Source organism: Ostrinia furnacalis, unplaced genomic scaffold (assembly GCF_004193835.3).
Source record: "Ostrinia furnacalis isolate ACB-3 unplaced genomic scaffold, ASM419383v2 OfSCF1132, whole genome shotgun sequence".
Classification (NCBI taxonomy): domain Eukaryota; kingdom Metazoa; phylum Arthropoda; class Insecta; order Lepidoptera; family Crambidae; genus Ostrinia; species Ostrinia furnacalis.
Genome location: NW_021131371.1, coordinates 85,138 through 206,092, shown reverse-complemented (window position 1 = coordinate 206,092; position 120,955 = coordinate 85,138). Strand labels below are relative to the sequence as shown.

Below are 120,955 nucleotides of genomic sequence, written 5' to 3'. Positions count from 1 at the left end.
AAAACAGATACCTTAATGAAAAAGAACGATCTACTTTAAAATTGCCTGGATGCGGGCGGCGCAGGACCGGTCTTTGTGGAAAACCTTGGGAGGCCTTTGTCCAGCAGTGGACGTCTTTCTGCTGAAACGAACCAACGAACTTTAAAATTGAAGACTTTAGTTGACTCAGTGAACTTTGTCTCCATCTATCTACTTTCTTTTATATTTTCTCACCGTTTTAAACCTTTATTTTAGCCTATTCTTATTTATTTTTATAGACAAACAAATAAAAATTAAATGTATTTTCACGCCTTCCATTATTATATTCGTGTAAAAGTATCACGCAGAAGACAAATGACTCCCATCAGAACAACTTAAAGGTGAGCAGCAGACAATAACATATGCATATCAATTTGACATGCCAATCCACAGAAGCTTAAAGCTGACCTTCCGAGCTTTCATTAAGCACAAATAATAACACACGCGTGACGAAACTGAGAAGGTATAGCAGAAATATACGTAGAAGGTACTTCGTACACAATCGCCCAATCATGAGGATAAGTGCGGTATTCGGTTGTCCTGGAAAACTAAATAATGTTAATTGTGAAAAGTCTAAAACGTTAAAATAGCGGTATCGTTATATCCAATGAGCTGCTGTCATAGTGACATTGACTTAATGTCAATGTCACACTAGAATCAAACGTCAGAATAGAGGGACGCGCGGAGACGACTCCCCGCGCTTTTGTGCTAAGTGATGAATTGTATTTAAAACTAGCTGACCCGGCGAACTCTGTTCCCCCTTAAAGGCAATAAATAAGCCATCGCAATGTTTCCTTATTTGCTCACCGTTTGGACCTACCCTGGACTACGACAAACATTTTAAAACCAAAATCAGCTCAATCGGCCCAGCCGTTCTCGAGTGTTAATCAGACTAACGAACATCAATTCATTTTTATTTATATAGATAAGGCAATATGGTGTGAAAGTTGAGTATTCAGTGTTTTATTTATGAGAACAGATCTACCGGCCTCTAATACTATATGCAGGAGTCTGAATAAATATTTTATACCATTAATTTCATTACAGAAGATCATAATTTTTTGATAAATCGAAGGTGGACATAGAATCTAAAAGGTTATAGCAAGTTTTGGACTTAGGTCACTTCCAAAAGACCAATCTTGAGGGTTATGTTCAGCAGTGGCTAAAATGATGATAATGATAATTTTATTAAGTACCTAATAGGCAGGCTTGATTATATCCTCATGATTAGTATTCCCCTGTAGGTCTCCAAGGTACTTAAAGGTTTTTTTTGTCAGCCAATTCCTGCAATTTTTTTGGTTGTCGATCCATCGAGGTGTCCATTCGAAACTATGTATCATCATTGTTGTAAAATTGATTCTAATTACAACTATGATATTACACAGTGTTTCGCTACATACTTCCTTTAGTATAATTATTTCGATGCAGTAAATAATAACATGTCCTTAGGATAACCGCTTCAAAAATAAACCTTGCGGGAAGCCTTTGTCTAGCAGTGGACGTCATTTGGCTGAAACGAACGAAGAATGACCGCTTCAAACGTATTGTACAACATATAAATTGTAATGTGACATGCAATAAACGTTTTGAATTTGAATTTGAATTTGAGCTTACTGACTCTATCGTTATTGTCGCTCTACATTACCGCTGTGATAGTGGACTCTTGATATTGGTAGGCTTAAATAGTCTTGATACTTGATGCTTTTTAATATTTATTTAATTTGTTTATGACTTTTGTTTCTGTGTAACTGAATAGGTAAATGGGGTCGACATTTGGAGTGCTGTTTAAGTTTTAAAAAGGGTTCAAAAGCCTTTGTAATTATTATTATTGGGAAATATGCATTTATTGCTCAATTTTCATTTATAGTTAACCTTTTTAAGTAACTAACCTTTTTTAAATTGTTTATTGGTTGAAATTAAATAAACCAAGAGATTTCCAACTTTCGGAATAATAGAAAAAAAATATACTTACACGTAAAGCAATCATTATGTGGCTCAGCTCATGCTGTATCCCAGGCAGTGCTGATTTTCAGCTACTCCCACTTCTTTTTCTTTTTCATAATCGAGTAATGGTCACCGAATACTAGCTTAAAAACTCTCCTCTCACAAAGTGCCCTAAAATGTCTCAAAGTATCAAGCGCGTTCAATCCGAGTATAGGCCCATCGCAATCAAAGCTGTGGGAACAACAACGACCTTGTGTTTGGGAAATGGCAATCTTGCATCAGATTGTTATTGTTTAAGTGTAGGGCTGGACGAGATTCGATGGGTGACCACGACCAATCTTCTACGTTCGCTCGTTTAAGTCAAATGACGTCCACTACTGGACAAAGGACTTTCAAAGGATTTCCACGACAGGTCCTGCGCTGCCCGCATCCAGGTGCTTCCCCTTATGTATAATAGTTTGTTTACACTTCTTTTTCTATGTGTAAACATTGTTTGAACTATTTGTGTAGTTTAACCGCCTCTGTGGTCTAGTGGTAAGACCACCTGCTTCAGACGCAGAGGTTCCGGGTTTGATTCCCAGTGGGGGCAGATTTTTCAGTTCGGTTTGGTTGGTAGGGTAGGGCTTGTTCTAAGTCCGCGTGGCTAGCTACCACCATCTTACCTAAGTCTGTCGCCATAACAAAAATGTTAACAGCATTGTTGTGTTCCGGCAGTTAGAGGTAAGATAGCCAGTTCCTCCGTGGTTGAGGATTCCGGGTGAAGCTCGCTTCCACCTTCGGCTTGATCGTCACTTACCATCAGGTGAGATACAGGCCAAGAGCGTCCTCGTTGTGGATAAAAAAAAGTTAAAAATGACCGTACGAATGCGTTACTTGGGGATGAAAGTAGCGAATCGATCACGATATCTACATTGTCTACATTTGCCCCCATAGACTTTGTACATAATTCCAAAACCGCCACGAGGCTTTTTTGTGTTTTTTACTTCGCTCCATGAAGTACCTACTATAATCTATAATGCGAGCCTTTTCAAGGCGAGAGTGAATAGGCACTTACAGGGCAGATATGTACCATCTTAGACTGCATCCCACTGAACATCAGATGCGATTGTGGTCAAATATATTCCCTTGTTATGCATAAAAAAAAACTAATTCAAAAATTAAATCTGTCACGAAATTATTGCACATAATCTCTATTTTGAAGTCAGTTCTTTTCCAAAACCACATTAAAAGTCACCACGGGTGTAATTATTCTAAGAACAATACTTGAAATAATTACCTACATGAACTCATTAGCATAGTAAATCAAGCCTCATTATCATGTTGACCATAGCAAATAAGCTGTGAATTGTTTTTCACGAGATCTGATAACATAATTATAAGTTTTATGAGAATATTGCTACATTTTATTGTATTGTATGAAGCAATTTTGACACCATGATTCAAGGTTTGGAGGATTGTAGTGATAAATAAAGTTATTGTCCCAACATTGGGCAATGGATGGACCTGAAATGGTTAGTAATTAGTCGTGAACAAGGCTCTGAAGTAAAAGCGACTGCGATCTTTTAAAGGTAGCATGACGGCGCTGGATGCAGGCCGCTACCAACCGGCTATTATCACAGATCACAGAAACTAAAGGGAGATGTGAAAAGGGGGCGGGGCCGGTGTGGCAGCAATATGCCCAAAAACCAGGGTTGCATGATTTAAATCAACTTGATTTAAATCATAATTTAAATCACGATTTAATTTAAATCAAAGGCCGAAAATGGAATTAATGAAAGGCTGGGAGTTTATATTAATCAACTGTAATGTTCGAAAACAATGTTAATAATAAGTGTTAATGTATGAAATTGATGTTTTGAATAGAGAATCAGAAAAAAATATTTTTTCCGTACAAACATGTTTGCGATTTTTTAGATAACCACACAATTTATTTTTTTTGGTGGTGTTGCCAGCTCTATACACCAATTCTACGTAAATAAAAATGTTTTCCGTAAGAAAAACTAAAGAAATGATCGCAAAACGTAATAAAAATCGAAAAAATCAAATAAATCAAAAAAATCGTGATTTTAAAAAAAAAATCTGATTTTTTTGATTAAAATAAATAAATCATGATTTTTTTCCACCCTGCCAAAAACAGAACACATTGCTCGCGAAAGCCATGATGACAGCAGCGACGTCACAATGTAAAGAAATTTACATTGCTTGCGTAGTACTAAAGATTATTAGAACGTTGAGTGCAGTTGCAGTGGATAATGAGCACATATTTTGATTACTTTGTGTGTGTGAATTTCTAAAGCGACACTGAGTTGCGAACTCAGCGCATTAGTTGGCATCTATCTATATCTCTATGGTCATTATGGAAATCATTGGGGGAGGAATTGGTCCAGCAGTAGAAGTTCTTTAGCTGAAACAAACGAATATAAACAATAAATTCTATTCAATTCTAAGCATTTGGCAGCTTCCAGGAGCTTTCAGCAGCTTTCAGGAGGAGTAAGTAACGCTCGCATTCACAAATGATGCTTGCTTAAGTGAAGCAGCAAATCGAACGCACGGCGTTGAATAGAGCTCTGTGATTGGTTCGTGTGTGACCATGTGCGTCCACGCGCACTGTGAGACCTCATAGTAATGTTTTTGAATACGGGTGTAAGTATAATAGTCGATTGCTGGTATGATTAACACAATTCGCTGTTTTGAAGTGAGAATTGAACCTAAACAATACATAAACAATAGTGCGTATACAGCATGATAATTACAGTTATTATTTACTTACAACATATCGTTATAAATTCTCGGTCATTCTAACAATAGATTGTCCAAACTAAATACAGTCGACATCACCTAAGACCATATAATTTCATTGCAAAATCATCTCTAATCATGGCTACATAAGAAGCAGTTTAAATTGATGTGATGTATAGTCAGCGTCAAATAGTTCATGACACCCAAAGTAGCCAAAATATTGAAAACACAATTATAAAAAATCTCATTTATTTATGCAAGTAGGCATTTAAAAAGCACTTTTACACATCCCAGTATTAACCCTACCACTGCTTTGGGACAATAAATGGGCCAGTGCTGAGAAGAAGCAGCGCAAGAAACTCAGTCACTATTGTCAGCCTCTTTTCCAAAGGTTTACAGACTTTGAAATATGCATAGTTATAAAATATTTATGCGAGCTAGGCAGTTAGGCATCCCAGACATTTTTATCTTTTAAACTAGCTGTGCCCGCAACTTCGTACGCGTGAAAACCCGTTTTTGCAACATTTTTCATTGTTGCTTCGCGTCTATTACTCGTAGCGTGATGATATAATATAGCCTATATAGCCTTTGTCGATAAATGGGCTTTCTAACACCGAAAGAATTTTTCAAATCGGACCAGTAGTTCCTGAGATTAGCGCGTTCAAGTAAACAAACACACAAACTTCAGCTTTATAATATTAGAAGAAGAAGATAATCATCGACTTTATAGTAACAAAGACGTGTTGCGAACTTTTTGGCTGCTTTGGGTGTCACGAGCTATTTGATACTGACTGTACATGACCTTTATGGCGAATTAGCTTGCGATCTTCGGGTCACGCGCACGATTAGCGGCGATTTGTTGACCTACTTCTGGAAAGGGCATCGTTTGGACATCTTCAGTAGGGTCATAAAAAGATAATTACATGTACTTATAAAGTCCGGTCTGTGAGCACGTAGAATTTTGTCCAATGAACCCAAGCTACCCATCCTTATCGCTCGCGCATAATTATATTGCTGTCGCGACTGTGCGACGGGCGCCCGTAGTGAGTGTGCGAGCGCGACAGCAACATAATTACGCGCGAGCGATAAGGATGGGTAGCTTGGGGTCATTCGACAAAATTCTACGTGCTCACAGACCGGGCTTTAGATCGTTTCATCCACGAAGACGCGTCCCACCAATTTTTGGTCTCGGGCGCGCGGGTAGTTTGATCCGAGCAATCCGAGCGACATTATTTTAGTGTGCTTGTGCACTCATGGATAATTTAGCCTGTATAGATAACACTCAAACATTAGCGGAAGAATGTAGGGCGCGTCTTCGTAGATGAAAATATAGTAGATGGTAGAACGCCCCTGCTTGGTGAACAGACGACCTTAATAAGACAGCTATGTAGCACTGGCTCGGAAAAGAAAGAAGAAGAAGATAAATTGGGAGGTCAGGTTCTGTAGCGTTTTTAGCTTGGAGGACCAGCAGTGGGCGTCTGCGGCAAACGTCAGAAACAAACAAATCAAATTCAAAATAATTTTTATTTGTTTAGACTAATTAAATTATCTTGCGAATCCCTTATATCTCATTTAGTAGCTAATGATGATGATGAATAATTAAAATATAACCCAAGACGTTTCTTCACGAGATCGAATTAGAAATGAGGAGATCCGTAAACGAACTAAAGTGGCTGACATAGCCCGACGGATTAGCAAACTGAAGTGGCAGTGGGCAGGGCACATAGCACGCAGAACTGACGGCCGATGGGGCAGCAAGGTTTTAGAGTGGAGGCAGTGTGGGACGTCCACCCACAAGTGGACCGACGACTTCATAAAGGTCGCAGGAAGGCACTGGATGCGGACCATTCTCCCCTAATGATTTCTATATCGCCCGGTTGGTATATGTTCAGCAGTGGACATCCTGTGGCTGAAATGATGGTGATGATGAACCCAAGACTAGAGATGGAAATAAGTCTACTCTTGAATAACTTTGTGTAAGATAACATCTGTTTAATCCCCTAAAATTACCTACAGCAACCATAATTATAATTTGCGAACTTATTGTTATAATTTCACAAATCTCCAATTTCAAAATGGTCCTAAATGACAGTTTACGTTTCGTTTTACGAAAGATTTCATTAAGAGTTGCGTCTGCGACTCTGCACAGTAGAGTTGACATAATGTAGCTAAATGTAGTAGGATTACAGCACAGTACTGATTTTTAGTGTGAAGACGTAGTGTGGGCCGCCACTAGGTGGACAGACGATCTGGTGAAGGTCGCGGGAAGTACCAGGAGGCAGCGCAGGACCGGTCTTTATGGAAATCCTTGGGGGAGGCCTTTGTCCAGCAGTGGACGTTATTTGGCGGAAACGAACGAACGAATTGACTTAGAGGTCTTGGGTTAGATTTTCAGATGGGTCACAAATATTATATACAAGCTTTTGACCATAGCTTCGTCTATGTGAATTTCACTCTGTAAAAGAAATATCTATTTTTCAGACCTTTCAATGGATGTCGTAAAAGGCGACTAAGGGAGAAATAAATATATAAATGAGAAAATACGCGTCTTCAGCCGGTGCCCTTATAGAGGGTCGTGCTCCTTCAGTGGAGACTAATGATCTGATGATGATGACTATAGAAAAATCCTCACTAATCTATACTAATATTATAAAGCTGAAGAGTTTGTTTGTTTGTTTACTTGAACGCGCTAATCTCAGGAACTACCGGTCCTATTTCAGCGTTAGATAGCACATTTATTGAGGAAGGCTATAGGCTATTTACCATTACGCTACGAGTAATAGGTGCAGAGCAAAAATGTTGCGAAAACGGGTTTTCACGCGTACGAAGTCGCGGGCACAGCTAGTAGGTATTATAAATGCGAAAGTCTGTTTACCTATTACGTTTTTACGCCTAAACCACTGAACTGATTTTCATGAAATTTAATATAGAGATAGATTGAACCTCGGCGAAGGACATAGGACAGTTTAACGGGAACGCGCGTGATGAAATTTTTCTGTGACAAACAAAATTTCAAATGGGTGAACCCACGGGCAAAAGCTAGTATGAAGTAAATAGTGAATTTCAGTGTAATTTGAGAAGTGACTTAAATAAGTATCGAACCCAGGACCTTACTCTACTCGTACGAAGTTACTCTACACGACTCTACTGTGGATTTTCTTTCACGGTTTATCTAAGCGTGGGAAAATTTACTTTTTAATGTGGATATATGATGGGTTTTTCATTCCTAATAATGCAGTAGGTTAAACAATAATTTAACGTCGAGGGTTCACTTCCCGATTGAGTCAATTAAAATGGTTTAGTCATATGGTTTTGTTGAGACATGCTTGATTTTGTAGATAGACTTTACCGTTGATAATTTAGCTTTTGGAAGGGGAATATTATTGTTTTTAATAATCCAATGCTGCTAAATGAAGAAAGTAGTAGTTAAGTAGTTAGATAGGTACGCTTCATCATCATCATCATCATTTCAGCCATAGGACGTCCACTGCTGAACATAGGCCTCCCCCAATGCTTCCATGTTGCCCAGTTGGTAGCGGCCTGCATCCAGCGCCTTCCTTCCTTTATGAGGTCGTCGGTTCACTTTGTGGGCGTCCTACGCTCCGCTTTCCGGTACATGGCCTCTAGTCCAGAACCTTGATGCCCCATCGGCCGTCAGTTCTGCGTACTATGTGCCCTGCCCATTTCCACTTCAGCTTGTTTGATAAGTACGTTTACTACATTATAAAGTAGGTATTGATACCATTGTATGGATTGCACCATTTTATATTAATTTGTTGCAACTGATAGTCTGAAAATAAGAACAAACTAAAAAATAAGTTAATTTGTTGTGTTTTTCACTGGATCAATTTTGATGAATTTTGGTTAGTAGATCATGCTCAATTCATGATCTATTTTTTATAAATAAAAATGAATTGCTGTTCGTTAGTCTGATTAAAACTTGAGAACGGCTGGGCCGATTGAGCTGATTTTGGTTTTAAAATGTGTGTCGTAGTCCAGGGTAGGTCTAAACGGTGAGCAAATAAGGAAAAATTGCGATGGCATATTTATTGCCTTTAAGGCGGAACAGAGTTCGCCGGGTCAGCTAGTTAGAAATAAATTTCTGACTACGATCATGATTCCATAAATCATTGTCAGTTTTTCTTACCTTTTTTAACGCAAACGTTGTGTTCAAAATCAGTATAAATCATTGGAAATCAAATACTGAAGACAGGAAATTCGTTTGACTGATTTAGTATCATTTTCCGCATTTATTTTTTGGTCAATTCTTACACTTATCTAAGACTTTTTTTATTTATAATAATTATCATCATCAGGTCATTTAGTCTCCACTGCAGGAGCATATCATCATCATCATCATTTCAGCCACAGGACGTCCACTGCTGAACATAGGCCTCCCTCATAAAGGTAGCAAGAAGGCGCTGGATGCAGGCCGCTACCAACCGAGCTATGTGGAAATCATTGGGGAAGGCCTATGTTCAGCAGTGGACGTCCTGTGGCTGAAATGAAATGATGATGAAACGTAGCATTGGCTTACACTCCCCACGCTGGCCAGACGGGTTGGGGAGGCCTGATGTTCGCATATTCTCCCTTAGGCGCTGACGACATCCATGGGAAGAGTGGGAGCGGTCCTATCCTATTCAAACCTCAAGGCAAACCTTCCCAAGTACTTAAAAAGTACATTAATTACTTTTTACTTTTAATAAAAATCTGTTTGCTCATAAAACTATTTCGCAAATTCGTTTATTGTAGTGTAAAGTGAAGAAAACAAACTGTCAAGCGAAAATCGACCCTCTGCCGTATCACAGTAAGCGTTCGTATACAGGGTGGAAACGATAAGTGATCTCACTCGATTATTTCTAAACTATACCAGATATCGAAAAACTAGTTACTGATCCTGAAAGTGCTTCACGAGTTCTTTTAAATGGTACCAATAACAGGTTACAGAATAAACGGAATCTATCCGAAAATCCAATGTTTCCAGCTTCCATACTAAATGATGCCAACCACTGAATATTAGAAGTGTAATTTTTAAAAAACTTAAAATAAACTCGTAAATTGCATTCCAATTTAAAATAATTTATGGAAAACATTAGTTTTAGGCTTTCTTTGCTATAAAATTTGCTATAATAATATCAAGAGATGAGTGCCATATCTGTGATAGTACTAAATGTATGGAAGATGGAAACATTTATTTTTTAGATAGATCCAGTTTATTCTGGAACTTAATATTAATACTATTGAATAGAGCACGTGAAGCACTTTTAGGATCAGTAACCAGTTTTACGGTATCTTTTGTAGTTTTTAATATTATGAGGCTGTACCAAATGTATGGAAGCCGGAAACATTGAATTTTCGGATAGATCCAGTTTATTCTTTAACCTATTATTGGTACCGTTTGATAGAGCTCATGAAGCACTTTCAGGATCAGTAAATACTTTTTTGATAACTTGTATATTTTAGAAATAATCGAGAGAGATCACTTATCGTTTCCACCCTGTATAAACATAGATCGACGCGTGCGCACCTCAGTATCTGTCAGTGCTAGTGAGTGCAACAACGTTATAGTGCGTGTATTGTTTGGTACGTTTTTTTTGTTAATTAGTCTTGTAATAATTATTTTATACTAGCTTTAGTTATCCCATGTCACTCGCAATTTCGATCTGTCACTGTCTTTTGACAGCGTGTGTGCCTTTTAAAATCAGGGATAAAATCTATCCTATGTTTTCCTGGGATTTAAACTTTATACCAAATATGAATTAGTTGAAACAGACAAACTATAATTTACTTTTGCATTTACAATTATGTATAAATATGGATGGCTTGCATTGAATCTGTTAGCCTATAACTTGCTCTTTTATTGTAGACAACTGTCCTCTGGGTTCTCTGGAAGAAACGTCTTCCTAGCTGTAAGACCGCCTAAACTGTGTCATTTTAAGTTTGAATATTTTTTATTTGTAAGTTTTATTTAGTGTGCAAAATATTTGTTCTTTTTTAAGTTGTGAAAATTGGGTCACCATAAACTAATTGTAGTTAATTTAAAGTCGCTTTTTAAACAGAATACATAAGTTTAGTCTATAAATTTGAAATTAAAAGGCACAATTTAGGCAGTCTCATCACTAGAAAGTAGTTTGTTTCAGACAACCCGAGAGTCGGTAGTGTTTTTACATCTACTCAAATCAAATTGTTTATTTAGTACATAGGCCCTTTCCAGGGCACTAGGTACACGTCCCAAATATATAGCTTGCCCTACCACCACTCCGGGACAACATATGGGCTGTTGCTGAGAAGAAGTGGCGGAAGCCTTTTTTGGTCTCTACCTACCTTAGTACATAATATGTACTAAGGTAGGTAGAGACCAAAAAAGAAAAAACATTTATTTAGCAAAAATTACAAGCTAAAAGACTAAAAATTACAAAAACTTATTTATTTTGAAATAATTTTCAAATAGGCTCTCATGAATAATATTCTCAAAGCAAAGGAAGAAGTTATATTTTTGACATTGTGGTTCAAAATCACATAAAAATCTAATGCAATAAGTAAAGTGCAATGGTTAGTCAGTATGGGAAACTACTAGACCCCAAACAAAGCAAACCCAGGCAAAATATAACAATAGAGAATGCCTTTAATAACTGACGTAGGTCTAAACTTAAGTAGTACACAATTAAGACAAAGTACATAAGGTACTATTATTGCGCAAACATATTATGTTAAACATATTATGCAAACAATTTTTGCTAAATAAATGTTTTTTCTTTCTTTCAAGATGGGGGATTCAGGCATTTGACAGCAGGCACAGCAGCTTTTCCTTTTTAAAAATACAGACAATACATAAGGTGAATTATGGGCATGAATGGACCAAAAAGTTATTTAATAATGGGATAGTTATAAAAAATATTCTTGCGTTAAGAGTCGCCTCTCGATCTATTTTTTTTTATAACCTTGATTTATTAAGTTATTTAAAAATAATCTTAATGGGATCTTCGAAGTAGAGATATAGCCGAACCTGAAAAATATTATAGCAACTGGTATAGGAAACTTAAAATTTTAGTATATTTACGAAATAACAGGCCTGAATTTAACCTGTCCTATAAAAAATCTGGGATCCGTGGAAACACGCCTTAGGCAGGTCTCAAGACGCCATCGCTAGAAGAGCTTGCCAAGAACTAAGCAAAGTTTCAGTATGCAAATATAGTACAATCGTTCTTTCACACCCTTCTTACTTAATAACTATAGCGAATGCTCAAACCGCGCAGTCGCCATTCGTCGCTCGTTGTGTGTGTTCATTCGTTACTGTTTTGTCCGCATCCTGTGACCTAGGTATGTACTCTTATATTATTTTGTGTTAATTAGTGCCAGTGATTACTATTTGAACCCACAGATGTCGTTTTGTCAAACAGTTGAGTGGGAAAAAGTGTTTGTCTTTTCACGGTTTTCATTCCAATTTATCCTTTCGTAAAATGTTCCTTATGAAAGGTGAGAATATTATTTTAATATTTTCAAGAATTTTCCTTTTCCCTTTGTAACAATTTTATTATACTTGGACTTAATTAGTATTTTAAAAATGCTTTTCTTAAGTTTACTGGTTTAACTCTAATCGATAATTTTAGACACTTTTAGGTATCGTATATCACTATTTTATTATTATTATTATCAGTATTTCTATTATTTATCTTACTATGTAATTAAANGTCCAGTTATATAGTACCTTATGTACTTTGTGTTAATTGTGTATTACTGAAGTTTAGACCTACGTCAGTTATTAAAGGCATTCTCTATTGTTATCTTTTGCCTGGGTTTGCTTTGTTTGGGGTCTAGTAGTTTCCCATACTGACTAACCATTGCACTTATTGCATTAGATTTTTATGTGATTTTGAACCACAATGTCAAAAATATAACTTGTTCCTTTGAAAATATAGTTATTTTTAAAATTTAGTTATATTTACACAAAAAAAAAATATATTGAGAGCCTATTTGAAAATAGGTAATTTCCAAATAAAAATACGTTTTTGTAATTTTTAGTCTTTTAGCTTGTAATTAAATAAATGTTTTTTCTTTCTTTCAAGATGGGTAATCAGGCATTTGCAGCTTTTCCTTTTTAAAAATACAGACAATACATAAGGTAAATTATGGGCATGGATGGACCAAAAAGTTATTTAATAATGGGATAGGTCGTCGTCGTCGTTTCAGCCGAAAGACGTCCACTGCTGGACAAAGGCCTCCCCCAAGGATTTCCACAAAGACCGGTCCTGCGCCGCTTGCATCCAGGTACTTCCCGCGACCTTCACCTGATCGTCGGTCCACCTAGTGGGAGGCCTGCCCACGCTACGTCTTCCAGCTCGTGGTCGCCACTCAAGAACTTTCCTGCCCCAGCGGCCATCAGCTCTTCGAGCTATGTGCCCCGCCCAGGGAAGGTTCGCGAAATTCTCACGTCCGAAATACCGCAGTGTCTCAAGTCAAAAGTATTTGACCAGTGTGTGTTGCCAGTGATGGTGTATGGCTCTGAGACGTGGTCGCTTACTATGGGCCTCATAAGAAGGCTCAAGGTCACCCAAAGAGCGATGGAGCGTGCTATGCTCGGAGTTTCCCTGCGTGATCGAATCAGAAATGAGGAGATCCGTAGGAGAACCAGAGTGACTGACATAGCCCGCAGAATCGCTAAAATGGGATAGGTAGTTATAAAAAATATTCTTGCATTAAGAGTCGCCTCTCGATTATTTTTTTTAATAACCTTGATTTTTCAAGTTATTTAAAAAAATATGTTTGAAGTAGAGGTACCTATAACCAAACCTGAAAAATATAGCAACTGGTTTATGAAACTAAAAAGTTTGGAAATTAGGGATTTACAGGCCTGAATTTAACCTATCTCCTAGAAAAACTGGGATCCGTGGAAACACGCCTTAGGCAGGTTTCAAGACGCCATTGCTAATAGAGCTTGCCAAGAACTAAGCAAAGTTTCAGTATGCAAATATAGTACAATCGTTCTTTCACACCCTTCTTACTTAATAACTATAGCGAATGCTCAAACCGCGCAGTCGCGATTCTTCGCTCGTTGTGTGTGTTCATTCGTTAGTTTTGTCCGCATCCTGTGACCTAGGTATGTACTCTTATATTATTTTGTGTTAATTAGTGCAAGTGATTACTATTTGAACCCACAGATGTCGTTTTGTCAAACAGTTGAGTGGGAAAAAGTGCATTTTTTGTATTTTCGGAGTTTCTTTAAATGTTTCCTTTTGTGAGAATTTTCATTTGAACTAAATGAATGTTTTTTAAAAGCTATTCTTAAGTTTAACGTTTATAGTGACTTTAGAGATATATGAATAGGTATATAAATTATTTACTAGAACCGTAGTGTAAAATGTCCAAGGATATTTATTTATTATTTAATTTAATAGAAAAGTTTTCTCTAATCTTGAAGGTTTTAATAGTACCTACTACTGGTATCATATTATCTATATATATAAAAATGAAACCCGTTTTCCGTTGTCACGACATAACATGAAAACGGCTTGACCGATTTGGCTGATTTTTTTTGTAGTTTTCTAATACTCTGTACAAGGTTTTTACGGAAAAAAATATAAAGAAAATCTCTCAGAAAGATTGAAAAATATACATTTAATTTTGCATATTTTAAAAAACGCGCGTAACGAATGTCAACGTCATACAATTTAATTTATTAGATAGATGAAGGGGGTAAAACGGGATCCACGCGTACGAAGTCGCGGGCGGCCGCTCTTTAATATAATATTCAATTAAAATGTTAATATTATTTAATAGTAGGTACTTGCACTGTTCAGCTACGTGAATTATACCTAAACTTTAACATTTTCCTTGTAATTTATAAATGAAGTTGTAGTATTTTTAAAGATCTAATAAAGTTTTTTAAATTTAAAACAATTGATTGAAACTATCAACATTAACGTCATACGATTATGTAGGTACTTATTCACCTAATAATTTACAACGAAAGATAAATAATAGTTACTAATTTATTTGATTCGTAATTTTAATGTTATAATTATTGTAGGAATTGTATTATTTTCAGTTGAATGAAATGTTACATTAGTAGGTTAAGGTAGGTTTAGGTATAAAATTGAACTCATTTTCAACAATTTACTCCGTTTTGGCTAATTGGCATACATAACTGCTTTGCTAAATTATTTTTTTGATAAAAACAGTCTTTGTTTTTTTATTTAAATTTGAAATCATAAAAAGGTTTGACAAGGACAATTAAAAAAAATAACAAAACGCCGTCTTTTGTTCTTTTTAACACAAAAAAGTTCTGTTACAATTAAAATGTTAATTTAATGCTTTATTTACGCAAAAAATACAGTAATCTATAACTGAACGTCTAGACAAGAATTATAGCAAAATAAAACATGGTACATTACTCATGTAATAAAGCAAATGTATTTATTTTTGGTTCTAATGTAGAGTCGGAAATTGCATTACGACATGTGCACTGAATTATGCATGAATCCAAACAAATGCGTTCAGACCTTAATGACATACATACCATACATAATCTATGCCAATATTATAGAGAGCCAAAACCTTAACTTCCATCTCCTATGTTCTTCTGATTAATTTCGTTGCGGGTCCAATGACAGTTTAACTTTCCCCCGGGACAACTTGACCTTCACTGGTTGGGTTGTAGGCGGTCAAGCTATAGATCCTGGCTACACAGGAGTTGCAGCGGTGGGAACGAGAGGTGGGAATAGTCCCGTAAGCTGATTTGTCATCCCAAAGCGGTGATAGAGAAAGCTGCAAATGATGATGTGTAGGGTAGTTATAACTGCCCTGAAATTGTAATAGTGTTTGAAATCTATAAATGCAGTATGGTATTGATGCAAACTGTCTAGCTCGCATCAATATTTATTACTATTGTACAGTGTGAGTCACGTTAAAGTGTACATATGAAAATAGATGAAACTAGACCTATTTTTATCGACAAAAAAGAGGTCAAAAAATTTTTGAGATTTTTTTTTAATTTTTTATAGAATTTTGTTTCTTCCAATTACTTATTGTAAAGAAAACGTAATAACTTTTAAACTAAGCGGTATATCCTCATAAAATAAAAACAGTAATAATGCTAAATAACAGGCAATACTAAAAAAATACATGAAATACCTAGAAAATGCCAAAAAATAATAAAAAATGATACTTTTTGAAAAAAATCTGCTTAAAAATTCGTATTTTTTTGGTTATTTGATAAATTTCTCCAAAAAATGCCCCTATAACAGGTAGTTTTTATTACTTTTTATTATTCTCTATCGTATTACTTTTGTAAAACCAAAAATCGCATGTCTCTATCCCTATCACAACGTTTACAATGATCGTTTGAACTAAGCCTCTCCGGGCGCGCCATTCAACGCTTCGTTAACAACGGAACTGAAAGTGACTCTAGATTTGTAATTTTGATAAAGACAAGTTAGATTTTAAATAAAAACCAAATATTTCAAAGTAAAATAAGCATTTGAGTTAAAATTAAAATTGTCTCTACCTGTAGCGGAGAAAAATGTGGTGGCAGGCCTTTGTTCAAACGATCATAGCAAATGTTGTGATAGGGATAGAGACATGTGATTTTTAGTTTTACAAAAGTTATACGATAGAGAATAATAAAAAGTAATAAAAACCATCTGTTATAGGGGCATTTTTTGGAGATATTTATCAAATAACCAAAAAAATACGAATTTTTAAGCAGATTTTTTTTAAAAAGCATCATTTTTTATTATTTGTTGGCATTTTTTGTGTATTTTTTGTATTGTTTTAGTATTGCCTGTTATTTAGAATTATTACTGTTTTTATTTTATGAGGATATACCGCTTAGTTTAAAAGTTATTACGTTTTCTTTACAATAAGTAATTGGAAGAAACAAAATTCTATAAAAAATTAAAAAAAAATCTCAAAAATTTTTTGACCTCTTTTTTGTCGATAAAAATAGGTCTAGTTTCATCTATTTTCATATGTACACTTTAACGTGACTCACACTGTATATTACATTATAAATACTGTAAAGTGTAAACCCTTGAACAGGAGGCTGACAATAGTGACTGAGTTTCTTGCACTGCTTCTTCTCAGCACTGGCCCATTCATTGTCCTGAAGCAGTGGTAGGGTTAATACTGGGACGTGTAAAAGTGCAAAAAAAAATATTTTTATAAGTTTTTTTTATGAGACTATAGTGGTTCTGACACTGAAGATTTCAGTTAACGTAACTGCCACTGGCAGTTAAATATGTAAGACTATTTGTCTAGAAAGTGCTTATTCACGTCGTTTCGAAGATTTGTGCTAATTCATCGAACCAAATTACATCTTAAATGTGATTTTAGCATTTTTCATGTTCATAAATATAGTGTAATATGACGTAATATAAGACTTTTGATCTAGATTTCTTACTTGGAAATCGCACTCAGGACCTACTATGATTATTTCACTAACGTCAGTGTCAAATAGTTCGTGGCACCCAAAGTAGTCAAAAAGTTCGTAACACGTCTTTGTTACAATGAGGACTATCGTTTTTATACTTAACAGTTGGCACCCCTGGCGATTGACAGGACCTTACTCTACAGTGGCGCCATCTTGATGAGTGCAAATGCGATAGTCCTCCTACCACTTTCGCGCTCACCAGTTGGTGCCACTGTCTTCGCTACTAGCAAGTGACAGGACCTTACTCTACAGTGGCGCAAACTGGTGAGCGCTAAAACGATAGCCCTCATTGGAATAAGGTTGTGTTGTCAACTATTTGGCCACTTTGGGTGTCACGAACTATTTGATGCTGACTGTACCTATCTATCTTAAGGAGTTCTAATATGGGTTATTTTGCTACAAGAACTGACTTTAGGTAATATTAGTAACTAGACCACGGAAATCGAAATGATGATGATGAGTAGGAAACATTTTAAAGTTTCATCAAAATCCCTCCAGTAGTTTTTGTGTGATGAGGCACTAGTATCATCTGTAGACGAGGTTACAAACATCCATCCATCATCACAAAGTTTCGCGTTAATAAATATTTGTATAGCTTTGTGACATACGTCCAAAATACCGCAGTGTCTCAAGACAAAGGTCTTTGACCAGTGTGTGTTGCCAGTGATATATAGAAAGGTGACGTGGTCGCTTACTATGGACCTCATAAGAAGGCTTAAGGCCACCCAAAGGGCAATGGAGCGTGCTCGGAGTTTCCCTTCATGATCGAATCAGAAATTAAGAGATCCGCAGGAGAACCAAAGTGATTGACATAGCTCGCAGAATTGCCAAACATACGTGTGCACATAGATCGTAGAGCTGATGGCCGTTGAGGCAGAAAAGTTCTCGAGTGTCGACCACAGGCCAGAAGACGTAATGTAGGCAGGCTTTCCACTAGGTAGACCGACGATCTGGCCGCGGGGAGTACTTAGATGCGGGCAGCGTGGGACCGATCGTTTTGGAAATCCTTGGGGGAGGCCTTTGTCCAGCAGTGGACGTCATTTGGCTGAAACGAACGAACGAACGAAGTAAATATTAAAGTGGCTATAACTTTTTAAGTATACATTTATAAAAGTCAGATCGTTTAGTCAAACAGACAATCGGTAGTGTTATGAACTCAAACAAACTAATAACACCCAGTCATGAAACGGCACGGTTTCGGTCTAATGATTCAAACATTCGTAAAATCTAATTTGAAAACGACTTTTCGTTTTTATTGTTATATTAGTTGAAGTTTTAATAATGGGTGTAGGTACTATACATAAAATCTGTCTTAGGTATAGATCGATTCATCCATTTATTCAGTCATTGGACCCGCAACGAAATTAATCAGAGGAACATAGGAGGAGTTCGAAGTTTTCTTAGAAAGTGTAGGCTAAGCCTTTCATTTGGCTCTGGTAAATTGGAGAGTGTTTCTGCAATGGGCACTAAATGATGAATTTGATTGTACCGGGAATCAAACCAGAGACAACGTTCAATGCACCACTGAGCCATCGAACCTGCATTATTGAATTCGGAATCTAGTTAGCATATTGCTAGAATGATATATCTTCGTGCTGCATTGTACAATGCATAAGCAGCAAATAATCTTTTTAAATTATAGAAACTTGCATTTTCACCTGTTAATTGTTATTTATTAGACCGACGATCTCATAAAGGTGCTGGACGCAGGCCGCTACCAACCGGCCGTTATGGAAATCATTGGGGGAGGCCTATGTTCAGCAGTGGACGTCCTGTGGCTGAAAGATGATGATGACACTGCTGCCTCTGTGGTCTAGTGGTAAGACCACCTGCTTCAGACGCAGAGGTCCCGGGTTCGATTCCCAGTGGGGGCAGATTTTTCTGTTCGGTTTGGTTGGTGGTAGGGCTTGTTCTAAGTCCGCCTGGCTATGTACCACCATCTTACTTAGGTCTGTCGCCATAACAACAATGTTAACAGCATTGTTGTGTTCCGGCAGTTAAGGTAAGATAGCCAGTTCCTCCGTGGTTGAGGATTCCGGGTGAAGCTCGCTTCCACCTTCGGCCTGATTATCACTTACCATCAGGTGACATACAGGCCAAGAGCTTCCTCGTTGTAGATTAAAAAAAAAACACTACGTTTTGCTTTGCACTTTCTACGCTGGTTGGAGGTGTTGAGGAGGCCTAAAGTTCGCATATCCTGACATGATTGCCTCGTACGACATCATACAAATATGCAAATTTTAATGCACTTCTAGAAATGAAAGAAAATTAGCTTCAAAACTGTAGCACAGCAATCGCACATAATCATTACATTGCGTTTGCAAGTAGAAAAGCGGAAATTATTTAATAGGAAGGTCTGTTCCATGCGTGCGCATATGCTTAACCGACTGATCGAGCGAAAGATCAATGTTACTGTAATGATAGGTTAGTGGAACGCAACCAGATCATGGGTTCAAATCCTTTTAGAGACATGCAAAAGCTTGTGATAATGAAAATAAAAAAAACGAAAGGTCACTGATTGACTGACTCACTCATCACGAAATCTCAGAAACTACAAGTGCTAGGAGTCTCAAATTTTGCATGGGGGTTCCTTTTAGAACGTAGGTGCTCACTAAGAAGGGATTTTGCAAAATTCAACTCCTATGGGGGTAAAACGGGCTTCACGTGAACGAAGTCGCGGGCGGCCGCTAGTCCTATGATAAAACTTACGAATAATACGGATTTTTGATAGATTGCACGATATTTTAAATACGAAAAAAAAAAACGACACAATTTGGGCGGTCTTATTGATAGGAAGCTATTTCTTCTAGAAGTCTATAAGTACTCGGGGAGAGAATAGTTATTTGTTATTTGTAATAATGAGGTGATCCGTAGGGAAACCAAAGTAACCACTAACCACATATTCCCCAAAATAGACCAAACCATAGCCGGCATAGCTCATAGAACTGATGGCCGTTGGGACAGAATGATTCTCGAGTAGAGACCACGGAAAAGACAAAGTACCTATCCTTGGTGGACCGACGATCTGGTGAAGGTCGCGGGAAGCACCTGGAAGGATTTCTTTGTGGAAATCCTTGAGGGAGGTCTTTGCCTACCATTGCAGTGGACGTCTTTTAAAATTTTAAACGTACGATCTTTTAAGTGTCTTATGCCCGTTTTCACCATCAATCCCTATTTTTAAGTGACCCCTATGAAAACAAAATTCCTGTTAAGTGTTACCATAGGGGTCACTTAAAAATTAGGGATTGATGGTGAAAAAGGGCATTAAATATACAGAATCTAGCTGCATAATGTGGGTGTATAATAGATTATTTAACAGTTGCCATGTTATATTTTTTGCTAAAACACGCGTGAGAAAATTGCCGGTCTGATGCACATTGACTCAAATTAAATATCACACTTAACAAAAGCGATTTGGGTGAATATCCCAAACACGTTTTTTACGCGGCGGAGCTGAGAATCGATGGGAGAAATGTAACTAGAGCGATGATTTTTATTCTGTATATAGTTTATACAGCGTTTTACACGATAGCAAAGTCTTCAGGACAATAGGTAGTTATTTTATGTACTAAAAAAATTTTCAAAGACCCAAAATCTAATAGCGGTGGCGCGTCCTAACTCTATTTCTACTCATAAATTGTGTTATTCCTTCTTTCTCGGGGATTCTAGTAATTTAAAAATAGTATAGCCATAAAATACATTAAATAAGACTTCTAAATGATATGAAAGAAATGTGATATTTCATATTTTAAGTGTTTTAAATAGCCTTTCAAAACTGTCCCACGAAAAAAAGCAATTACAGTGGCTCAATTTCGACACTCTCTTACTTCTCTAAAGAAGCTTTGAGAGACGTAGAGTTCTTCTTCCCTGCATCACTCAACTGTGTCCTCCTGATCGGGCTATAAAGACTTGCGACTTGTGGTATTGTTTTTCCAGCAGACCCGTAAATATTTATAATACCCGGAAAGATGCTGCAGCCCACCCTCCAGTATTTTGATTCCTTAGTCGGCTATTACGACTCACGTGGGAAGATTTGATGCTTTTTTAGGGTCACAACACAGGCCTGAATATTGTTTTTAATTATAAACATCTTTACTGGATAATAATACTTAATTGATTACAAATAAATAAGTAATTTGAGACAATCATCCGTAACATTCCGAAGTCCGCTGTATAAATAAATTTCGGTGGATTGGTTCTTAATTCCGGTGGCTCAAATACAATTTCGGTGGCTCTTGATAATTTCAAATTGACATATCTCGAGAAGTATTAATAATATTTTGATCTCTACCATATCATTGAATAATACAAGTTATTTACTATTATTTCTGCCACAAAAAAGTTTTGGAAAGTGGAAATTAAAATTCGCCACCGGAATTAGGCAAAAAACGAGTTTGTTGATATTCACCCATTTGTATCCAAAATAAAACCATTTCGTTTAAAACTAGCATCCGTTACCAAAGGTCATGTAAGTTGTCTAGCTGTATTATGGTCATTTATAGTCACATTGCAAAAATTGAGCAATCTGACCTTAATATGATGGTGAAAATTATTATTATAATAGTCAGTGAAAAGTTGTTTTGTTTAAAAAATATTGAATACATTTTAATACAAAACTGATAGAGAAAGAGTGAAAGTTATTCATAATATTTTGCGCTTTGTTTTGTCATTTTGTTTCAATAATAGGATGTAGATTGTTGTAACAAATGTATTTAATTCACAAAAATAATTTTAAAAGAAATTGTAACAGTCGGTTTGCATTGTTTTCACTCCTAAACCGTTAAATTCATAGTTATTTAATTTTTAGCGTTAGGAGTTGCATCTCAAACTAATTTGAAAATTATAAATAACTTGAAAAAATCGAACTGCCTAAGGCGGGAATCGAACCGGCGACCTTTCGCTTGCCGGGCCACTGCTCTTCCAACTGAGCTACTTACGTAAAAATAAAAAACATAACCCATCTCTCTAGCTAGGTCAAACACAACTTTCTCACGGGGTACACTCATTACAGTGTTGCCAATTACTCAATATTACCCGACCGCAGATAAGTTGCATCATTCAGGTAATGTTCAAAGGATCGGGTGTCACACACTTATTGACATTATTGACATTGTTTGAGGTTTCCGCGTTGGCTATAGTTTGTTCCCAGGTTTAATATATATTTGCTTTTGCCAGCGGTTTTGCCTGCGCGTATTTTGGTCTGCTATAGCCTATGTAAAGGCTATGTTCATCATCATCATCATTTCAGCCACAGGACGTCCACTGCTGAACATAGGCCTCCCCGAATGACATCCACATTAGCGGCCTGCACATAGCGCTTTCCTGCTACCTTTATCAGGTCGTTGGTCCACCTTGTAGGTGGACGTATGTTACTCAATGGTGAAACAATTTTTGTAATAGTTCCAGTAGTTTTTCTATTGAGTACCTAGATTTGAAAATCAGCCGTGTGATTCTTTCAGAGTAGAATAGGTCCCTCTATCCCCATTCTTCCTGTGGATGTCGTTAAAGGCGACTAAGGTACTAATTAAAGTTTAATTAGTACCTTAGTTAGTTTATTTATTAAACCGAAGAAATAAAGAGAGCTATAATGTGATAATTCGTCCAAGATTATAATTTTAAGCGCCATGGAAAGGGCCTAAAGTACGGCCAACTAGCAGCGATACAAAAGGTCGATTCGACTGTCGAACTGACAATCTATTTTGTCTCTTCCCATCTTGTGTATTTGTCGTAATGTCTCGTTCTCCCGCCAAAATATGTCAAAGTCAAACCCCTGCTATTCCAAATGACCATGACATTGGGTTTGTTTGCATTTGGTATCACTTCTCGTTGGCCGTACTTTAGGTACACATTCTAATACATTTTTTTTACTGAATGTGGAAACAATTTTGATTAATTATACCTACACATGTAAGGTTAATTATTGACCCACTGTTCCGTTGTTGTCAGCCAGCTTGTCTGATTAAGACTTTGTTTCAATTAGTTCCCATGGAGGAAATCAACAATTGATTCGTTTTTACAAACCCCATGGTCACACGTCAACTTGTATGTTAGTAAGTTCAGATCTTAGGCTGAGTTGCACCACCTAACTTTGACCGTAACTACATTCGACATCAAATAAATCGCACCTCCCGCGACAAGTATTTTCAAACGTATTCTTCCCCACTTCCCACCAATATTGGCACCATTTAAAAGCCTAGTTCTAACCTTCATTTCATTAAAGGCAAGGTTTTTACCCCAAAAATGTGTCTTTAGAAGGATCCAGAGTCACTTCTTCAAAAAATAGGTAGTTACGCTAGAGCCAACTTTTATGGCTATAAAACTGTTAAGTTGGGATTAATCGCTATCCATCTGTTAAAGAGGACACGTGGGATCATTATTTGGTTTTACAACCATAAAAATTGGTCTCATTGATCCCATAGGTGGGCCCAAAGTGAGGTATTTTTTCAAGTCACATTTATGGTATATGTTAATCATTTATTAAGAAGTTAAATGTGTTTTTCTTTAAGGATATACAATCAAATAACACCAATATTGTTGGGGCACCATGATTGTGTCAGAAGAAAATCGTTAAAGTTCGCGTCGCGGAAGGTGCGGTTTATTTGATGTTGAGTATATAACGATATCCGGTGTTTTATGTATAAAGTTTGACAGATTTTTGACGTTTGTCAAAGTTAGAGTAAGATGGTGCAACTCAGCCTTAGTTATCAAGGCACCGAACTGTATATTTTATTAGTCTATCAACATAATATTTATTTATTGCAATAAAATACAGTGTACACTAAAAAAGTTTAAAAACTAGGTAACTTGGGTTATATTTAGTCTCCACTGCCGGAGCCTGACCCTCTAATTGACCAGAGGCAAATGGAGGATTTGGCCTACACTCCCCACGCTGGCCAGACGGGTTGGGGAGGTCTGATTGTATATAATTATTTGTCTCTTAGTTGCTCTTAACATATCCACGAGAAGAGACTTCTTCTTTGCCAAAAACACACGGCTAAAGCGGTCTTATGACTAAACTAGCTGACCCGGCGAACTTTGTACCGCTTATGTTCATCAGAAATACTGTAGGATGCTAATTAAGTCCAGTCGTTTTGAAGCCTATTTAAAAACAATCAAATTTTCCTCTTTATAATATTAGTGTAGAAAAAATATCTTCTAGTCAACACAAAGGGCAGTTAATTTGTAGTAAAGTGTATGTAAATCTTTTAGACATGACTTTAATTACAAAATTAACAAATTTTTAATTACAAGACCCTACATGGTTACAATAATAACATACATGTCTAAAACATAGTGTTGTACGCACTAATTACATTCAGAATGGAACAAAGCCTTTCCGCGGCCACAAGAAGTAGAGTTGCGATTGTAATTGAACTGTAATTATCAATTGTTCGATTATGCAAAGCGTGTGGGACAACGGTAATGATATTATCATGTTTTCGATTGCTGCAAAAATCAACCAATACGTATTTATTTGGTCAGTACGTACTCTACTAGCACGGTAATACTATCTATACAGTATTCCAACTCGGCCATATTTTTGAAATAAATGTCAACAGCCGCGTGGAACGTCACCGTATGACAACATGCGATAGGGCTGCCCACTTGCAGACCCTATTTTCATTACATTTGCCTACTTTGAATTTTTACGTATTGTGAATGTATTTTGTGATTGTAATTTTCATTTTATTTTGACAAACAAAATACCTTGTGAATGAAATAGGATAAAAATGCATGTTGTTTTGTGATTAGTAAAATATATTTGTGTTAAGATTTAAAATAAAAAATCTTATAAATTTACGACCGTAAAATGTACGTATGCGTCTCAACTTAGGCGTACATAATGCTTGATTTTATTATACAGGGTGTTAGGTAAATGGGTTTATAAGCCGACACAAGCCCATGGTATATAAATGGTATGGTGAAGTCAGAAACTTGATATCATCTTTTTAATAATTTAAATTTTCATACTAATCCGATTTCATAAATTTTATTTTGTATGAAAATTAAAAAAAATAAAACGATGATATCACCGACTTCACCATACCATTTATATGCATAGGTTAACATTAACATGCTCAAGTGTCGGTTTATAAACCCATTTACCTAACACCCTGATAAATAGATACTTGTAATTATTTTTATAAAAAAAGAGCGCTTACTGTTTAAAAAACAACACAACCTTTATTACTGTGGCATACTCGCGACACCCCTGACTTTTGCATGTCGAGCGCATACCGAGATTTGAATTTCGAAGGAAAGCTCGCGTTTCATCCGTTTATATGAAGTTACAATACTGTATGATATTATTACCGTGCTACTAGCGACTGCCCGCGGTGGAACTTCCAACCCCCGTTTTACCCCCTTAGTAGTTGAATTTTGCAAAACCCCGTCTTAGTGAGCACCTACGTTCTAAAAGGAACCCCCATGCAAAATTTGAGACTCCTAGCACTTGTAGTTTCTGAGATATCGTGATGAGTGAGTCAGTCAGTCACCTTTCGCTCTCATTTAAAGCCACACAAAACTGACAAATACCTAAAAGAAAATAAGTTAACGGGACTATTCCCACCTCTCGTTCCCACCGCTGCAATTCCTGTGTAGCCAGGATCTACAGTTTGACCTTGACTGGTTGGGTTTTTTTTTTGGCGGTCAAACTGTAGATTCTGGCTACACAGGAGTTGCAGCGGTGAGAACTAGAAGTGGGAATTGTCTCGTATACAAATAGAGGCATTTTTGACTTTGTGTAAGTTTTAAAACTAAAAGGAAAGGGCACAATTTCAGAATCACCTCAAGGCTTAGCCTTACATTAACTTAATTGCTGAAACCTCTCTAAAATTGTGCTGGGATGAGTTTAACTCCGCCATTATCATTTCAAAACGTAATTAAAACTCTTTTGAAATGTCATTATGCTTTTATTTGTTTACAAGTCGTTTTCATTTCATTTGTTAGTAATTAAATCCATAATAATAATTGTGGATTTCATTATTATAATTTTCTAATTAGCTTTTTTGATACTTCGCTGTTGCTCGAATCGTTATTGAGTTTAATTTCAAGTTACAAAATCTGTAATATTTAAATTCCTTATTGACTTATACTGGACTGATCGGGCTGCAATTGGCATGCAGGTAGATGTTATGACGCAGGAATCAGCTAAGAAAGGATTTTACGAAACTCCACCCCTAAGAGTAGGCGCACACCGTTGATTTTTCGTCGGCCGATAGTTTAGTCGGGCAGTTGATCAGTATGGGCATGTATGGGAGTGCGCACACTACGCCGATTCGATTTGGCCGATTCTTCATACAATTTAAAATCGGGCTCAACTATCGGCCAACTAAAAATCAACGGTGTGCGCCTACTCTTAGGGGGTAAAACGGGATCCACGCGTACGAAGTCGCGGGCGGCCGCTAGTCATTTATAGACCGGCTGTTTTTCACCACCTTTCTTACAACAGCCAATAGACCAATTACATAGTTGGCCAGATGTCAAAATGATGGACCAACATCGTGGGAGAAGATAATATTATGGATACAATGCAATCGCGAAGGCTGCTCTGGTTAAGTTCCCATGGGCAGACGCTTTGTAATATCCAAATTAAGCTGTAAATATTGTAATAAGAAGGCAGGCATTGTTCTAAGATGGAAGTTTGATGTTGTTTTTTTGTTTAAAATGATAATTTAAGCAATAGACAGTGGTGACGGAATTTTAGGCGCTAAGTTCGTTCGTTTCAGCCAAATGACGTCCACTGCTGGACAAAGGCCTCCTCCAAGGTTTTCCACAATGCACGGTCCTGCGCTGCCCGCATCCAGGCTCTTCCCGCGACCTTCACCTGTGCACCTACCATGAGTTTACGTTAGGTGTGCTCGCTAGCGAGTACGTCAAAAATCTCTATAAAGATTTTGTTTCTTGAAAGTAGCCGCTAGGGGCGCTGCACAATATGTCATACAATTAATGTCATTTTTTTACGTAGCCGCTAGCGAGCACACCTAACGTAAACTCATGGTAAACACACAGATCGTCGGTGCTTGTTAAGTAGTTTTAAGAAAGTAACATGTAGGTAATATTGGTAGTAAACTTACTAAAAGCCCCTTTAGTCGCCTCTTACGACGGCGACTAAAGGGGCTTTTAGTCAGATGGCCAGAGTGGGGAGACTTTTGCCAAATCCTCCATTTGCTTTTAAAGGGTCAAGCATTTGCATTGGAAACTAAATGACTTGATGATGACTGTGAAACATTAAACTCAATGAAATTACAATATCACCCGTATTCACAAACATTACTGTGGAGTCTCACAGTGCGCGTGGACGTACCGGGTGACACACGAACCAATCACAGAGCTCTATTCAACGTTATGTGTTCGATTTGCTGCTTCACTAAAGCAAGCATCGTTTGTCAATACGGGCGTATATGTATTTGAGCTTAAGCATCACCCTCTTTTGGATCGGATAGAGCTTAAAGCGTTACTATTAAGCATTCACAATGGGGAAGCTTTTGACCTGCATCTCACCAGATGGACAGTGATGATCAGGTCGAAGGTGGAAGCGAGCTTCACCCGGAATCCCTAACCACTAAACTGGCAACCTACCCACGTCGCGGGTCCAGTGACAGTTATCTTTCCCCCGGGACAAACTTGACCTTCACTGGTTGGGTTATTGGCGGTCAAGCTGTAGATCCTGGCTACACAGGAGTTGCAGTGGTGGAACGAGAGGTGGGAATAGGCCCGTTATCCAGCTTTCCTAAGTTATTCTAAATTGTCATGTTTTGTTCCAGGTTTTTCCAGAACCTATAATTAGGGATCAACAGTCACCATGACCCAACTGCGACTTCGTCAACTCAGCCTGGGTTCCGTGGGGCTCCTTGCGGTATTCCTGTACATCATCGATAGATCAATAGCTGTAAGTGTGTAATAATATTTACAATTTCCATTTAGTGGACTGACGATCTAGTACCTAAAGGTTGTGAGATGCGCCAACGCAGGACCGGTTGTTGTGAGAATCTTTTGGGGAGGCCTTTGTCCAGCAGTGGAGGTCCTCTGGTTAAAACAAATGAACTTACGATTTCCTAGTTTTCTTAATCTAAAAGTCCCGGGTTCGAGACCTTAGTGGAACACCCAAAAAATGTAAAAACCGCTATGTAATTTAGGTTAAAACGTTACAAGCTGAATGCACCCCACAGAAAAAGAAGTAAGAAACCCCCTTAAAATTACTTTTATACTACCATATCCTCTATTTGCTTCTGTTATATTAATAGAGGATTGACACAAAATTTAATGACGATGATGAAGATGAAGGTTGCAATTTTTTTACTTATTCGAAACAACATCAAACTAAAACCATGAGGCGCTAAAATTCCTCTTCATTTTCCCATTAAATAGATAGGTATTTTCCTGCCATAGCGTGACACTAAAGAGCTAACTAACTATAGCAAACATCCATTATCTATTTATGCGCGTCAAATGTAATACAGTTGCTATAATTATAGTAAATTAGGCAATTATTATAACTAGTGATTAAGAGGAACAATTAAAATTGAATTACGATCTATAATTGATATGACTTGTGAATGGGAAATGGAAGAAGGAAAAAATATGGCTTTCAATTGAATTATTGATTCTAATCGTGTTTATAGGTAATTTAGAGGATCAAACATGTGTAAGCTATTAAAGTTGATAGGTAATATCACTGACCAATTGTATATTAAGTATACCTATCGTGACTACATTCCCCTGTAGTTGGAGACTTTCGACTCATTGTCAGAAGTTTTGGGTTAAAAACCTAAGGACAACTAGTGTAAATTAATGTAGTCTGTCTCATTGACTAAGTAAATAGTTACACTCGCTTATTGACCCCATTTCATCCCCTTAAGTAAATTTTGAAAATCCTTTCTTAGCGGATGCCCACGCCATAATAATATTATTGAGAAAGCAAGCAAGATTGCCGAATTTCAGTGTTCAGTGGTTTGAGCTGTGAGTTGTTAGATCGTGGTTACTGATCTATAAATGTCAATAAATGTAGATTTTTTTGTACAGATAATAGGAGTGAAGTTAAAATACTTAATTATTATTTTTCAGGCGTTAGACGGCTATGTACCAGGTGAAGACTACCCCATCTACACGGAGGTTCCAAGCGGGCTCTCCTTCACATGTGATGACAAAATACCCGGGTATTACGCCGACCCAGAGACCATGTGCCAGGTATGTACTTAAATGCATTTGATTTATTTCATTACTGGCTGTGCCCGCGACTTCGTACGCGTGAAAACCCGTTTTCGCAACATTTTTCATTTTTGCTCTGCATCTATTACTCGTAGCGTGATGGTTTATAGCCTATAGCCTTTCTCAATAAATGGGCTATCTAAAACTGAAGGAATTTTTCAAATCGGACCGGTAGTTCCTGAGATTAGCGCGTTCAAGTAAACAAACAAACAAACAAAAAAACTCTTCAGCTTTATAATATTAGTATAGATGTTGCATGATATTCCAGTTAAATAAACTTACAGTAGTAACGAAATAAGGAAAATTGTTTGCTCCTAAAATTATTTTCATAGTAGAGTTTTAGCTACGATGTTTTGCTGGTAGAGCTCTCGAAGGCTCTTACAATTATTTGAAAGCAAAGTTTTGGCGCTACGATATTTTGCTTATACAACTCTCGAAGGGAACGTAAACGGTTGTGTACATTTTTTATCAGTTTAGGACGAAGTATTTCATAGTATAGACTGGTAAAAAATTCAATTTTCATCTGGATTTCGTTTTACCAAGAACTGGTCCAGATGAAGCGTTGTCACTCGCGCATTTCAAATCGCACGATCGTGAGGTACTAGAGGTTCATTTATATACCTACTATCCACATGCAGTTGCGTTTTTTGCCCACTTAACGATCTATGACAAATACTTTTTTCTTTGAGAGAGTAGAAGCTGAAATGGTCAATAACTTGACAGGATATTCCTTTCTTTTTTACTTGCCTAATTACCTACTTATATTTTTTGTTTTCTGTTGTCTTCAAGGTATGGCACTGGTGCGTTCCAAGCATTGGAGGGAACGTGATGTATTCTTTCGTGTGCGCTCCAGGAACCGTCTTTAACCAGCGGTCGAGGGTCTGCGACTGGTTCTTCAAGGTTAGTACAACATTAGCTTTGTTCTTCATTATTACATAGGTAGGTACCTACATTGTAGGCACTTTCAAACTTTCCAATAGGTATAACTTGCGCTAAGTCACTATCCAGACCTTCAAGGTCGTCATATTGCGGTTTCCTGAACCTGGTATTCAGTAGAAAACAACTATTGTTCCTGCCTGGAAGTGTTCTAAGTCAAAGATTATCTCAAGGAAATCCTTGGTGGATGTAGGCCTTGTCCAGCATGTCCAGAAGTGGAGGGTCGCTCTCGGATGAGAAGGAAAAAAGAAGATATTATTTGCTACAAATATGGCAACCATTACTAGTAGCTACAGCTCAAATTACTCACTGAAACATATTGTGCTATAAGGCATGCAAATATTTATTCACTCGCAAATCATATTATTATTATCAAACCACACATGTACACCCTCTCTTTCTGCAGGTGGCTGAACTGATTTCAGCCAATTGCAGCATTCAAATAAATAATTTGAATGAAGAGATTTCCAAAAAACACTCCCAAAGAGCGAAGCAAAGCTGGTCCAAAGTAAAACGCGAGTGGAGTCGCGAGCATAAGCTTGTAGCCTCTATAATTAAGTTCCCTTTCTTAAAAAACTAACTGTATCATTCCAGGTGGACTGCCCCAGCTCTCCAGCGTACTACGGCATCAACGAAGACCTGTACAAGGACGAGCAAGGCAACTACATAGCGGGCAAAAAGTAGACAAATATATTTAACTGTAGTTTAGTATACACGAATGCATATGCATGGAACTTCACTGTACAATGATGGGATTGATGTTGATTCTGCTGTAGATAATGTACATTGGTTTCGATTCGATCGGCAAAGTATTTTCTATAATCTACAGATATCAAACTATAAGAGTAGGCGCACACCGTTGATTTTTAGTTGGCCGATAGTTGCGCCCGATTTTAAATTGTATGAAGAATCGGCCAAATCGAATCGGCGTAGTGTGCGCACTCCCATACATGCTGATCAACTGCCCGACTAAACTATCGGCCGACGAAAAATCAACGGCCTGCGCCTACTCTAATGCAAATTAGTAATTAATACAACTGCTTAATAATGCGACTATGATGTGTCATTCATAAATAACTTAGAATATAGATCGTTTCATCCACGAAGACGCGCCCCACCATTCTTCCGCTAATGTTTGAGTGTTATCGGTAGACGCTAAATCATCCATGAATGCACACGCACACTACAATAATGACGCTCGGATTGTTCGGATCAAACTCCCCGCGACCGAGACCTAAAATTGGTGGGAATCACGAAGGGGGATGAAGGGGGTGGGGGATCCACGAAGACGCGCCCCACCACTTTTTGGTCGAGGGATGCGCGGGGTGCGGGGAGTGTGATCCGAGCAATCCGAGCGGCATTATTGTAGTGTGCGTGTGCACTCATGGATCATTAGCGTGTACCGATAACACTCAAACATTCGCGGAAGAATGGTGGGGCGCGTCTACGTGGATAAAACGATTATAGAGAAGCCATCACAAAGTCGAGTTTATTAGCCATGATAAAAAACAACAATTTTTTTAGTGTAGATTTTGTAGCAATAGTAGACTTCATTTTTTACCAAGTAAATTGACTAAATAAGTCATTAATTTCAAAACAGCTAAAAATCTTATTTTTTTAAGTCGTATGATTTTACTAAACTACATGATGTGTGGTTTAATAAAATCATTGCAGCTATAAATGTACCTTGATGTGCCACCATCTACATTGCTATTGGTCACTGATGACAATAGGATAGATGACAAAATTTCAAATATTTGTCCGTCAGACAGATAATTAGAAAATATTACACTCATATTTTTTATTTTCTTTCATAATTAAATAATAACAGTGCTACATCGACTTCAAATGGCACGTTACGTCACGCTTGCGTAGACTTTTTACTCAAAAGTGACGTCACGCGACATTTCAACTCAATATAATACTGTAATTATTCGATTATGAAAAAAAAAAAATATGTGTCCAAAATTTTTTTATTATCTGTCGGACGGACTAAATAGAATTTCCATTTCATTACCCAGTCATCATCCCTAATTAAATTTTCCAGTATTGCTGAATACTTTATTATATCCAATACTGTACATAAACAACTATTTTCTATGCATGTAATGTAATTTAGCACCCACAAGTTTGATATTTCGGGACAAATGAAGCGACTTGTTGCTCTTACTGAAGCAGACGTTACCAACATAATATTCTACTACGTTCAGATTCTACTCGAATGCACCTATCATAGGCTGTACTAAACTGATATTGGCCTACTTATTTATATCAATATATCAATATCAAGAAGTAACTTAGTCGAATGAGAGATTTTATCGAAAATGTTGCATGGAATGTTGTGGAGCACGAAAACCGTTGCAGTGTCACGCAGACTGAGTGTTGGGCATCATATTTTAGGGCCTGTTTGTGTCCTAGTATATACAAGGTTTTAAAGTTACATTATCAAAGAAATTTTACACAGACAATGTTATATCTATCTGTAATACTGAAATGCAAAAAAAATCATGGGACAGTTATCCGGTTTTTCACAGGTAAACCGCGGGCGAAAGCTAGTATTATTTAACTTAAAATAATATAAATGAAGCATAGTAATACATTAGCTATAAGAGAAACTTAAGTTACCATAACCTTAGTCATACCAGTAATTTTATGTGATATTTTATTAAAACGTACAAAGTAGAGATTTGTAATTGATTAAGATATTTTATATGAAATTGAAAACTTAAATAAAAGATTTTGTAAACATTTTAACATACACAATTCTTTGTTTTCCTTACTTTACAATCCCAAGCAAGCAAGGCTTTATTACCCGACTGCGCCAAGGAGGATTATGTTTTTCGGGTGTACGTATCGTATGTATTGTATATTTTTTCTTTATCTCTGTAGAAAACTTTGGTATTTAGAACTGAATGATACCAGCTCTATGGTTATGGTATGTTTAAGGGAGGCCTTTGTCCAGCAGTGGATGGCATTTGGTTGAAACCACAAAACAAGCTGAACGTGGGATTGTTAACACTGCAGTACACGCGCCCCTTTTTTTACACCAATACACGCGCGGCCTACTCTGGTAAGCCAATTCAAAATCACTGTAAATCAGTTTATAAGCAATTTATAAATAAAATTACTATGTAAATGATAAAAGTGTTTATGATAGTTCTTTTATAATCAAAGTTTCTTTGTATAACTATTTGGGATAAAACATTATAAACAGATTAAAAAGTTGTAATTTTTTTGGACCAAAATTGCACTCTGAGATCCATGTTCGTAAAAAAAAATTACTGATAAAATATGATTTGTTTTTTATCTGTCATAGTATTCAAGACTTTCTACTGTCTGGTACACGGGGTAAATCCATTTTTTGCAAGTCTTCCATATTTTTTTTCTTGAGTGATTTCGGGCTTTTGAGTAGACCCGCAGTTTTGACGGCCAATTTTAGAAAAGTGCATAGACGCTAGCGACCCAAAATTTACTGGCTTATTGACAATTTAGTAAACGAGGCTTTCCTGGAATGTAAGCTCTCTGGCGCAAGTTCTTAAAAAGTTATAGCGTAAAATGTTACCCTGGTCTACTCTAGTAGGCCGCGCGTGTACTCTAGTGTTAAGAACCATGCACAAGAAACTGGACAAGCTGAAGGTGAGAAGACCAGAATCATGCACAAGCAGCTGGACAAGCTGAAAGTGACAAAACAAGAGTTATGCACAAGTGAAGTACAGCCAACTAGCAGCGATACAAAAGGTCGATACGACTGTCGAGTTGACAATATATTCTGTCTCTTCCCATCTTGTGTATTTGTCGTACTGTCTCGTTCTCCCGCCAAAATATGTCAAAGTCAGATGGGTTCACCCATGACATTTGGTTTGTTTACATTTGGTATCGCTTCTCGTTGGCCGTACTTTAGCTGAACAAGCTAAAGGTGAGAAGACCAGAACAATGCACAAGCAGTTGGACAAGCTAAGGCGAAATTGACAATAACAATGCACAAGAAGCTGGACAAGCTAAGGCGAAATTGACAATAACCATGCACTAGAAGCTGGACAAGCTGAAGGTGAGAAGACCAGAATCATGCACAAGCAGCTGGACAAGCTGAAAGTGTGATGATAAGAACACTGCACAAGCAGCTGGACAAGCTGAAGGTGTGATGATAAGAACACTGCACAAGCAGCTGGACAAGCTGAAAGTGAGATGATAAGAACACTGCACAAGCAGCTGGACAAGCTGAAAGTGAGATGATAAGAACACTGCACAAGCAGCTGGACAAGCTGAAGGTGTGATGATAAGAATCATGCACAAGCAGCTGGATAAGCTGAAGGTGTGATGATAAGTACAATGCACAAGCAGCTGGACAAGCTGAAGGTGTGTAAACAAGAGTCATGCACTAGCAGCTGGACAAACTAAAGGTGAGAAGACCAGAACAATACACAAGCAGTTGGACAAGCTGAAGGTGAGTTGCCAAGAATAATGCACAAGCAGCTGGTCAAGCTGAAGGTGATAAGACAAGAGCCATGCACAAGCAGCTGGACAAGCTGAAGTTGAAATGATAATGACATTTAATAATTTATTCAAAGTTTTTTATTAAGTAAGTAATTATTAAGGTTTTTGGAAGGACATTTAATTTACATGGGGATGTTATGTACTTTTAATGTTGTTACATACAATACTTGTACGTTACAAGTAAGTAAACAAGGAAATTGAAAATTTCTTCGTAAAGTTTTCATTTATCTCATCATCATCATCATCATTCAGCCATAGGACGTCCACTGCTGAACATAGGCCTTCCCCAATGCTTTTCACGTTGATCGATTGGTAGCGGCCTGCGTCCAGCGCTTCCCTGCTACCTTTACGATGTCGTTGGTCCACCTTGTAGGTGGACGTCACACGCTGCGTTATCTTTAATCTGTATTTGTTACAGGAATTACTCGTCGAATGTAGTACACAAGTTCAACCTCAGAAGATTAGAAGCGAGACGAAAGAGACAGCAACAGAACAGAAAGAGATCGATAGAGGAGAGCATGATAGCGATGGATTAATTTGTAAAATTAAATGTAATAAATTATTTTCGATTTAAATTAAATTATTAGATTAATTTCCCAAATGTCTAAAGTCAAATGTAAGCCAGTATTTAATTAATATTTACCTACTAGCTGACCCGGCGAACTCTGTTCCGCCGCCTTAAAGGCAATAAATAAGCCATCGCAATTTTTCCTTATTTGCTCACCGTTTAGACCTACCCTGGACTACGACAAACATTTTAAAACCAAAATCAGCTCAATCGGGCCAGCCGTTCTCGAGTTTTAATCAGACTAACGAACAGCAATTCATTTTTATTTTGTATAGATTATTTTCAAGTATTTATTATGTTAGCGTCGAATAAACGTATTTTATTAATTTTGTGTAGTGCTATAAGCAATCATTATCGTGTTTACACTTTATTACATTTATCTCCTTTTATATATTAAGATACTATATATCCAGTCATTTTGTGATAAATTATTAAGAAAAAATCTCGAATTTTCTTTTATGAAAATTCCAATGGTTTTGAATGTAACCGCATGGTATTTTTTTCTCATATTATAATTTTATATTGAACTTGTCATAGCAATAAACAAAACAAAAAATAATTGTCCTTAGCTCTTTATTTATATTTTTTTATATGTACCTCAATTAATTAATTTCGTTTTGGGTCTAGTAACAATTTAATTTGCCCCCGGGACAAACTTGACCTTCACTGGTTGGGTTTTTATTGGCGGTCAAGCTGTAGATCCTGGCTACACAGGAGTTGCAGCGGTGGGAACGAGAGGTGTGAATAGTCCTTTAAAGTCCTACTTTCACTCAAATTAACTCACTGATATGAGTCACAGCGACAGACTACCGACTTTAATCGGCCGATACTTGGGTCGACTTCTTTGTATGAGGAATCGGCCGATACCATCATCATCATTATCTCAGCCATAGGACGTCCACTGCTGGACATAGGCCTCCCCCAATGCTTTCCATGTTGCCCGGTTGGTAGCGGCCTGCGTCCAGCGCCTTCCTGCTACCTTTATGATGTTGTCGGTCCACCTTGTAAGTGGACGTCTCACGCTGCGTTTTCCGGTACGCGGCCTCCACTCCAGAACCTTGCTGTCCCATCGGCCGTAAACCAACGTAAAATGTAAACGAACTAAAGTGGCTGACATAGCCCGACGGATTAGCAGCTGGATTGGCAATGGGCAGGGCACATAGTATGCAGTCTATAGTCTGCGGGCATCTAAGTGCACCGGTCCCATACAAAATGTATGGAAAATTCCATCATGTTTTGTCGCAGTGTCCCAATGTAGTGGCGCTAGATCGAGCTTACCTCAAGGTCGACAACCGGCTTATCTGCCACCTAGGTAGGCTTACAAAACGACACCTTTCACCGGAGGCATTGTGGGGCAGAACTAAATTATTTAATTTTTAACAAATACCTAAATAAATATCTTTGGAAAATTTCAAACAACGCCATCTAGTAAGCAACTAATATGCTTGTGTTATAGGTGCTAGGTTAATGAATATTGTACTACTTAGGCTGGGTTGCACCACCCAACTTTGACCGTAACTTTGACGATAACCGGTGCTTTTTGTATGGATTTTGACAGATTTTTGACGTTTGTCAAAGTTTTTGAAGATGGTGCAACTCAGCCTTAGATACTTTTTAGATACATAATATTATACTAGTAACAGACCCGTCACAGAAATTAAAATTAATAATTTCAATTTCTGCCGGGCTGGGAATCGTACCCTGACCTCTTGCGTGTATGCTGGCATGTTAAAGCACTTTACCACTAGGTCGTCCCGTACCTGATGTTCGCATAACTCTCCCTTAACCGTCTCTTACGGGAAGAGTAGGAATGGCCCTAATCTACTCCAGATTGATGTGTATTCATACTACGGCCTCTATGGTCTAGTGGTAAGACCACCTGCTTCCGACGCAGAGGTCCCGGATTCGATTCCCAGTGGGGGCAGATTTTTCTGTTCGGTTTGGTTGGTGGTAGGGCTTGTTCTAAGTCCGCCGGGCTAGCTACCACCATCTTACCTAAGTCTGTCGCCATAACAACAATGTTAACAGCATTGTTGTGTTCCGGCAGTTAGAGGTAAGATAGCCAGTTCCTCCGTGGTTGAGGATTCCGGGTGAAGCTCGCTTCCACCTTCGGCCTGATCGTCACTTACCATCAGGTAAGATACAGGCCAAGAGCTTCCTCGTTGTGGATAAAAAAAAAGAAAAAAAGGCGATTATCACACTGCGCCGTGCTCCGCCGCGGTCCGCGTGATTTCATATAAAAAATCCCGCGCGCAGACGCGTTGTCAGTGTGTTGTGCCGCGTGTGTTTTCTATACAAACTGAGGTACTTACATACAATGATTAAATCTGTCGTCCCGCGTACCGCGGCGGAGCGCGGCGCAGTGTGATAATCACCTTAGTAATTACGTGGTGTAAGATAATTTGATATGATTTTTTTATTGAGATTAAGGCACAGTATCTTTGACTCAACTAGATATACAATTTGATAATTCAAAATTAGTTAGGTATTCTAAATTAGTCGACTCTACAATCGCTAATGGCATTCGGTTTATTAAAAACTAGCTGACCCGGCGAACTTTGTTCCGCCTTAATGGCAATAAATAAGCAGACTTTTTTTTTTAATTTCGAACGGAATAAAAAGTATCCTATGTCCTTCTCCTGGCTCTAAACTACCTCCCTGACAATTTTCAGTTAAATCGGTTCAGCCGTTCTTGAGTTATAGGTAAGTGGAGTAACTAACACGACTATCTTTTATATATATAGATAAACAGAAACATAAAGGAATGTATTAATATACCTGTATATTACTGAGTACTGGTGACCATAAATCGCCACCACTGCACGCGGATGCGAGCGGAGCCGCACGCGACCGCTAGCGTGCGCCGCATGCATTATGCCGCGTTTTGCATGCGCGCGAGTGTGAGTGTGATATGCATAATGTTAGGGCTCGGTTATATTGGAGTACTTTGTATCAAAATAAAAATACGTTCATTCGTGGAACATACGTAAATTATTTATTTTGGTTTGTTAATTTGAACTGTGTTTTTTTATGCATAACAAGGCAGGTATTTGACCACAATCGCACCTGATGTTAAGTGGGATGCAGTCTAGGATGGTACATAATTATCTGCCCTGCAAGTGCCTATTCACTCTCGCCTGGAAAAGGCCCAGATTAGTCTTCAGAAAAGACAGCAGCAGGCAACGAATTCCAGTCTCTAGCTGTTCGCATTATAAAAGAGTCATCGAAACGCTTAGTGCGAGCTGGTGGAATGTCAATACAGTACAGTCATGTACAGTCATGTCATATCAAATCAAATTAAATTAGTTTATTCAGTACATACGTCCTTTCCAGGGCACTTACACACGTCCCAAATATAGCTTGCCCGGCCACCACACCACATTATCATCATTTCAGCCACAGGACGTCCACTGCTGGACAAAGGCCTCCCCCAAGAATTTCCATAATGACCGGTCCTGCGCTGCCCGCATCCAGGCACTTCCCGCGACTTTCACCAGATCGTCGGTCCACCTAGTGGGGGCCGGTCGTCAACATCTCCTATCCCAGGTCAAGACGTACTTTAGGTCACTGAGCTATGAGAGTAAGTAAGAAAATAAGATGCTAGAGTTAAGTAACTCTCTAATGAGATAAATTTTATTACTCTAAAGCCTGGTCCGTGAGCACGTAAAATTTTGTCCAATGACCCCAAGCTAGCCATCCTTATCGCTCGCGCGTAATTATATTGCTGTCGCGACTGTGCGACGGGCACCCGCAGTGAGTGTGCGAGCCATTCGACAAAATTCTACGTGCTCACGGACCAGGCTTTACCAAGCAATTCACGGCTCTTAAGTCTGCTAGTCCTAAAATGAATAAAAAGTCATACAACTCATAAAACTCTTTTTTTTTTGTAAGTAGGCTTTTACACGTCCCAGTATTAACCCTACCACTGCTTCGGGACAATAAATAGGTCAGGGCTGAGAAGAAGCAGCGCAAGAAGTAAAATATGAATTGACATACCAAAAGACAACCCAAAGGTAAACTGGATGAGAATGCCTTATGGCATTAAGTTCGCCTAATGTTAATATTTTTGGCATTGAAGTATAAATAAATAAATACTTTTTTGAGCTGTGTAAACGTCATCATCTACAGTCCATCCCGTAAAATGCGGGAGATCTGTTTGAGAGATTCTTACGTCCAGCAGTAATGGGCGTAGCAGTGATATTGTACATTATTAATGACTCTTACTTACTGAAGTTAAAACTAGAAAAAATATGCTGTCTTTTTAATACAAATAAGAAATTGATAAATTGCTTATTTTATTTTAAAAAATCATCAAATCTTCACATATATAGCGATTAATTTTAAACGGAAACGGAATCGTTAATATACTTAATACGGTGGTAGCAGAATCTGCTCAATCACGAGCAATTAATTTGACAGCCAATTAAAGACACGCTAGATTTTAAATTATAATATACACGATTATAGACAACTATATATTATATACAGGGTGGTTCCTGTAAGGTGTCAAGTCGAAGCCAGGTGATAGGTGAGACCTATCGATTTCACCCCCATGTATGTTTTCTACGATATTTCGTATTTTAGAAGTTATTCATTCATTTTGTAACTTTTAAAAAATAATGGGCTTTAAATTTTTATCTTTTTTCCGGGTTGACTTTTCTCAATTTCTTTTTTTAGCAGAATCAGGTACTATTTTTATTTTTTTATCCACAACAAGGAAGCTCTTGGTCTGTATCTCACCTGAACTAAACAACTGTAATAAACAAAATATTTAGTAAATAAATTCTTTATTGAATAAATAAATAAATTCTTTATTGAATAACTTATTGACAGTTTTTAACAATAGGCTAATATTAAACTATAATAGGTAAAAGTACATACGTGCCTGAACTAAGAATTATAATTCCTGTATCTCAGGCAAAAAAAGGCTTACCTACATTACTTTATTAATAGAACTATTTCTAGCAAAATATATAATCTAATATTTAAGGGAGAGTCCGCTAATTTGGACCAGTTTTTTTCAATCCCATTTTACACATAGTTTTCTTTTGTTTTTGCTGATGTTCATGGTATATAATAAAAGATACATTATTCAACTTACTATTTCATAAGTATTAATTAACATGATTGTTGTATATTTAGCACAAATCAACAAAATACGAGCTCAGAGCATCGGTCCAATTTAGCCAACCGGTTCGATAATTTGTACCACTGGGTTACTAAATTGGATTTCAATAAATTTCAAGCCTATAAAAAAACTATGGCAAAATATTATACGATACATTCTTAAAAAATTAGGAAACGAAAAGAAACAGTAGTTAATAACATAGACAATCGATATTGTTTTACACGTTATCACGATTTTGAGTACAAGTTTTGTAATTGCAATTATCGTAACGCACACTTGTACTTAATCTACTTTGCCAGTATTTTGCTTTCATTTATTGTTAGTTAAACATAACTACGCTATTATAACTTCAAAATATGATTAACTAAAAAAAAATTCAAAATCCTTTGGTAAAGTTCCATACAACTTGATGTGGTACAATTTAGCCGACTAGGTGATAGTGCTTTTAAAAAATCGGTAAAAAATATAGCTTATAAATACCGAAAAATGTTTCAAAANGCTTCACGACAGGTCTTAGCAGCGTGTCCATACTGCTGACACTTGTAGCACCTTGTCACTAGGGTAAAGTCTCTAACAGGGCACGATGACCAGTTCACAAAAACTCTGTCATTTGCTATCAAGGTCTTCCGTATTTGAGCTGTGACTTCAATTACATAATTACAGGTTTCGGTGTCTTTCCTCCCTGATTTATGGCTTAGCTTAATAGAGGACATGAACGCTTCCAGTGACGTATTTTGAAGTTTGTCGGCTAGGTTTTGATGGTATATGCATTTAAATACCTCAGTTTCATCCATGGAAGCAGGAACTCCCAGTACTATAATCCTGGGCTTCCGTTTCTTCGTCTCGTCTATGATGAGGCCTGATGTTCTTAATTGCGTTGACTGCTTTATCTTCTCGATGTCGTCTTTGGAGTTGGTGCTGATGATAACGCCGCCATCTCTAGTTTTCCGTAGACCTCTCACGTGCAATTTCATTTCTTCGGGCTTAATTATTTTTTGCACTAGGGACTTGGTTTCCTCGCTTGACTTCATTTTATCATTCGGGTAAATCGCTACAGAACTGAAGTTTTTGGGCTGAATAAAATTGACAGGACTCTTTTTAACCATGTCAGCAAAGGAAAACGCTCCCGAGATAGGTTTTGAGGTCACTTCTATGCTTTTCTTGAGGTCTTGAAGTTGCTGTGAAATGTCTTGACTTTCTTTAAGGACCTGTATGTTGCTATGAGCTTGAATGGCCTTTTGCTTTAGCGACTGGTATTGTACGGCCATTTGGGATGTTCCATTGCTCACCCTTCTGCACAGGTTACTAATCCTCAGTTTCTGGTCAGTGTTGAGCTTTCCTTCCGATGAGATTATGCACACCTCATTCAGGCACTGCTCGATGCTCTTCATCCAGTTCTGGAGTTCTGAAGTGGCCACCACTTCGAGTGGTTCCATGACGGGGGCGGCGGGCGGCGCGTGCTGCGTGGGCGTGGGCGGAGGGCTGCGCTGCGTGAGCGCACTCCGGTTGAAGGGACTTCCTTCCATATTATCAAGTCTATACACAAATCATTATAAGTTCAGTGTTCAATTAGAAATAAATGACACAGATAAAACACTTCCGAGTTTCGATAATGTAGGTCGCGATTTTGCTAGTGAATAGTTAAATTAAATATTTATTTTCATAGCGCTGACACGTCCGATCGAGTGAACGGCACAACAAAGAATTGTCAGTTAAGTTTTAGTGTTGTCAGTTAAGTTTTTAAATAGGTAGACAAAGTCACGAGTTTAAATTAGTTGATAACTGTCACCAATCTGAACCAGCCTTTACAATAGTAGCTATTCGAGGCAAGTGGCCATGCCAGCCAGTCCACTCCGATCGGTCGTAGCGACCGCACGTCAGGTCGCCTTAAAAAAACGCGAGTACCATTCCAAATTCAAATTCAAAAGTGAGTTCTGTGATCCCAAGTTCTACGCGCCAAACCCCGTTGTTCCACGTTTGACAGTTGATTTTTTCAAAATGGCCGTTGCATAACTGTCATTTCGTAACCTTTTTTAGTAAACTGGTAGTGTTACCAGTTCGATATTCGGGTCAGTCATTATATATTCGTGTTGTGTCTTATTGCAAAGTTTTTAAAGTTTATTTTCGTGATGGTTTTATTCTGTGTTATATTTGTGTAGGTCATGTTTTTAGCGAAATGTTTTTATTTTGGTTTCCAATTGCATAATACGAAAGCAGGCTTTTTTTGAATAATTACGATGTTACTAATGAGGACTTCGTTTCGCATAAGTTAATTTGAAATTAATGACTCTAGGCACGATTAAAATACCCTTTAAATTATATAATAATTCATACTTTTAATGTCTTATTAATTTTACAAAATTAAATTAACATGGTTTCTTCCATTGCAGTCTATTTTTTTTTATTAATAACATAATGTTGTCTGTTTGTTTCAAATTACAAATCATCGAAGGTTTCTAAACTGCACTAACATTATTATCACATTTTATCAAAACTGATACTAAACACCCTAAACATAAAGCCTAAAATAGATTCAACACAACACCAAGTATTTACTTGATTACGATATAGTTCTCCACTGTTCCATGTATTTGAAAAGTTATAATTATCGTCAAATAAACCAAGACCTCTTTTCTCCACTATTTACTATACCATCCATGGATCTTACTATACTGGCTCCAATAAAACTAGACCTATTGTCCTATAGACACGTCTAGCGTTTATAGGTCAGCTTACACTAGCAGCAATACCCGTTTTAACAAGACCTATAACGTCGTACAACTCTGTAGTGGTAATAGGTTAAGTTATACTGGACACCAAACCAGTATTTGAAGACCCATTTGCAAAGCGATCCGCATACTGATTGCGTTTCAACATAGTCTGGTATCGGTACACTTTCACTCAGTAAGGCCGTTGTAAATAGTAATTTTGCTTCGTTATGTGACTTATTAAGGCCTTGTTCTGAGGTCGCAGGTTCGATTCCAGGTGTGTATTGTTGCTTAATACTTTTATTTCATAAGTGATAATGAGTGAAACAGGTGAAGGTGAAATTAGAACAGTTTATTTTAAACCTAACACTCACGCCCGTATTCTCAAACGATGCTTGCTTAAGTGAAGCAGCAAATCGAACGCACAGCGTTGAATAGAGCTCTGTGATTGTTTCGTGTGTCGCCTTGTGCGTCCACGAGCACTGTGAGACTTCATAGTTAGTTTGTGAATACGTTAGTTTTTCACAGAAAGACCGATTATTAATGAAAAAGTCAAAATTATCACACTTTTTCATTGTAATTTGGCTTATTATGTCAATATTGGTATAAATTACACCCTATAATATGTTATGCTGATGTGTATGAAAAATTATTAATTACCTACCCACTGTTATATTTCATCAAAATTCATTCAGCAGTTTTTGCTTGAAAGAGTAACAAACATTCATCCGTATAATTATCCTCACAAACTCACATTTATAATATACTAGCGGCCGCCCGCGACTTCTTACGCGTGGATCCCGTTTTACCCCCTTAGGGGTGGAGTTTCGTAGAATCCTTTCTTAGCGGATGCCTACGTCATAACGTCTACCTACATGCCAAATTTCAGCCCGATCCGTCCAGTGGTTTGGGCTGTGCGTTGATAGATCACTGTCAGTCAGTCAGTCAGTCACCTTTGAGTTGTATATATTTAGAAGAAGTAGGTATAATAATTCACCATATTCGGTCATATCTACACTAATATTATAAAGAGGAAAGATTTGTACCTATTTTTGTGTGTTTGTAATGAATAGGCTCAAAAAGTACTGGGCTGATTTAAAAAATTCTTTCACCATTCGAAAGCTACATTATCCAAGAGTAACATAGGCTAAATTTTATTCTGTAAAAACATAGGGTTCAGGGGTCCACACGCGCGTAGCCGCGGGCGGAAAGCTAGTTATTTTATAAAGTAGGCATAACTTGATTGCCTATATACCAATGCACGCTGACTTTAAACTTTAAGAAGAAATTATCAACATGTATGGAAGCTTGAATGCGCGAAGAATTTTATTGTTAGTGGAAATTTTTGTAGCATGTGAAACAACATTTCGGACGTGAGAATTTCGCGAAGCTTCCCGAGCGCTGCCCAGCCGAGTTGGATTCGACGATTAACCTCTTTCTCGAAGTTGGACCTACCTAACTGGACTGTTTGTCCCAGGTATACATAATTGTCAACAACTTCGAGTGTAGTGTCTCCAACCTTCAGAGGAGTGGGTACAACACGGGCATTTGACATAATTTTTGTCTTGTCCATGTTCATTTTAAGACCCACTTGTTGAGAGGCTCTACTGAGTTTCCCTGCGTGATCGAATCAGAAATGAGGAGATCCGTAGGAGAACCAGAGTGACTGACATAGCCCGCAGAATCGCTAAAATCACGTGGCAGTGGGCGGGGCACATAGCTCGAAGAGCTGATGGCCGCTGGGGCAGAAAAGTTCTTGAGTGGCGACCACGAGCTGGAAGACGTAGCGTGGGCAGGCCTCCCACTAGGTGGACCGACGATCTGGTGAAGGTCGCGGGAAGTGCCTGGATGCAAGCGGCGCAGGACCGGTCTTTGTGGAAATCCTTGGGGGAGGCCTTTGTCCAGCAGTGGACGTCTATCGGCTGAAACGACGACGACGACGAAACAACATTACAATCGTTCTCTCAAAACATTGTCTATACTGTATTGTTTTGATTGATACGTTTACTATGCCAGTTCTGACAAACCAGTAGTTTCTGAGATTAGAGTTCCAGAAACAAACAAACAAATTAACTCTTCAGCTTTATATTAGTGGATATCACAGTATATATATTGATTTATCTACTGTGTGGATATGGTGGGAAATCCATAATTTCAAGCAAGGTCAAAAAATTCCAAAGCAAAGTTTTTGCTAAGATATAAACTGTTTTAGATAGATTAAAATCAAATAGAATTTATTTAACTACACTTTGTCAAACAATCTGTCATAAAATAGTCATTTTGAGCAAAAAAAATCCAAATTATAATGTGGTTTTGTCCTCAATAGTAGGATGGCATTTAAAGTAGAAAAAAAAAACAGATAACTGACCGCAAAAGGATGTACGAAGGAGCAAACTTGTAGTTTGACCTTCAAGATGACGATTGCTTATTTTAAACTCAGGCATTTAAATAAAACTACACAGTGATCAGATCATTAATCTTATTGGTTTATTCTTTTTACATCTTTAGTAATAAATTATAAGAATATTCATTTATAATTTAACTAGTAACTAGTTTCTATCGGCGCTTCACTCTATTGTATATAGATAAATTATGTACTTATTATTATTCTATGCCCATATGCTACTAGCATCCGCCCGCGACTTTGTACGCGTGGATCCCGTTTTACCCCCTTAGGGGTTGAATTTTGCAAAATCCCGTCTTAGTGAGCACCTACGTTCTAAAAGGAACCCCCATGCAAAATTTGAGACTCCTAGCACTTGTAGTTTCTGAAATTTTGTGATGAGTGAGTGAGTCAGTCAGTGACCTTTCGCTTTTATAGATATAGATTCTAATATACTTATAAGCTATAATATTGTTTCATCAAAATCCATCTAGAAGTTTTTGTGTGAAGGACTCAAAAAACATCCTTGTGAACATTGTTTAGAAAATAAATACCTAGATTATTAGACCTCAATTAAATTAATTACTAAATAATAAAGATCTATAAATAGATATTTATTGAGTGACTATGATCTATTAAATGAAGGGTATATTAAGTTTTAATTAAAAAAATATCTGCCAATTCTGAAGTAAACAGCGAAAATCTTTAATATACCTACTTTTGGCCTTATTACCTTGAGATTTACTGCAATAATTCCTCAAATATCATACCCAAAACTCAAACAATTAAATCCACAATCAAAATAAATATCAATTTATAAAACATCATATAAAATATTGCTATTTTGTACTAAATTTGAACTAAAAAACTAAGTCAATAGCGTCCCATACAAAAGACATCAACGCGTTAATAATTGCGCGCGAGTGTGAGAATTATTTGGTCTGATGATTTATTAGAGAGTTTTAATAGATCTGTGTTTGATTCCCAGTAGGTACACCTTGTTGTACCCTACAAGAGCAGGCTTTGGTTTATAAAAACTAACAAAACTAAGAGTAGGCGCACACCGTTGATTTTTCGTCGGCCGATAGTTTAGTCGGGCAGTTGATCAATATGGGCATGTATGGAAGTGCGCACATTACACCGATTTGATTTGGCCGATTCTTCATACAAATTAAAATCGGGCACAACTATCGGCCAATTAAAAATTGGTGGTCTGCGCCTATAGCTACAAACTTAGTTAAGATGGTGGTAACAACGCACCGAGTAGAAAAAATTGTGCCCACTGAGAAACAAAACTGAGGCCTCTAGGTCAAGTTTTACCAACCAATTTCTAGGCTATTTTAGTGCTAGAGTAGGTCTAAGGCCTACCAATATCTAGGCTAAGTTAGTCTCTAGACTTTAGACAGTCCTGTATACTAGCCAGCCGCGCGACCTTGTTCATTGCGCCACGCTTACACAAGCGGTTATGTAAGTAACCGTTTGTCAACGTATTGGCAAGTGGTTTGTTGATTAAATTATTCTGGTTTGTTTTGTGCTGTTTATTTTATTGCACAAATTAAAATCAGGGTTTTCACTTGGAACTGGGTTGGTAAGATTCAAATTCAAATTCTTTATTGCTATTTGTTGGTATACAAAGGTTCTTATAGATATTAGGTATGTCACCTTAATTTTGTGTTTCAAAAGTAATTAGTATGGATAACCCTCACAACCAGCTGTTATGGTATCTAGTAGCATATAAAAAGTATGGTAATTCATTGATGGTGTTCTAATACCATGTCATAATGTCATTTACTCAATAGGCATTGACTTGGCGCGGACTACTTTTAATACTAAGTTCAAAAAGTTGAGCTTAACTTTTTGAAAGCTAAAAATCTAAATTCAGAAAGCGGGAAAGAACCTAACTCCTATGATATTTAGGGTGGATTCGACCAAACAAGAGTAAATATTAATCTCAGAATAAATCGTCAGTTATTCGAAATTTTGACATAATTATTTCCAATACTGGAACTGTCAATGTACCAGTTATACCAGGAGTTATTCTCGGATAAAAGTTTGGTCGAATCGGGCCTAAATTGAATTTACGGGGATTAATAAATAGTTGGTTTGTTGCTCCTTTACGCTAAAAACTGTACTGTAACCTTACAGTGTTACAGTTTATACATCAGTATAGCACGTAAGCTTATGCTAGACTTGGTTACTTTTTATCATAGTCTAGTGTAGTCTAGCTAACGATTAGCGAGCAAAATGTATTATTTGTTAACACCTAAAAAGAAGACAGTTATAATAATTTATTATGTCTTAACATCTGTCCATTTAGCGTACCCAACCGAATAATGTAAGCCGAAAATAAATTATCTCTTTACATAAGATTATGCGATCGTGCAGTTATGTATTTATTGCATAATCTCGCATTTCTGATGATATGTATGGAAAAATACAGTAGGTATAAAAATTAGCGAGGGCATGCTCTGGAACCGACGTAGGACAGGTTAAGTGAATGCAGTAGGATTTTTTTAAAAGCACTAACTTGTTAAAAAGTGTCTTAGTGACAAAAAAAGCCTTTACTGAATTTAAAATTCAGATAACGATTTTATGACTAATTATATGGAGTACTAGCTTTCCGCCCGCGGCTTCGCCCGCGCGGTATTTTGTCTGTGACAGAAAAACGCACGAGTCTCTGTTAAAAAAAACTGGGATTTCGAAAAACTATTCTACGTCCATTCCCGGGACTCAAACAAAAATCGGCCCAGTGGTTTAGGCGTGAAAGCGACACAGACAGACAGACAGAGTTACTGTGTGTCTTTTGTCGAATGATACCCACAGATAGAATTCCAAGCAAGCAAAGCTGTAAGCAGAAATTAGTGTAGGTATTTCTTTTTAATAAAATATCACATCATTCCAAAAATTACCCCCAAAGAATTCAAACAAGTTAATCACCAAGTAAGGTTGTTATTTTGTGAAGAAGACACTAAGCCTGAGTTGCACCACCTAACTTTGACCGTAACTTTAACGATAACGGTGTTTTTTGTATGGAGTTTGACAGATTTTTGACGTTTGTCAAAGTTAAAGTAAGATGGCGCAACCCAGCCTTACTGAAACTCACTACAGTGTGTACACTTTTTTTGCATTAATGGTTGTGCCTCTCTTACTCTCAACAGTTCAGATATAGTACTTTAGCTTTTACCCACATCTTTGTCTGAGTGAATTATGTTATAAACCTAATTACCCTTCGAGCCAATAGTGATGAAATAAACTACTCTATTTAATTTTGGGGTTCTATGACTGATTTTTTAGTCAATTAAAGATTCTTTAGTTCTAATGAATAAAGTCAATTGGGGCCTAAATGGGGCTTAAAAGATGGCAATAATATTTGACAGAAGGTTTGTGAACTCATTTTATATAATTGAGATCACTCTATAGTGTCAGATTTAATAAGCTACCATAGGCCTCTGGCATGATTTTCTTTGAAAAACTGAATAATATTTATCCAGACGACATCGTAAAGGTAGCAGGAATGACGCCAACCGGGCAACATGTTAAGCATTGGGGGAGGCCTATGTTCAGCAGTGGACGTCCTATGGCTGAGATGATGATGATGATGACGATGATGATGATGATGATGATGATGACGATGATTTATCCAGAAAATCAGGTTGTTTCATTCTTGCAATGTCGAAGCCAAATCGGGAACCAATACAGTGTACACTATGTATAATGTGTGTTATTGTCACTGGGAATTGAACCCAAGAGTCAGAGTTAGAGTCCAACTATCTTGCCACTAATCTACAGAGGCATTCATCTCAGAAGTCACTATAAAGAAGAGACTTTCAAAATAGAACACAGCGTTAAATAAATTACTCGTTGCTAAACACCTTTTAAGTTGGTGTTGCCAGTGTTACAAATTATTGCTCTAATGATGTTGTCACATTCAAAATAAATCTACAACAGCTCATTACTAAAGTGTTTATTAATTTTACGCGTGAACGACATTTCAATGCGCCGGCGCCGGTTTTTGGTTGATTTTCGTAATATTGCAATTAGCAGTGTAATGTTACCACAGTAAAAAATGGACAGAGTAACAAACGCCGATGTGGTAAATCTATCTCAGATCCAGAGGTCCCGGTATCGATTCATAGTGAGGGCAACATTTTCTGCTCGGTTTGGTTGATAATATGTCTTGTTGTTCTAAGGCCCGTATTTACAAATATTACTATGAGGTCTCACAGTGCGCATGGACGCCCAGGGTGACACACAAACCAATCACAGAGCTCTATTGAACGTTTGCGTTCGATTTGTTGCTTCACTTAAGCAAGCATCGTTTGTGAATACGGGCGTAAGTCTGCTTAGTTATGTGTTTATTTATTTATTTATTTATAATATGTGTTGCCATAATAACAATGTTAACGGCAAGATGAAGGCCAAGAGCTTTCTCGTTTTGGATAAAAAAAGACAAATATTCTTAAAATTAGTTTATAAACATGTAACGAACAAGCACAGTGTAATTTGCGCATTAATAAAATAAATGTATTTAGTTCTTCTTAGCGATAAGAGTCGTTTCTTAAACTAAATTATAATTCGAACAACGGCTTCGATTCTCGCCTTAGGCAGTTTGATTTTTTCAAGTTATTTATAATTTTGTATTTAGTTTTATACATACGTTAGTTTTACTGCATTGACTTTACTGTAGCAATTTAATGTCAGCAAACTGCTTCGTTCTGCGAGAATTCAAGCGTGTGACATTGTCTGCATTTGCATACGTCCATTTAACTGCTCGTAACAGTCCGTAAAAGAGATTGTTTAAAACGCAAGCGCAGACACGATGGAAAATTTTAACTTTTTCGCACATTTTTTTATTAAATGTCGCTTTTCCCACTGCAATCTAGTTTTGGGATCCAGTAATGCAGTATCCAGTAAAACTGGATTGTCGTGTGAACACAAGTGCGGGTTTGAAATTCGTTTTTTTTTTTTGCGGAAAACTGCAAACGGGATGTTCGTTAAATCGAACGCACGGCGTTGAATAGAGCTCTGTGATTGGTTCGTGTGTCACCCTGTGCGTCTACGCGCACTGTGAGACCTCATAGTAATGTTTGTGAATACGGGCGAGACACGTAAAGCAAATCCTGCAAAAAACAGTTCCTACAAAAAAGTTACGGGCGAGACACGTAAACGAGATCCTGAAAAAAACAGTTCTTGCAAAAAATGTCTTCGTAGTAAAGAGTCCTTAGACTCAGGGAAAATATAGTATTGTTATTTTTATCTCGGTTTTTAAAGGTCACGTGCGTGATTAAGTTTTTCCGCCAGACCATAATTCACGGACGCAGCCACGGGCCAAAGCTATACATGCAAGCCCATCTGTCACATGAGCACGTTCGTGCGAAACGGTAATAATGTTTTAATTGCTCTGAGAACCTTTTAAATAACGCGATTTACCGAAAACGTCACAATGCCGCACTTTCACTGTTGCGCAAAACTGTTCTAGTGTGTTTGCACTGGTTGGGGTTATATTGGCCAAGCTGTAGATCCTGGCTACACAGGAGTTGCAGCGGTGGGAACGAGAGGTGGGAATAGTCCCGTTTTTTTAGTGTGCTTGCATCCCTGCTGTTGGTTTTATAAGGCACTAACGGGACTATTCCCACCTGTCGTTCCCACCACTGCAACTCCTGTGTAGCCGGGATCTACAGCTTGACCGCCATAAAAACCCAACCAATGAAGGTCAAGTTTGTCCCGGGGGAAAGTTAAACTGTCATTGGACCCGCAACGAAATTAATCAGAAGAACATAGGAGGAGTTCGAAATTAAGGTTCGACTTCCCTCCATTGCAAAGGAGGAGGTGACAAACAAAGGTTTAAAACCTTTAAGAAAAGATTATGCACCACGGACAATAAATATCAATTAAGGGAGCCTATCTTAGGAGCACTATTCTACTTCTCAACCATCTTACACTGAGTCATCATGTCCTAAACCACAGATAATATTATACCAGTACTGGGTCCCTGAAAAGTAATTACAAATGATACTAGTCTTATTACATAGCTATTTTCAATTTGATATCAGTTATTATTCGAAATTTCTTTCCCATTAGGTACTCATAATACATCTAATAGGAAGAGTCAAATGTCTATTGAAAAACTAGCTCGCAAAACTAGTTAAAAATCGTTCTTCTTTCATCCTCTCAACTGTTAATTATAAACATTTATTAGATCAGCCTATGCCTGTTATCTCGCTTACCACAAGCCCAGCAGTGGGCTCCATTCGCGACGCGTCTGCGACTTTCACCGTTACGCAAAACTGTAGCAAGGCACTCGCGACGCATTACAAGGAGTTACAAAATCGATTTAGGATACTTTCCGTTTCTATTGGCTTGTTTATTTGCAAAGAGACTCAGAGAATAGTGAAGATTAAGATATTTAAACATAACTAGCGGCCGCCCGCGACTTCGTACGCGTGGATCCTGTTTTACCCCCTTTTCCCGAATTTTCTTTGCTATAAACCTCACGAAGCCCGAGACCTTTCCAACGAATGCAAAACCGTGGAAATCGGTTCGTGCGTTCTGGAGTTATAACGTCAGGGAGGAAAACCCGACTTATTTTTATATAGTAGATTAGAAGATACTGAATATTTACGCCCGTATTCACAAACGATGCTTGCTCAAGTGAAGCATCAAATCGAACGTACAGCGTTGAATAGAGCTCTGTGATTGGATCGTGTGTCACATTGTGTGTTCACGCGCAGTGTGAGACCTCATAGTAATGTTTGTGGATACGGGCGTTAGATATGTTTAAGGATTTTCAACCGACTTCTAAAAACTAGGAATTCGCAATGCGGTCATAACTTCGTTGTTAACTCGAACTCCATCATTTGTTTAATTAATTTTTACAGGTTTTAACGCGATACGCGGTTAGGAAATAACATCTGTCATTTGTATTTTAAATAGGATAAATGATCCTTGGTTGGTCCTATTAAAATTTGATCAAAATCATTGGTTTTTTGATCAAAATATTATGTCAAATGTATCCGCTTCTTAACCTTGGCAATTGGCAGGATGACACCGACTCCGAAAATGTCAAAAAGTGTGATATAATACCAATATAAATCATTGTATATTTAGTTAGATATTCAGGTAGTGTGTGATATACCGAGGCGTGTCCACGGTTCGATGCCCGGTAGATTTATTTATTGGTGCTATCATTTCCTTAATAAAAGTGAAATGAGATAACATCGACTTGAACTATTAGAAAGGATTTGATAGAATGGTGTTGTTTTAAAACTGGACGTTAATGGATTGTTTGTTAGAACATAAGAATTAATTAATGTGAGCAAAATTACGTCAACAGCTCAAGAGCGTGGGTAGTATAGGAAAAATCCGCCATTTGCCAAATTAGAAGTGCTCCTGCAGTGAAAACTAAATCTACTATATAAAAATAAGTCGGGTTTTCCTCCCTGACGCTATAACTCCAGAACGCACGAACCGATTTCCACGGTTTTGCATTCGTTGGAAAGGTCTCGGGCTCCGTGAGGTTTATAGCAAAGAAAATTCGGGAAAAGGGGGTAAAACAGGATCCACGCGTACGAAGTTGCGGGCGGCCGCTAGTTACTTATGATAATGTAGGTATAACGTTTGCATCTTGTCTATATAAGACGACAATATCATAAAGGTAGCAGGAAGGCGCTGGACGCAGGCCGCTACCAACCGGGCTACATGAAAATCATTGCCTATGTTCAGCAGTGGACGTCCTATGGCTGAGATGATGATGATGATAAGTCCTAAATAGGAACCTAAAGCCCAACTTCAAACTCCTATGTTCTTCTGATTAATTTCGTTGCGGGTCCAATGAATGACAGTTTAACTTTCCCTCAGAACAAACTTGACCTTCACTGGTTGGGTTGTTGGCGGTCAAGCTGTAGATCCTGGCTACACAGGAGTTGCAGTGGTGGGAACGAGAGGTGGGAATAGTCCCGTACCTAAAAGCCCAAAATGGCTGATGACTGTTAATTTCACAACTTTAACACGCTACTGTTTATCTATACAAACAGCTTTTTTAGGACAGACTGCCACGTGCCTGAAATCTAGGTCATCCATCATTTTATCAAGACCTATCAAATTATCTAATACCTGACCTATTGCACAATTGACATAAGCGATGCCAGCCAATTTGCGTAATGCGGCAGGCACTGTAGGAAGTACGGCTTTCGGAAGAACTGCTATTTTTGATTGACAGTTGAATGGTATTAGTAGTTAATAGATGTTCGTATTGTGTTTTGGAAGAACGCCACAATTTTTTTACTGTTATGTAAGTTATTGTACTCGGCAGAGTAACTTAATTGGAGTATTTTTGGGGATGTAATACTTTTTGATAAAAGGAAAACAAATACTAGATACATGCATAAAATTGCTAACTTTACACCGATTTATTCTTTTTAACCGTTGCTCTATATTTTAGTTTAAAAAAATCTTTAATAACAAAATTTAATAAAGTACAAATATCCAACTAAAAACGCTCATTTGGTCACTCAGAGGCTGAGTAAAAATATTTGCATTTTTGAGACATCAGCAATCGTGGAACCCCTAAATGGTCTCATGAGACCGCGGTATAAATTATTTTCTATTGTGTCTCGATATTGTGCACTACTTTTTTATTTTNATTAAGTATTACAGATCATTAATGGGCTATTGTCCAAAGATGGTTGAATATTTTGACCTTTTGACTTGTTTCAATTTAATTGAAAGGAAGATGAGTAACGTGTCAGGAAATTGAATAAGCAAAATATTTGTGTATAATTTGTAAGCTTATAGAAAGTACCTACTTACTAGTTATTACAAACCAATGTACCTTAATTTAGTAGTAGTATTAATTATAATATGGCTTGTCTCGAATCAAATAAAATAAGGAAGAGATGTGGTGTACTACTACACAAATAAAGAGTGTGCGCTATGGCAACACTGACTAGTACGGCGCGGTGGGGAGTCAGTCGTAGTCGGGCCGCCACACGGGACGGACGTCAGTGCTTGCACTAGCTTACACAGTGAACATATATCAGTGTTTTATTTAAGACACCACAGTTACTATCTTAAATAAATAATGAAGACGCTGAAATCACCACAAAACTCTAAAATGATGATCCACCTAGCTCGCAATGACACAGAACTGATGAAAACATTTGTTCCCTTTTGATTTACCACTGAACATTTATTTTGACGTATACTACAAACGTCACCACTCCATACTGTGTCTAAACTAGTCATAAACCTGTTCTAGGGTACCAAAATCGCGTCGGAAGGTCTGAAGGGCCGTGTCTTCGAAGTATCGCTGGCCGATCTTCAAGCTGACACCGACGCTGAGAGGTGAGGTATTTTGTTTATTTTAATTTCTGTTCTAAGGCTGACTTGCACCACTTAACTGTAACTATAGCGATAACTGGTCTATTTTGTATGGAGTTTGACAAGCTAAATAATCTGTTATCAAGCAAAGAAAAACAACTTACATCGAAAACAACAATGATTTTTTGAATCAAAATTTTTGTTCTGCAGTCCAGCTATATGAAAGCTTGTCATAGCTTTTATATCGTTTCAAACTGCAGATATTGTTTGCTGTCACACAATACAGTGCCTTTATACCTGTGTGTGCAGGCCTTTTGTGTCATTGCTACATTTGTATTTTGCACAGAAACATGCTTGGAATTTAGTAGAATAAATGATTGATATTTTATTTTTGAGCACTGAAAATCATGTAGTTTCTAAAGAGCTTAAAATTAAATATACAGGGTGAAAACGATAAGTAAGTAAGCTTCATGAGCAACAGTATCAATATTAAGTTACTGAATAAATTGGATCCATTTGTAAATTCCATGTTTCTCTGGATAACAACAGCAAGTAAAGCCAAAAACCAATGTTTTCCTTAAATAACTTTAAATAAAAATGTAATTTACGAGTTTATTTTAATAGATTACTAACTACAACTAATTGTCTCATCTCCGTCTCTTCCAGATCTTTCCGCAAGTTCCGCCTGATTGCTGAGGATGTGCAGGGCCGCAATGTCCTCTGCAACTTCCACGGAATGGACCTCACCACTGACAAGCTCAGGTAAGACTAGAATCACATCATTTCAGCCACAGGACATCCATTGCTGAATATAGGCCTCCCCCAATGATTTTCATGTTGATCGATTGGTAGCGGCCTGCGTCCAGCTTCCTGCTACCTTTATGATGTCAGTCTACCTTGTGGGTGGACGTCCCACGCTGCGTTTTCCGGTACGCGGCCTCCATTCCAGAACCTTGTTGCCCCATCGGCTTAGTTCTGTGTAATATGTGCCCTGCCCATTGCCACTTCAGCTTGCTAATCCGTCGAGCTAAGGCTTAAATACTGTCGCATGTGACGTAGTTGTTGGGTGTTATCCACGAAGACGCGCCCTCACATTTTTGGTCTCGGTCGCGCGGGGTGCGGGGAGTGTGGTCCGAGCAATCCGAGCGTCATTATTGTAATGTGCGTGTGCACTCATGGATCATTTAGCGTGTACCGATAACACTCAAATATTAGCGGAAGAATGGTGGGGTGCGTCTTCGTGTATGAAACGATCTTTAGTATTATCATAATTTCCAAACCTGCAGCCCAGCTATACGAAGGTATCCCATGTGGTCTTTGTATCGTTTCAAGCTGCAGATATAATATGCTGTCACATAATGCAGTGCCTTCCCATCAGTATGGAGAGGCCCTTTATGTCACTGCTACATTCTTAATACTACCAATGCAGGACTGTTCCCACCTCTCGTTCCCACCGCTGCAACTCCTGTGTAGCCAGGATCTACAGCTTGCCTGCCAATAAACCCAACCAGTGAAGGCCAAGTTTGTCCCGGGGAACAGTCAAACTGTCATCTACTGTTAAATACTACTGATAGCCAAAGCCTAATGAAAGTCACACTTTATATTTGGTATCATCCAATATCTATAGGCAAACAGTCTCATTTTCAATAGCAAATCTAGACCAGTGATTCAAAGAATGGAAGAAATAAAGAAAAAATTGTTTTGCCTCTGGTCTGAATCACTTTTGGTATGATACAACTAAAGATCCTTAGCAAGCCACTAGTTTTTCTACACTTTAATTTTATAAAAAGAAAAGATTTTTATTGTATTTGAATAGGCTCCAAAGTCCAAAACTACTGGACTGATTTGAAAAATTTCTTACACCATTATTTCTGATGAACATAGGCAGTACGAAGTTTGCTAGGTCAGTTAGTTAAAAACCTCATTAAAAACTCATTTTATTTTTGCAAGTAGGCTTTTAAAAAGCACTTACACGTCCCAGTATTAACCCTACCACTGCTTCGGGACAATAAATGGGCCAGTGCTGAGAAGAAGCAGCGCAAGAAACTGACGCCCGTATTCACAAACGCTTGCTTAAATAGAACGCACAGGGTTGGTTGCTCTGTGATTGGTTCATGTCACCCTGTGCGTACGCGCACTGTGAGACCTCATAGTAATATTTGTGAATACGGGCGTTAGTCACTAATAAGTCAGTTTGCTAATGAAATACCATTTTCACCGTCAGATGGATGGTCAAGAAATGGCAGACGCTCGTTGAAGCCAACATCGATGTCAAGACCACCGACGGATACCTACTCCGAGTGTTCTGCATCGGATTCACCAACAAGGACTCGCTCAGCCAGCGCAAGACTTGCTACGCTCAGCACACACAGGTTAGTCAATGTTTAATGCCCTCCAGATGCATGGATCAGATTTGATTGGAAAAGAACACTTTAGCTTCGAAACCAGTTGGCGTATTCACGTAACAAAACTTCAACGACGAGCAAGCGATTTATCACTTTTCGTATTCACGTGTTAGTCGCCCGATTTTGTTTCGATTTAGTTTTTGTCATTCAATCGTTGCCTCCGCGGTATTCACCTATTTATTACCTATCGTGAAGAGTGACTTGCGTTTGAGGAAAAGTAGCTTTATCCGCTTTTACACGCTCCGTTTACGTAAGACGCATTTGCGCTCCGTTTACGTCATAGCTTCGTTTGAACTAGTTGTCAAAGCGCCACCGCGATACGAATTTGTACAAATGGCTGATTTTTCGTTCGTCGTTCAGTCGCGTTGCAGTTGTAAATTTTTAGCATAATCGGCGCGCAGTAGCCTTATTCACGTAACAAAACTTCAGCGACAATAAAACACTGAGTTGCGATCCTATCGAGTAATCGTTCTATCAAAATGACCCTTGTGAATACGGATTTAGAACTGTTTTTCAATGGGACGACTTCTGAACGTCAGCGAGATCTTGACTGTCAAAATACGTGAATAATGCCCGTTTTCACCATCAATCCCTAATTTTTAAGTGATCCCTATGAAAACAAAATACCTGTTATTTGTTACCATAGGCACAGAATAATAATAAGTAGCTACTACGTACAGAAGTTTTACTTCGCGAAGGTATTTAAAAAAATGTATGCTCAATGTCATTAACAATATGGTGTAATTTAGCCTGTCTCAAGAGTCAAACACCATTTTGTTGACAAACGTCAGTGATCGGCACTGCGCCGAAGCTATAGGGCTGACTTCGGTAAAATGATGTGACGTGAGGTGCCAAACTGCGGAAAATGGCGGAGGAAATACATGATTTAGCATGAATTAGCATGAATAATAAATTAACTACTTATTTACCTCTTCAGTGTCTTGAGGCAACTTAAAAAAGTTCATTCTGTGTTTTTGTTATTATTTAGGCAGTTAAATACTGCACAGTATTTAGTTCACCATTTTCTTTATTTTCATCCATCATACACAAGAATACGCGTGCGTGAGTCAATGTTCGCTCGTATGTGAGGCCATAGCTGGGCACCGTTAATCAAATAGTTAACTTCGTTAATCGTTAAACCGTTAATAAAAAAATTAACTTCGTTAAACGTTAAAACGTTACATTTAGCAAGATTTAACGCAAGTTAACGTTAATCGTTAATCCGTTAACACATTATAATAAAACGAAAAAAATAATTGAACCCGTCATTTCAAAAAGTGTAACTGGTGCCGTTTTGGAAAAAATGACGGGTTCAATTGTATGCAAAGTTCAAATAATTTCGAAAGCTTGTATCGTGCATGCAATTTATTCCTCTTTTATGTTTGCGCTACAAGCTTTCGAAATTATTTGAACCTTGCTTACAATATTTTTTTTCGTTTTAACAACTGCATTGCAGAATAAAATCTCGTTTTTAAAAAAGTTTTTTATTAATATAATTTAATTTTACACTTTTTAGTAGTAGACTAAGGCGGTTATCACACTGCGCCGCGGAGCGCGTGATTTCATATAAAAAAACCGGCCAAGTGCGTGTCGGACTCACGCACAAAGGGTTCCGTACCATTGATTTATGTTTTTTTTTTAATTTAAGTTATTTGTATGAAAGATTANAATATAGGATAGAATGTTGGTGAATCATGAAGTTTGGGTCATCGTGTCTTTGGCAGCTATCCTAAAAAAATTGTCTGCCACGGAGTTGGAACTGTCAAAACTTTCTGGCTGATGAGGAACTACTTCTAATTATTGCCCTAATATTTTATATAAAAATCAGCTTTTATTTTATGGTATAACGTAAGCCTAATTTTTACGGTGGCTTTTTCTGTATATTTAATAGACTGTAATTCTACTTACGTTATACCATAAAATCTGATTTTCATGTATAATATTTGCCAGCCACACAGTTTTGACAGTTCCAACTCCTTGTCAGACAGTTTTTTTAGGATAGCTGCCAAAGCCACGATGACCCAAACTTCATAATCCACCAACATTCTAACCTATATTGGGAGCATACGCTGACAAACTTTCAGCTTTTATATTATAGGTCTGGCGTTCACCAGCTCTTAGTCTATAATATCTCAATCTCCGAGCCTTCGTTCAATTACAATACAATTTAGCACCAAAGTGCTCGAAAAGCCAAATCCAACAAACATAAAATTGACAAGTTTCCACTGTTTCGTTTAGGAATTGCTATGGCCACCTCCTGACTCGCATCATCAGGACCCTGGACATTATCTAGTACTAAAGTGCTCAAAAAGACAAAATTGCATTTTCATCGTACTTACATAAGTATACCAAATTTCAGCTCAATCGGTTGAGGAGAACTGGTCTTAAATTCAGTTGCAAGATTTGTCCTACACATAACTAACAAGTGTCAAGTTTTATATCGCTTCGTTCTGGTTACAAAAACTGTTGTTTTGGATTCTGGAAGTTCTGGAAGCCCGAACGTACTTGTCAGAGCGCGTTTTTCAGCGTGCCTGCTGTATCTTTTTGGTAAATAGTAGGTACTGGATTAACGATTAACGGACTTAAGATAATTTAACGGAAGTTAACGAGTCCGTTAACATTTTTTAAAGTTAACTTAAAAGTTAATCCGTTAATAGAAATGTTAACTTCGTTAATTAACGATTAACGGATTAACGAGTTAATGCCCAGCTATGTGTGAGGCCTTGTCGAATAGTATCCTGTAGGTGGGCCATCGTGCGTGTTTTGTTTTTGATGTAAACTTGCGGAGATGAACAGGCCTGCCATAGGGGTCACTTAAAAATTAGGGATTGATGGTGAAAACGGGCATAAGGCTACTGGCCTAAGTACCCGCAGTCCCGCCTGTGTGGCGTGTTCTATGGCGCGTCACACCCACAATGGATAATACTGCGGAGAGCGACGCATTCACACAAACGTGGCTTGTGGGTCTGCCGCTGGCTATTTGTGGTCTGCTACATTCTAACTACCCTACAAATGCAAGAGCCAAAGCACACGATGCGTTGCGACATCGCTGCGTCGTCTTACATAGAAATATCTGTGGCGGGCACACGACGAGTGCGGCGTCGCGCGTTACGTCGAAATGTTTTCGGTGCGGAGCCGCAAGCGCAACGTATCGTGTGCTTTGGCTCTTACTTTGAAATTGTTTGATGTTTTTGCTTTTTGTAATGGTTACTAACACTATTCATAAATCATTCTTTGAACTTTTAAAGTGAAGATTTAGGAAAGACTCGCGCACTTTTGTCGCCGTGGCTGATATGTCACTCATATAGATGACCCACGCTGAACTGTCCCACCAAACTCAATGACAGGGGGGCGCTACCATCGTTCAACTATATGGTTTCCAACATGGCAAAAATCGGAACAAGCGATCCGGTATTGACAGTGGCGCCCCGCTGTCAATGTCATGGGTAGGACAGTTCAGTATTTTGGAACTATATCAAGTCCATGGAGACGTGACAGTGACAGAAACTGTTTTGTCACAGTCACCCATCTGTCATTGGACTATGATCGAGCCGGCAATGGTGATGGCGATTTGCACGCGATGGTGTGGTTGAAGCTTTAGCCTATGCGCACACCGTTGATTTTTCGTCGGCCGATAGTTTAGTCGGGCAGTTGATATGTATGGGCATGTATGGAAGTGCGCACATTACCACAGAATAATAATAAGTACTACGTACAGAAGTTTTACTTCGCNAGCTATGTTGATTCATCATCCGACCGATTTCGGCCAATGCGATCATTTCGAGTCTTAACTGTCTTAAACTTGCAGTGAAGAATAAAATGACGATGATGATGATGATAAACAAATTAGTAGAAAATGGTTATTCGCGCTCATACGGTTTTTATCTTAAGAAAAAAAATCTAGGGCCTTACAGCAAAAAGTTTTTTGTTTGTTTCGTATAACTTTTATGTAAGAAAGCCTTTAATTTCTAAGGTCTAAATATCTTTTTTTTATACATGTACATGACAAGGCAGTTTTTGAAATAAGTAGTGATTTGAGTACACTGTATAAGTTTTTGCCAACGTTACTGTGATTTGTGACACAATGGCGTCGTTTAAAAGGTCATTTATGTCATACTCACCAATCTGTTGCAAGTTACGCGTCGTCATGTCACACTTTCTATCCACAACGCTTACAGTAATGTCACTCAAGGTGCAATGTTTCTACGTCTACCTACTACTACGCGAATTTTCAATGTTCTCCGTAAAAGATCTTTGTCTAGTTATTAAAGTTTTTCTGGCGTTAAGAGTCGCCTCTCGATCTAAATATTTTAAAATAACTTGAAAAAATCGAACTGCCTAAGGTCTAAGATATGGAAGAGCAGTCGCATAGCAAGCGAAAGGTCGTGTGTTTGATTCCCACTTTATGCAGTTTGAATTTTTCAAAATTGTACCATTCTAGACTGCATCTCACTTAACATGAAGTGTGATTGTAGTCATTTAACTCCCTAATTACGAGTAATAATACCCGCCTTGTCTCTACACTAATATTACAAAGAGGAAATATTTGATTGTTTGTTGAATAGGCTCCGAAACTATTGGAGCGATTTGAAAAATTCTTTCACCATTAGAAACCTACATTATTTCTAATGGACTTAGGCGGTACGAAGTTCGCCGGGTCAGCCAGTTCTTCATAAAAAAATATTACAATGTTTAAGTCAAAATTTCTTTGTGTAGACTATTAAGTAGTGCTTGCAAATCGTCAAATATTAATCATAAAACACTAATATAGTTTTGCTCTTAGGCCTCTACATGTCTCATACTCTTTTTGCTCTACCAGCGCTATAAATAAATAAGATAGCGTGCCTCTAATTAAGCAATCTTTTCCAACAAAGAAGCGTTCAATAAAAAATGTAGAGCATGTTAAACAATGCATCGAAAACGAGAGCCGTACTGTCGCAGTCGATGTCGTAACAGAAAGTGAGCGCTTTTCCGGCTTAATCCGACAATTAATAAATTTCGCCGCGAAGGCTGTAAGGCAGTGATACCAGGGAGAGATAGGCGAGCCTATGCTATACTTTAAGGTCATTGTAGGGCTCAGAGGGCTTAGTGTGAATTTACATCAAACATCGTCACTAGTGAGTTCGTAAAAAACTGACAATGTATGACGGATTGTACAGCGTCCCTAGCGAATACTTTCACAAACTAAAATCTTCATAAATTGGCCCTTTGAGCGTTTCTTAACTGTCTTTAGTAGGTAAAAAGGTGTTAATTTAAAATTGGCAACAGTGCGTATGTTTTGTAGCTACCTTTAATCAAAACCAATAATAAATGAAGACTTTTGTCAGTAATTAATTTTAAACTTTCGCGTTGCATAATTTAATTAATTTAAACGTCCAGGCAATATTTCAACAATACTTATCCGGGTATCGCGTTAAAACCTGTTAAAATTAATAATTGTTTGTCAGTATTACGACATCATAAAGGTAGCAGGAAGGCGCTGAACGCAGGCCGCTACCAACCGGGCAACATGGAAAGTATTGGGGGAGGCCTATATTCAGCAGTCGACGTCCTATGGCTGAGATGATGATGATGATGACTAAGCTCAATCAATATAAGTAACATAATAGAGTTGCCGAAGTTTCAAAAATCGCAGTAAAATATCCGTAGCTCCGCTTCAGGTGATCGGAAAGGCTTATGATCACGCATTAAATCGAAACAATGGCGACAACAAAACAAGGAAAGTGCTTTAGAAACCATCGCGGGCGGACCGGGCTTTCTACTGATTCGGGCGCGACACCTAGAAGTTTTCGTTGGATGTCTAAAATCTAGATATGAGTATAAGTTCCTAAGTTTTACAAACTAATCAAAATTAAATTGTATAAAAAAGTACAACTACTTACTTTTAGCCTAGCCGCAGAGTACAGACTTTTGGTTGGCCGATAATGAGGGCTATTGTTTTTATACTTAACAGTTGGCACCCCTGGCGATTGACAGGGACTTACTCTACAGTGGCGCCATCTTGATGAGTGCAAATGCGATAGTCCTCCTACCACTTTAGCGCTCACCAGTTGGTGCCACTGTCTTCGCTACTAGCAAGTGACAGGACCTTACTCTACAGTGGCGCTAACTGGTGAGCGCTAAAACGATAGCCCTCATTGAGTCGGTCTGTTAATCAGTATGGACTTGTATGAAAGTGCGCACATTGGTATCGGCCGATTTTTCAAACAAATTATAATTGCCTTGGGTCCATGAATAAACCACGGATACTCTCGGCGCACTTAAGGGACTCTTATCTAAGTATAAATAAGACGTCAATATGTAGGTGACAATTTATTGCTTGACACAGGTTGTCAATGGTTAACAATGGTTGTCAAAGGTTCACGGATGTCAAAGCCGCCCAGGTATATAAAGCCGGGGAAAAAAATCTGGACACCGCGGTACAGCTTTACATGTATCAAAGTACAGTGACATCTCTCGGCAAATAATACAAACAAGTTTCATGGAAGGTTTATACATATCGCCCACCAAGGACCGTCCTAGGTCCTTAACAACAGGAAACCAAATGAAACATAGGCGAATGCATCGCCCACCATGAAACAGGTTACGGTACACATCAACAATAAAATTAAAAATAAACCATTTAAAAAACTATTGTACCGTAAAATAACAAAAACATATTAAATATACTCAAAACCTTAAAACTAAATAAAATAAAATTATTTAGCCTTAGGAAGGAGACCAAATTTTAAAACCTTGAAACTAACAACTCTATCATCGTCGTTACCGGGATGGACCACAATCACCCTGCCACTAAGCCAAGACCCGTAGCTAGTTGTCCTTCTTTACGACAACTAAATCGCCAACTTTTAGGTTGACGCATAGTCCTTTGTTTTACACCTTCGCGACGTTCCTGAAGCTGTGAGTTTTCAAGTCTCCAACCAACTCTCAACATGTTCACATTAGAAAAGGACTCAAGAGCTGGAGAAAGCTACGTTTGGGTAAGTCTCTACTTTCTCTTAACCTTTCAACATCAGCACTAGTTTTCAAATTGGCATGCTACTAAATACAACCCATAGCCTTCTGTACCTCTACTGTTGTTGAATACCCATAGCGTTTCTCAAGCGTATCTTTTTTTTATTCTAACCTTCCTTTTTGTTTCAGGATCTCCGTAGGTCTGCACGTCGACCTTGTAGCGGTATACATCTTCACTTCGGTTCCAGGTAATACCACCACTTTTTATTATTTCATCAGTTTTTCTTTTCCGGTCATCTTCGTTTCCTTTCCGTTGACTTACTTTACCTTTTTCTTTCGTTGTCTTTACCAAATCTTCATTGTTAGTAGTCAACTTTTGCAATTCACATCCTTCTTTACCTAACGTCAGATTCATTTCTCTGTAAAGTTGAATTCCCTGATCGATAGTTCCGCAACCCATCATGAGATCGTCCACATGAAAGTCTGACAGTATCTTCTCAGCCGCCGTTGAAGAATCTTCACCGAGATCCAAATTCATGCTAACATATTCAGTAGACACCTCTATGCATTTCTGTTTCAGATCGCCGTTCTTCAGTCTACGTTCTAATGAATACATTCTTTTTTCAGGTACTCTCCGAGAATTCTTCTCACCAGGATCTTCATTTTTCAACGGAAGACGACGCACAATGTGTCGACCAGTGTCATCTCTATAAGTAGTTTTGGTAAAGTATTCTTCGCAAGTCTCTTTATTTTCTGAACACGTTCCTTTCTTTGGCAACGGAATGTCATCTTCTAGCTCCTTAAACTTTCTTAGAAGCTGATTATCCTCCACGCTACAATGCATCACATTTATTGTTTCAGAGGGCTTCGTGGGCGTGTGAACAACACCAGACAGAATCCACCCCAATGACGAACACTGAGCGAGTGGTGAACCAAGCGGTCCCTTGATGACTCCGTCTTGAATTATCCGGCTATATACTTCTAACCCCAACAACAAATCCACACTGCTAGAAGTATAATAGCTCGGATCCGCGAGGACAATGTCCTCAAGCTCCTTCCATTCCTCCGCTGTTATCCTTTGGTTAGGTAAAAGCGTTGTGATGGACCCTAGTACATAAGCTTTCACTGTGATAATAAAGTTTGGATCAACCCGTGATGCTATTTTTATTTCAACCATAGACCTTGTCGTGAGCCCATTCGTGCCACCTACTCCTACCACCTGCCCTCTAGCTGGTATCTCCTGCAAACCCAATAACCGTACCATTGCCTCGGTAATAAAAGAAGATTGGGACCCTTGATCCAGTAGAGAACGAATCGTGTAAGTTTGGCCGTTTTTAGATACAGTATCTACAAGTGCCGTCGCTAGCAATACCTGGCTACAATCCACAGTGCTTCTTGTAGACGTGCAGGAAATAACAGCACCAACTTTTGTGGTATCAGCCGTAGTAACCTCCCCCTTTTGGGGTTCCTGAGCAGCAATCTTGTTTGTAGGATGCAGCAGAGCGTGGTGCTTCCTCTTGCATATGCGACACTTGTATTTACTGTGGCAGAATTTGGCAGAGTGATTGTTTCCGAGACAACAAAAGCAAACATTATGTGATGCAACAAATTCGCGACGTGAATCCACAGACGTATCCCTAAAACCCTTACACGTGCTCAATTTGTGCTCCTTCTTACAAAAGGGACAGAGTAACGTGGTAACGTGCATGGTTTTAATTTCACTAACAGGCAAGTTTTTGTTAGGAATTGGTTTGGACTCTGAACTCAAAAATTCAAGGGCGCGGTAACGGTTTTTAAGAAACTGTTCGAACTGATTGTATGTTGGTAGCTCGGTAGAGTTATTATCCGCGATGCTAAACTCCCATTGCCTTTTTGATTCAGGGTCCAACTTCAAAGTTATTATATGAATTACCAGCACGTCCCAGGTACTCGTATCTATGCCAATATTAGACAGAGCGGACAAACAATCATTTGTGGTGTCCATCAGACCTTTCAAACCACTAGCCGACTCACAAGTTACATTTTTCTGGCTTAGCAGTCTCTTCAAAATATGATGACAGATGTATCGTTTGTTGTTGTACCTCTCATCTAATAAGCCCCAACAATAATCATAATTACTGTCGGTAATTGGAATGTTACATAAAAGTTGCTCGGCTTCACCTTGCAAGTACCCCTTTAAATACAATAACTTTTGAGCATTCCCTAGTGTCTTGTTCGTATGTATCAAAGACTGGAATAAGTCTCGGAAGGTGTTCCATTCCGAGTACTTTCCTGAGAAGATCGGAATATTTACTTTTGGTAATTTTACATTAGGTGTCTGTAGAGTGGGCTGGTTAGAATCAGTGTTGGAAGAAATTGTGATTATAACGTNTTTATTGCTTGACACAGGTTGTCAATGGTTAACAATGGTTGTCAAAGGTTCACGGATGTCAAAGCCGCCCAGGTATATAAAGCCGGGGAAAAAAATCTGGACACCGCGGTACAGCTTTACATGTATCAAAGTACAGTGACATCTCTCGGCAAATAATACAAACAAGTTTCATGGAAGGTTTATACAGTCCAACTATCGGCCGGTTAAAAGTCTGTCTGCGGGTAGTCTGCGGGTAGTCTGCGGGGAGTCTTGGTGTTCTAATTAATAGGGCACCATTATTCAAATTAGAAAAAGCCTGAGATAGGCCTATTAGTATTTAAGAAAATTTCTAATTTAAAGAAGTACAGGGTGCGGGATCACTTGGCAGAAGACCAACTTGGTAAATAACCTAGCAACGGGAACATATAAGGCAAAGATTATCGTTTCAGCCGAATGATGTCCACTGCTGGATAAAGTAAATACCTAGCAACGACCAACGCAATCCATTACATTGTAAGGAAAAAGATTATCGTTTCAGCCAAATGACGTCCACTGTTGGACAAAGGCCTCCCCCAAAGATTTCCTAAACGACCGGTCCCGCATGCCTCTCGCATCCAGGCACCTCCCGCGACCCTCACCAGATCGTCGGTCCACCTAGTGGGGGCCTGTGTCTACGTTTTCCAGCTCGTGGTCGCCACTCGAGAACTTTTTTCTGCGAGCTATGTGCCCCGTCCACTGCCACTTGATTTCACTCACTTTGGTTCTCCTGCTAAAGATTATAAAAACATGTAAAAACCGCTAAGGACCCCAGTTGTTAACAAATATTACCAAGTGACGTCACGATAATCGGAACTGAAAGGGTGACAGTGGATATTCAATAACCTAAGCCACGTAAATATTAGCATGTAACCTGGAACTGTTTAAGAGGAACAAGGCCGTGCAACGGAAATCCGTATTAACAGACACTCGTGACATATTTTTATTAGTACCTAATAGAAGCCAAGGACGTAAAACAGTACTTAGAGCAGTGGTTCCCAACATTTTTTGGTCTAAGGACCACTTTGATTTCTTTATTGTTCGTAGGGATGTTTTAAAAAAACGTAAATAAAGTGACCAAAAACTATCTGAAATAATCGTTATTTAAAAGGAAGACGTCTTGATTTGAAAAATCAAATACGATACCAAATCAATCCATATTAATTTGATTTTTGAGCTTGCATTCTTCTGTACCTACAGGCTCTGTATTCCTAAGACTAATATTACTTATTAATTACTTATATCCTCTCATGACATGCGAAAGTCTATCGCTCTTTACTATGTCCCCTGGGGCCCTAGGGCAGAGGGCGTCCACAACAGTCCTCTATCGCGTTCGATCATGAGAAATTTTAATGTTCGCGGACCATATTTTTGCAAATAGGCTTTAAAAAAGCGCTTTTACACGTCCCAATATTAACCCTACCACTGCTTCGGGACAATAAATGGGCCAGTGCTGAGAAGAAGCAATCGTTAATCTATCGCTCGTGAAAAACAAGTGTTCGCGGACGATATTTCAACTCCTGCGGACCACCGGGGGTCCGTGGACTATTTGGGAACCCCTGGACCTTAGATTAATGCATGCCCCTGTTTACGCTACATTAACAAGGACCTATGTCCCGTGGTGCAGAGGGCGTCCACAACAGTCCTCCATCGCGTTCGGTCTTGCTTGAGCTTCGCGTTTCGCGTTGAAAGTCTATCGCTCGCGAAATTTTAAAGTTCTCGGACGATATTTCAACTCCTGCGGACCACCGGTGGTCCGTAGACCACTATTTGGGAACCCCTGGGCCTTAGAGTAATGCATGTCCCTGTTTACGCCACATTAACAAGGCTCTGAATTGAATTTAAATGATTTATTTAGAGCCAGCGGCTTCAACAAGAACTTTTCTTGTCCCAACTTTCACGATATCCAGCCAATAAATACCACATACGGTAATATAATTAAACATAGAAATAATTAAAATAATATGGCCCGGAGCTTTAAAGAAAAATGAATGGAAGAAAATTAATAAGTAACTGCATTAGATTCGTTACTGTTTTACTAGCCATCAGCAAAAATAGGTTAGAATGTAATGTTTGGAAATCTATGTAATTTAGGATAGAACTAATGACCATAATATTGCTATTATAGAAACAACCTTTAATTACTTCATGATTTTGAAACTGTCAGATTGTCGACGTAGTACACTACCTTAAACCTTAAACAAACAAAAAAGTTTAGAAAACACAAAAAGTACAAACTTACGCAGTGAAACTGCCAACAACAACAATGTTGTTGTTTTATAAACAACAACAAAATCCCAAAAAATAAAAACAAAGCTAATTACGAATCTCGCCGGTTCCGACAAGATATTATCCGACAATTACAAGGTAATTCGCTCGTTAGAGCATAATTAAATTGAAAATATATTGATGATATGTTTCACTCAATCACAATCAATCAATCAGAGGACAATCAATCAATCAGAGGACAAACAAACAATTAACATGTTTAAATCATTCGTGTGGTGTCAAACGCCGCGTGTGAATGAAATGATTACAAAACTTTAATAAATTACTTTAATTCATAACTCTACGCCAAAAGAGGCAGAATTGATTAAATTCTACAGAATATCATCATTTCATTCTATATAAAAGCTCCCAAAAGCACCAAGTAGGTAATTAATATCAGATACATTTCTGTGGAAGCTCTACCACTAAACATTTATCTGTTTTATAGCTCTAAAGTCCGGTCACAGAGCAGATAGAGAAAGAGTGAGAGAATAGAAGTTTTATCTGCTCGGCGACCGGACTTTACCACCAATTCTATCAACTGAGGCTTTTTACTGGTAAATTAGACTAATTATTGGGCAGGAATCTGACTGAATCTACTTTGGAGTGTGGTTTTTAACGGACCTAAATAAAGACATAATAAATAAAGGCTATTGCTACACGATCGCGTAGATATCCGTCAATAAAATAACGTAAGAACTCTTGTTTTTTGTCACGGACGGGCGCGCCCACGAAAAGTGCGTACATTCTTGAGATAACGAGCAGAGCAACGACAGGCGTTACGCAGCCGGCGCGCGCGCACGCGATATTTACGCCCGTATTAACAAACATTACTATGAGGTCTCCCTGCAGTGCGCGTGGACGCATATGGTGACACACGAAACAATCATAGAGCTCCATTTAACGCTGTGCGTTCGATTTGCGCAAGCATCGTATGTGAATATGAGCGTTATTTATTTAGACTTCTGCACGTAAAACTGATGTAAAGTCGCGGACTTTTAATGCCGGGTGCATACTCGTATTGCTTCATTGACCTTTTCTACTTTGTTGTTATGATTTTTTTTTTAAGAAATATAGAGACGGAATTAGTGAGTTGATCATCAAGTAATCAATCAGTAATTACTGTCCTCTAGGTTGTCTGTAAGAGATCGCTACATAGCGTTAAGACCGCCTAATTAAATGGTGCCGTCTTTTTCGTATATTTCTTCTTGTCTTGTGTTGTCTGGTGTACTATAAAGTGTGTTCTAACTATTAATTAATTGAGAATTGCCACAGTGGCGGTATTTAACTATTTAGTATGTAGATAGAAACTAAATTAGCCTGTGGCGTAGAGACGTACGCTCTGTTATTCCAAGATTTGATCTGCAACTACAGACCTTAAGTATGTCAACAACAACAGTCTATTTCGTAGAAAAACAAACAAACCTAAAGGAAAACGCCAAAACAGTCCCAATATCGGCTATAAATAAACATAGCTCGGAAAATAAACACAATAATCAGTGGCCGCACGAGAAAATAACTAAACTATCAATCACCAGCTTATGAAGGAAATCGCCATAAGAGCCGCCTATAATGTTCTGGAAATTGTTTATGATCTAACAACTTATATGGAGAGCTTGTCAAGCGGTATATTTTTCAATAGAAAACTGTTAAATCAAATCAAAATTATCTTTATTTGTTTAGACTAATTAAATTAGTTCTTGCAAATCGTCAAATGCTCTTAAGGAGCCTATACATGTCTCATTCTTTTTTTGCCCTACCAGCGCTTCGAGACAAACATTTGGCAAGTGCTGAGAAGAAGCGCCGCAACAAACTCAGTCACCACTGTCTGCCGGTTTAAAAATATAAAAAAATATAAAAAAGTAGGAAGTTACATACATTCAGAAGCAAGTTACTTACCACGCGCTCCCGTTGATAGAAGGTGGCCTTTAAGACGCCCATCTAGCACGAGACCGCGTGGCAGTTTTGAATATATTTCTTTAGTGCCGTGCTAATTTCTAGGTTAATTGTTGCGTTTTGATACATATATTTTATGTCAGGTATATCTTTCCTTGACCAGTCCCCGAAGGCAGCGCCTGTTCACAGACATGACGTGTGAACCAGCCATCGCTTCACTCGACCATATTATAGGGAATGTAACGACCCGCCTCACACGCCACTACCCCAGAGACATTTTAGTGAGCATGACAAGTCTAAGATATCCTTCTGGCTAAGTGCCAGATATAAAACTATTTAGGAGACAAGGCAAGAAAACTCTAGAGAGAAAAGCAAGGCACCATAACAAAACCGTGTGGTAGTTTCAAATAAATTGTATATACTTATATTTAGTGCCGTGCCACTGTCTAAGTTGATTGTTAATTGTTATGTTAAGAAATTTAAGGTAGGTATATCTTGTCTTGACCAGTCCCCGAAGGCAGCGCCTGTTCACAGACATGACGTGTGAACCAGCCATCGCTTCACTCGACCATATTGTAGGGAATGTAGCGACCCGCCTCACAGTTAGCCTTTTGCACCACCATAATTTCACCGTAACTATAACTTTGACCGTTGTTTTGTATGAAGTTTGACAGACTTTTGACGTTTGCTACAGTTGAAGTAAGATGGTACAACTCAGCCTTAAGTCTTGTTCGCACTTTTTTGTTTTTTTAATTTAGTAGCTAAACGTGTCCGTTCACCAAAAATGTTGTCGAGTAGGAATGCCCGTTTTCAACATCATTCCCTAATTTGTAAGTGACATGTAACACTTACAGGAATTTTATTGTCATAGGGGTCACTTAAAAATCGCTCACCGGCTATACGAATCTGAACCGGGCGGTTTAGTAGAGTTCATATAAAAACCACTAATTCGTTCGTTCGTTTCAGCCGAAAGACGTCCACTGCTGGACAAACGCCTCCCCCAAGGATTTCCACAAAGACCGGTCCTGCGCCGCTCGCGGGGAGATTCTCTACTAAATCACTCGACTTAAGGCTTTAGTCGTTGTTAATGACCCCTAAATCAAGAATGTTATAAAGATAGAGGACGGACTTGATAATATACGAGAAATGGATAACATATGAGTAATATTCCGCAAATAAAATGGTTTGTTTTGTATTAATATCGGTATGAAAACCACCAAGAAAGTAGGCGTCTTTGTAGAACCGTCTCTAATAGGAAGTAAGTAATTAAAACCTTTAGACTAAGCAGTACTGGATCATAAATTATGTTTTCTCTGAGCGCTAAAGAAAGTCGATTAAACTTTGAACTCGGTTCCTGATTTTCCCTTGTGTTGAACTTATCCTACGGAAAAATGACTTATTTGAATAGAGATGTAAAGCCTTTAACTAGCTAAAGCTAATTGCATAAAAAATCAGATATAATTAAGTACTCTATAATCTCATCATCATCATCATCATTTCAGCCATAAGACGTCCACTGCTGAACATAGGCCTCCCCCAATGCTTTCCACGTTGATCGATTGGTAGCGGCCTGCGTCCAGCGCTTCCCTGCTACCTTTACGATGTCGTCGCTCTATATTACATGGATTTTATTGCCTAAATAAGACGCTTCGCTCAAATCTACTGGTGAATGAAATACACATTTCAATTAAAGGTACTCGCCCTATATTTAGTGTCGATTGTCCCATGTGAGCAAAATTTTGATAAATACCAATCGATGTGATTATTGATTTGTCAAAGGCTGACTTATGTATCGTAGATATTCTTTGATATATTTTTCCAGTCATTAAGCAATGCAATTGGAACATGAATTCGTTGCTGAAATATCCGTAGCGAACGTACGATTCTGCGGTCCGGTTACGACACGGCTGCGGCCGGTGTATCCGGCTCATCGCAGTCATCGCAATTATTAAGTAATAGTTTGACCCGGATCGGCCATGCAAATGATGCACGTAGTAAATCCATGGACGTTTGTATTCGTCAGGTCGCGTGAGGTCATTTAAGGTGCCTTCAGAGCTGATGCAATTAGCTATGAATGAAGATCTTGTGAATGGAGCTTACGAAACTCTAAACTGTTGACTCTTATGTAGATACTAGTAGGTACTATGTGAGATATAATCTTATACTACTAACCACATTATGAACTATGAGTTGTTCGAAATAAAAACTTTTTATTTTATTTTTATTTATTTAAGTAATAGTCATTTTAGACGACAAATATAATGAGCATATCTATCGTTTAAAATGGATAAACTGCCTTGATAAAACGACATAATGGCGCGCATCCTAGCTATGTTTGTTGGGAGGCTAGCTGGTTGATTTAGTCTCCATTGCAGGAGCACCGGAGCACGATCCTCTAATGCAGGGTTTCCCAATTTTTCTTTGTCAAGGAACCCTAATTGATTATACTTTTCCTAGCGGAACCCCCGTCCTACTCCGCCCGCACGCCCTGCCCCTCCCTTGTGCGTAAACATGTCGGTTCGAGCGAACAACGTCGGTCACGAAACGTGGGATATTTTTTACGGAACCCTTGCAGCCTTTCCACGGATCCCCAGGGTTCCGCGGACCACCATTCGGGAACCGCTGCTCTAATGCACCAGAAGCAAATGAAGGATTTGGCCTAGACTACGGATACTACCCACACTCTGGCCAGACATTTTGGCGATGCGGATATATTATACCACTCGCACTTATGAAGGATTTGGCACTTACGAAGGATTTTTACCTTTATTGTTGACTGGAAGAGATCGTTTTCTAGCGATAAACACCTGAAATATGCCGTTCCAATTGGTTGTGTTTCCTGTAATTGACTTTTACGTTACTATTTACGTTCGTTACACGCTTTTGAAAAATAAATATTGATTTTCTTGTAATTTTCAGTTTCTTTGTATTTTAAGTTGCAATCCTTTTTCTTTGCAAACTGATACCTTTTTTAAATCAACATCCAACGTATAAGGACCTGCAAGTTAATTTTCCATTAATTTTCACCTGCTCTCTAACTCCCCATTGGCCATGTCTATCATCAAAGCCTAATGAAATCCCTTTCACACCTATATCCAACCAGTGGTTACGGCGATATCAGAAAATTATAACGTTTATCTTCTTTATCATTGATATGATCAATTTTAATTAAAGAGCTCCTTGGTGAATTGATACAGTTAATCTTTATTATGACTGCACGGGGAATATTGATCTTTTTGCTGTCTAAAGCCCGTTTTCAAAACTGAAATTTTTGACTTGAGCGTGCTCAATGCTCATCTTCTAATCATTTGATCTCTTCATATGAGATTTACGCCCATATTCACAAACGATGCTTGCATAAGTGAAGCAGCAAATCGAACGCACAGCGAGAGCTCTGTGATCGGTTCGTGTGTCACCCTGTGCGTTCACGCGCACTGTGAGACCTCATAGTAATGTTTGTGAATACGGGCGTTATTCTTGAGTCGATAATGAGTAGGTATACCTACGCTCAAGTAGAAAACCTCAATTCAGAAACGGGGCTTAAATCCGAAAAGATTGACTTAGAATATCATGACAGTCTAACTAGTCTAGTCCAATGACAGTTTAACTTTCCCCCGGGACAAACTTGACCTTCATTGGTTGGGTTTTTGTGGCAGTCAAGCTGTAGATCCTGGCTACACAGGTGTTGCAGTGAGGTGGGAATAGTCCTTTTTTTTAGAAATATCATGATGTCTGGTTTGTTTCTGCGTTTGTTTATTTATTATTGTTTCCATTATTTATTGAATTCGTTTGAACAGGACTTTCGCCGGCTTATCTACTTCTGTACTTTTCACCAAAACAGTTTTAAAGCAGTTTCCGATAGTTCTTTCAACTTCTTTCATAACCGGAATCTCACAACCGGATCACAACACAATGGCGAGTAAGGTCGTTGAAGGCCGGCTCGCGAAACGTTCGCATCTGCGCGCGCGCTTACATAACTCTGACATCACCGACTTTCACTCCGGTCACTGAGTCACTGGGTGGGCTACTGTCACCCATTCCGGGTTTGATAGCAATGAAAACAAAACAAGCTCTTGCATTATATGACTTTTTTGAGGAAATACGAGTACGTACCTAGTGGCAATAGGTACATACTTTACGTAATTATAGTATTTGCAAAGTCAAAGTCAAAATTTCTTTATTTGTTTAGACCAGGGTTTCCCAATTTTTTTTTGCCAAGGAACCCTAATTGATTATACTTTTCCTAGCGGAACCCCCGTACCACTCCGCCCGCACGCCCTGCCCCTCCCTTGAACAAGTCGGTGCGCGCGCGCGCGAAAAACGTCGGTCACGAAACGTGGGATAATATTTTTTACGGAACCCTTGCGGCCTTTCCACGGAACCCCAGGGTTCCGCGGACCACCTTTCGGGAACCGCTGGTTTAGACTAATAAATAGTTCTTACATACTCGGGAACTCTTCGTAATTTTTGCTTAAGTTTCCTTTAATTTTCTTTCCTTTAAGGCTCTGCGCAATTATTTTAAAGACTAAAACTTTTTTCTTATCTCTGACATGTGTTTTGTGTACGCCAATATTATTATTATGTTTATGTATTTAGATGTATGTCTATTATATTAATATGTATTCTTATGTTATTTATTTTATCTAATGCTATGTAAGTATATTAATTAAACGTCATATTTATTGCACCGCCTTAGTCTCTCTACTCGACCTGTGGTTGACTGGCAGATAATGCCACCTGGCATTAAGTCCGCCACTGTACAATTGTATGTGCAAAAGTGTAAATAAATAAATAAAATAAATAAAATTTTTTGACGAAACAGTTACATTATCTGTCACTGAGTCACTGGATGAGCTACTGTCACCCATTCCGGGGTTTAATAGCACTTGCAAAATGTGACGTTTTTAGAGGAAATAAGTTTAGCGGATATTTTCAAAAACTGCGTAATTNGTTTAGCCGATATTTTCAAAAACTGCGTAATTTTTGCATAAGTTTCTTTAAGCTTTTTGATGAAACAGTATGATATCTGTCACTGAGTCACTGGGTGGGCTACTGTCACCCATTGTGGGGTTTGATAGCAATGAAAACAAAACAAGCTCTTGCATGTGACGTTTTTAGAGGAAATACGAGTATGTATTGCCTGCCCATATTTTCAGGAACGTTATTTTTTTGTAAAGCTCCTTTTCACTTTTTGTTGAAACAGTTACGTTATCTATCACTGAGAGGGCTACTGTCACCCATTGTGGGGTTTGATAGCAATGGAAACAAAACAAGATCTTGCAAAATGTGACGTATTTAGAGGAAATAATATGTTTAGCCGATATTTTCAGAAACTGCGTAATTTTTGCATAAGTTTCTTTAAGCTTTTTGATGAAACAGTATGATATCTGTCACTGAGTCACTGGGTGGGCTACTGTCACCCATTAAGGGGTTTGATAGTAATGGAAACAAAACAAGCTCTTGCAAAATGTGACGTCTTTAGAGGAAATACATATGTTTAGACGATATTTTCAGAAACTGCGTAATTTTTGCATAAGTTCCTTTACACTTTTTGATGAAACCGTATGTTATCTGTCACTGAGTCACTGGGTGGGCGACTGTCAACCATTCCGGGGTTTGACAGCAAAGAAAAAAAACAAGTTCTTGCAAAATGTGACGTATTTAGAGGAAATACGAGTATGCCAATATTTGCAGGAATTCTACGTACATTTTTTGCATTTTAATGAAACAGTTACGTTATTTGTCACAGAGTCACTGAGTGGGCTACTGTCACCCATTCTAGGGTTTGATAGCAATGAAAACAAAAGAAGCTCTTGCAAAATGTGACGTTTTTAGAGGAAATACGAGTATGCCAATATTTGCAGGAATTCTACGTAATTTTTTTGCGTTTTAATGCAACAGTTACGTTATATTCTGTCACTGCATCACTGGGCGGGCTACTGTCACTCACCCATTCCGGGGCTTGATACCAATGAAAACAAAACAAGATCTTGCAACATGTGTCGTTTTAAGGCTAAATAATGTTTTGTCTATATTTTCAGGTACTCTAATTATTTTTGCTTAAGTCCCTTTAAACTTTTTGATGAATGATGAACATTTCTGTTATCTATCATTCTCTATCACCTTACATATCGGCGTTCTATTTATTTTACTTGTAGCTTTACTTTTTAATTCCCTAATTTAACCTCTACATATTACTTAGGCGTGACCTAAAAGTACTAATAAAGAATTTTAATTTGATTAGTTTTTATAGTAACAGATATTGTGGTAATAGTTACATGTCGATTGTTTTGGTCCAGCGCATGCGCGTGCAATATTAATCACTCGGATTTTCCGATGCAATAAATAGATCCGAATCGAGGACGATTGCCTACTTACTGTTACAAAATATTTCGACACTACATGCTACTTGTTACACAGTGCAAAATAATAATCAGAATTTATTTATTTATTTATTTTTGGGAAACATACAGTTACAATATAATTTAACTTAGGTGCAGTGAGAAAACACATAAACCAATTAAGTTTCCACAGTTAAATATACACAAAGTTGGGCAAACCATTATTAATAATATTAAGGAAAACTGGATCCTTATATTATATTTTGATTAATTAGCGCATGATTTTAAAATTATTACAATGTAGGTAAGTGGAAATCCTTGGAGGAGGCCTTTGTCCAGCAGTCGTTTTGATTTTGGTTTTAGCTGGTACTCTACATTATAATAAACCAAAACTCTTCTTTTCTTCATTCAAACAGAAAACAATTAACTAATAAGGACAAAATGATAACGATTTATTCGTAATACATCTGTATTCAAATGACCGCTACAAATGGTAGAGAGTCGAGAATTTGTTGAAACCGACAAAATATGTAGGTAGGATACATAAAATAACTTTATGGAAGTTTCGAGAAGTCTTTCAAAACCCAAAACCCAAGTTCAGATTCCGTCAGCTGATCGTAACAATGGCCAAACAAAGAATGTGTGCTTGCGCAACCTCCGATCTGCGCCGGCGACGCTTTCTCGCCTTTTTGGTTGAGGGACTCGCGTGCGAAATATATTATACTTACCTAAAAATAACTTTTTGCTGGTTAGTGAGATTGAAATACAAAAAATATGACCCGGAGTTCCAGGACAATTAATGTAGGTAGTTGTGACTCTACCTATACGCGAACACCGCTTGAAAATCCTTACTCGTAATTACTATGCCTGCTTCGTGTTAAAATATATACAAGTAAACCCAAAGTAAACAAAAGATCATTTAATGAGAGACTTTCACAAGACTGCATTGTATAGGTAATGCAGTCAGAACAGGCAGTGACGGCACTTAAGTAACGAGATTACATCGAATTAAACAAATTACATTCCTCGACGAAATCCGAGCATGAGATGGGTACAACAACAAAAACAAAACAACCTACTTCTCGGAATGCATTAGGCAATACGGTTTCTCCTCCGGACAAAGATGGAGCTGATTTCATTACCTTAAACTCTTTACTAAATTACTAAATAAATATACTTATAAAGGCTTTGGTTTCACAAAAACGTCGTAGCGTAGGCGTGATTTAAAGATAACGGTGAAAAGTTTGGATGTTGCTGCTATTTTTGCAAGTTTCCGTAACTGTATTAAATGGAAATGAAAATGTATTTATATCAACTTAGTTCTGAATATTATTTATTATACCTTACCTACTTAGCAATATCAAAGAAGTCAAAACTAATAATGTATTTGTTTATTGTTCACAGGTATTCTCCTATTCTCCTCACAAACGAAATGCCAGTATCAAGTTCACCACCCGGGTAGGTATGCATCAATACTCACGTCTAACTAACCTGAAATACTTTAGTCCAGCTACAACATATTCCAATACAAGGCCCCGCTCACTTTCCAGGGTCCTACGCACAGCACCCGGGGGACTGGCCGCACCCTCACATGCAGCAAGGAAACCCGCCATGGCACCAGTTCTCCTCACCAAGGAAAAGGTCACCTGAGTTCGCGCCAGGTCATCCATACTACAATGGAGAATATAACACGCAACCTACATTGTACAATCAAGGACCTTTTGGTCCACGACCTGATCAGCAAAACCTCCAAAGATACCCCCAAAACTACGAAAGCAGATCGTCATTTGACCTCGTCAATTCTGAAACGAGAGACTCTCCAAACGATGGACGACTGCTCTCAGACTCTGCGTTCACCAGAATATCTGAAACTCTGGGTGCCATAAACACTGTGGGACACTATCTCGTAGATATGGTCAACGAAAATGAGAGAGATGAGACTGACCCGAACCTGAAACAGTTACCTCAAGCGCTCTACACGATCAGCAAGAACGTTCTTGGCAGAAACGTCACGGACAAGATAGCGCCTATCGTCAAGAAAGCGCTGCCAAGAGTGCTTCCTGATGCTCCCATTACCAAAATAGCTACGGCCAATGAAAAGGACAACACCAAATCGTGCACCACTCCTGAAGGTGAAGAAGGCATCTGTGAGGATCTGAGCAACTGTCCACAGCTGCTTTTGAATCTAGTCAACCTCAGAGAATCGCTTTGTTTCAAAGACCTTTTCGTTCCTGGGGTGTGTTGTCCGAAAGACGCTGTTGTTCTGGCCACGCCGTTGGTGGAAAAGCCGATTGTGACAACAACGACCAAGCCTACATATTTAGTGCCTGTAACGACTCAGAGGCCTCAGAGGCCGCAAAAGCCACCGAAGCCAACGACAACTAAGAAACCGTCCGCCATCTTGGTTCTTACGACAAAGAGGCCGAAGCCGGCGACGACAACTACGAGGCCGACCACCACCACTGCAGTTGCGGTGACGACTCCGAGACCTCCTCCGACTTCCACCTTCTTCACTGTGCCACCACCAATACTGACGAACTTCTCCAACATCGTTAGTATGGAAGGTAAGATTTTTAAACATGATTATTACATGGAATGTTTTATTGAATTTCACCCATAGATTATACGAGTACTTACTAGCTTTGCTTTGGATCTAAATGGTGCAGTTAAAATGTCCAAGGATTTTACTAATTCCTTATCCGTCAATTTTTCTAGAATGCGGACAGCGCGAAGATGAGGGCGGCCGCATCGTGGGCGGCACGGAATCCAAACCGGGCGCGTGGCCCTGGATGGCGGCTATCTACCTGCACGGCAGCAAACGCCGCGAGTTCTGGTGTGGAGGCACGCTGGTGAATCGACGGCATGTCTTGACTGCTGCCCATTGCACCAGGGACTCCAAACAGCGGCCGTAAGTGCCACTGCTAGGTCTAGCTGGTTACTAGATGCAGAGCACATCGCATAGATGACGGCTATCTACCTGCATATCGGCAAGCGCCGCGAGTCTGGTGCTGCGGGACCCTGGTCAACCGACGACATGTCTTGACTGCCGCTCACTGCACCAGGGACTCCAAGCAGCGACCGTATGTACCACTGTTAGGTCTAGCAGTTTACTAGAACCGCACAAATGAGGGCCATATACCTGCACGGCAGCAAGCGCCGCGAGTTCTGGTGTGGAAGCACGCTGGTGAACCGACGGCATGTCTTGACTGCTGCTCATTGCACCAGGGACTCCAAACAACGACCGTAAGGGCTATCTTAGTATATTATATTACTAGATACTGAGTAGGCGTGTGGGGGCCCTGGGTGGCGGCCATATACCTGCACGGCAGCAAACGCCGCGAGTTCTGGTGCGGCGGGACCCTGGTCAACCGACGACATGTCCTCACCGCCGCTCACTGCACCAGGGACTCCAAGCAACGACCGTAAGTACCACTGTTAGGTCTAGCAGTTTACTAGGGCCATATACCTGCACGGCAGCAAGCGCCGCGAGTTCTGGTGTGGAGGCACGCTGGTGAACCGACGGCATGTCTTGACTGCCGCTCACTGCACCAGGGACTCCAAGCAGCGACCGTAAGTACCACTGTTAGCTCTAGCAGGTTACTAGCACCGCACAGATGGTAGCCATCGACCTGCACGGCAGCAAGCGCTGCGAGTGCGGCGGGACCCTGGTGAAACGACGGCATGTCTTGACTGCTGCTCATTGCACCAGGGACTCCAAACAACGACCGTAAGGGCTATCTTAGTATATTATATTACTAGATACTGAGTAGGTGTGCGGGGGCCCTGGATGGCGACCATATACCTGCCGGCAAGCGCCGCGAGTTCTGGTGCGGCAGGACCCTGGTGAACCGACGGCATGTTCTCACTGCTGCCCATTGCACCAGGGACTCCAAGCAACGACCTTAAGTACCAATGAATATGTAAAGCAAGTGGTATGTTTTGTCTAAACCTACGTCAGCAAGCGCCGCTCGCTAGTTCTGGTGCGGCGACACCCTCGCCAATCGCCGGCATGACTTGCTCATGTGCTCTAACTCTTGATCTTGACTGCTGCTCACTGCACCAGAGAATCCAAGCAGCGACCGTAAGTGCCATCCTAGTAGATCAGAGGATGGAGAATGCCACAGGGGATGCCAGCCATAGCATAGGGAGACGCCTGCCATAAGGGGATGCAAATTGGTTCCTCACCAGAAAAGCCAAGCAGAGATGCACTATTCCTAGTTGGATATCGTAGATGCAGAGCAGCCAGACATATGGTGATCTCTCTCTCTCTCGTAACTGCTGAAATATGCGTATCAGCTGCCGGTTTTATTATTCCTAAAATCATCCTCTTTTCATTTCAGATTCCCAGCGCGTCAGTTCAGCGTGCGTCTCGGTGACGTAGACCTGGCTCGGGATGACGAGCCCTCGCGTCCGGTCACGCACAGAGTCACCGCAGTCAGGGCACACGAGCAGTTCTCAAGAGTCGGCTTCTACAACGACATCGCGCTACTGGTGTTAGCTGGTAAGTTTCATTGTCAAGCTGTAGATCCTGACTACACAGGAGTTGCAGCGGTGGGAACGAGAAGTGGGAATTGTCTCGTTTTTCAGGTTCAGATTGCGTCTCATTGACGTAGACTTGACAGAGCTGCAAAGATGTTACAGTACTGTCCCAAATTCTAGACTGGCTTCCATTCGCTATGATGAAGTTTTATTAACCCACAAATAAGGAGAAAAATTATACCTGAGAACCTAGCTGTAGCTTTAATAATATTTTACATAGCGCGAATAACTTTGTGGAGTTTCTTTCTTCAGTCGATATTACATTATAATGATACCTAAACGTCTTTAAAACCGGAGCTTATTTTTATCCACAACGAGGAAGCTCTTGGCCTGTATCTCACCTGATGGTAAGTGACGATCAGGCCGAAGGTGGAAGCGAGCTTCACCCGGAATTCTCAACCACGGAGGAACTGGCTATCTTACCTCTAACTGTCGGAACACAATAATGATTTTAACATTGTTGTTATGGCGACAGACTTAGGTAAGATAGATAACATGAGCTTATAAAAACTATAAATTCTCATTTCCACTTTCCAGATAACGTCCTCAAATCCAAATACGTGATCCCCATCTGTTTGCCCACTGGGGAGCTATCCCGGCAGCTCTTCGACGGCTCCTTAGCTACCGTAGTTGGATGGGGAACCACCCGCTACGGAGGCGGGGAGAGCTCCAAACAGCTGGAAGCCAAACTACCGGTGTGGAGGAACGAGGACTGCGATAGAGCGTACTTTCAGCCGATTACGGAGACGTTCTTATGTGCTGGGTACGCTAGAGGAGGCGTTGACGCTTGTCAGGTAGGTTGCATTCATCTGTTCTCTGATTTTGAAACGGTAACATCCCAACTATCCCAACTAATATTATAAATGCGAAAGTAACTCTGTCTGTCTGTCTGTCTGTCTGTCTGTCTGTCTGTCTGTTACGCTTTCCCGCTTAAACCTCGCAACCGATTTTGATGAAATTTGGCATAGAGATAGTTTGAGTCCCGGGAAAGAACATAGGATAGTTTTTATCCCGGTTTTTGAAACAGGGACGCGCGCGATAAAGTTTTTCTGTGACAGACAAAATTCCACGCGGGCGAAGCCGCGGGCGGAAAGCTAGTTTTCTTTATATTCGGGATTGTAAACTTGGGCAAGTGCCCAAGTGGTAAGTACGGTTGACAGATAATACCTACATATAGCATTGAACCCAGCCACAATCAACACTCAGTTTAAGCTGAGCTTTTGTTATCGTATTTTCCATTGCTTCTAGGAGGAAAGTTCCAAGAGCTTTCAGGAGCTTGCAAGATATTATGGACGTGCTAATTGTTATGTTATTGACATACTTAGTGCGAACCTAGGATGAACGTGCTAACATTAGATACGAGATGTTCAGTAAATTTAAAAACAGCACATCAAGCCCCTTCATCTATCTTACGCGGTTTAGATTTTTTCATACAAATGTTTTTTCCCGCTAGCTCCCGTTCCCGTAGGAATTTTGCAATATCCTGTTGTAACTAAGCTTTAAGTTTACTGAGGTACCTGCATGCCAAATTTCAAGCGTCTAACTTAAGCAGTTTAGATTTTTCATACAAAAGGATTTTCCCGCTAATTCCAGTTCCCGTGGGAATTTCGGGAATTCCTTTCTTAGTGCATCTCTACGGTACCTAAGCTACGTCCCTTCCAAATTTCAAGTGCCTACGTTTAGCCGTTTAGGCTGTGCGTTGATATGTCAGTCAGTTTCTCCTTTTATATAAAAATATAGCTTTCCGCCCGCGGCTTCGCCCGCGTGGAATTTTGTCTGTCACAGAAAAACAATATCGCGCGCGTATTTACTCACCGTTTAGACCTACCCTGGACTACGACAAACATTTTAAAACCAAAATCAGCTCAATCGGCCCAGCCGTTCTCGAATTATAATTAGACTAACGAACATCAATTCATTTTTATTTATATACCTAGATAGATTTAGAAAATAGAAACTACAGTGCAACTTTAGTCTACAATCTGAAGTAAATCAATGTAATAAATACAAGCCAGATCAAGATGGGAAGGGATACTAAATAGAATTTTCATTGTCAGTCTTCCATATTGTATGTTTATTTATTTATTTATTTATTTAGGAAAACCAGGGTTTTACAGTGTGTAATAATGACACAAGATAGGCAACGAGTAAACCACTTATAGGTTCCCACAGGTAAAAACAATTTAAAAAATTTAGTGAGCCTTTGCACCAGGGTTACTACATACTACGTACTACACTACTATAATATACTATGTATACCTAAATAAAAAGTATTGGAAAACATTGCTAAACAGAAAAACAATTTAGCTGTCCTTAAAAAAACGGTCGCCTAGCTTTCTCCTCGCCACAGCAATGCTAGTACAAAATATGTCGATGTTAGTCTCCTTGACAAATTCGTTCAAGTTCCTACTCGCCCGCCAGAGAAAACTATTTTGCCTGTAGTTAGAGTCTACCTTGGGGATGTATAGTGGATCATTATTGCGCAGAATTCTTTTTGGAGCATTAAATTGAATGTTAGCTAGGAGTTCAGAGCAGTCAATCTCAGCTGTGATAACTTTTATAAGATATGTGATATCAGATATTTCACGCCTAATGGCGAGAGGAAGGATGTGGTGCCTTTTACAGATGTTAGAGTAGTCCGACGAACTATACTGTGATCTGGTACGGTAACAAATAAACCTTATAAACTTTTTCTGGATATTCTCCAAGCGAGAGACGTATGTTTGGTACCTAGGGTTCCAGATCTGCGACGCATACTCAAGGTGACTACGCACAAATGTGCAATATAGTATTTTAAGTGTCTTTACCTTGTTAAAACAGACTGAGCTACGCATTACAAAACCGAGAGCCCTTGACGCCTTAGCTACTATGCTATCTATATGGTCATCAAAAATCAGTTTGGAATCGTGTATCACTCCCAATTCGCGAATGGATGTCTTCCTCTGTAGAGTTTGGCCACCCATAAGGTATGGATACAATTTAGTGTTTAGCTTGCGACTGAAAGTTACAATAGAACATTTAGAGGGGTTGAGATCCAGTTTATTGAACTTACAGTATTCAACCAGACGTGACAAGTCAGCCTGCAGGGCAGCAGCATCCCGTTCCGACGCAATTGTGGAGTAGATTTTCATATCGTCTGCGAAGCAAAGAAGGCGGGAGGAGTGCAGACAAGAGTTAATGTCGTTTACAAATATGACAAACAACAACGGGCCCAGTAAAGATCCCTGAGGAACGCCGCTAGGGATTTAAAGCCCTTCTTCTTCTTCTTCTCGTGTCGACAACAAACTTACACAGTGTCAGCCCAAAACTCCGCCACAAGAGTGGCGTTGTCAATATTGTCAGTCATTTAAAGCCATTATTTTCTCTCTTTTCCAGGGTGACTCCGGCGGGCCGCTCATGCTGCAAGTGCAAGGCCGCTGGACGCAGATCGGCGTGGTGTCGTTCGGCAACAAGTGCGGCGAGCCCGGCTACCCCGGCGTCTACACGCGCGTCACGCACTACAACTCCTGGCTGCAGCAGAACCTGCTTTGAGGACCTTCGTTCGAATAGCTTAGGACACACTACAACTCCTGGCTGCAGCAGAACCTACTTTGAGGACCTTCGTTCTAATAGCTTAGGACACACTACAACTCCTGGCTGCAGCAGAACCTAATTTGAGGACCTTTGTTCTGATAGCTTAGGACACACTACAACTCCTGGCTGCAGCAGAACCTAATTTGAGGACCTTTGTTCTGTTAGCTTAGAACGCACTACAACTCCTGGCTGCAGCAGAACCTGCTTTGAGGACCTTCTTTGCTCTGATACTCGTAGCTAAAAAGACCTGTGTGCTTACCATGAGTTTACGAGGTGTGCTCGCTAGCGTCTACGTAAAATGTATGACAAAGTGTACAGCGCCCCTAACGGCTTATTTCAAGAACTAAAATCTTCATAAAATTATCACTTCACGGGATTTATTGCAACAAATTTTTAACGGTAAATAAGATATTTACCCTCCCGACGTTTCAGCTCGGTTGCACGAGTCATGGTCGCGGGCAGACTGAAGAGATGCGGCGTCGTCTGCTCCGGCGCGATGAGTTTTCCTCACCCACCCGCATTTGCATTGCATTTGCAATATTTTCGTCAGTGGTACAGTCAGTCCGACAAACTACACTAACAGTGTCCGGATTTCTCTGAGCCTAGAAACGTGATATTGTGCAAATGCGGGTGGGTGAGGAAAACTCATCGCGCCGGAGCAGACGACGCCGCATCTCTTCAGTCTGCCCGCGACCATGACTCGTGCAACCGAGCTGAAACGTCGGGAGGGTAAATATATTATTTACCGTTAAAAAAATTTTGTTACAATAAATCCCATGAAGTGATAATTTTATAGTAAAAATGCAACATAATAGTTTAAAATATTATATAAAAACTTCATAGATTTTTTGACACACTCGCATACGAGCACACCTAACATAAACTCATGGTAAGTAACATATACCTTGATTTTTTAGAATCCAGCAGAGATGTAAACAAACACTTTCATACACAATTACACCATAATCACTTACGTGTTCATAATATCATACACACTATTTAACAAGCCCATGAAACCAACTTTATTTTCACGTTTATACAAGTTTGAAATCAATCTTTGAAACAAATTATTTTAGCAAAATACGTGGACGATGANGAAAAAACATAATCTCTTAATCGAGAGAACTGGCCGCTGGGCTGGCTCGTCCGCCTTATATACCCGTTGCGGCGAGCGGGGTCTCGGGGCAGGGCAGTAAACCGGCTGCGCGCGCGCGTAGACCTCGCTGTGACGTAGTGGCCGGCTCGGCGCTGGTCGCTCGAAGTAAACAAAGGGGCGCGTCGTGTTACAATATCTAACACACAGACTTAACTATCTCGCACACAGGCTTAATATCTTTGATATCTGTTTCCTAAACAGCTTTCATTTAGGTACAACATAAGATGATTAAATTTTAATAATATGACTAAACTAAACTGTACTAAAACTTTCATGTAATATAGCACTCCATTAACGGGTCCATATTCGGTTGCATAAAAAAAAAAGACATAATTTAAGGGTGCATAAAGTTTTTTGGCATCATCATCATTTCGCATAACGTTCATACAGAATAAATCATAAGGCAGAACTTTTTTTTCCATAACCACTTTTACAATAATCATTTATTAGCATATATTTTTTTTGCATTACTTTTTTTTCAATAACGATTTCTAGTCATAACGTTTATTGGCAGCTAAACCAATGCCATAAAGATTACAAGTCATATATACAAAATACCATAATTTTATCAAGTATAAAATATAAACAGTTATACATAATATATAAAAAGTTGTACGTATAAAATATAACTTAATAAGTATAAACAAAGTAATAAAAAACACCTTAAATAATATCATTTTGTATTCTATACTTATCAAACTTTGCTATAAATAAATGCGAAGGAGTGATTAAATTTAAATGTTAAATGTTTGCGGTCAGTCCGGCGCGAGCGGCCGTTCCGTACGGACGGGTGCTCTTATTTAGCGAGTGGTTGAGTTTTTCACTTCTACCCACATCGTGTGAGAAAGTTTTGTGATCATGGACGAAAATAGGAGTGAGGAAGAAATGAGTGATTCGGATATTCTTGAAAACTGTGAACGAGAACTATCTGCAATAATTCATAACACCAACTCGAGTATGTCGGAGAATAATAATTTTGAAAAATCTGCTGAGAAAAGGAAAGAAAGGGATGATGATATCATTGACGAGGAAGGATTCATAACTGTGAGTAGAAGGAAACCTAAGCGACTTTTAAGAAGTTCCTCAACTTCCCCCGAAAATAATAATACTCCACTATCTGAAGTAAACGTATCTAGTGACAATTATGTTTTCTATGAGATCAGTATAACTTCACTTGAAAGTTTACCTAAACCAATTGCAATGGCGAAACTCCTTCATTCAGGAAACATCAAAAACATCAATAGAATCAAATATAAAGGCCCAAATATAAAGGCTCTTAAAGCAGGAAAAATTACCGAATACCTAAAAGATATATGCAATGCCTATAATCTTAAAATTCATATTGACGTTCCCACTCGTAAAGAGTCCTGCATAGATCACATTCTAAGCAACATAAAAAATGCATCAGCCACTGTACTACCTCTCTTCCTTTCAGACCACGACACAGCTCAAATGCTTTGTTTTCCAGTAGGCAAAATAAACACCATACCAAAATCGCATTTCATATACAGAAGAGACTACTGCCTCGAGAACACAAATAAGTTTAAAGAATGCTTGAGCAATATGTCGTGGTCGGATGTATATGGTGAAAGTGATTTAAATTCTGCTTTTGAGATATTTCATGAAATTATATGCTTATTTTACAACTTATGTTTCCCTATAATAAGAATTAAAATTAATAATTTGATCTCAAATAAACAAAACTGGATAACCAAGGGTCTAAAAATATGCTGCAAAACAAAAAGATTTCTTAGACACTGTTATTATAAAAACAAAACTACAAGTTGTAAGTCAAAATATCTAACATACTCTAAACTATTAAAAAAAGCTATACGCACGGCACAAATAAACNTATACCTTGATTTTTTAGAATCCAGCAGAGATGTAAACAAACACTTTCATACACAATTACACCATAATCACTTACGTGTTCATAATATCATACACATTATTTAACAAGCCCATGAAACCAACTTTATTTTCACGTTTATACAAGTTTGAAATCAATCTTTGAAACAAATTATTTTAGCAAAATACGTGGACGATGAAAATTTGTTAGACTTGTCAAATTGACTTGACGTTTAAAATCATGTGTTATCTCCATATTGTCTATGACTTGTCTCTGACACATCAGTGCTGTAACCTGTGAGTCATAGACAATAATCTCTAAATTTAATCGATATTTCTTTAAGTATTCACTTATTCCGATTACTGATTAATTTTAAATAAAAAGTATACGATACTTTGTTAAGTTTTCCAGCGATAACTTCGATATTATTGGAGATAACGTAAAATTATTTTTCTACTTTTAGTGTATACTTTTTCGGAGTCAGTTTAATTTTTAGTCGGTTTTATTGAAACGAAATTATTTTCCTTTTTTATGCAATAATGCTTACGTATTGTTCCATTGCTTATTAATAAAAGAAAAAAAATCTTCTTTTAATTGATAGCATCTTATTAATTACCTCCCTAGCGGAATAGAGCAACAAAGGACTGAGCGAGCGGGATGTCACTAGTAGCAACACTGTCAAACAGAACTTTTTGCAACTATTTGAAGTTTAATAACTTTACGGATTTTACTGTCCACAGTGTGTTTTTTGATTACATCTGTGCATACAGTTTGTTTCCTGTTCTCGAAAATTTCATAATCAGTTCACGTTCACACCCGGCGATGATACGCAAGTACTACAATAATTTCACTTCGCGATTAACGAGAGGTTTTGTCGCATCACTAGTTCACAGACTAAAAATATTTTTATGTCAGTTGGCCATGTTTGATGACATTTCTGCTGATTTCTAAAAAATTAGACTGTAGAAAGGAGACAAAAACAATCTCATCAGATTTCAAATATAAAATCTGTGGCGTTCCCCAAGGGAGCGTGCTGGGACCAATTTTGTTTCTACTGTACATAAATGACATAACGCAAGTGACAAGACACAAATGTACATTATTCGCTGACGATATTTCGATAATAGTGACATCTGATGACAAAAATAAAGTAAATTATCATGAAAATGACATTAATAATACGATTGACAATATAACTAAATGGCTACATGCAAATAATCTTAAAATTAATATTAATAAATCAAAATTCATACAATTTAACAAGCATAAACAAAAGAGATTCGATCCAAACATAAACATAAAAAAGATAAACGAAATAACAGACCTCAAATTCTTAGGTGTATCAATTGACGAAAATCTAGACTGGAAAAAGCATATAGTTAGCGTCTGTGTTCGAGTCAATAGGTTTGTATATGCCCTTAGACAAGTGAAAAACGTTACTTCTAGAAGAACCGCCATTATGTCCTACCATGCCTACATTGAATCCATCCTTCGATACGGGGTTATTCTATGGGGTAACAGTACAAACAAAAATATGGTATTTATAGCACAAAAAAGGTGTATCAGAGCCATATGTGGAATTTCTCCTCGCGAGTCCTGCAGGCCACTATTTAAAAGCCTCGGACTACTGCCATTCCCATGCCTGTATATTTATGAAGTAGCAATTTTCGTACACAAAAATCCGGAGCTCTTTCAAAAAGCGGGTAATTTTCATCTTAGATATCCCCATAGACTGATATTAAGTGATATACCAAAATCAACAAAGTATGGGAAAAGCTGTATTTGTATGTGTGTTCGAATCTATAATAAAATTCCAAATGAATTTAAACTGCTCACTATTAATTTGTTTAAGAATAGACTATATAAATGGCTAAACCAACATAGCTTCTATGACATGAAGGATTTCTTTGCGACATAACATTCGTGCTAAGCTGATTATTAATATTTTGTTGACATTATTGTAAATTGAAATGAATTGACTTAAATTGAATTCTGACATTATTGTAACCGAGACATTATTATGAACTTATTGTATTAATTAGATTCCAACTACTGTATATAAAATATTTGCATGCATTCTTTGATGAAGCAGAACATGAGCACGTTTCAACATGTAACACCGATATTTAATTATGTATACCATGTTTTAAGCAAATAAATAAATTATCTTATCTTATCTTATCTGTATAAACAATAGCCAAATATTTTTTTTCAGTGTGCTTTTGTAACAATTCAATACATTATACATACCTACTTACATCATGTATGTAAAAGGGACATAGTAATCTCTATTTAATTTATGTTCATGGTAATGCTCCAGACAGCGACTCATACTCAAGTTATAGATTTCCCGTATCCCTCATGCGTCTTTATGGGTATTTTAGATGAAATGGATACCGCGTCTAAGTACCGATAAAAGATAAGTACCATAGCGTTTATTCTTCATAATATTATATTGGATTCATAAATCACAGCGGCCTGCAGAAAATGTCGACTTCTACGACTTATATAGCAGAAGAACATAGGAGCATTTAGCTGAACAACATTACTGGGAAATTTAATTTTCGGCTGCGTTTTCCAATTAAATTACAAATGTCTATAAGCAAGCCTCTCACTAGGGGAACAGACGATTTATTGAAGGTTGCGGGAAGTGTCTGGGAGCGCAGGACTGGTCAGTGTGGAAATCCTTTGTCCAGCAGTGCAATGGACGTCATTTCACTGAAACGAGCGAAACTATAGACAGCTTAATCTTCTCAGAAAGGTTCTATGAAACGCTGTGCTGTGTATTTAAATAGAAAAAAACTGAATGCGCCATAAACTGTGTTTATTCCAGAGTTTCACAATCAGGTCAATTAAATGTTCCTCGATTGAAATCTCAATCAAACAGAGGCAATAAACAGTAAATGTTTTTTTAGTTTTTACAGTTGTGGCATTACTCTACTTTAATCATGAATATTGAGTTCCTTTTTATGGCAATCTAATAAGTTGATAGCTACAAAGTTACTATTATTATTGTTGTACTTACCTAGATGCTTTGTTGTTTTTTCTTTATCGTGCGTGCGTAGACGCAATATCGTACTTATCAAACCTTGCAGTTTCTATTTTAGTCTCCCTATAATTCTACATACTTAATTTTTATTATGCATATCTAGTTAATTCGTTTCAATCCCTTATTTTCCTTTGTACCCTTGGCTGTTCCCTTGTTGGTACAGTGGAAAATAATTTTTAACCGCTGTACCCTTGGCCGTAAAACCCAACCAACTTAAATTGTACACTTGACCAAGAAGACTGTCTTTTTTTTAATTTGGCCAAAAAACAAAAACAAATGAACATCGGTAAAAACAAATGAAGTAACAAGAGGTCTTCCCCACGACTTTTCCTGTACTAATTCTTCTAATAATGCTGAGTCATTCGTCATTTCGCACGATTATACGACTTAGTACATCCTGTCACATAAAAAAAAGGTATGTGTGCGGGTTGACGACAAAAAATACCTATAAAGTAAAGATGGGTGCCAAATCTTTTTAGTGCGAGACGACGAATAACTCGCCCTGTTTGATACCCCTTCACCATAACGCCTAACGAGTTTAACATAAAATTTACCAGAAATCGTTTTCTCATAACATTTCACTCTCGACGTAGGGCGTATCAAAATTACCGTATCAATATTAATTACCTCTCGTATATTAATCCTGGCGTCTTAGACTTTTCGGAGCCAAATAAAGCGAACACGTTGTTTAAAATGCTAATGAGTTTAATTTAAGGTGTCTAACGCGCGTAATTATAAACAGTCGTTAATTAAAAGTTGTAGGCATTTCTATTTTACTTAGTTTTTAATTAAAATTATTTTAAAATACTAATACTATCTTCTGCCCGCGACTTCGCCCGCATGAATTTCAACCTGGAAATTTTTTCAAAAAACTAATTTATTATTACCAACCAAAAGCTAGTGTAAGTCTTAGGTTGAGTGGCACCACCAAACTTTGACCGCAACTTTAACGATAACTGGTGATTTTTGTATGGAGGTTGACATATTTTTGACGTTTGTTACAGTCAAAGTAAGATGGTGCAACCCAGCCTTAATTGTGCCAGTAAGAGAAATTGTTGTTGCCCACAAACTTCCACCTTATAAATAAAATAAACATATCTCTGGGCCTCAATTTCTACACCAAAATCATAATAAATCGGTTCAGTGGCTCAAAGATGGACAGACTTACTTTAGGATTCATAATATTAGTATGGATGAACATAAGAGGGTTAATACGAGTTTTTCTCGAAAGCTTTTTATTATAGTATACATTATTGTTAATACATTGTTAAATGTAAGAGTAATTGCTTTTCCATTTAGACATAAATTAAGCGATTCATTAACATATACCCAAGCGGTGCTATCTCACACTCAGTCGCGTTAATGCTCACACCAAAAGCTTTATAGAATGACTTTGAAATATTGGGTTTGAGAATTAAGAGCCTCCTCTACGTACTCTTATATTCATAGGCCTCTTTTTCTCCACATTTCAAAGCATTATAATTTAAATAAATTCATAGGTATTCGGTAGTTAGATTTGTTTTTATTTAATGGGGTGCATATTTTTTCCGTTATGAAATTACCTAGCATGACCGAATTGGGTTTCTTTCCCAAGACTTGTCACTAATTATGTACCTACTTAAAGTTTAAAATCAGAATCAAAGAGAGCTTAAAAAGGCCTTTCCTTGTTTGTTCTCATGATACATTCTAATATAACTTTAAAATTAATCCGCCTTTCATTTTGTTTCAGCGCTTCCCATCATGAAGTAACGCCAAGGAACACTACAATGCCTTCCAGCATCCAAAATGATTTACAAGTGAAGTGAATGCCAAAAGTGAAAATGCCGTATCGAACATTCAATGCCAGCCTGCCCGACATGAGTTGGAACGAGAGTGAAGTGTGGGGAGTGTCTCCCATAGACCTGGATGTGTTCTACAGACCAGATGTGGTGATTATAGTGTTGTACGTGGCAGTGCTGACGGCCTCGCTGTCAGCCAATACGCTGCTCATCTTCATTGTCATCAAGTTCCAGTATATGAGAAGGTAAGATGTTATCACAGATCACAGAAACTAAAGGGAGTGACAAGGGGGCGGGGCCGGTGTCGCAGGAATATGCCCAAAAACAGAACACATTGCTCGTGAAAGTAATGATGACAGCAGCGACGTCATAATGTAAATAGTTTACTTTGTACTACACTAAAGATTATTCGAAAGTTGAGTGCTGTGTACCTACCATGAGTTTACGTAAGGTGTGCTCGCTAGCGAGTACGTCAAAAATCTCTATAAGGATTTTGTTTCTTGAAAGTAGCCGCTAGGGGCGCTGCACAATATGTCATACAATGAATGTCATTTTTTTTACGCAGTCGCTAGCGAGCACACCTAACGTAAACTCATGGTAAGCACACTGATATTTTGATTTTAATGCGACACTGAGTTTCGAACTCTGCGCATAGTTGACACGGTCTCTCTATATCCGTATGGTTGTAATAAACCTTTTTTGAAGAGACGGTGCTGATCGAATTTCAATTCTTTAATGATTTTTTATAACCTAGAGATCTAGTAGCACAGGAGTGTCCCAAGACGATTCAAGCGAGGATCGAGCGAGATATTTAACAACTTATTCACGGTTTGAATTAATTAATGGGCTCCTCTTGGAAACATTTTAAATGAAAATATTTTTGGTGGGATTTATTTATAATTGGCGTTATCGTTAAGTGCTGTACGTAATAATTTACTACATTACTGGTATACTGAATTATGTAGCCGTAACTGGTATACTGAATTATGTGGTCTCAAAGTCCCGTTCAATAAAACTTTATAAAGTTAGCTGTTTTTCTTTGTTATCTTACTTGCCATTAATTGAATTTAGCAAAGTTAAACACGTTGGATGCCACGCGGTTTACCGGCGAACAATAAAACTAAAGTGTCTCAGCAGTCAACGACTTAAATAAATTGTGTTTTATGCAGCATTATTAAAACGCTTTTGTTCAATACCTAAAATGCCACAATAAGTAAAACCAAATGCCGTCTTGAAATTGTATTTAGATTAGCGTATTTATCAAAACGGGTAATTCAGAATACCTTCGCGGCAATTAATAAGAACGGCGAGGTAATGGAAGCTTGCTTTCTTTATTAATTTCCCTTCAGAATCCAATTTAATTGCAAAGTTTTGTGTTTGATTTATTTCTGTCGCTTGGAATTTTCGGGGAATGAAATGTGCCTACTCCAATTGGCTTTTGCTTAGTACCTATCGAATACGTTTTGGTGAAATATTGATTTCAAATCATTGAAATTCAAATCATTTACAAAGAAAATAATGAATGAATCTCATTAATGCTGTATTGGTGATATTATTATTACTGGAATAACTCTGTCAATGAGAGCATGGAATAATAAAATGAAACTTAATTTTAAATTTCTGGACAACATCACTTATCTTTGACACATTTATCTCAACCATGCCCAATTCTGTTTATATTAGTATAGTATTTCAATTCCGATAAATTGCAATATACGTTGCCATCCAGGCTATTTTATTACGTGTTATTGCTAAGCTAAATATAATCAGAACTAAATGCTAACAACATGTCTTCAATATTAAACGAAATGTGCCACTTGAACAAACAATATTTGCCAAAATAACTCGGTAAGTAATTCGGATGAAAAATCACAACTTATGAAATAATATCAAAGTAAAGTACAGAAGCATGGCAACACATTTCGTAAAGTACGTCGGGCCGTTTGTGAGGTTCAATAAATTACCAAAAACGTCTTATTTCTTTCAAAGTAACACACGTCTTGAAGTAGTAGAAAAATGTTAACACAAAGTGAAAGAAGTAACTCGTAAACTTGTATATTCTTCTTGTTCTGTCTTGTGGGTTGAAAGAAGCATTAATGTAATAACTCTGGTGCCAGAAAAAAAGAATGAAGTATAGTTTAATTTAAAGTCTTCATTGAGATTTGACTAGTCAAACCCCGATTACATCAAATTGAGTTTCGACGTTTGACTGACCAAATTAGTTTCTCCTAGGTTTGACTAACATTCTTTAGTCAAAGGCTGAAATTTTTGGGGTTTGACTAAGACTTCTAGTCAGACCTGAGGATTGACTAGTCAAACCTAGGATCGCCTGAGCTTCGAGGTTTGACTATAACACATACACGCTTCAATAGGTACCTACTTAATTTCCAATGTCATTCAAGCGGCGTCCAATACACGAGAGTGCCCGAAATCTAAATCAATTAAATCCACAATCACTTCCTACTTCAGTTTTGTTTATGGACTCCATAACTTCCGCTGATTGGATCCTAGTCGGGAATAAATGGCAGATGTTTTAATAAACAGCTGTGCCACAGTCCAGTGAAAACGGGCAGAACACAGCGTTTTTAATAAAGTACGTTTTATACAAGCACAACCTAATATAGCTGCATCTTCGTTAAAGTGGTTTGACTAAAAAAACGTCTCATGGTCTGATGCGATTGACTATAAACATTTTGGTGTCAATTTAGATTCGATTATAAGTTCAAACAAATACCTACATTACTCATAAAAGACTCTACATTCATAATTTGAGCTTAGTTAATACAATGAACAAAAATTAGCCTTTCGTATGCTTTAGCATGGATATGTCACCGTAAAATTATGAATTCCGTCAGATTATAATCTGACGTAGTAAAATTACAATCTTATCTAAACTAACCCACTGTTAGTTTACAATCTAACGCGTTATATTATAAACTGACAGAGTTCACAATTTCACGTTGACAGATATAACACAATTACTCTCGGGATTGTGTCTGTATTCTCGCCATTCGATCGAGGACTGATTGTGAGTTTACATAAAACGCGCTCACTAGTGAGCTTGTTTAAAAAATATGAAAAATTTAGTTCTTGAAAGTTTCCGCTAGGGGCGCTGAACAATCCGTCATACATTTAATGTCATTTTTTTAAATGTAAACTCACACTCAGCCCTCAGTTCATGATTGTATTATCATAAGCCGTGACTTTAGATACCCTAGCTAAATAATAAAGAGTGGCTTTTCTTTCCTAGCTGTATTCCTAGGGTAAGATTTAAAATCCTTCTTAATAGGTCAGGCGGCCGGCAGTTAACCCTCTTGAAACAAAGGGAAGGTCTTAATAAATTGTCACCACGTATACGTGCATAAATTACACCGAGAATTTAGGGCTGTGGTTACACTGTGGGGTTTTGTCATAGTCATTAGTTTTACCGAAATTCTTTGTTGTACATAATGTACAGTCTGAAAGGCTATTAATACTGTAAATTACTGCTAATTAAGAGAGTGGTGCTCTATAAAAAATTAAGATGTTGGTAGGATGACTGAAAAAATTAACGGTCTTGTACCTACCTACCTGGATTGCTATAACTTTCAGTAAAGATAGATAGTTATGAGTAGAACACACTTTATTACACAAGACAAGAAAAGAAAAAGAAAAATATACAAAAGATAAGGAATGATTTAGGCGATATCTTCCAGAAAAGATAGTGACTGTGTTAATGTAAGAATGGGCTAAATAATGCTTAAGTTTAAATCCTACCAAAATACGAACATAAAGCCTGCTTTTTAATTAAAAGTTACGAAGCCTTGAGCTTACTCAGTTACATAACCTAGAGCTTGTTTAAGAACCGAGCTCTGAAAGTGTGTTTTAAGCCTAAATCTCTCTGTAATGCGGCATAAGAGTAGGTACCATTTCACTACCAAATTGTATTAAACTTCCGCAGTTTAATTGCAGATATTGTATTTTAGCCTCAGGTAGGTTTTCAATTACAAAATATGTAGATGCATTAAATCAGTAGTCTCAAGAAAATATAATTAAAGTTAAGATAACGTAAAAATGCTTTTTACAAAAGCAAATAATAGCAGAATTTATGGGTTCTTCAAACTTAAACCACAATAATTTTCTTCTACTAAGTAATACTTATTTGAATCTAATGAGAAAAATATGAGATCCGTAAGTACCTTTTCAAACTTTGTACATTATTCTAATGCAAAATTCTAGTAAGTCTTTGCATTTCTTCTCAACTTAAAATTAAATTAAAAGAGTCTCAGTTGTTTGATTGTTTTTTACAGTCTAACTTGTTTCGTAACACAGGATTGCTCGTGGCTTTATTCTAATACTTTAATATTTGTTTTATAAGATGATCAATGAAACTTATAAGTAAATTGAAAGAACTTTTACATTAGTTACCTAAGAAATAAGCATAATTTGAATAATCACGATTAGATACAAGATAACAAAATTAAAACATGGTTACATAAACGTCTAGTTAACTAAGATACAAATAATGATTTCTACTTATCATAATAGTCATCAACCACTATTCTTGGCGTGCAGTAAAATGATCGACAAACGTAACATTGCTTAAAATACATACACACTTGGAACGTCCGAACCCTGGACTCTCGCATCAAAAGAGTGCAGCTGTCTAAACCAGTACACCGCGAAGATAATGATGAAAGTCAGCGGATGTAATTGAAACGTACTTATGTATGGTTTTAGGTCAAGAACATGGCAATAAGCCAAGAATGTAGCTCCATTCAAGGAATGTAATGCATGCATGTCAAACAAACATTTCTGCATTATCTTTGGTAAATATTTACAAGTCCACTAAAAGATGAATCGTTTGAATAATTTCAACATTTAAGAAGTGTTATATATAACTTTAGTTTCATGTAATATTTTCAACTAAACTGGAGCCACACCATTTTACAATGCTTTGCTTCTATTATTAGTTGTAAAAAGCGAAAATAATAATTTTTTGGCAGATTGAGTATCGTAGAAATCCAAGATCGCTCAATTTGACCACCCACTCAACACGCAATCCTAAATCGTAAGTAATCATGTATTCGTATTTTTACATGAACGCCTTGATATCTGAAATTTCATGAACAAAATGCTCACAATTACTTAAAGTGAGTTCTCAAATAGTAAACAATTCCAGGATCTACATAATAGTCCAAATCACTAACAAATCGTCTCACATCGCCTCACTCTCCATCAATCAAGATTGATTTCAAACGCAAAATCCGGGTACCTACCGCAAAGAAAAAAATCACTATGCGGTTTTCCCAATTCGTTCCCAGCATTAATCAAGCTGATTGCCCAAATCGAAACACGGTTCCGAGCTCCGGGGCAAGTTAAGCTGTAAGACCTGGTTTCCACCGAGGCGGAGCGGAGCAGAGAAGTATTTTGAATAACCAATCAGATTCCATTATTTGCACAAATCTCCGTAAATTTCCACAAACAAGTGGAAACGGATCGAGCGGAGAAGAGCGGAAAAGTGTTGGGCACACTTGTTTTTTCTATAATTTAATACCGAGTTCACATGTAATTTGCTTACTTAGTTATGAATTGTTTTAGTGTTCACTTACCTACCCACATTAACTTATTTAAAAATGTTTTAGTAGTAGAATGTGTTTATTTAATTGGCTCATGTTCAGGTTGTATCATCCTGCACATGTATGTACAATTAAAGCTGGGTTGCACCAACTTAAAGTAAGTTTGACAAACGTCAAAAATCTGTCAAACTCCATACAAAAAACACCGGTTATCGTCATAGTTACGGTCAAAGTTAGGTGGTGCAACTCAGCCTAAATGCTGTTGAAACATTGTTAAACAAATAAAATAAAATATAGAATTTGACAGTGGCGTGGAGAAAAGTGGAGAATAACGAAGAAGAGTGGAGAAGAACGAAGAAGACCGAAGATGTGCGGTGTTTCATAGAAAGCAATAGATTGACAGCTGACAGCTCCGCACAGCTCACATATCTCTTGTCTCCTCACCACTCCGCTTTTCTCCGCTCCGCTACGTGGAAAACGGACCTAAACCGTAACTCATTTACAGCCGAAACCGCTCGTAACATTAACCACGAGGTTATAAAGCAGTATTAAAATATCAAACTTTATAAATCGCACCGTAATTTGAAACACGGCGCTGATGGAAATGGCGGTAGACTAATTGACGTTATAAATCTGTGCTTTCAACTCGCCAGACTTGAATGAAGTCGGTTAAAAATGGGGTTAACTTATAGCTTTTTAATTAAGTATGTAGGTAGGTATAAGTAAGTATTCCAAGTTTCATAATGAATTTATTTATAAACTTACACGAGTATGTAGGTAAAATAGATTCAATACTCTACAAAGTCGCTTTCCTGTCTGTGTGTCTATCGCCCGTATTCACAAACATTACTATGAGGTCTCACAGTGTGCGTGGACGCACAGGGTGACACATAAACCAATCATAGAGCTCTATTCAACGCTGTGCGTTCGATTTGCTGCTTCACTTAAGCAAACATCGTTTGTGAATGCGGGCGTTTGTATGGTTAGAACTTTGAAACTACGCAACGGATTTTGATGCGTTTTTTTTAAGAGTGGTTCAACGGGATGGTTTATGTACTGTACTTATACTTAGCACCCGTGTGAAACCGGCGCTGGTCGCTAGTTGATTTCAATTCAAAGTATGTACAAGGTCTTACAAATAATAATAATTGTGATTACTGTGAGCCAAATTGAAATTCTTCGTAGATGAATTTGGAAGACTTATGAATGTTTGTCTTATAAACAATTTATGATTAAATACGAATAGTTTATACGTACTCATATTACCTTTATATTGTTATAATATTCCTCTAGATTGTCACGAGGGAATTTGATCCTGAACTTCTAAATCAGTTTTGATTAATTTCGTATCGGGGTTCAAGTTTTGCTTCTCTGGGACTAATTTACCTTCATATTCATATTTTGATAGATTGTTCAAATACAATGCGAGTAAATAGTATTTGAATATGGTTAACTTTTAGGTCAAGTTTCTAATTTTTATTTTATTTTTTATTTTATTTGTTTAACAATGTTTCAACAGCATTAAATTGTACATAAATGTATAGGTTAATAAAATAGTTTTACCCTATATTGTTAGTGACAACGTATTTCACAAATTTCCAGTTGAGGAATTAGGAAAAAGCAATTTTGGGTAAAATACACCCGAACGATGTTTCAACCAACAATTTTCGCAGCTAGTTCTCAGTGTTTGTTTTTAATCTACATTTTTAAATTGCTCACCGCTTGAAATAAAATTACCGTGATCCCCTGCTTATCCTGTACCATTGGAAGATTAAATTGACAATTTGTTGCTACAAATTTTTACACTAAAATAACTTGAATGACTATTTTTCGGACTAGGTAATGAAAGAAGAGCTTAAAGCTTTCAGGCTGAAATTATATTAAATTAGGGCATGCCGATAATGATGTTTTTGTAAGCTTATGAAATATTCAGTAATCAGCCTAAGGGCTGAACTACATAATTGCGACATTTATATTGTACGAGTAATAACTCACAGTGAACAAAATAAAAGATTACAAATCTAAGAAAAACAAAACATTTGAATCAGTGTTGACATTAACATCAACCTACGTTAGGTTGATGTTAATGTCAACACAAAATACACCAATCATTCGCTAGCCGCAATGTATTATAATTAAAATAAAACAATCAATTGAAATCCAAATTCCATTTGGATTCCATTTCATCAATATCAGCGACATGACGAAAACTAGTGTATAAACAAAACATGTATACGTCTCAAAAAACGAGGTTATCCAGTATAATGGTGTAAATTCTGAAATAAAAAATTGACAGGGATCACATTATACCATTACAGCGATACGTTTACTTAACACCGTGATAGCACGGTATATTTATGGCGATAGTGAATGAAGCGAAGTGTTTAGATGCCTAGATATAATCAATGCAACGCGGCCTTGATAATATCTGGGCTAAATTAATATAGGTAACCTTATAGGATTAACATGCACGTGCTTACTGCTGTCTGCCATTGTTGATATAATGCGATATCATTATTAAGCAAACTCAAATGATGGCATAAAAAACAACAAAATTAACAAATTACAGAAACTAGGCAAACGATTTCCATGGGGGGGTACTAATTCGATTCTATAAAAAGCATATTTATTTAGAATCTTTATTGCACACAACAACACGGTACAAAAGGCAAACGTGATTCCGTGTGATATTCTTTACCAGTTAACCTTGCTTTTGTGAATCTGTAACCAAACTTTTAAACTGTCTACGAAACAATATAGCTAGGTATATTCCTATATCGATCTGATTTCGAGTCGATAACCAATTTCTCATTGTCTAAAGACCCAGCTGTCACTATCCAGCGGACACCGTCGTCAAATATTTAAAAATAAAGTAATTTGGGAGCGCGCCGGCGTTTGATTTTATCTTAAAACGACACGCTAATCACTAAGTAGGTGTGCTTTGAAAATTCTCGCCTTCATTATCGGCTTATGTCCACAGACTGGAGTATCATAATTAGCAATCTAAAAATAAAGCAATCTTGTTAATAAGATGTGTTAAAATCTACTGAACTTCTGCATGTGGTTAGGTCCAATTCTGAGATGAGACATATATTAAAAAATTACTTAAAAATTAAATAGCCAAAATGGTGTTTTGCTTTTCTGCCTTAAGACGCCAGGCGGTGGGCTTGACTATCACTGGGGGCAAAAATAATGCGAATACAATCACTATAGCTAAGAGTATAAGCTATCCCATCAAAAACAATACTTGTCAAAAAAACCAAGTCTCGCAACTCAGTTGTTCTACGGTAAAAAGTTGTGAGATCCATGTAATACCAAGTCCAGGCCAGGAAATCTTTAACGTTTTACATAAATTATTGACTTGGCCATCGCACTAAATAATTTAATTTACACGTGTTTTCATGCGATGGCCAAGTCAATATATTTATGTAAAACGTTAAAGTTTTCCTGGCCTGGACTTGGTATTACATGGATCTCACAACTTTTTACCGTAGAACAACTGAGTTGCGAGACTTGGTTTTTTTGACAAGTATTGTTTTTGATGGGATCTCATTTCTTTTTGTATTTTGTAGACAGCAGTTATGTATCTAGAAAACTGGACCGAAATTGAAAAAAATTACTCGACTTGGCGGTTGCACTACCGTGCCCCCAAATATTTTAGTTTTTCCTTGATTCATACACCAAACACTACTTATATTCCAAATTTGAAGCTTCTAGGTCTGCTAGAAGTGCCTTAGAATTTTGATGATCGGTGAGTCAGTCAGTGAGTCAGTGAGTCAGTGAGTGACAAAATTAAGTAACTTTGACCCGTTATAATTCTTAAACTACTGGTTCAAATTGAATGAAATTTTAAATATACCGTGTCTTTACAATGCCTGCATAGCTAATGAAAATTCAGCCTTCTAGTTTTATCCACAACGAAGTTACAGGCGGTCGAAAATGGCCTGAATTGCTTCGAGAAAAGGATGGTACGGCCGTGCCGCTTTTTTGCTCGACTTGGTGGGGGCACTGCCGTGCCCCCAGATAAATTGATTGAGTCTACCGTGGATGGGATACCTAGTATAGAAGGTCTATCTAAAAGAGCCTTTTCATTAGGAAAAACTCGACTAATGAGGATAGTTCCAGAATAACGGGAAATAGCGTTGCGGATATACACAAAAGATCCCAACGGGTTGAAGTGTTCAGTGCTATGTCATCGACCTCAAGGGATTCGGACTACGTTAAATCCGAATCGTCAAAATACGGATTTAGGAAACTACCAGAGAAATCAGTTAACGGATATCGGATCTAGTGCGTAAACTAACATACAAATAGCTCTACCGTTACTTTGGATCGTATTATTTCGGATTTGGATCGGATTTAGTGCCAAACCAATCTAAGACGATACAACACTATGTTGCTTAAACAGTCTTTTGTATATTTATTTGTTAGGTGCGGGGGTATGACCTCATTATTTCCCCTGGCTAAGCCCGCCAGCCACACAAAAGCTGTTTAGTGAATTTTGGTTATCTCACTGTTGTTTATTGGCTGATTGATGGCCTTTCCGATCTGTTAATTTATAGCAGACGTTTATTGCCCGTTACACCACGGTTTAAGACCAAACGATATATTGTGTGTTTGGCGAAGAAAACTGGACATTAAAGTTTTCCATTTATTGGACAAAGGCTTAATAAATTACAACCTATCACGTGGGTGTAATTGAATGCAGCTCAGTGATTGTTATCGAGATTTCAATGTAAGCCCATTGGATCGTATTATTAAAGCGTCTTGAACTATTAGACTCGATTTTTATACTTCTTTCAACAATGTAAACACTTATTTCTTCACATAAGTTATTGAAAATCTGCCCTATGATCTATAAGTTCCTTACAAATTGGAAAATATTTTAAAGGTTTACTAACTGATACATTATTAAGTTTGCTATGAACAATATATTTTCTAGTCACTACTTTCTGATAAATGTTCACCAATATGACAGACAGTTTTAATTTATTCGTCTGTTGGATATTTAAATAGAGGATTTAGGATAGAAAATATTGTACTACCTATTCATCATAAATAATGTAGTATTCTAATAGTGAAATATTTTTTCAAATCGTTCTAATAGTTTCAGAGCATATTCAATGCAAACAAACAATGAAATCTTTCCTCTTTACAATATTACTGTAGATTTTCCTGTCTCTATGCTAGAAAGAAAGGCCGCTAACACGTTTGGTCTGAATAAAATCGTCATTCGCGACACAACCGCTCATTCATTTGGGTTCGGTCGTCAGAGAAAGCCTTGACCCGCCTAAAACGTTCTGAACTATACAGATCAGGTTATCTTTGTACCGCGCCGCGACACGACACACCCAGGCAGAGTATTTCTAGCCTAACTTACTAGCAGTCCACCTTATTTTGACCTCTTATTGATGGTGAATTTCAAAAGCTATAAAATCCAAGTCCGTTATGGATAGAAATAAAGATACAAGTACCAAAGTAGCTAGTGGTATTTAAAAGTAACTCCCTAAAGATATTATTTTGAATAAAGCCAGTATCTGAGCTAAGGATTTTTACAATGGTCCATTAACTATTGTAAATATCTTTACAACACAATACGATTGTGTTATATTTTTGAACCTAGATACAGTTATTTGGTAAATAAAGATTGTTATTATCATTTCTTTGCATAAGTGCCGTCTTCTTCCAAACATCCCTTTTGATCTTTTTAAGAAAACAGTGTCATATGATATCGTCAGCTCTTAGAAAACCTATAAACGTAATATTTCGAAATTAATGACGGCATGTAAGGCCCTCCGCAAACGAGAGAATACATTAAAATTTGATTAGTGGAGTTAACGATGTTTCGACCGTCAAAATCACAAAAACCAACCGATGGTAACGAGGGCAGTATCCTGAGCATAAGTAGCTCTTGCAATCGGATTCCTTATAAAAAGGCGGGGCCTTATTTTGTTTTCATTTAAAAAAACATTACCCCAGTGATAACATAACGGGAACGATATTTGTTAGTGTTCTCGCTACAGAGTACGAATTTCTCTAGTAATCGTTTTCCTTATACAATGGTAACGGTAATAAACGATTACCATACCATAAGGAAAACTATATTTTATTCTCTCTATGGTTGTTATATGATTGCTCTATCTTTTTTTACAAACGACAACATCTCAGTGTTAGAGTGGATTTGTTGTTTTATCAATAATTTTTATATAAAATACAAAAGTCTTTATTAAAATGTAAGTCATAGGATACATAGATCTAGGTCTTTGTTTTATAGATATAAATGGATAAAGTTTAAACTCTATACTAGTTCTAGCAACTACAATAGCACGGTGATTTAAACTTTGGCCTGTTTTTGAATAATAATATGAAGAGATGATATTAGAAGACGATTTACAATATCAAAGCTAACTAAATCTGTGACTCTGATAAATCCCTGAAAATTATTTCTTTAAAGATGACATTTTGTATTGTGTGCGGAGACCCTAAGTGTAAATACATGCTTCGTCTGTAATGATTGTGTGTGTATACCGTTTTGACATTGGTTGAGCTTCCACATTTTCAGGAAAATACACCTTAATTTTATTCAGCTTAAGTACGATTTTGTATTTATGCAAACCAAAAGATGTCCCTAGATTATATCGAAATGGATTACATAATATTTGAAATTGGGGTGGGCGTTTAACGGATTTCGATTTAATGACAAATTACTTTTAAAAATAAGGTAATGTTAGTTTTTAACTAGAATATGATTGGACATTTTGATTTTATTGAGTCTTATGTCTGTTCCCAATGGCAAATGTACAATGCATAATTATCTTAGTTTGGGACTAAGGCTCAATTGCACCACCTAATTTTGACAGTAACTATGACGATAACCGGTGTTTTTTGTATGGGATTTGACAGATTTTTGACGTTTGTCAAAGTTCAAGTAAGATGGTGCAACCAAGCCTTAATGACCAAGTGCAAAATGTCAAACGGTAACAAATTGTTACCCCTATAAAATGTCAAAATAAAACATTTTTCCTACTGAATAGAATTGCTGGAAAAAGCACAAAAACACCCATTTCAATTCACGCCGCCTTCACCGTATTAAACGTATTTATTGCACCGATTTATATTGACCCGAAACCAGTGATCCTTACCAATGGGTGGAACGATTAACCTTTTTAGGGCCAGTTCGTGTATGTACCCCAATATATGTACAGTGTGTCCGGGCATGTAGTGATCAAACTTTAAGGGCGTAATCTATGGACAATTTTATCGATGAAAATACTTCAAATTTGGGGCTTGACCCATTTCTCGCAAAATTACAAGGATTTAAGTTTTGAATTTTAAGTTTTCACCTCTTCCTTCAAAAATAAGTGATAGCGTGGGTAGCTTAACACTAATAAGCAAAAATTTTATATCATGCAATAGCCAATAAAATTATCTATTAGCAGAAGTAGAAAACAGATACAAATTTCATACATTTTAAGGGAGTAAGAATGGATTTAATTAGAAAAAAACATGACTTTTTTCACTTCTTTTTCAGTTATTTTCCAACACAAGAAAAACCAGGTCGTTAAGGTATGTTTTATTTGCATTGTATTATTAGTATTTGAGCTATTCTACAAAACGAATGTAAATTTATTAGTCTACGTCTATTACTTTCGACGTAATTGTTAAACAAAGATACCCCTTCCCAGCGGTTTCCATAGCGCACGCGACATGCGAAAATGCACTGCCTGAAAGAATCACACAACCTATTCCGATTACTATGGAAACCGCTGGGAAGGGGTATCTTTGTTCAACAATTACGTCGAAACTAATAGACGTAGACTAATAAATTTACATTCGTTTTGTAGAATAGCTCAAATACTAATAATACAATGCAAATAAAACATACCTTAACGACCTGGTTTTTCTTGTGTTGGAAAATAACTGAAAAAGAAGTGAAAAAAGTCATGTATTTTTCTAATTAAAACCATTCTTACTCCCATAAAATGTATGAAACTTGTGTCTGTTTTCTACTTCTGCTAATAGATAATTTTATTGGCTATCGCATGATATAACATATTTGCTTATTAATGTTAAGCTACCCACGCTTTCACTTGTTTTTGAAGGAAGAGGTGAAAACTAAAAATTAAAAACTTAAAGCCTTGTAATTTTGAGATAAATGGGTCAAGCCCCAAATTTGAAGTATATTTATCGATAAAATTGTCCCTAGATTTGGCCCTTAAAGTTTGATCACTACATGCCCGGACACACTGTATATGCAAATAAATAACATAGCTAATGTACAGAATCAAGTGAAGGGTTGAGTTCCAATCGGAGTTTTATGAAAAGATTCTTTAGTCGGTTTCACGGGGAAACCCTTTGATGTGAATGTAACTCGTATTGGCAAACCTTGAGCGTAGTTATTACTCGTATGTGTAATTGGATACCTATTGCAAAAGGGTGGGTAGGTAAGGTTTTTGTGAGTACTTTCATGATATAGTGGTTTAATGCAAAGTAGGAAGTTCGAAACCCGCCGCGCCGCTGGACTATAATGTTGATTTACCACAAAGGGGTACCAAATATTAGTATCGTGTATTTACAAATTACTAAAATTATTTACTAAAAAAAGCTTCGTACCTATATTCTTGTCAAAAATATTAATCTTCACATGTGCGCTTAAATATTTTAAGCTACCTACGCAACGGATTATAATGCAGTTTTCAGCAATAGCTGGAGTGATTCAAGAGAAAGGTGTTTATGTCTAATACATGCCACCCGAGGCCGGTCGCTAGTGTATTAATAAAGACAAATGTTTGTCGCGAATGAGTTTTAGTTGTTTTAGTTTAGTATACGTCACAAAAAGATATACCACCTTATTTAAAGTACCTATTACTCGAAGTCAGCCGAGAGTGGCGTGCAGTAGAGATACGCTGGAAAATAACCGACGAGCAGTTCACAACGGAAGCAATGAAGTGTAAGCCGCTTATTGCAAGAACCTCACAAGTTCACTCGACCCTTGGAGGGCTGGTTCCTCTGATTAGTCCGGAGGGAGATTACAGGGAGGAGGCTTGGCGAGCCGCAAGTACACCACGTGCTGGGTGCTGGGTGCTGGGTGCAAGTTACAAGCTGTGACTAGTGCAAGGTGCAAGTTACAAGTTATAAAAAGTGCAAGGTGCAAGTTACAAGCTGTGACTAGTGCAAGGTGCAATTTACAAGCTGTATAAAGTGCAAGGTGCAAGTTACAAGGTGTAAAAAGTGCAAGTTACAAGCTGTGACAAGTGCAAGGTGAAAGTTACAAGCTGTAAAAAGTGCAAAGTGCAAGTTACAAGCTGTAAAAAGTGCAAGGTGCAAGTTGCAAATGTAAATTATATGCCATTTGTCTGTGGTGTATCTACAGGAGCCTGGCTACATAGGAGTTGCAGCGGTGTGAACAAGAGGTGGGGATAGTCCCGTCATCTATATCACATTCTTAAAAGTTACCATATAACTTTTTAAGTCATATGTCTCCCACTTGGCCACAGAGGGAGGTCGATATTATATTTCGATCTCCTCCTATATTCTTCTCATTAAATTCATTGGGGTTTTAAGACAGTAAGCTATCCCGGGACTCTACAATCTTCTCTCGTTAGGTTTTATTGGATGCCAAATTATGGATCTTGGCTATACGAAGGTTGCATTGCATGCGGTGGAGGGAAAGAGGTGGTATTATTCCTGTTAAGCTGAGACAAAAAATGCAATTGCTATTTGGTTAATGTCGTCGCGTGTCCAAGGATAGTTTCACTTTCCCCGGGGCAAACTTAGCCTTTACCGTTTGGGTTTTTATTGGCGGTCAAGTAGACGAAGGGTGGAAAAGGTCCCGCAGGCTAAAACAGGATTTTCCTTTGAACTAAGTTTGTTTAACCTCAATACCTGATGTTTAATATCGATTGGGATTAAGAGTACGTTAAATTAGCCTATTAACTTCACCTTTTACTTTTAAAATAATTTAGTTTTGGTTATTAAAATCTTAGATTTAAATCGGAAGCACTTTTACACGTCCTAATATTTTTTTGTAAACCTACAACGAATATAGGTACCACTAACATAACCTTAACTCTACCAAAAATTATGTGTTACCGCCTATGTAAACGCGTGGATATCTTAAACATTCTTCAGGTTCATTTATTTAACCACACAGAAGACTTAATGGTTTCATCGTAATGTCTTGAATCGACTTGATCTTTGACTGAAGCGTTTGCTCAAATCTACATACAAATACGAGGCGATATTAAAGCATGTTCTTAGACATTTGGCAAAATTATTTTGATAAAATATGTGCTATTATTGAAACTACTAAATTAACTAAAATATTATTGACCAGTCAGAAAACGAAATAACTACCATACAACTAATCAATTATGTAAAGTAGGTGATGCACTGAGCCTGAAATGTAAGTTATAGTTACATATTTAGGTACATAAAAAACGAAAGAGTTACTTAAAATCTCTAACCGGTTCGAAATTATTAGGACATTTTACATGTAAAATTTCCATTTTCGATCAAAACATAGCCTAATTTCAAAGTTATCAAAATATTCTATTTCAAGCACGCTCCAAAAGATAAAAAAGGACAAAAGATTAATGACGATCCCTTAATTACGTCAGATTAAATTATTCCAGAGTTCAGCAGAATCGTCGGAGGAACGTCCCCCGAGATTTTACTTTGGCGGGTCAAGTGCGAGTTCGTTTATTTGTTTAAATTTAATTAAAAAGATAAGACAGATTGGATAGACGATGTCAGGTTTGGAGGACCCTGCTTTTCACTGTTTTTAGATTTGATTTCTAGTCACATAAAGCAATAGTTATGAGGATTTTTATTTATTAATTAAAACTTTTATGCACATAAAACACGGGAACTTAATGCCACTAATAACTCGTAAATTATGACATCATGACCGTGAACAACAGGAATTCATTTTTCACAAAACTTCTATCAAATAATGTCAGAAAATCTTAAAGTTACTACCCAAGTTTTTTCTGAATAAGCATTTTATTCAGAAAAACATTTTTTGGTTAAGTAAATGTGAATTGAGTGGAAGTCATTGGGGGAGGCCTATGTTCAGCAGTGGACGTCCTGTGGCTGAAATGATGATGATGATGAATGTGAATGTTTTTATTTATTTCTGCGTAACTCCATGGCTTAAAAATACAGTTTAACAAACACACCAAATCCGGGACACTGGGTTACAGAGAGTTTATGCAACGAGAGACACCTGGGACTTTTTTGTATAAAATATTCTGTCACTGAGGGGAGTGTAAATAATGCAACTTCATTTACATGAACGAGTAAAGTATGAATATATACGAGTAGGTAGCTACTTTATATACCTAAGTAGGTAAGTTAAGTAAGCTTGTTTTTATTCAACGAACCAACGCCTAATCAGCGGTAGAGTATATAACTTTATATACAGGGTGACTTTGCAAACAATTCGCAGGTGCTCATATCTTAAGTTTTAAAGGACAAGGTTTTTTTTAACGCACCACAGTCTATTAAGCTTTGCAGTTAACTGTGTGTACGTATTTTTACATGAGCGAAGTAAATTATCTACTTGTGCCAATTTTGAAACGCAGATAGAAATATTTAATATGAAAAATAATATTTTTGTTTTCTTTACATAAATCGATTAAGTTACTTACTGAGTCGCTCCTAAAATTTGGCAACTGTTTGCAAAGTCGCCCTGTATAAGAATTCATGGTGGGTCACGAACCCTATCTACAGCTAACCAACTCCTGCATTTCTAGGAGTTACCGATAGAATTATAAACTATGTAAAAAATTACATTAAATGTGTGACAGATTGTACAGCGCCCCTAGCGGCTATTTTCAAGAACTAAAACCTTCATAGATTTTTTTGACGCACTCGCTAGCGAGCACATCTAACGTAAACTCATGGTAAGCACACAGAGCGTCGATGTGACGTCACGGCTGCCAGATGCGCAGTCAACTCGACCAGGTTGTACCTATTCTAGATTTCCTAATAAATTCGTTAATAATCTTAGTTTTACCATAACTTTGTGGCAACCAAGATGATGTTTAACATGTCGAAAATTAATTTCCAAGTGATTAAGTGTCTCGTCTCGAACTATGTCAGGCGCAGATTATCTCAAATTACCCACAAGTTATCGTGATTAGCTTAGACTAATCTACATAGTTTTAGAGGTTAAGGTTAATGGTTAAGGCTGGAAATTACTTTTCTAGGAAGATATCTTACTTAAAATATTATCAATTAAGATAAGTTGTCACAATAAATTTTAATTTGAACGCGTAGGTCTGCCGTTTATGTACGATAAAAAAATTCGCATACTGACCCTTATAAGTTTTGTACGAAAGTCAGATCGCACATTCTTGTTCCTTGTTTGACATAAATATCGTGTTTTTTCACTTCAGTCAATTTGTATTTGTTAATTTCTTCAGGCAATCTTTCAGTCAATTTGTATTCCAGAGGCAAGTTTTATGACGATGATGACGCATTTTTGAAGCATAAAGGTCATAGCAGACTTATCAACTTGGAAAGGGATCAACACCATACAACCAAACTGTGGAATGGACTGTCGTCTGCGGTGTTTCCGGACGGATACGACCTGCAAGCTTTCAAGAGGAGAGCGTATCTTTACCTTAAAGGCCGGCAACGCACCTGTAACGCCCCTGGGTCTGCGGGTGTCTATGGGCGACGGTAATCACTTACCATCAGGTGATCCGTCTGCTCGTTTGCCTCCTGTCACATAAAAAAAAAAACACCGTATCGTCTTTCGCGAGCTGTCATCGCCTCACGAGCTGTCAATCGCGAGGCGAGGCGTTTATGTTACGGTGCAGTAGGGAATTTCATACAAAGACATACAGATACGGTTACGATTCCTTACCGGGTTGATAAATGTGCGACGTCCTTCACTCTGCAGTTAATCTCTAATCTTGCTTAATGTATTTATTTTCGACATACTTACAAAATGAGTGAATTTATTTCATAGACATTCAGCCTTGTAGTTTACAGTATTGAAAGCCATACCCATTAGGTTTACTCTACAATACGTGTTATTGAATCGGGAGAATCCAATAAATCGTGGGAAATATTCTAGCGCAGACAGAATTTTATTTATTCCGCTACACTGGATTTCTATTTTCCGTCGCTTATTTCCGATTTGGCTTTTGATTTGTGGTGAGACAGTATTTTCATCATGTGGGCAGATGAGTACACATGTTGAAGTGGTAGGAATAAGAAGTGGGAATAGCGCTGGCATAAACACGCGTAAAATTCTTTATTCATTGCGTCAACGTACGTTCTGAGTCTGGATAGTTAACTTATTGTTAGTTCATACTAAGGCTGACTTGCACAAGTTACTTTAACCGTGACTATTACAATAACCGGTGCTTTTTGTATGAAATTAGACAGAGATTTTTGACGTTTGTTACAGTTAAATTAAGTTGGTGCAACCCAGGCTTGTAGTATTTATACTTTAAAATAAACCAGTACAGGACTGAGATATTTTTTGCATAATAACGCAACGTGGTTCAATCCTTAAAATTGAACAGCGACATTTAGGTTTTTTTTTTTATATTAGTGCTACTGAAATGCACTTGCAACTGGTGCTAACGGTTTACTCCAATTGCAATGCGGTGTTTTAGATGGAGATTTTGTGGGTGTTCATTTATTAAAATCTTATGTAGAATACCAAATAAAAAAGGGAAATTTGATAACCTATCAATTTGAAATGCAGTCACCCGTAAAAAATGGAATTTAGAAAGCTCACACTCAAATAACTAAATAATACGTATATCAATCAAAATAACTATAATTTAGTTACAAAATGACGCTCAAAACCCTATTATAAATACCATGATTTTATCTTATTCTATTCTAATAGTCTAAATATTGAAATTCAACCAATTGCACCCCTCAACATATGTTTGAAATTGAATCCATTATAAGGTCTCTTCTCTAATTCGTACCATTATGTAAACGTAGTACGTATTTGAGGGAGATACATAAAATATTACCTAACACAGAGATAACTATAATTCCTGTGCCTACTCCATTGTACCCCATGTGAACCCGTTGAATAAACCAGGAAGGATTTAGACCTATTCAATATTGATTTTGTATTCCCAAAGCCAATGGGGCTCGTTCGCCAATAGATGAATACCCTCAGGTCAAATGGAGTGAAAATTGCATTTCTGTGAGATTTTCTCGCCTTATTTCGTAGCAATCCATTTTGAGAGTTGTTCTAATGAGATTGTTAACTTTGAAGATGATTTTTAGATAAAACATTTGTTTAATCGTTAATATTGTTCTTCTAATCGTTGTCGCCGCTTTTATATGGACTACTACTATACTATACCAGAGATCGCAGGTTCGATTCCTTCACAGTATAAACTGCGTGCATGAATATATTTGTTTGTATCAGTCTGGGTGTTTTCTATCTACTTATCTTAAGAAATCTACCTCTCTATATTAAAAAGAAAGACGTAAATCATGTTTTATACCCGTTGTCGAATACAAGCTACCTTTAACTACTTACTCATAGTACAAGGTTTGGAGACTAAAGCTGAACTGTGAAATGTCTAACAAAAAAAAATTGACTCCCCATTAGTCATCCTATTCAAACACATTGGATACAAAATTATCTGTAGGCCAAATAAAATGAAAACTTAAAGTAATGTACACTAACTCAACTAACATAATATAAGGAAATTTTTTTTACTAATCCCTACTAACAAACTATGGATGAAAATCTGAAATAAATATTCAAAAGAAGGAAAATTTGCTATACGTCTAATTTTGAACCCTACACATACATTATCAAACTACATCCAACGCTTCCAAAGAGCAATAGTTCACACTAGTAGTCGAGTAGTTGAATTATTCTAACGGTTTTCTACACACTAGTGAAATAAATTACCGAACATACCTCGAAACATCAATTTGCGGGCAATTCTCGGCCCTCTGGTTTGGACTTATTGAGGAACATTTGCGAAATTCCCGAAGAATTATAGTCCAAATTTGGTTAATGGATTCACATTTCTTTTGCCCACGCTCCTACTTGACCTATGATCGAACAGGGCATTGGGAATATAGTTGAGGACTAGTACTATAGGATATCGAACTTATTGCTTTTTAACCTCGTTAGTCCCCTCGTACTTGTATAAGTACATACTAAGCATAGTTGTTCAGACCTGACATTACTATACAGTAAGAGTAACTGCCTAATGTATTTACCCAAGTACTAATTTTTGTACACAAAAACAGTCGTTTTGCTATATTTTGTTTTTGTAAAGTGTAGAGGCGATAAAGCAAATAAATATTGTAGTGAGGTATTCCTTGAAGCGCATCTAAACTACTTATTCCTCGAAGTATAACCTAACCTAACCTACCTATCTATCCAAATGGCTAAGTAAGTCCTTACAATGCGTATATTATATACACGAGTAGACCTATTTTACATACGTGGCAGTTATTTATTTAAAATTTTGCGTTTATTTTGTACGATAAGTCTAAGTCTAAAAGAAAATTATTACCTATTTGAGAAGACAATGACTGTCTCGAAATTAAATATTCAACATTAAATCAAATACCTAAATATCAATTAGCACCGAAACAGTCGTTTTCAAAGGAAACATTCCAAGTGAACCATTACAAAAGATGTTTGCGAAATAGGAAGAATAATTGTATCTTGCGTTTGCTTGAAAGAAATTAAGGTTATATGTCTAGTCAAGCAACGCTTCTTTGACGTTATGTCTTTAGAATTTGTTAAAATTAATATAATTATCACCCTACTTTACCTAGCAACATATTTATTCTTTCTTCAGATTTCCTGAAAGAGAGTGTGACCTAATTTTACAGTAAAATATCTACCAATACCTACCTAAGTGATGTACCTAATGCTCCTAAAGTTTTGTTCGCGCACTAAATATTATCCTGATATGAAACCTGAAAACACATTTAAATGACACTTCCTATGTAAAAAAATAAAGATCTTTCATACCTAAAACAGCTTGCTACCGACAACGTCTCGAAATGTGAAAACACTTACCTGAAACAAAAAAAACAGTATTATTATCAAGAAGTCTTCCAAAGCACGGAGATAGTAATAAACAGCACTGAATAATGACTAAAGCACGACAGAAGAAGAATATTGCACAAACTACAGACACAAAACTAGTAATAAAAAAATCTCTATTTTAGTTAAAACTAGCTTTTGCCCGCGGCTTCACCCGCGTGAAATTTACTTTGTCACAGATCGTCATGAATTATAGCCTATATTATGTTATTCTGAGCTATAAACAATAATACTGTAAAGTTTCATTAAAATCCGTTCAGTAGTTTTTGCGTGAAAGAGTAACAAACATCCAGACATCCAGACATCCAGACATCCAAACTTTCGCTTATAATAATTATTATCGTAGGATTTCGCTTATAATATTAGTAGGATGGAACGCGAACGTTTAAAATCTTATAGCACAACTAGCACCCGCCAATTTAAATAACCTAACTACTAAAATAAAAACCGTAACACAATTCTAATACAGTTCCATCTAACTCGCTAAAATGAAACCAATAAAATTCTATAGATTAACGAACGAATAAACACGAAAAAAATTGGTTAACTTTCATTAATAAAGTCGTAAAGCGTAATTAACTGGACTGTAACGTCTTCACAACGTTTATGAGCGTCTATTTCTGCATTTTGTAGGTGTATCCGTTTTCCATGGCAATGTAAATACCAGGGCCGGCTCTACAATATGTCTTTTTGGGCTTCAGCCCAGGGCCCCGTGAATTCACGCTTGCTAAGTCAAGTCAAAGTCAAAAATAGACGATAATGCGTAAGATTATAGTAGGTGGGCCCCTAAATACTCGTAGTATTAACCCAGAGCCCCCTAAACTCACGGTCCGGCCCTGTTAAATGCGAGTTTTTATTCGCATGAACTGCGTTGATCATGTTGTACGGTTATCACGCTTTTGTAGTCGTTTGTCTTGTTTCACATTTTTGTTTTGGATGGACTATAGACGGGTGTTTGGGATATTTTTGTTCAATCATTTGTGTAAATAATCCGGAGATATGGCAGATTTAGGTACAGGTTTTTTTGGAAATTGATTAATATAATATGAAATTTTAGACTTTTAATTAATAAACTTTAAGTATCGTCTATTTTATGTATGTACACATTTTATGTTCAGTACACATTAATACAGTTAGTATTTACACTTCTGTTCAAGAACGAAAGAACTTTCGGTACTAGTTCAACAAACTGGTTACTGTTAAGTAATAAGGGAGAGTCCGGTAATTTGGACCAGTTTTTTTCAATCCCATTTTACACATAGTTTTGTTTTGTTTTTGCTAATGTCCATGGTATATAATAAAAGAGAATTTATTCAACTTACTATTTCATAGGTATTATTCAACATGATTGTTGTAAATTTAGCACAAATCAACAAAATACGAGTCCAGATCTTCGGTCCAATTTAGCCAACCGGTTCGATAATTTGTACCACAGGGTTACTAAATTGGATTTCAATAAATTTCAAGCCTATAAAAAAACTATGGCAAAATATTATACGATACATTCTTAACAAATTAGGTAACGAAAAGGAACAGTAGTTAATAACATAGACAATCTATATTGTTTTACGCGTTATCACGTATTTGAGTACAAGTTTTGTAATTCCAATTATCGTAACGCACACTTGTACCTAATCCACTTTGCCAGTCTTTTGCTTTCATTTATTGTTAGTCAAACATAACTATGCTATTATAACTTCAAAATATGATTTACTTAAAATTTCTCAAAATCCTTTGGTAAAATTCCATACAAATTGATGTGGTACAATTTAACCGACTAGGTGATAGTTCTTTTAAAAAATCGATAAAAAATATAGCTTATAAATACCGAAAAATATTTAAAATAATTTAAATCCACATTAATTTACGCTTCTAAATAATAAATTAGAAACACTGTGTGATTAAATTTAACAAAATTACAAACTAAACATGCATTGTCAAAAGTTACTTGAAAACAATGGAAAAAATCTTTTCAAAATAAAACACACGTGTTAATTGTCACAGCAAAAACCTTATAGCCAATATTCAATGAATTTAATTGCGTATAGCTGAGTGTTGCAATAACAGACATTCAATCAATACTTTACGAAATATGAGGGTGGTACAATTTACCCGGCGGTACAATATACCGAACTCTCCCCTATATCTCGTATTATTACTTTCATTGTTAAAAAGTTGTTTCAAAGTTACCATTATTCTCAGTAAAGGCAATCGAACAAAAGAAATCAATGAAGAAAAGTTGTTTGAGTAAGGTAAATTAAGTAATACAATGCTTTATAGGACCTATCTAGTTTACATTTACTTAATGGACTACCTAAGTAAGCTTATTTTTGTCCATATTATTGGACTACAGTCTAAAGTTGATTACATGATGAGACATGTTGATAGTATGTTAGTTACTAAAGTCCAGAAAATAAAGATATTTTTGATTATGATTAGATTTTTATAAAAGGTAACTCGTATCCGTGATTCCATGAGCACTTGAAAATTACAATAAATCTAAATCATATATCTTCCTATCTATTTTAAGATTAAGCGCGGTTATGCAAGGGTTAAATTCCGTTCAGTCATTAATTAAATGGACTTTTTAATCATTTTGTTAGACGAGGGATGTAGCCTTAAACTTTTGACATGCATTAGCCTGAGCTTTTGGGCAGATAAGCCTCATTGTTAGGGTAGGGAAGCAAAATTCCCCATAAATAGAGCTTTGTTTGCGTAAATTCTTGTTTTCAGGTTTGAAAACTTACCATAATTATAAAATTCCATATGTATGTATTTCAAGACTCTGTACTATATGTATAGTAAAGAATCCCATGTTATTCCAATATCTATCTATCAGATCATCGTCTACTTAAATAAATACCAACATTAAATTCACTTAGATCGGGGTCAAGTTAATTTCAAAAGCATATCCGACCTTTATGACTGAAAATAGTAAAGTTCAGAATTGAACTGACAGTTTTTATGTAGTTGAGTTCTTTTAGTTTTTTCTTATTTTTATCTTCCGTTCTTGATGAGCTACTTTGATATTCAAAGATTTTTTAAATATTGTTTTAAAGTTTTTTATAACCTGCTTTTGGCGTAACATAAACGCAATAAGGCACAGGGCACGCATAAAGTGATAGAACCTAAACGAAAGTGAAAAAAATAACTTTAAAAACTCAAAAACTTCTTGCGGGTCAGGATCCATGTTTTTTGTCGACAAAAATGACTTTGTCTTGTAGAATCTAAGAAGTACGAGTACACTGGAAATCCTTTTAATTACATAACACCGGTCAACAACAATTTTTTTTTTGCGAATGGATTTTACTTATTATATTCTGATTATATAAGCAAATTTATATACAAAAGTGCGATTACAAATCGAAAATATTTGCTTATTAAGAGCGTTGTCACATTTTTCATGCAGAAATCGAGAATTTGGCAGATTTCGAAATGATTTTAGTCATATAATTTATTGTTATAGCTTCTTTTGACTTATATCATCGTAATTATCATACGTTTTTACGGAATGTCTATTGACAAAATCTCGTTCAAATTGGATTTTTGCCTACGAAAACAGCGAATTTCGAAAGCCCGATTTCCAGGTAACTCGCGAAGGCACAACTTTGAACTAATATTACAACAAATTTATTTCTAAGTAAGAAGATAGAATGTATTCATTAGAATAAGCATACCCTGAAGAAGAAAGTGTATTGAGAAAATTTTGATGTTTAATTCATTAAAATGCATTTTTATCATGTCTAAGATAGTCAAAATTCGAGAAAATTACAGCAAGAAAACAGGTCACATCTCATAATCTAAAAGTCATTTGGCAACATAAACTACTTTATACTTAAGAAGAAACATAGTACTATTATTGTGTGAAAAAGAAAAAATATCTATCTTCAATCTTCAAATGAAAAATTAATTTGAAAATACTATAAAATCGGGTGCATCAAATGGCATAAATCAGTCGTGCTTTGGCACTCGTAGACGCCGGGTCTATGTCAGTTGACTGCCCACTGACGTATGTGCGTCACGCGTGATTTTTTCGTAAATTGTAGTATGATTGAGTACTTTTGATCCGCAAGTAGTTTTAATTTATTTGTTTAGGTAAATCGGACTTGTAATTTCTTTCTTTTCAAACTTTTTATTATTTTACTTACAGAATATGGGAAGAATAGACAAAAGATATTATCATGGTATCTGTTTGGTCAGGAAAAAATAAATGACTAATAAAAATTTTAACAGGGTGTCAAAACATTAGTCTATGCTATTGTGTTTCTACCAACATAAAATATACTCTTCCTTACTAATAAAAGTTGAATAGCGTCTGTATGGTCACACAATGCTTCGTCATGTTTTTCCGAAAGTTCAATTACTGACGACTGAATGAAAGAAATTGGTGCGTAACTATTCATCTGATATTAAACGTTTAGAAATAAATGGGTAGGTCAGGTAAATGGCAAATCCACCAGCGGTCGCTCGATAAAACGTCAACTAAGTTGGTTAGGTATTTGTATTGTAGATACTTATACAAATGAACGTAAAAAATGAGTTATTTTTAAAAGTATAGGTACAGGATGGAAACGATAAGTGATTTCACTTGATTTTTAATTATACAAGATATCGAGAAACTGTTTACTGTTCCTGTAAGTGCTTCATGAGCTCTTTAAAACAATAACAATAAATAGGTCAAAGAATAAACTGGATCTATGCGAAAATTCAATGTTTCCGAATTTCCGAATATTAGAAGTGTTAATTTTTTAAATTTAAATTTTTAATTGAGTAATATTATAATAATCAAACAACAAACTCGTAAATTGCATTCTTATTTAAATTATTTACGGAAAACATGATTTAAGGTGTAACTTGCTACAATATCATCAAGAGATACTAATTAATAAATACTAAATAAACAGATAAAGGGGACGGCATTAAGGCACTCAGAATTCTCAGAAACCATTGATTTCGTGTTTGTTTGTATTAAATGTATTAAATGTATGAAAGCTGGAAATAATATAGGCTTTTTGAATAGATTCAGTTCGTTCTTAAACATTTATTGATGCCGTTTGCTAGGTCTCATGAAGCACTTTTTCAGTAAGTAACCATTTGTTCGACATCTTGTATACCTACTATAAGAAATATTCGAGTGAGATTACTTATCGATTATTTTCGTCATCCTTATTTGTATTAAAATACACTAAGGCTGAGATGCACCACCTAACTTTGACCGTAACTGACAATAACCGGTGTTTTATGTTAGACAGATTTTTGACATCCAAAATTTTGATGTCAATGTTAAAGTAAGACGGTGCAACACGGCCTAACAAATGTATCGTTGACAGTACTTTTTATTTTATTTTATTTATTTTATTTTTATTTTATTTGTTTAACAATGTTTCAACAGCATTTTCTTCATAAATCTTTCTTTTCTTTGTAAAGCTATCTACAAGCTTTTATTTTCTTTGACATCTGGAGTTGTAAAATCTTGCAACTTAAAATTTACTTACTTCCCGTTTTCCCATTGGTGGCGTTTTCGTACAAGCCTTTCAACATTTCGATGTATCGATATAGGTAGTCAATTTGACACCGTTGGAGAAACTGTAGTAGGTACTGCCCAGGTCTCGATCGAAGCTTTCTCATAGTCCACAAACGCCAGGCAAAGTGACTGACTATACTCCTCGGTCTTCTGTATAATCTGCCGTGGCGTATGTATGTGGTGTACTAAAGCGATTGAGAGATTGAGAGGCTGGAAGTCATCGAGCTTACGAGCGAGACGATTCGTAATGACTCTCGAAAACAGCTTGTAGACATGGCTCGGAAGTGAGATGGGTCTATAATTCTTCAACAAGGTTTTGTCGCCTTTTTTGAAGAAGAGTGTCACCACACTTCTGTGCCATACCGTAGGCGTTTTTCCTTCGAGGATGACGGAATTGAACAGCTTCTGAAGAGCCTTCAGCCCCTCGGTCAAAAACCCAACTGCGTAAAAATGAACAGAAAAAAGATAGAAACAAGACAACTTAGTGTTCATAAGTGTAGTAGGAGTGGGAGGCATTAAATGCATAATTATCACCACCAAAAAAAGTAATTGATATCCTATATGCATATTAACGTAAGGGCCTAATTATAATAAATCAAAAAGTTTTAAATGAAGTAAGGTTCAATGAGTTCAAAAGTTAAAACCAACAGTTTAGGGTAAGGGCTGAATTGTATTATTAAAAGGAATTTACGTCCTTTAAATCATTTGTTTCCCCAAAAGTCGTATTCAGACGACTAAAA

General features: G+C 37.5%; 4 protein-coding genes across 5 annotated transcripts; 3 read left to right on the top strand and 1 right to left on the bottom strand.

Annotated features, from left to right (window-relative positions):
• The first annotated feature begins 10,237 nt into the window (after positions 1-10,237).
• Positions 10,238-31,158, top strand: LOC114351411 (uncharacterized). Of its 2 annotated transcripts, XM_028302623.1 has the most exons (6): positions 10,243-10,284; positions 11,468-11,537; positions 27,895-28,019; positions 29,195-29,317; positions 30,128-30,238; positions 30,869-31,158. In XM_028302623.1, the coding sequence occupies exons 3-6, from the start codon at positions 27,933-27,935 to the stop codon at positions 30,956-30,958; spliced, it is 411 nt and encodes a 136-aa protein (XP_028158424.1). In that variant the 5' UTR covers positions 10,243-10,284; positions 11,468-11,537; positions 27,895-27,932; the 3' UTR covers positions 30,959-31,158. The 2 variants fall into 2 exon arrangements, with proteins under 2 accessions (XP_028158425.1, XP_028158424.1); XM_028302624.1 differs by lacking the exon at positions 11,468-11,537 and having other exon boundaries at positions 10,238-10,284.
• A 9,797-nt stretch (positions 31,159-40,955) lies between these two features.
• LOC114351362 (uncharacterized) lies at positions 40,956-42,155 on the bottom strand. The gene has a single exon (XM_028302546.1). It carries the CDS (start codon positions 41,988-41,990, stop codon positions 40,956-40,958), a length of 1,035 nt encoding a protein of 344 aa, XP_028158347.1. The 5' UTR covers positions 41,991-42,155.
• Positions 42,156-54,775: 12,620 nt separating this feature from the next.
• Positions 54,776-57,305, top strand: LOC114351427 (40S ribosomal protein S3a-like). Its single transcript, XM_028302641.1, has 3 exons — positions 54,776-54,897; positions 55,540-55,635; positions 57,098-57,305. Exons 2-3 carry the CDS (start codon positions 55,610-55,612, stop codon positions 57,288-57,290), a joined length of 219 nt encoding a protein of 72 aa, XP_028158442.1. The 5' UTR covers positions 54,776-54,897; positions 55,540-55,609; the 3' UTR covers positions 57,291-57,305.
• A 21,219-nt stretch (positions 57,306-78,524) lies between these two features.
• LOC114351430 (transmembrane protease serine 9) lies at positions 78,525-85,249 on the top strand. The gene is made up of 6 exons (XM_028302644.1): positions 78,525-78,581; positions 78,674-79,687; positions 79,839-80,031; positions 81,464-81,624; positions 82,200-82,456; positions 85,038-85,249. Exons 2-6 carry the CDS (start codon positions 78,715-78,717, stop codon positions 85,191-85,193), a joined length of 1,740 nt encoding a protein of 579 aa, XP_028158445.1. The 5' UTR covers positions 78,525-78,581; positions 78,674-78,714; the 3' UTR covers positions 85,194-85,249.
• The last annotated feature ends 35,706 nt before the right edge of the window (positions 85,250-120,955 follow it).

Excerpts from the sequence above, each read along its gene's own strand:
- LOC114351427 (XM_028302641.1), top strand. The coding sequence starts at position 55,610 with ATGGACCTCACCACTGACAAGCTCAG. Across the intron at positions 55,636-57,097 it reads CTCACCACTGACAAGCTCAG|ATGGATGGTCAAGAAATGGC; the intron begins GTAAGACTAGAA and ends TTTCACCGTCAG.
- LOC114351430 (XM_028302644.1), top strand. The coding sequence starts at position 78,715 with ATGCAGCAAGGAAACCCGCCATGGCACCAGTTCTCCTCACCAAGGAAA. Across the intron at positions 80,032-81,463 it reads AGGGACTCCAAACAGCGGCC|ATTCCCAGCGCGTCAGTTCA; the intron begins GTAAGTGCCACT and ends TTTTCATTTCAG. Across the intron at positions 81,625-82,199 it reads CGCGCTACTGGTGTTAGCTG|ATAACGTCCTCAAATCCAAA; the intron begins GTAAGTTTCATT and ends TCCACTTTCCAG.
- LOC114351411 (XM_028302624.1), top strand. The coding sequence starts at position 27,933 with ATGACCCAACTGCGACTTCGTCAACTCAGCCTGGGTTCCGTGGGGCTC. Across the intron at positions 28,020-29,194 it reads TCATCGATAGATCAATAGCT|GCGTTAGACGGCTATGTACC; the intron begins GTAAGTGTGTAA and ends ATTATTTTTCAG. Across the intron at positions 30,239-30,868 it reads TCTGCGACTGGTTCTTCAAG|GTGGACTGCCCCAGCTCTCC; the intron begins GTTAGTACAACA and ends GTATCATTCCAG.